Raw genomic sequence first — 144,179 nt, forward strand, 5'->3', positions numbered from 1 at the left:
GAAACAATGGCTGCGGTTTTACCCAAACCGACATAACTATTGATAGAAAATTGTTACTATGCGAGCAAAAAGAAAAGCAAAGATGTTCTAGAAAAATACACGAAGTATGTGTAATTTTCTTTAATGACTTTTATTACATGCTTGCTTTTTCTGTATGACAAGATGTTTGAATGTTGATGAAGCTAGGGAAGTTTGTAGGGACCATACCAAATTGTGTTCTCTGGTTTATGCTTATAAGGAAAAAGACGTGATTTTGTATGTGTGTAGTTTTTATTTTAATAGGCAGTGATAGCCAAGTTATCTAAATAGGCTATGGGGACTCCCCACTCGCACTAGGTCAGCGTGGTGGACTCAAGATCTAACATTCACCAAAATGCGACATAATGTTCAAAGTTAATATTTTTATAACATCAACTAGTGTTGCCACGAATAGAAACTACAACCAAAATTTACTCAAATACTACATGCTCACCCATCCATTTACAATCCTCACCGAGTGTTGCTTAACTTCGGTATGATCAATATATGAATGCATCGAGTTCATTGTAACTGTGACACAATTTCTTAAAACAGCACATGCGTTCATCTTTCATGGGAAAACTGTTTGCCATAAATCATGGTTTTCCTGTTTTTGGTGACGAAATAGAATTGTTTGAACGTAAATAGTTTATTAATAGACTGTTTTAGGTAAATGTTTGTTTGTTTCATATTTAATGCAACAGAATATTAAATTAAGGACAAAATCACGTGTAAAAACAAGCTGCATTCTGTATTATGGTACGCCTGTTATTTGCAAATTTCTTCAAGTCATCTAATACTCCGATATTATAATTAAAAATGCCCTACGTAATACGGAGCCGTTCTGCTGAGAAATGGCGACGACCTTTCTAGGTAATAGACGCCATAGATTACAGACATAAAAAATTAAGCTAACAGCTTATTATCTAGACCTTTGTAAACTGTATGACTGCTCCAGGCTTTAAAAATCTTACAATAAATAAAATCCATTTTTACTTATTTTTAAATACTGCAGTCGGTTTATTTCCGGGTCGCTATTTCAGCAATTCTCATTCGATGTGTTGAAATAAATTGAAACTTAACACATGGCCGCCGTCCGTTTACGATCCAGGTCCATGTGTTAGGTCTAGCTAAAAGCTGTGTGAATAAGCGCGGCCTGAATATTTAAGATTAGAAGGAGAGGCAAGTATTGAATAAGTATCATCATATTTATCAAAATTGCCTATAACTGTAAAAAAGTATAACAAATATAACATATTATATATTAGGTACTGGTTGTGACATTTGACTACGTGTTAGCCTGAAACTTAATGATCGGTTTAGAAATTAACATTTTAGTTTTATTTCTTTGGAACGTCATCCAAGAGTTAAGCAATGTTTGGCGCGGACATTCCATAGATGAATGTCTTCTTGGCGACTTGAACAATTTTAACCCTAAATTGAACCACAAATCACAAAACAAATTAATAAAGTAAGTTGTATCCGCCTCATTAATAACGCTTGATAAGTCTCTAGGCTTCGCGAACATCACTGCCTTTCAGAGTTCAACAAAATCTTTCAAATTAACTTAACAACTGCTATTTCAATAGACAGCAACACTTAGCACTCTTCAAAAACGCATAATTTAGATGTAAATTCAATACCTATCAAGTCTCCGCCAAAGCAAGCGATAAACGCGAATAAAGGTTTAATTGTTTATATCGTATAGTAGATAATTTTCTCTATAACAATAATGAGTGTAATACAGTTACGTGGCCGACAAGTGTATTATACAGGTTAGTTGAAGAAGTTCCATTCAGGGTTAATAACATTTTTGTGTGCGGCATTAGGATTAAAACGACATTTTATCAAACTGAGCAAGATTGCTTGTTTTGTTATAACTAAGGGGTTTGTAAGTAAATTGTTAGAAATGGGTGGGAAAAAATGGAATATATTTACTAGAAATGTTTCAACTGATGAATACATAATAATATAACATTGCTTACACCCAAAACTTTTAAATTGGTCTACTTATACCTTTTATATTTTATCGTTATTTTATCATATCGCCACATCTATATATTGTTTAATTAATCGGCTTTTATTTTCTGAAAGATCTTCAGTGACTTAATTGCATCACAAACTGTCAAAATTAATAAATAAAACATTTATAACTATTTTCCTGCCCATTTATGTTAATTAGAACAATATAACGCAATAAATCAAACAAAACCAGCGCGCAAAATGAACTCTCGCCCTAACTTCATCACGCGCTAATCATCTGACAATATTCTATGGTACTTCTGACTTCCCTGTAACGTATAAACGTCTGCCAGTGCTTACAGCAAAGCTTAGTGTTCATTGGTCTTTGCGCGACTACGGACTAAAATGTGGTGTTCTGTGTTTGTGCTACTGTTTCTTGTGTTCGATACCGGGACGTGTAGGAGTGTGAGTACTTGGTTTTATTTATTTAGCTGGAGAAATTTTGAAAAATAAATGTTAGTTTATAAAAAAGAAAATTTTCGCAAATCCAATTTTTATTTGAGTTTCGAAATAAGAGGAAAGATTTTTTTAGAGTGGTTTAGTGTTTTTTTTATAAATATGCAAAATGTAATATCATTTCCTAAAGAAAATATTCTTAAAATATTGTCAAAAAATATGATTTTTGTAAAACAACATCAGTTATGTAAAACATTTCTAACAGTAAAATATTTATTTTAACTGATCATAATAATAATTAACTGGTTTATATCATTATAGAAGAAAAGCAAAGACAAACATACAATAACTTATTGTTTTCAGTACACAACGCAGGATAATAGGGGTTTAAACCAATTGTTTGGTAAAAAAATAAAAAGCTAAAGAAATTAAATAGTGATAGCACTCGCTTTCCTCTTAAGTGGTTTAGAAACCATAACCTAGTCAAACACATTAATAACATTTCGAAAACAGTATCTAAAAAGGATTTTCAAACAGTCACAACACATAAATCTAGTGTCGTTGACCCCGTCCACTGTAATTAAAAACGTCAACCCTTAAAAGATTTCTAAAAATACCTTCTACAGCATCGTAGGGGCGGAAGCTTCAAATATATTCTAACTTTAACCCATAAATTTTTGTACAACTTTATTATACTACAACCAGAAGCGCCTCTAGCGTATGTCAAAGGAACTATTTTTCAAGATCAATGTCAAATTTTTCAATGAGTGTTATGAAGATTATTTGTAAAGCTTTACAGTTTTATCTTTATTAGAATTTTTGCCGAGTGGACTGAGTTGGCACCTGAGACAACACACCAATGACTTTTCGAAGTTATGTGTGTATTAGAAATAATTATCACTTGCTCTAACAGTGAAAGAAGATATCGTGATGCAACCTCAAATGCCTAAAATTTTGTCTAAAACATTTAAAGAGGGCACGCAAAGTCCCTAACCCGCACTTGGCCAGCGTGGTGAAATCAAGGCTTAACGCCTCCCTCGTTTGGGAGGAGACCCTAGCCCTGCAGTGGGACAGTAACGAAAAAAAAATAGATGGAATTCATTCATCGTATGGGTAGTGGTCAATTTAGTGTCAAAGTAGTTCGAGCCACTTGGCTTTAACATAGCTTTACTTTATTTACAACAGCCGGGACTAACCTAAGAGCCGCTATACACGGAGCCGCTCATCTCTTATTACAAAGCGACTGCCCAATGCCCATCAATATAATATCTGCGTAAAGGCTGCTTAACCAAATGATCGTTAACTGGTAAGCATAACTAGTAATAAGCCTAAGTGGATGAGACATCAAGAATATGCATACACAGATAGTAAGGCAAGTCTCGACATTAAAAGTTCGTAATCTATGTTATCTTAGAACATTGATAACCAGTCGTGTTGCGAAAACTTACGGAACATGTCGTATGAGAAGTACCAGACACGGAAAATGCTATATTTTACGACCTCGCCTGGGTTATAATCTTCTTCTTGTCGTATGGTTAGTGGTCATCGTAGTTTCAAAGTTGTTCAAGTCGCCCGAAGGCCTTTAACGTGGCTTATCGACTGTTATCTTAATTGACAACAACCGGGATCGACTTTTTACGTGTCTCCGAAGCACGGAGACGCCCAGTTCAAGTACTACTAAGCGGTCATCCATCTACGGAATGACCGCGCCAAGGATTGCTTAACCCACGGAACGCTTACCTTGTGTGCAACTGGCTATGGGTGCCACAATTGGGTTATAATAATTTATTTTTACAATTTGATGAGGGCTTACTTTAATTACTTGTTTTTACGTATCACGACGTTTACTAATAATATGGTGTTCACATTTCATTTTAAAATATAGGTATATACTTATGAGTGAAAAAGACAAAACACTGTTTAACAGATCACAGCTCATACGACGTATACAACTAAGACAGTATGTATTGTTCTGATACGCACATAAGCTACAGTAGTGCCAAATTTCATCAAAATCTGTGAAGCAGTTCAGGCGTGTCTGGGAAACAAACATCCATCTCAACATCGATATTCTCGCATTGATAATATTAGTATGGATTAATCAAAGGGTTTAGTAGATGTTAGTATTAATTAACAGTCATTTTCTTACTTAATTGAGTTAATAATTATAATTGCGCACACCGGCTTTACACCTTTGATTTGACTTAACGATTATTACCTTAATTGAAAACTACCGGTGCTAGGGGCTTATTCACAGAGACTTTTAAACTTACTATTAAAAATAATATTCCTAATTTCTCTGTTGAACTTTGCAGTTATAGAAACTTACAACAATAATTAACATCATACGTTGTTTACCTTGGTTAGACTTATGTTTTGACTAAAACTCAATTCTCCTAGAGCTGAATTTTTTGCAAATTATGTATTTCGATTGCCGCTATAACAAATTGGTACGGAAACTTTCGTGTGCGAACCGAATCGCACTTGGCCGGTTTTTTACAACAGGCCTTCTGCTTGACATCTACCCTCGACGAATATAATAGAAATTTTACCTCTATGCACCGTTCTAGAAGGTTTCCAATTAACACTTCACTGACAGATTCACTTACTGAAAGGATAGGAGCAGTCAGACAAATTCAAGCAAAAGCGCAAATTGTTACAACAGCAATTTACACTTTGCTACCAATTTGTGAAAAACATCCAATCGAAGGTGTTATTTCTATACAGAAGGGTGAGTAAGGGCATCAATCCTGTCTCTTCTAACAGTACCTATAAGTCTTTCATGAAGCCTACGCAATAATTAACGGAATTGCAACGGTATCCAGTGGTAATAGTGGTTAAGATGGTCATGCCCGACCTATCCCACTAATGACTAGTGCAACTCTTTCCGGGACAACTCAATGGGACTAGTGACTAGTCTATCCGGCTTTTAAGTCCCAATGATTTGTCCTGGACAGGCAATTGATACTGTCCTAGTTGTCCCCTGGAAGAACTTATGCAACTATTTTGGTGCTTGTAGTCCCATTGCAGAAAAATTATGGGTCTAGTTATAGGACAGAGGGATGGGACCAAAGGGAGCCACTTTGGTCCCATAGAAGTGACAAGTCGAGAGACATGTCAATGAGACTAGACAATTGTATCCTGCCAAATCCTGACAAATGCCACTATTTTGCAGCTATTAATCCCATTGTTATAGATGGCATCAGATTTTTTTTTAACAAAAAAGATGTTGTACCCTGGCCGCATAAATTCTACATTTTGGTGCTAAATTTCGGGTCCGAATCTAATAATTTTATATCTTTTTAATGTAGTGGGATCTTGCAATCCATACAAACTTTAACAAGATGCAGCTGTATTAAAATTGAACAGTCTTGTCAAGTGAAACCGCGGGTGGTAAGCTAGGTTATAAATGTTACGTGAGTCATGACACTACAGACACAATGAAGAGAGTCAACTCCATACTGCAGAAGTCTCACGGATAATGCGTTTTTTCTTTTAGATATCTTATTTAGGAAACTATATTGCTAGTTTTAACTAGTATTTTCTTGAGTTGTTTAGACAGCTAAGTCTAATTAGATATATTTTTTGCGGGATATTATATATTTATTTGTCAATTTTCATTATTAACAATTTAGAAGTTTCGTCGTGGAAGCCTATATAACTAACTGATATACATGGAACGTTAAAAATGTGTATGAATTCTGATCATATAAATAACCTCGCCCGCAACTGGCCAGCGTGATGGACTCAAGGCTTAAACCGTCCCTCATTAAGGAAGGGGACCCTTGCCCATTGATAGGTTAAATTTATTATTTATTTATTTTTTATCCCTCACTTATCATAAACTCAAATAAAATCAATAACACCGTACCAAAAATTGCATTAAATAAACAGCAATCAAACAAACTTTTAGAAACAAAATATTAGATCTCCAAACTTCAGCTCGAAAATGCTCCCATCTGTTCAACAGTATCTATTTCTGTTCAAAACATGCAAGGAAGTGTTTTTACTACTGAGCAAAAAATTCAACTGTAAACTGTTTTTTTAGCAACGCGTGCACAAACATGTGGTTCGTCGATTGATGTGTTTTCAGAGAATTCGGTTCAACGGATTTATTATGACCGGTCAGGCGGTCACCATATTTATAACTTTGTTTCTGCCTGAGTTTTGTAACGAGTTAGAAGATTTAGAGACGGGCCTTGATCTTGTGACTATTTTTGGAAGTGAAAAGGATACTTATAGTTCAATTAGTGGAGAGCCTTGTATGCAGAGTTCGCGGCTGACGAGGGCATGGGGTACAGAGGAAGAGGGAGAGAGAGAGGGAGAGAGAGAGGGAGAGAGGGAGAGATGGAGACTGAGAGGGAGAGAGCGAGAGGGAGAGAGAGAGAGAGAAAGATAAGGGGGTACAGAGAGGGGGGGAGGGGGGAGACAGGGAGAGAGATAGAGGGGAAGAAAGAGGGTAATGGTACCATATAGCTATTTTATTTTGGAAATACGCAGAATTATTATGTACAATCTAAAATAAGTAAACTGTTTATGGTCTCTATTAAGCTGTCGAACCATTAGTCGCTAATATACTATGAAAAGGTAGATAGTAACAATAGGTTTCAGAGATTACAATAAACTTTAATTTTACATATTATCAATGGAGTTTTCTTACTTTTATATTACAAATGCGAAAGTATTTCGTATATTTTTACGTGAAACCACCAGAATTAGTTGGAGAAAAAATGTGAACGACTTTATAATCCCAAGAAAGGACAATAAATAAATAAATATAAATATCATTGGCAAACTCACACATAGTCAAACTAAGCAGAGTTTGTACTATGGTAACCAATTAACTGATGAACATATTTATATATTCCTAAATACATACTTAACTATACAGATCTCATATTATTAGAATATTATTTTCAGAATAAAAAGCCAACACAAATGAATCAAATATTTAACTGTCTCGTTCTAATTAATAATACTGTTTAAAAATATAAATGAAAGTTTATTTTTAGATATCACTGGTCTACTGGTCGGTAACTAAAGCTGCGTTTTGATATCCAGCCGACTTTAAACATCGATTTCATTACGAACATCTATTGATTTTTAAGTAACTAATTAGCTGGTAATACAGTAAAAGACATTTAAATTCTAGATATCTAATGACTAATATCACACCTAACTACCCGCGAAGTTAGGTAGATAGGTACCAAAGGAAAATACATCAGCAAAATTAGTAATTACCTAGTTACTCTTTTTAGAGACTCCTGCACAAAGAATTGCTCTTGTGTCGCTGGGTCTTTTACAAACAACGGACACAAAATACAACCAAACCCAACAAACAAATTTGTGAATCGCACAAATAATTGTTCCGAGTGGGAATCGAATCCTCCCGACGCAACAGTAGTAGCGTGGCAACCAAAACCACTGCGCCACGAACGCAATTTACAAAAAATATATATTACGATTTCGTATATAGAGCTTATATTTAACTACACTCAAGGAGGAAGTTAGTATGAAATTTTATCAGCAAATGATTAAAATTTGACATTGTATGTTACGGAAATTAAACATCAGGATGATTTGATAACTAACTAGTATATTATCAAATGGCCTGAATAAAGAAATCCTAACTGTAAAAATTCATAATGTTTTTATACAACTCTTACAAATCGTCACAAGGAATTAGAAGAAAGATTTACAAACATACAAACAAGCGAAGCCTGTGTTTATAATTAAATACATGAACTATACAATTATTTGGTTTTTCCTATATTTTATTCAATTGTTGTAAGCTCCATGCAGCCAAAAATTACCGAAATTAATGGTTTATTCGCATAAGGACAAATTCTCAATCTTCTTCTTTCTAATCGTACGGTTAGTAGTCAACCTAGTTGTTCAAGCCACCCGAAGGCTTTTGACGTGACCTAACAATTACTAATGTCTTAATTGACAACAACCGGGACCGATTTTCTAGTGCCCTCCGAAGCACTGAGACGCCCAGTTTAAATACCATTTGGCGGTCATCCATCTATCAAATGACCGCGTCAAGGTTTGCTTAACCCACAGATCGTTTACCGACCGGACTGGCTATGGGCGCCTTAAAGGTAATTCTCAATAAAAACACAGATTTACAAAACCACAGATCCTGAGCATAAGTATGGATGTACAGTCCACAAACTCGCAGGACTCCCACATTTATTTGGCTTTGAACCTAGAACCTTTCTATAACCATGAATGAACGTCATTCTTACGCAACTTGTTAAACATAGTATCCAATTCTATTTATAACTATTAAGTAACTTAGTGTTAAACTATTATTCATTTATAACTGTGGCTTTATCGGTGGATGTATGTTGTACAGTGTTATTATTTAGTAGGTATCTAATCTTAGTTTTATCCATACTAATATTATAAATGCGAAAGTAACTCTGTCTGTCTGTCTGTCTGCTACTCAATCACCCCTAAACTATTGAACCAATTTGCATGAAATTTGGTATGGAGATACTTTGATACCCGAGAAAGGACATAGGCTATATATCATCACGCTACGACCAAAAGGAGCAGAGTACCAGTAAAAATGTTACAAAAACGGGTAAAAATTTCACCCATTCTCTCTTATTGGACGCAAGCGAAGTTGCGCGGGTCAGCTAGTAGTCTATAAAATCATGAGGACATATTTGACTGGTTAGATTTATAAATCTCTGCCTTTATACAAACGGCCAGCTATAGCTTACACTCAGAGTATCTTCCTAACTGTTACAGAAGACGGGATAGAATAATACGCTACCTGACCCTTTTTTAATCGTATTTATTTTATTTCATCATATAGTTACTGCTTAACCTATTGTCAAAGGCAACTCGCAACAAAGCGATTGACAGAAATCGGGACCGACTTCTATCGACTTTTTTTTGCGTGCTCTCCGAGGCAGAAACGCCCAGTTCTAATACTACTAAGCGACGACCCACCTATGGAATGACCACATAAAGGGTTGCTTAACCCACTGATCGTATATTAACCGGTGAGCGTAACTGGCTATGGGCGCCATGAAATCAGTTACTGCAATAATATCGTGCATTAATGGTAATAAAACCACCATCATTTTAGTTTCCCCTTACCAAATATTAACAGAAACCGATAAATTATCATTTCGCTGAAGTGATTTCAATTACTACTCGTTGTATGAACAGAGGTCAGTGAACCTAGGCGTTTCATACGTTCACTAAATACTGCAAATTGGTTAGACAGACATGAAACAAAAACAATGACATCAGACGATAGAAGACACTTGTAAGGTCATTTCTATGAAGTACAGTTAGCGACGAAAATGTTTTTGAACACTAGACACTATAAATATATAAAAACAATCTCGCAACTTGCGTGTATGTAATTTGGGTGTAATAAGAAATGTGATATTTCATGAAAATTGTTACAGCAATTAAGCTATGATATGGTTACACATCGATAAATAAAATCTCGGCCTCTTCCCAAAGGGGTAAGCTCCCGTGCACCAAATTTGGCGTTTTTTTTAAATAATGGAACGGAAACCTTTTTCTTTGAAGCGCTAATATTAGTAAAAATGAATAATTTTCCATCTATAAGCTAACCAATTACAATATTATATCCACACCTGATGTAAGACGGGATATAATTCAAATTTCTAGCAATAATGTGTTTCAGAGTTTAAAGTAATCACCCACTTAAAATTTTAGTGCTTACTATATTATTGGCCAGTTAACGACCCGCGTAGGTTTAAGAGTTATTACTAAGACTATGTCTAATCATTGAGTGGCTAAATACTGAACATTCCTTCGTAAAGCTCAGTTTGTTGTACGATAGATGATGTAATTTAGGCAATCTAGCTTTACAATACTACAGACTGACCACTTAGGAAAGTCTTATAGGTAGGCAAGGTGTGCGGGCGGCGGAAGCATACAAGAATTTAATTTAGAATGTGATTTACTTGCAAAGACTTGACAAACGATGGACTTTGCCTTTTTTGCCACGGTATTTTGTTTTTCGACATACACCGAAATCTCAATTAAACTATATAAGTATATCCTACATCTTAGGCTATAAACTAATTTGTCGCACTATAGTTCTGTTTGTGTAGAGTCGCTAACGTAAGCTTGCTTGTAGTTAAAACACAAGATATCGACGGCCGTGAGTCGTAGCACAGTATTTAAGGTGGAAGCACGCCACCGTTTCTTCTGCAAGTAGAGTCATAGGTTTGATTATTAAGCGTAATTAAAATAACTTTTAAGCGCTACCTATAGTAGTTTTGGACTTTTTCCTTCTTCTTTTTCTTTCCTACGAGGAAATTGTATCTGTGAAAATAATACAATATTTAACTATTTTTTTTCTTGTTACAGAACAAACTCACACATTCCCAATTCCACAAGAACACAACAATAAAATACTATACAAAACAAAGCGACATCACTGTACCAATAATGATGCATTTAGACAAAGCATTAACCCAAACTCTCTCCAAAGAAGCAAAGAGAAGAATAAGGGAGAAGTTCAAACTACTAGCGAAGGACATTCTAAAAGACGTAGAAGAAATATACACACATCCCAATTTATACCAGAAGATTAAATTTGAACTGCTAGATGTAAAAATAATAAAGAATAATAGCAAAGATGTGGTTATGAGTGAGAATGTTTCGCAGTATTTAAAGAGTTATTGCACGTGGCAAGGGGAGAAGAAAGCGGCGCAGAAGAGATGGTTCTATTCTGTGCTGTTCACTGGTCTAGATTTGTATTATTTGGATAATCATGGAAATGAAGTTAGGAGAAGTACTGGTAAGTTGTTATGTATCAAAACGCGTATAGACTTCTTCTCAATAGCCGGTTCTACACCAAACGATTCTGGTAGCGCTCAAGTGCGATCGATGGAGAGGTGCCGCGTGCGATCCAAAGCTATCAGCGATCGCTAATCGTAGATCACAAGATCGCTGATCAAGATGGATTGTTTGGTGTTGATCTGGCTATTATGCTTCATACGGTTTATACAAATGGATAGGTTGATCAGCTTTTGAACCACAAACAAGGTCTTCCGTAAACAAGGCTTATGGTATGGTAACAATCACCAATTTCATCGGATTTTTCAAATACTGTAGGTACCTACAACTAAATAGACGAAACACATAAATATAAGGTGGTTTTAAGAAACTTGGCGAAATCAAAACAATTATTGTATAATATATTATAATTAGAGAATATTTAACGCCTTTTTTTATTTATTTCAGGCCGTGGCTACATGAAAGGTATTTGCAGTAACAAGAATAGCTGTACACTGTTGGAGTGGCATCCAGAATTCATCGCGTACATACTTGCACATGAAATAGCACACAGGTAAAATATTTATAATGGCATTCAAGGGAAAGAATTTTTAATTCTAACTTAACACCACATACCACCGTAAGAAGTGTGTGTACTAGAAATGATTCATTAACCCGTCAATAAGTAGGTAGTTAACCTAAAGTAATGCTTAGGGAAATGAAAAATCTTTAACGTGCGAGTTTGGGATTTTTCAATTCCCTAAGCAAACGTAGCAGATTTAAAGCTCAAAACGTCTACCTATTTCTATTTTTGGAAGGAGATCCACGATATAGAAAAACAATATTCTTGTAGAAAATTTTATTGGCTAAAATTCTTCTGTAAATCTATTTCAGTTTGGGCGTACACCACGACGGACCTGAATGTCGGGACCAGCAGAGGTATATAATGGACGCTAAGTACAATCCACGCAATCCAGCCAAGACCTGGTCTCCGTGTAACAAGAAAGCTCTCACCCAGTTCTTGAGGTAAGTTGTTACAATGGAAGAAAGGCGTAAGTTTAATTTAGTATAGCACTAGTTAAGTCTTTTTGCCACTGGTAAAAGTATCTGAACGATAATGCTGTATCCTTCATAGTAAATAATATTTTTACGGGATCACATAGTCCTTAGTAAGCGACTTTATTGTTCATTTGCATGAAACCTTTTAACATGTAGAACAGGCCGTAACGTTGCGTTAATAAGCGCCTGATAAAATTGTAATAGCAAATTTCTTACTGACAACTTTTCTGTTACAGAACGAAGCAGGCGTGGTGTTTACGGCCAGCGACATCGAACATTAAGCTCTACAATAACAGTACATATTATTAGAATAATAGATGAACTTGACATCATGAATATTTTCTAGAGAAAAACAAACTAATTCTCAGCCAGTATACCACGTGTAAATCAGATAGAAAACGTAACTACTTTTATGCCCGGTTTCTGATTACATTTAGCGGTAGTTTATCTATTCATCGTTTTTTGTACGAGTTTAAACGCTATTGAATAGATAAACTATCGCTAAATGTACCTCAGAAATCGGGGGTTAATGGAGCAACAAACATGAAACGCTGTGCAGAAAGTGAAGATTGAGACAAAAATCAATAGACTTGGACAAGAAGTGCGTATGACAGAACGGAAGATCACTATTTTAGTAACGTCTTCTTTCCCTGCACTTCGCTCGTATAATATACATTTCAGATATGCAAAGTGAAATAGTGCTATTGCGACGATTTATTTATGCGTGTATTACCAATTTAATAATTGAAATAGAATGTCGCCCGTTTCTGTGAATTATATCTTAGGAACACTCCGACTCTTTTAACATTTATAAGACTGTTCTTTATAAGAAGGTGCTTTTAGTTAATAATAAACTTAATTTTAAAACACTCATGTCTGGTTTCATTTCTGACATTGTAACAGCACGATGAGGAAATGCAATTTGCTGTAAAACTTTTAACAGGCGTTTGGAAAACTGACCACGACATATTATGAGGTATTATTATCGATAAAAACTACACCTTACTAAATCTATGCAATAGATAAGTACACCGCTCAGATAGGGACTTCAGGTCCGCAACATATAATTTTCCCATTTTCCTAACCTTACTAAACAATTTTTGAGGTCCATAACTTTTAAACTCTCGCGTTGCATGTTGATTATATATAATAGGATACGGGAATTAACGCGAACACGCATTTTACCTTATAATGCCTAAGGTAAAATGCGTGTTAGCGTTGATTGATGTTTTCCTTTGCTGGTACAAGATAGTCTTTTTTAAATAGTGTATTCGCGATTTTATTTTACAGGCTTGTTAAGATATTTTGTAGTATGAAATCTTCATAAAAAGATAAATAATAACAATAATTTCTCCACTGCTGGGCAAAGGACAATTCCCAGAGTACGACAGAACCCAGGCCTCAAGTGTTCCACGCTGCTCAAGTGCGGGTCTTTACATTGTTCTAGAATGAATGTATTTAACATAGTATTATTAAATGTACAGAGAAAGTATTAAAGTATCAGTTTATGCGTGCCGGTGGCCAGTGTTATCTTCACTTAGATTTTGTAATCTCATCGCGTTTAATACTTGTAACGGTGAAAATGATACGTGATTGACGATTTTATGAGAAATTCACAAGTATTGAACGGCTGGAATAAATTTTATTAAGTGTTTGTTTAAGGCGCCAGCGTTATGGTAAGGTTTGGGCAAATTACAGTCAATACAAGTATTTTATTGGGTGCTCAGTGTTGGTAATGTACTAAATGGATCTGGAGAAGAGTCAAGTGGGTAAGGACTAAATGACACGATAACTAAATATATTTGGACCACAGGCTGATCTGATAGCAAATTTGTAACTAAGCAGAACTTGTATTTTTTACAATAACCAGACGGTTGATAAACACAGGTAGGTAGGTACTTATAAATACACAAACATTAAATGGTTTAAATTTGCACCCGATTTCGTGCTCATCACACAAATATTTGCCCTGGGTCGGATTCGAACTTACTACACGCGGCGAGGTTACCATGCAACCACTACACCAACAGACAGTGAATGTAGTACCAAACAAAAAATACACCAGACTATAAAGAATTCACCACAATACGAAACAAATTCTTCAACCTAGTCTCAAACAATTTAGTCTAGATTTACAGACGTAATATAATTCACCCGGGCCGATATCCGGTAAGTTACATAAATGAATAACTCATACCGTCCACTATGTGTAGTGTGAGTTTTTGTAGACTGTTGCGCAGGCGCAGGCTACCGTTCCCACGCACGCCCCTAAAACTAGATCTGTGGATATTGTGTTGTACTTTAGTTTAGCTAAAACGAAGTAATAGTTACTACTATTGCGCTATAAAAGATTTTTAGTGATTCGGTTAATTGTTTGATGACCAGACTTAATACAATAGATTTTAGTACAGCCAAAAAAATTGTTTAAAAATCTCAACTACTATCTATTATTTTGCTCGAAATGACAATACATGCACTAGGCAGGTAAGTATTATTCACATCGACAAACCTACAGACACAAAAAGAATACGACGACAGACGTATTCAACAAACAACGATATCTTCCGGAAATAAATAACTATCATAGGACAAGTCATCCACGGTCATTTGATTCCAAATTAGGTACGATTCAGACCAACCGGCTAGCGTCGCGCCGCCTCGGAACGGAGCCGTACGCGTGCCGCGGCAGCCGAACGTGAGCCGCGGCAGCCGAACGCGTCCGTCGGAGCTGTACCGCTACTGCGGTATGCGTACGGCTGCCGCGGTAGCCGCACGCGTGCCGCGGCAGCCGACAGCGTCCGCTGGAATCCAATCATATGTCTGGACTAAAGAAATTAGTTTTTCTTCCGTACCCATTTTTGATTTTAATATGTTAACTGTCGCTTGAAGAACACAACTTCAATGATTCGCTAGTTGCTGCACCGTAATCTCCGTTCGTATTTCACGACGCACAGCTGACCGGCTCCGAACGGACCCGACGGCAGCCGATTGGATGCCGACGGCGCCGTTCGGAGCCGGTCGGGGCCGGTCGGCCGTCGCGACAGCCGAACGCATTCTGCGACAGGTCGCGGCAGGTCGCGACGCGTCGCGGGATGCCGACGGAGATAGCTATGCGTAAGTTGCTTGCAAATATGAACTGTATTTACTGTTGATACATTTCAATGTTCTTTACCGCATTGTAAAATGCCGCCCGGCCCGGCCCGACGCGAGCCGGTTGGTCTGAATCGTACCTTAAGCAGCACTTGTACCAAATAACTGATAAACATACTAATATACTTCTAAATACTTACATACTTACTTATATAGATACATTAACAACCAGGCTCAGAACAAATACTTCGTGCTCATCACACAAAGATTTGTCCCGGTCGAACCCACCACACCCAGCGCTACGGTTACTACCACGAGGTGACGAAGTTATCCACTGTACCAAACGTGCAGTTGAGAAAAATAAAAATAATTGACTACAAACTTACTAAAATTAAATCAAATTTCACTTTACATGTCAAAACTATATCAAAAACAGAAGCTAACAAAATTAGTGTCAAATTATCTGTCAAAACAATGGCCACGCGTGACCCACATTAACAATATGGCCGCTACACTTTTTACTTTTGGCGCCAATAAAATTATTTTATTATAACTCTCATTTGCAACGAAAGAGTACTTTCTCCGTAACAATGAGTTTATTTGTAAGTGCATCTCTTTTTTTAAGCGTATATGAAATTAACAAGTTAATGCGTGCAGTTCCGCCTCTATCGAATTTTGCTTTACAAAGGTAACTTATATTTTTCTGAAACAATTCCAATGTTAGTTAAAGTAAATTTATTGTAAAAATGAGTACAGTTTTAGCTGATTTTGCATAAGATATTTTACAGGCACTACTTATTTTTACAGCTTAAAACCAATACAAGAGACCTTATATTATTAAGACCTTTCCTGGTAGTATCATCCAAAACAAATAGGTTAGTGAATCAATCTATTGATTAATGATAAATAAAATCTTCTAAAAAAACTCTGCGTAGTATTAACTTTAATAAAAAGGTACAAAAACTCTATACATAATACAAAATGGTGAATCAAGCAAATATTTGTTCATGGTGATCCACTAACGAGCGAGAAATTGAACTAATATCGCCGATAGCGGCGCGTCGACAACTTTAAACTTTGCCAAACTTCTTTTGTCCACCGATGCTGACCTAAAACTTACGTTAACAAAAGAATGTTAAACGTCAATTTCATAAGTAATTTATCAATGAAAAATATAAAATCACTGCTGTACATATATATACTTCTAACTAATATAATAATTTCTGCTTTTGTTTCTTAACCAAAAACAATACACGTATTTTTTAAGCCGACTAAACATACATACAAAATAATCACCACTAAGTATAATTTTATAGCAAATAAAGTACTTCAATCGATCGAAAAAATTCAGGTCACATACGCATTACGATCTCGAAAACGCTATATTAGTATTCTTAAACGCAAAACTGAAAGTTAAGAAAGTGACATCAAGTGAAATTACGATAAAGTGTTTGGTTTATTGATATTAGTTGTGTCCTTATGTGTTGTTCGATAATAAAAAGCTGGAGAAATAATGGTAACAATTATGGCTTTTGATAGCAAATAAATTAAGAGAGAAAAGGCTTAAAGTGTTCCTGTGTTGAGAGATTTTTTACAACAAATAACTGAGACAAAGTATAATCAGGCACCAGGCAATTGATTCGAGATTAAACAAATATTTGATCTGTGCGGAAATCAAACGTATGAACAGCTTTCTTTCGATACAGTTGATGATCATCTTAACCACTGTGATAATAGGCATAGTTAATGCAGTAAATAATATCACGGGTAATATGTTTTTACTATAACTTAAGGACAACTCTACATCAAAACAGAATATTTTAAACATGTCTAAAAGTGTGATACAATACAAACATCGCTATAGCACATGAACGTTTTCGTATAATTATTCCATGGATTTTGGTTTAGAAAAACCTTAGCAGTGACATATAGTTGATACATTTCAAAGCTAGCTGCACTCATATTCGGTTCGGCAATATTATCAAACAACAAAACCGTCTCGACTCACTTGTTCGGCTTGTGCTGATCGGGTTCATCTACACATATTCGGTTTTTCCACCCCGCTAGGCCGATTAATGCCGTACCGAATGCAAGCAAGCCTAACAATGCAAAACCACACTATCTCTTACTAACTACTTTCTTAATTAAAATACTTATTAATTCACTCAGTTCCGCCCCTATAACTCCGTTCTTTCCCCAATTAGACTAAACGTTAAAACAATAAAGATAACGATTATACAATACGCTTTGTTCACGACCTACTGACATACAGACATACTGATAAATGGTTTGTTTAAGGGGCAGTTTCGAAGCCGACTGCAGACTGAAACAGCAGGTGACGTGTTACTGCAATTTTATTGGTATATTAAGGTTATTATAAGAAAAATGTATGTTTTGAAGAAATACCTATTCTTATTCATCATTGATAAAATGAATTTAAGGGTTTTGCATAATACCCTGTCTTAAAAATTACGTTCAAAGCACGGTCAGTCCTTACATGAGAGTTTTTATCGATCTTATTGAGTCATTTACCATCTCACGAGTTTTTTATTAGTGGAGTCGAGTCGAGTGGATAAGGCGCTTGTCTCCAATTTCATCTGATGGTTTTAGTGGTGGGTAACCTATGAGATATCACTTGGTGGTGATTACTTCTAAAGGAACAGGGTCAAACATGGTCGACGAAAAAATAATGTCATTTTATTAACCTTCATATACCATTCTGCGGGCTTATCACGTATGTCGGTTGACAATTAGTGTAAGTCAATTGATGATCACTATTCAGTGCATGGTTACTTTGACGTAACGTTAAGAGGAAAGCAATGTACAGCATAGTGGCTTTCAAATAGATGTCAACTGAGATACGTGATAGCCAAAGGTCTTTACACATACTCATCCGTAGTGAGTCAGCGAGATAGCGACACTACATTAAAACCAGTAGAGTCAATTTCTACTGTTTGGCAAACAGTAGAAACAGTGTTTGTAGATAACACACCTTAACAATCCTTATTCTGAGATGGACTTAACACAAAGGATCAACGGTGAACAGATACGCTTGAAGTATTCACTGAGAATTACTTTAGAAAGGGCTATTATTTACCCAAAAATCAACACCGGATGCGTGAACTGTGTGAGAGTTTAAAGATGTCAGATTGGCGAAGAGTTCCCGCCTTTCTTTCCAACAACATACGTAGTAAATCTGACACTAATTTTATTCAAAGAATTTCAGAAATTCATACGCATATAAAAATAGGAAACTTAAGAAAACGCTTATTATCCAATGGATTAAGGACTAGCCGTTTGACTTATACTGGGTAGCAGTATTAGAAAAATCCAACATCAATTTGCCAATTGTCGTCCAACAGGAAACAAAATCTCGTCATTGGAGTAACACAACTCAACTGTAAACAGGAACTAACTCGGTAATCGAACCCGAGCCCGATCATCAGTAGTCACAAACACTACAGCTCTTCATAAAGGCAGTATTACAGTTAGCCAAATAACTTCGCAACAAAGCATTAACAGTATCCTCAAAGCCCTAACGGCGTGTCCATTCCTATTTCCCAAGAGATAGATGGGAGGTAATAAAGCACCCTTTCTCTTTTAGTTTCCGCGGAACACAATGCGATCGAGACGTATGTACGTATGCAGAGAAAGCACGCAACAATAGCATGCGGGTTGACATATCGAAACGAATCTGTAACGAACAGGAGAGCGGTGGAGTCGAGTCGTGCTGAGAAATTTTCGTTTGATTTCTGATCTGATGAATTGCGGAAATATGATAATCACACTTTAATGTATGACAAACAGGCTATAAACCAAGAACATAATTTTTCAGGCTGATCTGGGTAAGTTCAGCCCAGTTATCAAAACACAAAAAAAAGCCAAAAATCATTTAATCTTGAATTTAACTTTTGTTTTCTTGGCCACAACATGAAAAATTTACTCTTAATACCCTTCTGAATTTTGTAGCCCCTACTGAAATGATGTTGAAGTTCCTGATTGAAGTTGAATTCACCAAAAGCGTTTACTAAAAAAAGTGTATAAGGCAATTTAAATGAATTAAAAAATATATTTCCATACAAAAAGCTATTGAATTTCCCAAAATCTTTCACGTAACAAAGTCTATACTATCGCAATATTCACAAATCTATCCACAATTAAATAGTTGTAACAGCCGCTCCACGCCATTTATAACCAGTTCCGTGTATTCGCATCTGCAGCGGAGCAGCAACCGAAGCGGAACTATTGCCTCACCGCGCAACATTTTCACTATTCCATACTGTTTAATTATATCTAGCTATTCCGATAATTTATCTAGAGAGGAGAGAGAGGAGAGGAGAGGAGCTCGTGGCTTAGTTTACAACAGCCGAACGGATCGATCTCTGAGGTTAAGCTACGCTTGCCGAGGTTGTTCCGTGGATGGGTGACCATCTTATACATATCGAGTTCCTCCGTGTTTCGGAAGGCACGTTAAATTGTGGGTCCCGGCTGTCATTTTCGAAGATCTTTGACAGTCGTTAACAGTAGTCAGAAGCTTGAAAGTCTGACAACCAGTCTTGCCGAAGGGTATCGTGTTAATACCCAAGTAACTGGGTTGTGGAGGTCAGATAGGCAGTCGCTCCATGTAAAACACTGGTATCCAGCTGCATCCGGTAAGACTGGAAGCCGACTCCAACATAGTTTGGAACAAAGGCTAAGCGAATATATATATTCCGATAATTTATCTAACTGGAGGTAATGCCCGGGAGAATATTTGTATACTTAGAAATATAATGAAAACGCATAACTGCACGTGTTTGCGGAAACTACTTAACTGGAGTTCATTTAAGACTAATATTTGCATCCTTAGATCTTTATTTAAGACTAGCTGACCCGCGCAACTTCGCTTGCGTCACATAAGAGAGAATGGGTCAACTTTTTCCCCGTTTTTGTAACATTTTTACTGGTACTCTGCTCCTACTGGTCGTAGCGTGATGATATATAGCCTATAATCTTCCTCGATAAATGGGCTATCTAACACTGAAAGAATTTTTCAAATCGGATCAGTAGTTTCTGAGATTAGCGCGTTCAAACAAACAAACAAACTCTTCAGCATTATAATATTAGTATAGATTGAAAAAAATAATTTTGTTATTTTTTCTAATTTAAATTAGATTACGAACAACATTAGTCCGGAGTTTGTTAACGTGCCCGGTATATGGCTACAGGCTCGGCCGCTATTACATGGGACTAACATCGTTAACGGCGAAACGTTGGTGTATTTTTATACATTTCTGTTTTAGCCTTCGAGTATGACAGGCGTGATATTATGTATATAAATTTATTTATTTAATCTTGTTAATTATTGATAATTTTGTTTCGGTTAGAAGTCTAACTAATTACTTTACGCTACAGTTTTAAATATAGAAGAGGAGTATTTACCGTAAATGTAAGAATATAAAATTCTGGGCAGTTTTATTTTTAATTGAAATTAAAAGGTATTAAATTTGGACGAGCCTGACCATGAATTACGAAAATAACTTTTTAGAAAATCCAAGTGGTTTGCGTTTTCTATCGTACAATTTATAAAGGTCGTTGATCCGTAAACGAATTTCTTAAAATGTTGCAACAATTAGCTAAGGATTAAGAGAAATCATAGACTTACTCTAGGAAGTAGATGTTAGAGGCGATCTTTAGCGCGAGACCTTTAGCAAATAAAGTTACTATCGATAACTTTTACACGGAAAATTTACACTAACAATGTGATTACAGGATGTTTTTAGTGTCCCTCTACCTGTCCCTCTGCCGGCCAAGGGTCTTCTCCGAAACAAGGGAGGATTTAGGTTTTGAGTCCACCACGCTGGCCAAGTGCGGATTGGAGAATTATAAGAATAATGATTCATAATTTTACATACATAAATGCATTCTTAAAATCACGTCTTTTCCCATCATTACTAACTTCCTCGCTTCAATTACATCCATACGTCTTGTCATAATATTTTTAACCTTAGATAATTTTGCTCTAGATTAGAAGCTTTTTGAATGTCTAGAATCTATTCCGTAAACGAATTACTTGTAAAGAAATTTAAAAAAAAATGTGTGAAGTTACAAGCTATTTAGAATGTCTTCTACTTATAAAGGTAAGTTATAAGCTTAGTCTCTTAAGTTCGAAATAGCAATTACAGAAATATAGCAATTACATAAATATATATATTAATTAATCAACCATAATTTAATCTATACTTATAATAAATCTGTAGAGAGGTCAATTCTGTACATTGAATATATTTAAAAAAAAACCAATGGGGGATGTTTAGTAACGGATACTGATACCGAATCCGCAATTTATAATTTTCTTTTCTGTCTGTCTGTCTGTCTGTCTGTCTGTCTGTCCTCCGTCTGTATGTGTCGCTATCACTTAAAAACTACCGAATAAAATGCACTGAAATTTGGTATATGCATAGAATAAGTAGTGGAGCAATTTCTAGGATACTTTTTATAGCATAAAATTTCAAAGATTTTTAGAAAATTGAAAAAAATACGTAGAATTCGTTTGAACCTGCGTTTCCCTATAGAGACCATAGATGGCGTGCAATCCATTTCACAACATTCGCATAAAGTAACGCGGCGCCTGCCGCATCGATACCTGTTTTTCGCACCAACCAATAGATGGCGTTATAGTCCGCAACGAAGCATGTTTTTTCTAATTAATTTATTTGATGGCTTTATTAATAAAAAAATACCTTTGAAACATGCTATACATTTATAAGATTTTCAAACATAAATGTTGTATGATATATTACACAAAAATGTTGGTTTACGTGGGTCCGGTGCGATCGGGATATCCTAGATGGCAAACCGAGTAATTTCGTTTGTTGTCGTTGTTCGCCGCAAGTAACGGATGGCGTTGTTGTTCGAAATACATAACCAAATTAATTGGTTGCATTAAGGAAATAAATTGGATAGCTATGAAACAGAGTATGTGGTAAGTTTAAAAAAATAAACAACGGATGATATATAAAAAATAATTACGGGTTACGCGGTTTCGGACGTATCATCGCAAGTATACCTACATTATTACGCGTGTGAAGAGCTCCGGCGCAGATAGGTTTGTCTGTACCTATAATAATATTCTGAATCAGACGGGTAAGCAATGGTCAGTCTATAATAAGGTATTATATTTTACACTGTAAACTGGTACGGATACAGACGAGAGCGGAAAAGAAGGTAACCACAGGAAATCAGGCCTGCCTGAGCCTGTGTCACATTGTGTGCCCTTCAGGTCTCTTTCGTAAATAACCATTAGATGACAAAAGAGTTGTTAGCATTTTTATGTGTAGGTGTATCGAGTGCTTAGCAATTCGCGTGCTCAAACGAATAAGCAACAGTACGAAATTCGCGCGAGCGGAGCTGCACGGGTCAGCTAGTTATAAATAATAGATAGATAGGCTTTAAGATTAATTAATTTCAATTAAACTATAAATCTGGATTAGTGAGAGTCACTGACTATGATTTATTCAATTCCTATATTATATTACCTAGTTGTTTATCTACTAATTTCTAAGTAATTATAGTTTAAGCTTTTAAATATAAAAACATAACCAATATAATATACCAAAACAGTCACATAATACTCACCGAATTATGGCGCCAAAATGAAAACATCAACCGACCTCATATTGTCTATGGTAATAAATCATAGAGCACAGGACGCATGAGCCCGATCCCACGCGAATGCAGAACAGACAGACAGACAGTTTTTACTGTTTAGTCCTACATTAACGTTTTAATTGAAATGAAAGTAAAATCCGCGCTAAAACAAACAGCTGACACAGTTTGGGAAAATAGTTTTTACTATTCCGAATTGCAATATACTAGTGAGGGGAAATGTATCGATGAATTTAATGAAATAAAAAATATTCTTCGTTTTATAGACAGCCTTGGTCTAGTTAAGTGTAAATAGGATTAGGATTGAACTTTCAAGTCGTTAATAAAACTCATAGCTTATGTCAATTTATTGATGGCAATATAATTATTTGGTCCAATAATTTATCGTTAAGGAAGAAAATAATAAAAATTTTTACTTTCCGTACAATTTTATGAATGTGACTGTCCACAGTAATTCTTAGTCACTCAGTCATATAAAGTACACAAAAAAAGGTATTCAACTCTAATAAAGAAATTATGTACCACTTAGTTGACATAAGCCTAAAGTGCAGTTTGCATTTCAAAAATAATCCAATAAAACAAGTTTTAAACAGTAATGAACGTGCTAAACTGCATACATAAAATAAATACCATCAACATAAACAGTTTAATCACCCAATAATTATACCCAACAAACCATCACACAAAAACATCAATCAACAAGCATAACCGGCAACAAAAAACCGAAACGCAACGATAAAGACATAAATAAACAAAACAACGGTATCGATAACGTCACAACTCTATCTAACACTTTGTTCTGTATCTGTTGCACTGGCCACTAATCCGCGCAGTCGCATGCCGCGAAACCGCGCGAACTGCCGCCCGCAACAACGCGGCAACTACCGAAAAAAAAAACACGAATTAAAAAAAAAACTAGGCTGTAAGCATGTAAATTCCTTTGCCTTGTTTTATAAATGACAACTGTCAAATATGCGCGCTCAATAATGGCGGCATTTACGAATATATTTTTTTGTACTTTTGTTTTGTGAATGTTATTGTTTTTGTAGTAATTAGTGTTTTAGTTAATTAATGTAAATATGGTGATGTACTGGAGGAAAGTGATTTTGGCGGCGGCCTTGTCGTCTGTTTTGGATGTCAGCAGCGAACCTTTTGGGAACGATGTAAGTTTAAATATTTTATTCAGATTTTAACGGTTTTCGCGTATTTATTTATATTTTTATGGTTTCAATTAATTTCACTTAACAGTGTTTAACTAACACCATTATAATTTTTTTTGGAAAGCATTTTATACAAAAGAACCATTTGATTTAAGTATTGCTGGTATTGGCTAGTAACAATCGTCGGCAAGGAAGATTCTAACTATGTATCCTCAGGCTATCTTGTTTGGTGGGTTTACACATTACGATGTTTAAGACGATTGCTTGAATAAAACAGGAGATAGAAACAAGATGTTAGGAAAAGACGTTTACTAAGGGCTCACTGAACTTTTTATAATTTTATAATAGCCCGCCTGTTTTTCCCCAGAAGTAAAAACAATGTGCAGCGTAATTTTTAACAAAGGTCGCATATTTTTGAATCAAAGCGCGAAAGATTTTCCAAATCGCCAAAAACCAAATCTCTCACAAAAAAACTATTATAACGTATTTGAGGGTTGAACTCGGGACTTCAAAACTACATTTTCATTTGATTTCGCTTCTAAGTGTTCTATTAACTACTACAACAGCAATAAATTTAATATGGACGGGTCTTACCAAATATTACTTAGTTTATACATTTACTTAGTAACTTACTGCCTAATTAGTATTGCACTGAAAATTCCATAGTAACCAAATCTAGATCAAAGACATTGTAATCAATTAGGTAATTAATGTACTAGATTCACTTAAATATTGAAATATTCTGTACAAACAATTGTTTCGTTAAATGACCTGATTTCGGCCTAGGCACTAGGTACTTATATGAATACAATTGTAGCCCACAAAATAGTACAAGTGAATAGATCAAGGTGAAGAATCGTGTATTGAGTTTCTTTTGACCTATTTAATTAAACCTTTTACCGATGGGTAAAAATGAACCCTGATTTCGGTAGGGAAACTCCTGCAATAGTAGTAATAACAAATTAAATAAGACGTCTACTTTACGTAAAAAAAAATAAGCAGCACCTATTGACACAATACTTATCCTTAAATTATTGCAAGTAAATTACATTAATTGCTGAAACAGGAATTGGTCTTACGTCTAAACTTTAATGAAATAATCATAATATCACCTTGTCTTTACTAAAAAACAAGCACGAGAAATACTATTGAAACCAAGGACTAAGTTTCACAACAACTATAAAAATTACTTCTACTACCCAAATCCTTTTGAAGATTCCCATACCATAACCGGTAGCCTTTGGCACCAAAAAAACAAATTTTGAATAAAAACTTCACAGTAAAAAGTCGTTCAGTATATAAAATAATAGCTACCGGAATAGACCATAAACTACCTAATTACATTCGGGTTTATCTTATTTGATCTAGTTTTTGCAAACTCGTTTGTTTACCGGTTTACGTAACCCCAGCTGACCTCTAACTTGCAATGAATATAGGATGGAAAATCTTTGAAGGATTTTATTAAACTTTATAACGACTTACCGTAAAACAAGCTCAAAGTATTCTGAAGTTGCTTGGACTTTAATGTTTTAAGTTACTGATTAAGAAACACACATTTTTGCGTTCTTCCCATAGGAGTCGACAGAGCACAGAGAATGCCATTTGGGACCATCCTTACAAATTTCCTTTGCTTCATTCACATTATGATCTAATATGAGTTACTAAGAATACACAAAAAAAGAGAGTTTGTTAGAGTTTCAAAATCGATAAAATTCATAGTTTTTGTGTCCCATACATTCTGCCACCGGAAACCACACAACTAGCCAACGTAAAGCCTCCTGCTTGAAGCCTTTGAGGTGAACAGGAGTTTAAGTACGTATTGTAATATGCTAATATAAACTGATACATAAATTAAAAGGAAAAATATTAACATGTCTCAAAAAACTCTTATTTCAGGCGAGACCAAATGTCAAACATAAAACACGAAGACGATACATTATTATCGTGATATTATCAAAACTCCTTTAACACGCTACTGATTTTCGTGACCACACGTTATGAATATGCTAAATAATATCATTGGCAGTATTTATAACTTTCTGTAGCATCTTATATACACACCTATGTAACGAAACTTAACTACAAACTAAACGGAAACAGCATCCAACATACATACTTCAGATCAAATAGAATTAAAAAAAATTAACAATCACCCATCACACGAATCTAAAAATCGTTCACACGCTTTTGCAAAAACCCTTAACTCTTAAAGATAACAGGTTAAAATGTAAAACAGTATTACAACGCAAAAGAAAAATACTGACAAAATTTCGCAGGCCACTAAGAAATTAGTATTCTATTGCCCTAACAGTACGCAATCGTAAAACTATCAGATAAATCTACTTTGCATTCAGCAACAGTAGCGCGGACCGTAAAATTGTAGAGCATTTTGTTTGAGAATACCTAAGTGTAGTTACTTGGGAAACATCTTGTATGACTATGTAATACTCTCGAAAGTTTAGGATAGAACTTAGTATGCTGAGTGTATCTTTAACTTTCGCGTTACATGTTTATTATCACATATTATGCGGCGATTAACGCGATCGTTCAACCTGGGACTGTTTGAAGTTTCGGCGCAACAACCTTTGATTGCAACTGGATTCAGCTTGCATAATAGTCCTATTTTTATAAGAATCATACAACGAAACAGCTGAGTTTTATTGCATTAAATTTTTTTATTTTAACATATTCGTATGTTAAAGAATAGCTGACTTGCGCAGTTGCAGTCTATAGTTAAAAATTATAATAGTTGCTGTTTGATTCCAAGACTAGGTATTTTCATATGAAACTTTACTTTTTATTAACTTTTACTTTTAACTTTAAAATTGGTACAGTGGTTTCGCTGTAAAAGCATCACGGTAGATTTTTGCATTTATAACATTTATAGATAATAAAACTTGTTACTCAAGAAAATACCTTTATTATAGGTAGATCCCAACATCATTTCTTTAGCAAGACACTCCGAACAAGGCACATATTAAGTTAGAAGGGCATTTTGATTACATGGCCACACTTTCACGGAACAATTGCAAAAACATTCATAGTCAAGTCACGTACACCTGACATAACAGATGGTCCACATTGCCTTTATTCACAAAAGCTAAAGCTTCACGTTAAATGGTACTTCTATTTTTGTTGTGGACAATATTTGTTTAGAACACAAAGACATAAGTATACTAAAACTGCTGCTAGTGTCTTTTGCAAATAAAGTAACTAGCCTACGTTAAGCATAAGTAATAGGTTAATTTTCTATTGATATTGTAGTTTATAAAAATTACGATAAATTCATTTCGGGCGTCAATTATGGACCTAAATTCACTAAGTCTACACTAAGGCTAAGTCTGCTTGAGTCAAAAACATTTTTATTTGAAACCATCCCTCGGTCGCCTCTAATGGCTCTAATCTAAAATCCACTCCATCCACACAAGGATTACTTCACTTACAAATCAATAAAAAATCTTTTTATGATAAAAAATCCACATCTAATGTCCGATAAAGCGCTAGCAAATAAAACACACCCTACTTTAAAGTCTCTCAGAACTACATATCAAAATTGTCTAGTCAGTTTTCTCAAACCGAATAAATCTAACCTAACAATACCCGTAGGTGTCGCTTAGAAACACCTAAATTACTACACATTATAGCACATAAACCTAATCGCATGTAGGCAGGACATTATCATTGATACAACTAAAGTATCTTAAACAGTTTCAACTGGCCTATCCGGGGTCAGGGCCATATGATCTGTAGGATTGTAGACACCTTGACATGTAGGCATCTGAATTCCTAGACCACGGTCTAAATAGCTACCGTAGTTATGATTGCTAATCGGAGTTAGTGTTAAAGGTTAGTAATGTTATATAATGGTTGTGTGTCATGGTTGAACTAATATTGATAAAATGTTTGAAGAAGAGCGATGCAAATCTCTTTACGAAACAAATTAGATTCTAAAAAAGGGACTGATGAAATCTTTAATTCTAAAATTTTTTTTTCTTTTCTTGAAGGTATGTATGTCCTCTTAAGGGGTGTAACCCGCAGCTGGCCAAGCCTGTAGTATGATGAACCCAGAGTCTAGCTCTTCCCGCAATTAGAACGTTGCCCGGTTTTTTAAAATGACGACTCCCACACTGAGAATTCCTCTTGTGTTGCGGGGACTTTTACAAACATACAAAAAACGGACACGAAGTGCAACCAGATCCGAAACTTTTGGGAATCGAACCCACGACCTTTCGACGCAATGGTAGTGGTGTGGTGACCTAAACCACTGCGCCATGGAGGCAGTCAAAACAAAGCTGCTAAATATATTAAAACTTTATCTTGTCCGAAAATATTGCATACCATTATAAATCCTATCACACAACTTTTGCCAATGGAGAGCTCACAAATTGCAATTCAAGCAGGCGATTTCGCAGACATAAACTAGACTTAAACTATTGCTTCTATAATACTATGCGAATATTTGACTGTACTAGGCACGATGATACTACTAACGGCTTGAAAGTATGCACGCAATGATGTTTGTATAAAGATGGGTATTAACTTATAAGGTTACGTTTTCCATGTTTCATCTTGTTTGGACGGCTCTATTTGGATGTAATTAAAGATGGACATTACTCTCATTACTATAAGTTTTGTAAATGGCGCAATAGTATGATAGTAGGCTTAGGTATTTTTGTGAGGGTCCTCATGATTTAGAAGTGCCACATTTTTATAAATACCTACTTGGTCTTAAAATGTGCATCAAAATATTCTCCATTTAAGAAATGCTCCGCTTGTTGCAAACAATTAAAAGTTATGAGGTAACAAACAGAAAAAAAAACAAAATATATTCGAATTGAGAACCTTCTCTTATTTTTAAGTCGGTTAGAAAAGAAAATGCACATATTTTACTAAACATGACAATGACCTCATAACTTCATCTAGCATGCAGTGAAAGAAAGTATAAAACAAAGAATTTATCTTACCCCTCTCATGAATTTCATTTAAATAACAAAACAACAAACATTAAAATATATTAAAATTTACTTCACAATCAGTGCAAAGTAGAACTAAGTAAAAACAATGTCTCTGTATTTTAATTTGAGTATACCGGGATGATGAGTACGGGCCTACCCACTTGCGCGGGAGTCCTTAATGTATGTGCCATGCGGTGAATCGTTTAATAGATACCACTAGCGAGGGGCTTACAGCTACGTACTAACTAAATGACGTTGATTTATAACACCAAGTCCCCAGCTTACGAAGATTTTTGGTGGAAAAGCTCAAGAACAAACTTTGGTCTGGCCCAAGATTTAGCCTCTACGTAGTAAGCAAACTTACTTCCGCTGTTTCTATTTGCGTTTTATTTTATTACGAGGGCGTCTTTCAATCAATTAGTGACAATTATTTAACAGTATTTACCTTGGAAGCAAGCAAGTCTTCCGCAGAATGTCAAAGCGTTGCAAATTTTCGCGAGGCTAATCACTGATTTATTGTTTTGAGACAATAGGCGATTGAGGTGTTAGTTGCTGGTCAAAGGTCACAGCATAAAATTGTTAAGTTTAAGTGTTAAAACCGTTCCTTTTCTAAAAATTCACAGAAAAATAGTATCGTTAAGAATGGTGCAGAGATTCTGTAAAATACTTATTGTAGTATGCCTAACGGATCCAGAGCGAGATTTAAAAGGTTAAAAATATCGCAACTTTCACACAATACCGCGGTCAAAGCTCTAGTCTAGTCCCTATTACTAAAACCCTATTTCAATTTTCGATCTTTCTCTCTTCCACAGTCCCGATCTTTTGTTTCTGATATCTTGCAGATGATCTAATGATATATACTTCTGTAATATGATAGTGTGACATTTTTTTATTGTTATCCAAATTATAATTTTTACACGTAAAAAATACGGTAAAAATCTAATCTATTCCAGAAACTCATCATTCTTTTATACGTCCAGCCCTTTATACGATGATCAGCTTTTTTTTCAAAACATTCGAAACCTGGCGTAGTAACAGTCGGCATAACTCCCAAGCCATTCATAAAACAACCAACTATTTTCTGTTATCTTTGAACAAATTCAATTATGTTACTTATCTTTGCGAACAATTGTCTTAATTGATGGGAAACCATGAATAATGTTATCAGTCGTTCTTTTAGTTTCTAGGCTAGATTGTTATCTATGTGAAGCTTGATTTAAAGACAGATTGGTTCGAGCAGTGGTGTATGCGACTGTTGATCATAGAGTCTTGGGATGAAATCTCGAGCTGTGCAGTTCCTGCTTGTTTCTTTTTTGATCACTGAGAATATTTTTAAAAGAAGCCCTGGGTCACACGTGTGGTACCTACAAGAGGTATTCATATCAACATATTATTGTACATTTTGAAACTGATACCTCTGTCCATCCTTTAGGTTTAATTAAGCTTTCGGTAAAAAATAAACTTATATTTTAATGCGAATGTTTGGATGTTTACTACTAATCGAAGAAACTTTTAAGCATATTTGGATGAAATTTGGTACACAGAAAGTTTATAGTCAAAATTAACACATAGTTTTTTTCTCTTCTTCTAGAAAAAACATTCAACGCGAACAAAGTCGCGAGTAGAAGTAATATAACACTTTATAAAACACTAAACAATTATTTAAAAGCTTCAAACATGCACATTTAACAGACAAGTCATGATAATAACTTATCTAATACTTTTAATGCATTTACATTAGCAACGGTTATTACCAGTTATATAATCCCATGAACAACGATTTATACTCTAAAATTGATTATCACGCATTAAATAACAGATAAATTAAATAATAGTTGTTTTTGCGAAGTTATTTATAGAAGAGGTTCAAAAGCTAAGTGCTGAATCGACTTCTAGGTGCAATCTTTAACTCGTAACTACTTTATGTGTATTTTGGAAATAATAATGACTTACTATTAGTCAGTCTAGATCAGTTCTTAAAATAATGCCAGGTCCACGGCCTGCACTTGATAGCGTGGTTCAATCAAGGCCCCACCCCTTTTTTAATCCGGGAAGAGAGACTTGAGCAGCAAAGGGTCGGTAGAACGAGTTTCATTACCCTTTTCAGTCGAGAAGCTTGTGATGAAAAAAATATGTTTGATCTCAGTGCTACATTATTCCTTATGCAAATTTTATGAAAATCGGTTCTGTGGTTAAGCTGGGAAAGCGTAACAGCCAGACTGAAGGACTATCGCTTCGTAATATTGTTATGGATTTTAAGAAGTTTATAAGTGCTATATAACTAATATCGATAACGAATGTTCTTCAATGCAATAGCAAAATGCACCTTGGCCAACCTAATTGATTGATTAAAATTCCTAACAATTAACCCGCGTCAGAATCGTGATGTTATGTCAATAAATTAAATTATATTATTCAGTGTATTTTCATAGAAATATTCTAAGTAAAGTTGAAGGTCTTGAGCCGCTTACAATTACAAATTGCTGTGTCCATTTCTTAATAGATTGTCATGCATGAGCATGTATGTAAGTACGTATGTTTGTTAGTTTGTATAAAGCTTCTGATTTACATCCTGCCAATATTATAAATGTGAAAGTTTGTACGAATGGACCGTGTTGCAATATTTTACGCAATTTTTTCTCAATATATTTTCGTGCGTCATTTATAATTACAATTTAAAGAAGTAAGCTTACTAACACATAACTTTTGTCTCCGGAAAAGTTCCAAAACAGTCGAAGTCATGACTCCTTAAGACAATTGGATTGCATCACTTGTACTCCAGTAAGGTCTAAAGTACATTAATATTCTGGATCCTAGCGAATTAAATATTACTTTCAATCTTGGTATAAAATACTATTTTAACAGAAGCCACAGACAGAAGCTAGTCGCAAAAAGTCAAGAGCCGCGCATTACGGTCTCGATCCAGCAAGTTTATGGGTATATTATTCCAATTATTTTACTAAAGCTATGTTTAGATACAACTTGTATTTAAATGTAGTTATTTTGTATCTGATAGTTACATCATATGAATATTTTATTTATTTAACCTATAAATATTTCGGTCTAGAATGTAAGCCTTCTCCCGGGTTGAGACAAATTAAGTAGACATCAACACATTTAGTACCCTTAGACAACAACTTAAAAAAATAAGAGTAACGTTATAATATTCATAGCCATTATAGCGTACCTATATCTTCACTATCGAGTCTTATCTATGGAAATTACGGCACGCATCCGTATTATCAAACATTTCCTAAATCCATTCAGTAGTGGTTAATCGTGAAAACTTAATAGAGCCACTTTTGTCTTTATTTTTTTTAAGCAGCATGTCTCAGATTTATTGAGGGCATGCAAAGTCCCCAACCCGCACTTGGCCAGCGTGGTGGACTCAAGGCCTAACCCCTCTCTCATTACGGGAGGAGACCCTTGCCCAGCAGTGGGACATTAATGGGTTAAATTTATTTATTTATTTTATTTATGTCTCAGATAATATAATATTATGTATTAGTATATATATTTTAGTATAGGATTTTAGATTGAAACCTATGCTTTAGAAAAAGCAATTAAAACAATGACAGCTAAATAATGTAGCGTCAAATGTTTTAAAATGCGTTATAATGTTAATTTCGAAGAGATGGTAAGATTCGTACTCAATTTAGCACGGGTTTAATGCCGTAAAGTTAAGTTTTATTTCTAATTAGAAATAGAAAGAGCTGTAATTTAGTCACGGTTTAAACCCTTAAGAAAGTTAACTGTACCTTGCGAACAAACTTAATGATTGCATTTTATGTGTTTTACTGTACTTATAAAAGAAAATTCGCTAAGTATATTATATTTTCAGTCACTATTGACATCGTCCAGCGATTTCGCGTTTAAATATGACAGCCAAATCGCATTCTGTTAATATCAAAAATCCTTTAATAAAAGAATACATATTTTATAACAAATGAGGAAACACAAACAAATACGAATATAAGAATATTATTATGAATATATTTAATTTGAAAGATAACAAAACTCCAGGCAGTATACTAGAAACGTAACAACTTAGGTATACCTTGCACTACATGAACCATCTAATACATTCTTCCTTTGTTCTCACTATTCTGCATTTCAATGTCACTCAAAAACCTCCGTTAAACTGAAAACTGACGAAAATTAAATAAACGTTTCATATCTGTGTCGCTACACACAAAAAATGGCGGTATATTAATTTTCCCGTTCACGGTGCAAGATGGTAAAATTGCGTCGTGCCCTAGACAATCATTATAATTGTTTTGTTGAATAAGTGACGACTGTGGTGGTTAAGGAATTGGAGCATGGAGGTCTTTTAACGGTTTGTTAAGACAATGTCCTTAACCCTTTAAGAACATGAGCATTTGTTTAAGATCAACAAATTACTGATGTTCTGCTCGCCTCCTGAGTCTTCAAAATGTGGGAAGTGAGATCTTTGTGTTTTGTTCTTAGCTTGTGGTCAAGTGAAGGTTGCACTACTACATGACTGGTTGAGAGCTTGAAACTAATATAAGGCAACTTATTAGGACTGCCTCCGTGGCGCAATGGTTTAGGGCACCACGCGTCGCATTGCGTCGGGAGGTCGTGGGTTCGATTCCCACACGGGACAATTATTTGTGCGATCCACAAATAATTGTTCTGGGTCTGGTTGTACTTTGTGTCCGTTGTTTGTATGTTTGTAAAAGTCCCCGCGACACAAGAGCAATTTTTAGTGCGGGAGTTGTCTTTAAAAAAAAAACTAAATAAAGCAAAACATACTACCTCTAAGTAGACTATTCCTTAAAGACTACTGCTAGACGATGTACTAAGTACATCGTCTAGCAGTACTAACACAAGCAGACTAATTTCCCCGCTCATAACACACTTGATACCTTAATAGTAAAAGCTTAGTGAAACCCACATGACAAGCGGAGCATTCAGCCGATGGTCACGACTCATGGTGTCATGGTGAACAATGCCGTGTATTATTTGTGAGGTGACAAATGGTATACTGTGAATATGTGGAACAGTTTCATGTGTTGATGGTTTTTTTAACAGGTGTTGGTAATATTTAATTTTATTATCGTTCAGAGTGAGTTACCTTACTTTTAAAGAAATATAACAGCTTCTTTATTAAGGATCGCTCTTGAGCTGCGGCAACTTTTACAAACATACAAACAACGGAGACAAAGTACAACTAGACCCGAAGCAACTATTAGTGGATCGCACAAATAATTTCTTTAATCTATTGGTGCATTTTGTCCATGTCAATATACGAAAAGAAAGTTTAATACCAGGTTCGTTAAATTACAACATCAGATTTACAAAAGGATTGTTCTTTAAGCATTAAAGGGGTAAACAAACTGCCGGCTAAAGATAAAATGATAATCATTTATTTTTCCAATTTGTCGCTAAAAGGTACTATTAAATCAAATAGAAAAAGTAACCACCAACTTTCCAAATCATATTATCGAACAATCAACCAAACTCAATATAAAACCGTAATTTTAACATTAACACATTTTTAAGTTATATAACATTGCGTGTTGTCACACTACGATAACAATCAGAATTTTCGAGAGCAATTTGCAATATCTATTAACCTGATTCAGATGCAGTTCACTGACTATTGCAATAACTGATTGACACTGCAGGCTATTGAAAACGAAAACGATCGGAGCAATTTTACCTATTTTTGGTAAAGTCGTGCTGTACATTGATTTTATGATCGTTGTTATCTAAAAAGGTATAGTCAGTAGTGCTCACTGGTCGGTAAACGATCTGTGGGTTAAGCAAACCTTGGCCCGGTATCTTCATAGATGGGCGACCGCATAGTGGTATTTGAACTGGGCGTCTCCGTGCTTCGGAAGGTACGTAAAAAGTCGGTCGCGGTTGTTCTCAATTAAGATAACAGTCGTTAAGCCACGTCAAAGGCTTCCGGGCGGCTTGAACACCTTTGACACTAGGTTGACCACTAACCATACGATGAGAAAGAGACTGCAGGCTATTGAAAACGAAATCGATCGGGGCAATTTTACCTATTTTTGGTAATAGTCGTGCGGTCCATTGATTTAAGTCGTTGCTACCTAAAAAGGTATGAAACGATTTGGATAGTTCGTATTCAAATGATTATCATAGGTAAGTAGTTGAGGTTTTCTTATGCAAATTGGTTGTTTCAGTGAATAGTTTTGCAAATATCCAATTACAACAAAACTGGATGAGATACATTTCAAAATCATCAAAAAGTCAAAATAATATTTATTATGTTCTTATTTTATAGGAATAGGCAGGCATTAGTGTCATATTTTGCATATTCATACACTTGATGAAAATCGCTAGCTGCTTGCAAATAAGAATTACAAATTATGGACATAAACTCCTAAAAAAAACTACGAATTCTTATTTATTTATAGCTACATACTATTATATACATGTCCCACCTATATGCGGACTGTCATATATGCCTGCAATAGTAAAAATACCTTCAAAGCAATACTCAAGTTCTTTATTACACATACAAAAGTTACACATACAGCCTTCGCAACAAAACATTGAATATTTACATTAAACATATAAAATCCACCATTTCTACATATTTCCACATATTTCACACAAATTGTTTAGTACATTATTGTTAACTGGTAATGTCAAGGTAACACTTTTGTTATTCCATACGCGTGTTTATTGAAATTTCTATAGAGTGAACGTACTCTTTATTGCTTTTATTTTCTATATGGTAAAGATGTTCGTGTTTTGTAGTTTCTGCTATGAATATGTGTAGGCAATGTTTCAGTTACGGTAAAATGGTGGTCATGTCACAAGTGTTGACGATTCGAAGTGTTAAGTTCGAGTTTCAGGTAAAAGGTTTCTTTTTTCAGAAAAAAAATCGAAGTTATGTGTGTATTAGAAATAATTATCACATGCTCCAACGGTGAAGGAAAACATCATGAGGAAACCTTGCAATATTGAGGGCATACAAAGTCCCCAACCCGCACTTGGCCAGCTTAGTCGACTCAAGGCCTTATCCCTCATTACGGGAGGAGGCCCGTGTGTAGCACTGGGACATTAATGGGTTAAAGGAGAAATAATATAACAAGAAATAAAAATAATTGTGATCTTAATTATGTAGAGTAATAGTACGATTGTTAAGCTGTATGATAATAGAGTCACTAATAGAGTCATCTACTTAATCGAGATTGCAAGTAGGTACATCAAAAGACTGAAAATCATTTAGACCCGATTCCGCCAGCGGATAAGTAACAGAAAGCTTATTCACAGGCCCAGATTTTTGATGGCTTGTTTTTTGAACACACTTGCTACCGCTATATCCAGCAGACAAGCTATCTGGCACTTATAGAATATATTTTCAATTTTTGGCCGCATCAAATGTTTAGAGCTAAACCTAAAACGACTTAAATTGGAAGCCCATATACAATTCGTCTATATAAAGTCTAGCCTAAGCCTTCGCCGGCTTATCCATTAGTCACACATTAGCGACCGTGCATTGACATCGAAACAAACCGTTTACAATTACATGCTTGCACACGCTTTGCACTGACGCTTTTTGAAGACGTGCGTTACAAAGTATACGTTTACGCAGTTATTAAGAACCTTGTATACTTATGTAGTTCATTGTTTTAAGAACCAGTATGACAAATTAGTAAATAAATGATCAGTGAGTTTTTTTTGATGGATTGATTTTAGTAGTCAATATGTTTGCCTGAAATGAATACAATGGAAAAGTTATTTTCCTCAATTTTCAGCCGCAACTGATTTTTAAATCACTGAACCCAAAACGACTAAAGTCGAAAGTCCATATACAACTCTTCTATGTAAAAAGTCAAGCCTAAGCCATCTCCGGCTTATCCATTAGTCACACATTTGCGACCGTGCATTGATATCGAAAAACCGTTTAAGAGGTTTGCTTGCACACGTTTTACACTGACATTTTTGAAAGACCTACGAGGTTGAATACTATTGATGGACAAGACGAAATCCATCAATAGTTTCCGCCTATATAAATATTCATTGAATCAGTTGCGTAAGCACCCCATAATAAGTAGAATTATAGCGTAAAGTAAGATATCATTCATATACATCGAATTCTTCAACATCGAAACCCACAATGGTGCGTCGGCACAGGCCTCTGTTTTACACCGGCTCGTCAATTAGTCACAGGTTTGCGGCCGTGCGTTGACATTGAGCGGCTTGGGCATGAACCGTGAGCAATTAGCGACGGTGCTGCCTCCAACGACACATTTAAGTGCAGAACACATACTGTAGTGATTAAGGTGAAAATTATGTACCGTTAATGTTTGTAGAGGTTAAGAATTTCCTCAAATTATTTTCTGAGAAGTTGTACAATGTTATATGAAATACAGCGGTAAATTTCTGAGTAGCTAATATGGATAGATCAAACGCGGTATCGGTTCAAGAACTGTTTTTAAGTACGCTCGGGGTTGAAATACCATTTTTTTTTACCCATTAATGTCCCACTGCTGGGTGCTGGGGCTAGCTTACCCAGAGACCCTTAGGTCTCCTCCCGTAATAAGCGAGAGGATTAGGCCTTGAGTCCACCACGCTGGCCAACGGCGACTTGGGGACTTTAAATACCTTCAAGAACTGTTCTAAAGAACTTTTAGGCATACAAGGTTTTCTTACACGGTAAAAAAGTGATTGATTGTTTCTAATACACATATCGATAAAAGTATTGCCACGAGTTCCAACCCACGACCACGGGAGTAAGTGGCGAATTACTTTTCTTCAATAGCGCTATCGCTGCTTTTCAATAGTGGTTAGTCTAGTTTATTCCTCACACCTCATAATTCCGACCGCATTCTCTTTCACTTTCAACAAAATCCATTACTTTATAAAGAAAACCACTTTATAACGCGCTATTTTACTCTACACGTCTGAATGTAGCAACAAGCCGCTGTAAAATTATTAATACAGGACTTATAAGCAAGGAGCGACACAAAAGTGTAGGTGGTTTAATGCAACAACGACAGTGTCCTTCTATTCCTTTACCTTACACTTGCACTCCTTGCCTTTTAGTAAATTGAGTAATTTTTTAAGCCTTAGCTCTTTGATAAGTTAAGTTGTCGGATTGTACGAGTATAGTCGGTGACGACCCCGCAAACTTGAATTGAAGCTTCTGTTAACCCCCCCAACACATTGATGAAATAAAAGTGCGTCCTCTGAAAAACGCAACCCCTAAACTTTTCAATTGACTATACGTTATTTTTTGCCTTCGCAGCGACTTGTTATCATACAAACAGAGAGTAATTATCAGACATACATGGTAAAAAAGCACACACAAGTTTTCCTTAAAGGCAAAGTAATTAAGGATCGCTTTCTTAGCCATCACTCAAGTGGCATCTAAGAAATGAGAAATTTCGCTTACACCACTTTCGATACGCAACGCTTGGTAGATCTGATGAGATGTAGATAATGTTCATTTACTTCCCTCTGCATCATGTGTAGAAAGTTCGTGGGTGGAAATGCAAAATACATATAATAATGAGAATACTTTTGATATGCTTGAATAATAAGTGTGTAACTATGATTAATAAAGTACTGCAAATTTGCATGGAATAGCTACTGTGTATAAGATTTTTTAGGTCAATGCAAAATTCGAAAAAATAGTAAGTACACCCATACCTGCACCTTTGGGTAAAATAAGCGTGATATAATGTGTTTATTCCAATTGTAGTCCAACAATTTAGTAGAGTCATAAATGCAATGTTCGCGGCTGGCGGAAGCATAAACTACTCAGAATTTTTGCATTGGTGACCCACAGCTGAATGCAGCTGGCGGTGGCCTGATTATTTTATTTTAGAAATATACAAAATTAATCCTTACAAACCACACAAATATCCTGCATGCCGAGGCTCGGTACTAAGTTATCGGGCTATATTATTAAGTATAGAAATGCTTCCGAGTAGACATAGCGTCTTAATAAATCTTTAAATAACATCGTAGTGGAAACCAGGAAACATTCTTCTTCATTTAATTGACTTTACTGTTACATATGGTTTTAACAAATATACAGGAAATAAATAAATAATTCCTGCTATTCATTATAAAAGAAAGTCTGTAAAACATCAATCATAATATATAACTTGTGGAAACTATTTATTTTAGTAGAAATTACTTCCTTTTATTGATATCACGTAATAGTTTACATCAGGATGTAAGTAAACGACTTATGTCTTCGTAACTTAAATATATCTATAGCTCAAAAACACCACAATATGACATAATATCGCCTGAAGATTTAGGAAGTAATTACTTAAAACATATAACATAATTGTATACACATAACACAAATGTTAGAGGAGCGATTTACTAGGTACTACTATCGACAACCGAGAATTTAGCAACTTTGTATGAAAAACTAATCACTCCTAGCAAGCATTACTGTCATTTTTATTATTACGTACATATTTAAGATAGACTTCTGTATTTTTACATTTAAAAACTTACACCAGCACATACATCAAAAAACGGTTAAAGACTTTAAGTTATAACAACAGTAAGCCACGTCAAAGGTCTTGGGCAGCTTGAACAACTTTGACACTAGGTTGACCACCAACCATTGTATATGATGATGACTAGCAACAAGAACGCCAATGACCCAGTGGAGAAACACTTATTTTATACAATAAAATATCAACAAAACAATCTCGCAATACATCCAGACCAGACCAGTTCATTGGTCATAAATATTACATAAGTCTGGCACGCGGCAGTACTACCAGTTGTGAGAGAAATGCTATTTTTTCGCCACCGACTCGGAAGCTATTATCTAGTTTTTATAGTAAACTCACTGAACCAGTTACAATTACACAAGTTAGCTGCAATGTTTGTCTTTATCTATACCAACATAAGAAAACTTAAGTTTGTTTGTTTTCTATCAAAAGAATATAGCTGAACAAGTTTGTAAGGTGGGTAGCCCAAATAAGGTCTACGACCTTTAAAGGCCCTACACCTTATTTTTGTTAATACGCGGTAATCCCGGAATGTACTTATCGGATAAAAACAAAACTATTTAAGTATGATAGTCATATTACTGAGGAAGGTTTTGATATACCTAACATTACGGTACGGTCTATGTGAGCGAACTAATGACTATAAATGTAAATACATTGAGTCGTTTTTAGAATTGTTATGCTTTTAAAGTTATTTATCTTCATTTCAAACAAATGTGTCAGTTTGATGACGGCCAACTTTAGATTTAATGATTCATTGTCACATGAAATAATAGCACGACGCATAAAATACAACCTTCTTCTCACTGAAATGAACCCAAGGCTGACGTCCTCTTTACTAAGTGAAAAATGTTGAACTTTCCCGTTATATAAATATTATTTTAAACGATAATTTACCGGCACATACATTTTACCCTTGAATAACTTAACAAGCTCACTGCCCAGTGTCTTTAAGCGCAGCTTGCAAAGCCTATCATTGTAAGTTGCGCCGAAACATCAAGCAGTCTAAGGTAAAATGCATTGCGTTATTTACCGTACAACACTTAACAAGTTCTCAAGTGTTTTAACTTACACACGCACTTGCGTTCATACATATTTCAAATTGTAAATGTAAGAGTAGTCAGCATTTAAATCACGTCGTACATTGCAATTTTACCTACATTTCTACCTACACATGAGAAAAATGTCACGATGTCACAAAACGACATTCAGTTTCACACACTTTCAATATACAAGATCAAGTATGGACATTAGGGCCTAGGTAATGGCATTGAGTTACGCACACCTGGTCAACGCACTCGCTAGTATACGCATAAACTATAAAGTGCATTATTATGTTAATTCTGTTCAGGAGAAAAGGATGGGTAGAAAGTTAGTTTCTATATTTTAAAGATGAGTACTAAGGCTCAATAGTTAATCGCCAGATGATAGGGGTTCGATTTCCAGTTTTCTAACCAATAAATATGACTTAAACTGCCTCAGCGAAAGTAGTTCGCGATATTCGATTCCTATATGAAACATGGTTATTACAATTTATTAAATTTAAGTCCAAGTTGGGGCTTCGATGTCCACTCGGGACTTAGGTATATTTCGGTGATTACTAATTATTGTATTATTACGAAGATTTTTGAGTCGGGATAGTCTTTTGCCGCAAGATTAATTTGTAGTGTTAGTCTTATATAAATACATAATATAATGCCTATTATACCTACCCAAACTTGTAGGCTGAAGTGTATGAAATACCACGTTTCACCATTAACAATGTTAGTCCAATGCCATAGTCATTGACTACGACTAGGTCCACTACGATTTTCTTTAGTATACTTTTAATTGCCAATTAAAGCATCTACATAATTAAACCCTGGTCGATATACATCTTTCCTATTTCACCGGACATTGCCAGGAATGTCAATAATGTGACGTTTTCTTTAGATAACGTATAATGGTGGCACGCATCGCGGAACACCGGAATACGGGTGAGATGAGTAACGCGCGCACGCGACCATTACCGTTAACTGATTGTATCGGGGAAATTGATAGTTTGGCGCCACCTGTCAACAAATAGTTAAGACAAGTTAAGTTCTGTTTTAATAAAGAAAACTATACATTGAAAAAAAAAAATTTCCTCTGATGGAAAAATGCAGCAATTTTCTTCTTAACTGGTTCAGAAGTTCAACCGCGAGAGGGTACGGACAGAAAGAAATTAGCGATTTTAAGATTGTCTAATTTGACGTTCTGGATTTAGTAAAGTGGTGAAAGAATGCAGAAAGAAATAGAAAAAGAAGTAATTTACTTTTTTTAAATAGCTTATGTTATTCCCTTGGATATAATTAGGGTTAAATCACGCTATGCCATTAAATTTCGCCGGCTTTATCGATAGTGGTATAGCCGAGACAGACAGACAAACAAACCTTTCATTAAACTTGAATCTGTTAACTGTAATAAGAATACAATGCAGTAGTCGTGATTTCTTAATTAACAACAGGATTTATTTCTTGACCTATAACATTGCCACTGGACAAAGGTCAAATTAGACCCCAACAACACAAATCACCAATTCAAAGCTAGCAACAGTCAATTAGGTGTCAAAATAGGTCAATCAATAGACCTTTTACCGTATATTTTCGACACAGTATCATTGTCTAGGCGTCAAATGCTCCTATTCTACATAACAAAGAGAATAATAGTCACATACCAGTTTAAAATAATGTCGTAATGAGATCGGTCGTGACTTGTCGATTTATGTATCAAGGAGACTTATTGGATTGTCTCCTCCTTTGAATTTTGAATAAGATTATGCATGAATTTGTACAGAAGTTTGAACCTAGATATATTTGAATAGGTTTGTAACTGGCAGAACTTGTATGGAGAAAAGCTTTGTTCGTTGTAACTTGTTTGATGAATATGTACATACGATTATACCCTTCACTCCATGGATGCAATTGTAGATGCAAACAAAATGAGTTATTTACCCCCGGTTTCTGAGGTACATTAAGCGGTAGTTTATCTAATCAATAGCGTTTAAACTCATATAAAAAAACGCTATCGAATAGATAAACTACCGATTAATGTACTATCGAACAAACTGAATCATGACCCACCATGTGCTCATTGTCTAAAACGCGTCTATATACACGTAGGTCGAAATTGGCTTGAACCTTCGTTGCCTTGGTAATGAATTTGTTATCTGTCATTATTGCGACAAATCTTTGTGCGTCAATACAATAATGCTTTGCTACAGTTTTCAACAGGCTCCGTGGTGTTGTGGGTTGATGTTACGACTGCGACGCGTCAGGAGTGGGTTCGATAGCCACTCAGGGCATGGTTTATTCGGCCATTATAGGAAATAATGTAACTATAAAAATTAAAATAATATAGGGTAACCAGCATAGTTATTACCCGGTTAAGGAATTGATAGACAATTTTTGTCAATAGTATCTTTATTTAGTAAAACATTGACATAAACTCTATTATAAACGCAACTTAAATATTCTTTCTAAAAGAATATCAGTCCTTTGTTTCAATAACTTTATACTAATTTAATATAAAACACTTAAAAACCAGAAATACTAGCGAATACTGTTAATTCAAATGTGTTATCCTTAACAAATATTGCAACAAATTTTTACTCTTTCTTTTCGAACTACACACCTGTCGCACAAACGTCGGACATGAGTTCTATAAATTAAAAATGTTACCAATATTCTAAAAGTGACATATATCGCAATTCATTTGAACTGGTTACTTTAGAAATTAAAATAAACGTATTATTCCTTAACATTGGCAATCATTGTATGATGGGCAATGACTATAGTGGTTACCCTAATCGTTTCACAGATTTTTAAATGACGTGCTATTTGATATTTGACGCAAATAGGTTTTTTCGTAGTGAAAAGAGTTTAGACTATTTACATTCTACATTCAAATTAAGAGTGATTTATCGAAAACGTATCTACGTACTGTAATAACAAAGGTCAAAGTTGTCTGTAGTCGTAGATACATCATAACACAGTCGTATGCATGTTTAAAATGTCCTAAGTGCAACTTTGACGATAGAGACGAAATTCTTACTGTTTTGACGGTGTCAAGCGAATTATCGGCAAAATGGGTCATGATTCAGTTGGTTCGATAGTACCTCAGAAACCGGGGGTTAATCATTTAAACATAAAATGTTATTTACCTACTATTTATTGATAACTAATTAAGTAAATAATCTACTTCTGGTTTCAGCGTTAATGTATGCGACTGATGATCACGAAATCTCGGTTTCGATTCCCTTGTCCGGTAACAGTGGCGTTGCATTTTCGGGAATAGCATTGCATCCTGCATATAGCAATAAGCTTCTTTTGCATAGGGCCAATATCACTATAATACCATACGTCATGTAGGCCTGCCTTATTTTCTTCAGACAGTTTCATGACATAATGTTACGGATTTATATTTGTATAATAATATACAACAGACCCAAATGCCTAATGACTCCACCAGCCAGCTACAATCAGTTACCTCAAGTACTGCGTTACATAACTTATCATTTACAATCATCATGCAATATGAGCAACCAAAAATAACCACAATGTAACCAAACTAATCTATTCACCATTACTGAACTTTCAATGAAAATACGAGTACCTTTCATTTGGCAATGCCTGCTGGAAATAATTATATGCGTTTGTATGTAATAACTATTGCGGTGTTAATGTGAATTTTCATAATGTTTAGAAATTTATTTGGTTGTTAAGTTATATTTTTGGTGTTGATGGCAACTAGGCTAAATGGGAAGACTTTGGTGGACATAATACATGAAAATTACATACACTGGCACATTGTAATATTGTTTAAACATTTAGTCATTCGTAAGAAATTAAATTTTCCCTTGATTTCCAATTCCCATCCAAGGTAATCCATCCACAATAAAGCATTTTTTTATTAAAATTTAGATGTGTTGTTAATTATATTTTTCATCTGAAATGACCCTATTTGACCCCAGTGCACATTCCTACAAGACGTCAAAACAAATTTGACACACATCTACTAGGCACAAAACTAAACAGCTTAAAACAGCAGATGCATATCTGCCCAAATGACCATATGTGCAAGTTTAGGTACATCACAATACGAAACACTGTTAAATCAATTAAGTAATTGAGTGAGCAATCTAAAGTTATTTTAATTGCAACCGCGGAACATCGACAATTAACTGCGAAACTGAATTCATGTCTACACTGTTATAATTGTACCATCTTTAGACACTAGTTCTATCTTGATATTGAACTAGATAGTGGTTCTTCCTACGCTTAGTTACATTAACTACAAGATTTTTATCAAAAAAATCAATTTAGTGACCCGAGGACAGCCAAAATGTTTCTTTTTTTGGATATTCCTCATTACTCATAGGTCATTATTAGGTGGTGGTGGTAGTGGGAGGAGACCCTTGCGCAGTCGTGGGATAGAAATGGGATAAAAAAAAATGTCTAAAGGATCGCGTAGAAATTGAACCTATAACAACATGCATTGGAGATGCATCAGATCTATTTAAATCAAGATTATTATTTATTAAATATTCGTACTCACGTCTAGATGAAAGCATCTCTGGTACATATAAGTTAATCTTTTAATAAAAAGTTCATGACCATTTTGTGATTTGATTGAAATGTTTTATTGTTAATAGAGGCCATGAGATCTTTTCACGATTTACTAAAGGAAGGAAATAATCTTGAATGCATTTATTAGCGCAAATCGATGCAGCATCAGTATAAAATTGCATAATAAAATATAATGCCTTTAATTGCAATTCGTGATCATGCCGTTTTATGATATTTTTTGTGATAAAATTCTCGAAAAATGTTGTTGATCCATGAAATAATGTTACTCAAAAAACGTTTCAATGTTTTTCTTCAATTTACAGTGGAACCTTTGATTTATTAAAATGCATAAAAATGCTAAGTTACTCTTTAATAGAACTTACTACTTACTAACTTCTTTGGGAATCGGGATTAATTCCATCCGAAAATTGCAGCAATTGTTATATTTAATTGGAACTAACTTCTAAATAATCTACTGAAAGTCTACCTACAATAAAACATTGCAATACGAACTCATAACCTTTTGACAGCAATACAAAAATTTACGCAACGACACACAATAAGTCATCTCAGTCTCTCTGACCTTGCCCTAATACATTTCGTTTTTAATTATTGTACCGTTAATTACAATTGATATGTACGTAATGCGGCTAATAAGACCTCGGGGTAGAGGTCAAAGTTACAATGTATTGTTACGATGGGTTTCTTTTATTTCATTGAGAATTTTTAGACTCGTATTATTTTGAGATGAAGTATATTTTAGAATTATTCTTTAGTACATTTTAAAGTTATTACAAAAACATTTAGTTATTTTAAACTATGAGAAACAATCTCATGACAAGTGTTTTAGGATACAAATTTCAGGAAATAGATCGATGACGCTTCAAAGTTTATAGAAAATAGCCGACCCGCGCAACTTCGCTTGCGTCACATAAGAGAGAATGGGTCAAAATTTTCCCCGTTTTTGTAACATTTTTCGTTGCTACTTCGCTCCTATTTGTCGTAGCGTGAAATATAGCCTATAGCCTTCCTCGATAAATGGACTATCTAACACTGAAAGAATTTTTCAAATCGGACCAGTAGTTCCTGAGATTAGCGCGTTCAAACAAACAAACAAACTCTTCAGCTTTATAATATTAGTATAGATAATATACTCGTAATATTGTCAATTGACAAAATGTATGTTTCCAATCCGAACTTAACCAGAGTAGTGAATTTAAGACCAATATCTTGAAGTGAAAAAGCAATTTGGTCGCTCACACTCTCACAAATATAACTCTCTTTATAGGTCACACAAAAGTAATTCTTGCATTTATAGTTGCCTAATAAGAATTTATTATTAAACTACTACTACTACTACTGACGACGCAACAACCGAATCTAATCTGCATCGATTACAGTTAAACTCAAAATACTCTACAAAAAAGGACATAACCTATCTTTTTTCTAGGCATCAACTATGTTAGTATCCAGCTAAACCAGTTAGACTGTAACTAATTACTAGAATTCTCACGGGGACACTCACGATATGAACTTGGTAGCTTGGTAACGGTGAAATGGGACGGGATTTTAAAATAGCCTTATAAGTGCATTTTAAAAAGAAGTAGGTATGATTAGTTTTCTTTTAATAAGATTCTTGGTACTTGATACTGTTTTTCGGGCTGTATAATTTTCTATGCCATTTTTGCAGTTTATTATCCAACGAACTAATTGTAATTTTTGTGTGATTCATAGAACCCTCATTCCACTTTCTATCAATGAATTATAACTTAAAATAAGGAATAGGAATGGCTATTCCTTCACATAATAAAAATCTTAAAGAACCTAGTGTAATTTTGTTAACTTCAATTTAATTGACCGTGAATTTCATAAAATTTAATTCTGCAGTTTTGCCCTGACAGACAAATCTTTTCTCAGAGTATCACTAAAAATAGGTCAAAATTTCTTATACACGTCAAAACTGTACGAGCTTTAAAGACAAAACTGCAGCAAATTCAAGGTTGTTACATCTATATTATCCGCATAACTGCACGGTCATAAAATAAATAGTTATATAACAACACTATCACTAACTGAACCTTGACATGTAGACAAATGCCTTTTAAAATATCACAAACGTGAACAATGTCTTGTATACAGGGTGTTAAGGAAACTGTATCAGAAAAAATAGTGATAGTGGTAAGTGGTTGTTATTTTAAAGACTGTGGTGTCTTAAAAAAACATGAAAATAATATAATTATTTTTATTCAAACATTAGGTATCGGTCCATCATATATTTGTTTTATTCGTATTTACTTACCTATTACTGTCTCACTGCTGGGCAAGACTCTCCTCCCTAAATACTTACAATTTATTTACGCTTAAGTAGTTTTTAGTAGTAATATTTTCTTTCTCCCGCTTGCTTCATATTTCGAGTTTTTAAATACAAAAATATATTTAAAACAATCTGCATACAAATCGTTCTTGGTATTTCATTGTACTCCTAACACTTAATATATTTTATTCCGCCGTGTCAATGACAGCAGTCGTAAAATGTAACATCAATCATTTGGACGGCCTTCAACCTTCACGGTCAATTTCAGCCATTTTAACCGGCTTGACGGATAAATTGCGCTGTGCGGTTCCGTCAGCCGTGCGGGGTTATAGGGCTGGCATAGAACGAAATTGTTAAAGAAAGAGATTCTTAAAGCTTTTGTGCATGGGAGTTAAAAAATATTTCTGGTGAATAAAAACAATTATTTTTTATTTAAGTATATTATATTTATAAACTCGCATTTTCTTGTTGATTTTTATGACTAATTTGAGTACAGAAAAAAAATGATCGTTTTTATTATTTTTTTTATTTCTCGCAATATAAATAGTTTGTAGATATCAAGAGCAATCAAACGTTAAATCATAGCACTTGCTTTGAGAAAACTTTATTATGAAAACCATAAGAAAAAATAAAAGCTTTCGAAGTTATATGCGGTTTCTGTTTACAACATACATATTATATCACGTTGCTTTCTATATTACCTAAAGGTAGCATTCGGTTCTTAGCGACCGCGACGCGCGACCGCCACCCGCGACCATGGTCGCCTGTCGCGAGGCGACCCTAGCTTTCGGATTTCAGCGACGGCGACATCGTCACTCTTCCCGCAGTTTTAACGGGCGGCGCGGCGGTTGTGTTCTAGTGCAGTACGATATGTCGGACAATTATTCCGCAGCTAGGAAAAAAGTTATACAGCAGCTAATTGGAGGATGAAGAAGATGATGATATTCTTATTATGCTATTGTCTATGCCTCCAGAAAAAAGAATGAGGATTGATTCAATCTTCACATCACGAGAAGAAGAGGGTTGCTTTCAATTACTCATAAAACAACATTTGAATTATAAAGAAGAAAAGTTCAGAAAATATTGTAGGTTAAATCATAAGCAGTTTTTAATAACTAATTCTATTAACTTCTCGTCCTCGTTCGGTGAAAATGCCGCCATTTTGATGTGCTTCTCGCCTGCGTCGCGTGACGGCACTGCCTCCGATGCGACCGAGTCGCTGTCGCCACGCTGCTCTCTAGCCACGCCCACCGGTCGCGCGTCGCGGTCGCTAGATTCGTTTAGTACTCCATATAAATCCATACTAAGCAGTGGGTCGCGCGACCCGGTCGCGGTCGCGGGTCGCGGTCGCGCGTCGCGGTCGCTAAGAACCGAATGCTACCTTAATAAGTATCATTACACATTTCTTTTCCAGTAGCAATAACCTCAACGAAAACAGCGCTTACGAAATAATGACGAACAATTTCCATTGTCATCAGTCATCAACCTCCAATTAAACATGCGTGACAACCCTAAGTAACGTTTAGACAAACTCTCACACTTAATGACATGTAACTGTCCAGTATAACGATATAATATTTGTTTTGTACGAAATTGTAGCATTCGTTTGTATAATATTTACTGGCGAGAGCCTTTTCTTGCATGCAATTTCATGCAGATAAAAGTATTTCTTGACTTAAAATGTATACTATTACTATATCAGGTTAAAGACAGAAAACAGAACACATAAACTAGTGAACAAATGTTGATGACATTTGGTGTCTGTGTACAAAATTTCATCAAAATCAGTTCAGTAGTTTTTGTGTGAAAGAGTAACAAACATACACATGAATAGGGATATTCAACAATATCCGTCCTAACAAAGTAAAGTTTTAATCTCGATTGGATTAGTAAGATAGCTAATCTATTAGAGTTCCTTGTCGAAACTATTTTACTTACTAACTGTTCTGAATATAGCAACAACAAGCTGCCGCGCAGAAAACAATAAGAAACTAAAAATACAAGAGATTTAGAAGGGGTGCGTCTTCCAACCCCGAACTTCGCGCACTTTGTCTTAGTATTTCCAGACTCCTCTGTCTACCTACAACTTCGGATATAATAGGAGTGTTATATACAAATTTAAGAATTAATTATGTATCCGTGATAGTGAAATTGCTATTACACTAACTAATAGTCGAGTGTGACGTCACTGGCAAAGCTTGCGCGGGTTGCAGTCGTGCTTAGATGGTTATCTTTTGAAAGCTGGCTGCTTAAGACAATGTTTTTGTCAGTGTCATGTCTGGTTATGATTTGTTAAACGTTTTGTTTGCTAACGGGAGTTGTATAACAGGTGGAATAGAACTGACGACTTCTATTTAGAAAATTAAGTTCTGTCAAGATATTTGCAGACTGCGCTTTGCTTTAAAAATAATGACAGATTTTTTATTTTCATTAGAAGATACTTATGGCAACATTTGTAGGTATATAATGTATTTCTAATTAAGTTGGAATGTAAGAAATGAAGTAATTAGAACTGTTTCAGTGACTAGAGATACACACACCCTAGATTTTCACTCTTTTTCATCTTACGATCGGTAGATTAATTAGTAAAAGAGCTTTTATGGATCCCTGGATAGGAATGGTACCTACAATGATGAATGAACGAAGCATTTCTTGGTGTCTACTTTCATTCATTATGATTCATATGACATAAAGTTTGAAATACCTATCTAATAACAGATTAACCTAAAAATTAATTAACAATTTCTCTAAAAAAGTCGCCTAATTATATGAGATCATTTTTTAGATAAAAAAACATTATTCACATATTTGAGGAAAGTGAAACACATGTAACAATTTGTGCGGCACCGCGGCACAATGTGTGTCGAAACGTTGCGGAACGTACATTGTTTATATTCATGAGTTACCACACTGAATGAAGCCTACTATGTTTGTTTCATCTGATTTGACGATGAAAGTGTTACGGTCTGAGTACTGGCTGTTTTGGTCTAGTGTTTCAACTAGGAACTGTAGACTAGCGTAGATTATATTATTATTAAAATCCTCTCATGTCGAAAAGTAACCGGCCTGTTTTACAGCAGAGTCAAAGTATAGATAAACGCGCTTAAAATTATTGTGTGAAATTCAAATTCACATTTTATCTGTACTTAGATTAAATTATGTAAAAGTTCTGGAAGCAAAAAAAAACAAACAAAAAGCTTCAATAAATATAAATTAAAAATATTTGAAAAGTCACATTATTATTGTAGAAATTCAGTAGTAGGCAGTGTATGCAGTATTGTAGAAAACTTCATAGTATATGAAGCTAAGAAGTTTTTGGTCACATAGAAAATCATAAAAAAACTTTCAATCAGCAACAATCGCGAGCTAAAACTGTTAACAGATAATATTATCTGTAATTTAAATCTAAATCTGGTGATCCACTTAATTCGAACAAAAACAGCTTTTAATCTTACATTACTTAATCACGTAATCTGCTATTTTTTACTAAAAATGTTCCAATGTTGCGATAGCATAACGACTCCCTCCTGTGCTAACAGTCGCGGATTATCACCGCTCAGTAGCCGTTAGATAATGAATCACTAGAAATAAATTTATACTAATACTACTATAAAAAAAAGAATAAAATAATCTCCCTATATTTTCTGTCCTTTTAGAGTTGATCTTATTTAGAACAGATAGCCTATGTTTTATCCTAAACTTGTTACTATCTCTATGATTTTTATCAAAATCTGTTAAGTGGGTTAGTTGTAACAGCGCAGCAGAAGGATAGACTACAACATTTATAAATGGTTGTAGAGATGCGAAGCGTGTCTATCATCTTTATGTCATGCTTTCACGATTAACCTTTTGAACCAATTATAATATCATTTGAAATGAAGACACTTGAAAACCCAGTTCTTCAAATTAAATCAAACTACTTATTTTTCGAGAATTAACTCTTCAAGAAATAAGGGATGAAAGTTTTTACGCGGAATCTCGAGAAGCAGTCTAACAAAAACGTTTGTCAAAGGTACAACAACCTATTCCTACGTACCTGTGCCTGGTTGAAACAACTTTCACTGGGACTCCCCAACACTAGCAACTAAGTACAAACCGTTGCTTGTACACTTGTTGCCAGCATTGAAAGTTATCCTGCGTGTATTGTATACTAACAATAATTATATTTGGGTAACTTAAAAACATGTTCTCGGGTTGCGCTTTTTTCGGAAATGTGTAGTCTATGACTTGCTGAGTCTTCAATTATAATTTTTTTGTATCTTAGACGTGTACAGACATATGTAGGTAGATTATATCTAACATTTTTGAGTCGTATAATTTTGAACGGTCTCGAAACCAAAATCGTACTCGACGGAAAGGGGTGGTTAATCTAATTCCTATTAATATCAGGCAGCAATTTCTATTACTTGAAGTTGTAATAAAAGTAGCACCTCCATTAGAAAATAACTAACGATCTTCAACTGGGAGAAACACGCTCATTAGCGTCATTACCTTGGTTTAAGTACTGACTATCAATCTGTCAATGAATTCCATCATGTCTGCAGCTTTCCTAATTGGTGTCTTTGTAAATATCTAATGATTTGTCTAAATGACACCCTGAGGCATGCTTAGACATAATTAACAATATTTATTTATACTTATTAATAAGGCATGTCAATATAGTAAATATCAACACTTACCTATAATTTCTGTAGTTTATGCAAGGGCGTATGCTTATGTCAATTAGGTAAAGACAAGCCCAATATTCCCAAGGCCAAGTTTTATATTTTTTATGGGACAATAAGAACAAATAGTCTATACGTATTAAGTACACAACTGACGATTACAAGGTTCGATTCCATGGTCGGACCACGATTTCATGATTTTGAGAATGTCTCGTCCAATGCTAGTTTGGATATTCTACTTAGCAAATTCGACGCAAAGACAGGATCACTATCAAACTACATAAAAAAGGGATCTACAATAAAATGAATGGATTTCAGCTGTTAGTATATCAACATAAAATTGTTTCAGTATTTTGATCGCAATTCAATTTCAAATTCAACTTACTCATAAGCTGTCACTAACTCGAACCAACATTAATAACAGCAGTTCCTTATAACTTAAAAGAAAGTATTACATACAAACAATTACACATGTGCAACAAACCGTGGTGTGCAATGGTTATTGTAACCTGGTCAACTTGCAACCGTCATGGTTGCAAATTGACCAGGTTACAATAAGTAACCTGGTCAAAATTAATTTATTAGTGTTATGGGTTGTGTAGGTCGCTGGCCAATTATTTATTTTGTAACTGTTTAATTGGTTAGAAGCGACGAATGAATATTCTATATAGATTTTTAAAAATTTCCTTCGAGTATTGTTAAAATCGATCGAAGGTAAAGCATATGATGAAGGACATGACAAAATTAAAATGCAATAAATTTGCCTTTAATTTATTCGTAGGCTAAGTCATCCTTGGTTTGAAACTTTGAATAAAAGTAGTGTATCTATAACTCCCGGTAATCTATTATTTCCATAAAATTGACTTAGCAGTTTAGCAGTAATAGCCAAACTTTCGCAATAATATTATGGATAAAATGCTCGAGTCTATACTTAAAGAAGTGAGAAAACATATCCTATATTTTCCCAAACATCCGTTTTAAATTATTTTCGCATTTATTACAATTAGCATGTATTAATTTCCTTTAGTTTACTGCCGTTACTGCCGTATAATCTGCAGGGTGAGGTTTAATAGCAGCATTGACTTAACCGACGGTATCATGTAATTCAGATTGTACACGCAATCGTAAATATGCACGGTTCAAGTGATAAGAAAAGCGCGATCATAAATATTTGATATTTAGTATCCAAGGTATTCCGCTAATAAAATTCAGTATTTTTCACTCGATACTCGATATAATAGCCAGAAAAGTTAGGTACCAATATCTTTGATTTTATTATATTGAAATCCGGCCAGAAATGTAAGCTTTTGTGTTTAAACACATTCAGGCAAAGACCTACATTTATTTATTCAACTCTTAAACTTTACAACTTTTTTAAAATCAATTTTCAGTAAAGATTTGTAAATTCACAGTAGACAAAGCCTAAGCAATTTTAGTCACCCCCGAACGAAAAAGAAACGAAGAATTAATAACGAAAAAGCATAGCTACTAATCACGCAGTTATTTTTCCACTCTCTTTTATCAATCACTGCGATCAAAATAATCAACGCTTGATAACCCGCTGCAAGTCTATAACTTGCGTCAAATCGTTATGACAGTGAATAGATATACAATTATTCTGCATTATTGATGTAGTACCGGAGAGCTTTTCACTACAACTAGTTTCTTGTCACTTGTGAAATTTAATTAGTGTTGATTTTACTTGACATGTCTCTGATTGAAAATTTTCTAAATTAAAGTTTGCACTCAAGCATAAAATGCGAGAAAATCCTAGTAATATTATAAAAAAAATAAAATACTGAGCGGATTTTGATGCTGGGGTAAAACTTATAAAGGTTAAGCTTTAGAACTATTACCCCGGAATTGTCACACAAACAAAGTTGTAAGCAAAAATTTGCGGTGATATAATGGGGACTGCTCCGTGGCGCAATGGTTTAGGTCGCCACTCCGCTACCATTGCATCGAGGAGAGGTCGTGGGTTCGATTCCCACAGGGAACAATTATTTGTGCGATCCACAAATAATTATTTCGGGTCTAGTTGTGCTTTGTATCCGTTGCATGTACTCGTATGTTCGTAAAAGTCTCCGCGACACAAGAGCCATTCTGTGTTGTCTAAAAAAATTGGAAATGTACTTATCAATAATTTAGAATAGATTATATACTTATACAGTAGGTATGTCCGTAACATGTCAACGATTACCTGCCATATAATTATCACCTAAAAACCCTACATTGCTCCATAAAAACGTTGTCAGTCATCGCTCATCACTGTCAGGTTATCAAGACAGTTGAACCGTAGACCTAATTTCAACAGCTTTTTCTCAGCCTCTACTGCAATCAAATAAGAAGTACTTGCGGTGTAAATTATGTTTAATTATCCGTCAAGTAGTCTTACATAAAACATGTGTGTGTTTGTGTGTCTGAATATAGCCGCAAGCCGCTGGAAAAAAAAACAAGGGATATAGGAGAGGAGCGTAAATTTCTCTCTTTTACATCACTTGATTTTTTTTCAAACTTGCAGTGGCTTGCCGCTATATTCTGCTTCTGTCTGACAATGTCTTGCATCGATATTGGATGCAATAGCCGCGCGTCTTTGCTTCGAGTCTTAAATCAGGCTATTAAGTATAAAAAATGCTTAGAACCAAGAATCATTAGTCCTTTAATGAGGAACATAATATAAATAATAATCTTTATGTATATAATTCTTTTGTACCTACTTACTTACTTAAAACTTCTCTTAAACGGCTGGGCCGATTTTGATGAATTTTTTTGTGTGTGTTCGAGGGGATCTGAGAATAGTTTAGATTCACAATTTTGTCTGCCAGTATTAATATATATTAATAATTTGGTCCGCTAGTAATAATATAAAACTATGATGTTTTTCGCACTGATAAGCGTTTCGGCATAACACTAATAAAAGGCCTTCGGGCTTCTTGAACAACTGTGACACTAGCGTGACATGACGAAAGTAAGGTGTCCCAATGCACTGTAATCAAATAAAAACTATCTCTCGCGTAAATTACGTTTAATTAGTCTGTGACATACAGTCTTACATAAATCGTAATTAACTAACTCAGGTAAGTAGAATTATGTCGTGTGTACAGTCGTGGGTATACATTTTCGTGCATCATTTTCATACTCGTATTCTTTACTTTTTCTTTTTTATACGACATCTATAGCACTTAGATTTGGTCTTGTGTCGCGGGGACTTTTATAAATATACATACAATAGACAGAAAGTACAAACAATTTTCAAATAAATTAATCAAAACCTAAGCATAGATTATGATTACGATAGCGAATATTGGATGAATACATACTAATATCATATTACAAATTAATGTGACAGTAATCATCTGCATCTGGAACGCCAGTCTGTCTAACATTTGTGTGTTGGAAAGAACAAAAACTTTGTTATTTAAATCTATCCCACAAGTGATAAGATGCAGACAGTTTGCGATACACCAGTTATTTAGATATACATACTTACTTACTCCGTTGGCTCACCGATCCAAAATGTGTCTTAGCCTCCGACACGAGAGAACCCCACTTTGCCCGATATATGAAAAGTGATTTGAACATGAGGTGCATCGACATTTTTGCTCACAACTGTACATACACAAGTCAATGATATAACTATGGCTTGTCCTATTTGTTCAATTGGGCTTAACCCTTAATTATTCGCGTAATTTGATTTTATCAGTTTAGTGGAGGTTAGGAATTAATTACCGGCTTGCGTATACGCAGCGCGTAAACAAACTTGTATGTACAAGTAATTTTATTGTTTAATGCTTAGAAAACCTTCGTTTTATTATTTTTGAGGTTAAAAGTTAACCAGTCAAAGTTGTTTAAGCCATTATTTTGTGAAACCCAGTATTAAAAAAGTTGACTATAAAATGTCCCTAATTTAATTATGTTCTCGTCATATGAAAACTATATTAATGCACTGGCTATAGTCGCAAATAGTTTATGTTAGCGATTAAACAAATATAACTATCAAAAGCAGTATGGAGTTATTCATTTTTTTAACTTATATTTATATATAGAGACCAAACTTTAAGCTTTCAGCAAAATTCACAACATTCTACTCTCAAAATATGACAATATCTATCTATTAAAGTAGGTACAATACTATCACTTACTGCTTACAACCTAAAGTTAAAAGATGGATGATGACAAGTTATGCATATCCATTCAAATATGATGTCACATTATTATTGTTCATCTTGTCGATTTAATCTTAAGATCGATTAGCTTAAGTATTGAGTTAATTTTAAAATAGGTGAGTGCGCTACTTAAGAGAAAAAAGATAAATCTTATTAAATATGGATGGATCCGGAACTTAACGAGTTATTTATAAAGATTTAAAGAACTAGGAGTATTTAAAATATTTGTACACATGGTTAATAACTTAATGCAAAATAAATACATACATAAGAGTACGCATTCTTCCTATGTGGGTAAGCAAAGAACAGAGATAATAATCTCATAATAATCAGTCTGTGTACCTACTCATAGAACGTGTGTCCATTTCAATTTAGTTACGTGATTAGCCTTGAACAATTTAACGTAGGTAAAGGGTCTCAAATATTACATAGGTATATTAATACAAGTTTCGCCAAACCCTGTCATGAACTTAATGTCTGATATCCGTTCCTTATAATATCAGTATAATTGATCAGACCGAATATTACAAAATAAAATCTAGGTTGAAACCGCTTCTAAAATTCAAGCCTGGAAATACTACTATCTATACTAACTTTACTATTAATACTACAGTAAATCTGTCTGTCTATTTGTAATGTTTTTCCGGTAGAACTGCTTTATCAATTTTAGTGCAATTTCCTGTTAAGGTAGCACATGACATATAGTTCGCACTTAATACTGTGGTCGTTATTATAAGTAATTAAGATTTTATTTGTAACGTCTTTAGCTTTTCAAAATCTATTATTAGTATTGAAAATAACAATACAACAATAAATTATGTTCTTTTAGGAAAAACAGGTTGTGATTAAATATTTTCGTTAAGGAATTCAACAGTTAAAGCCGCGTACTGCCTCTAAGTAAGTAATAATTTAACTTGTCCTAGGTGGAGTAAATTCAGTGCCTGCTATTTCGCAAGGAAATTCTTCAAGTTAATCTAGGTAGTAACCTGTGTTCATTGTCAAAACTTAGCCTAGATTCTAGGCTTTAATAGGTACTGGTAGACTGGAAGTTATTGCTGCGATAAGTTTAATGTACTAGAATGAGATATGTATAGGAATTTAAAAGTAGAGTATGCCGTTGAGTTATAGCATGAAGCTATTATTAAGTTACCTTTTAAATTCCGTAAAGGTATGTTTATGAAGGCTGTACGTAAAATACACGTGTAACATAAGTACATACATGCATAAAATCACGCCTTATTCCCCATAAGTCTCTTGGTCTCTGCCTTCTCTTATGGAAAGCAGGTGAATAACATTATATTTAAATAAATAAATAAAAATATAGGTATTTCTTTTTTTAAAGTAATTTTTAACCGGTTCCGTCCCACTGGGTCAAAGCAAGCCTAATCTAAATCAGGGAATTGGCATTCTTTAGAGAATTTAAAAAAAGACAAAACTGAAAGTTTTTGAAAGTTTGCCCACGAAGTTTCTTTGATTGATAAAGCATTGACTAACAAATAATTCTAATACACATTAATTTAAAAAAATATTGATTTCTTTATCAAGTCTCGATCCCACAACGACACACATTAAATACAGTAAGTTAGGCATATCTCTGTAGGTCACATGATGTAACATAATTAGTGCTTTGACAGTAATTATGTCTCCGTTCCATAAAATACAAGAAAACCTAAGGTTATCTTAACAATTTAGTAACATTTTGTGTCATTATAATACATCATTATGCAATTCATATAATTGCGATGTAACGTGGAGACTGTTGATTTTGTACGCGCATCTACGCGACTGATGACAATGTCAAGCTTTTAATCATTGTGTTGTTGATGTAGAAGGTTGACCGTATAATTAAGTATGTTCAGACTTTGTTATGTATTAAAATTTTAAAAAATAGAAAGAAATATCATTAGACAACTCACACCACGGTCATTTGAGAGACACTAAGCAGAGCTTGTACTCGTATTATGGTAACCAAATAAATGATAAACATACTACTACATAACAACTAGACTCAGTTCACCACCGCGCCGAATTAATATAACTATACGAGAGGTACGTACATACGTAACATAACGCCTATAGTAGCCGATGGTGTAGGCAGAAGTGTATGGAATAAACCCACGTTTCGCCATTTAAATTGTAAGACCAATGTAAAAGCGAGCGAAACTGATGCCGTATGTCGATACGGCATTAAGCTCCACCTATAACATTGAACCAAAAAAAATATGGCGAAAATCAATCAGGCCTAATTAGGTCGGTTTTCATCCAGCCTTCTTTCGCAAACCGAACTCTAAACCTCAAAATTAATTTACATTTTGAACTTGAACATCTCGACCTCAATCTTCAAACTAAAACGAACAAAAATTAGGAAGCTTCACAAGTTTCCTCTTATTCTAACAATCGCTGACCTCTTAGAGGCCGAGTCTTATGATCAACTACCTATAGGAAATTAGTTGATGTGCAGCCACCCATTCAAGTAATATTATATAAACAATTGTTGAGATTATCATCATTTTAATGAAAAGGGTTTTTACACTGCATAATTTGGTTTAATAAATAATTAAGAAAAATATTTTCGTGTTTACTTGTAAGTCGTAAATTCAAAAGTTACGCCAACCCTCCATTTATTTAGTAAAGTGGTTTAAGCTATTTCTTAGCCTATTAGTACTAAACTGTATTATGGCTTAGGCATTATTGTAGTAGAATCGAGAGAGTAGATCGGTAAGCTTCTGAAGGAAGCTTAGTTAAATGTTAACAGCCAGCCCTGATTGCTTTAACAAACGTATAATAGCCAATTAACTTTATTTATAAACTTATAATTAAATATAAATTTATCAGTTTTTCAGGTTTACAATAAAATACTTTATTCCATCTTGAAACAATGAGCTTGCAATTTTTTATGACCCCAAAATCTTGTTTAATATATTCAGCCTTGTAGTCAAATTACTTCCCCTAACTTTAAAGATTTTCCTACTTAGATTAACTAAATTAAATGATATAATGAATACCATTTATGTAATTTTGTAACAGACGTCAGTTTAAATTTAATAGATGTATAAATATGCCTCATTAACTTCGCCCTTAACAAAACGAATAGAGCGAGTTGCGCAACATCTATTTTACAAAAAACCTTATAATCTTCAATTAATATTTTAAATAGACCGAAAATTTTATCCGTCATTTTCTAGTTTTTCTTCCTACATTAATCAGTCAACTTAAGGTCATTTCTGTCTCTCGAAGAAATTTGACTTGCATATCCTCCGATATAAATACAAAAAACTTTTTGTCTGTTAAATTATAACAAAATTTCCCTGTTGTTTTTTTCTATATGGTGTTCAAATCACCTAACCCTTTAAAAGCTAATATAAACGATAATAAGCAATTGAAACTGACATTAAACGCCGTCATAACTTTTATATGTCGTTTAACTCACAATAATATCTAGTAATGGTAAAATTCGCAAGGAATCGCAAGGCTGTTGCTGATATTATCCGGCTAATATTGCCGACAAATTGCTACAGTCGACACCGTAAGTGTTATGCTTTAATATATGGCGCTTATTGTAAGGAATGCGATGTGTAACGACCTTTTGAAGTCGGTCTAGATTCTTTATCAAGACAAAATCAAGTTTCATGTGTTTTTAGATGGTAGATATTTTAAATGTGTTTGAATTCGTCCAATTCGAAAGAGTTCATTAACTCAGACAAAAGTTATAAAAATTTTACATTACATATTCCTTCGTGGCGACATCTGATCGTAAATAGGTTATAAAAAAAGACGTATTCATCTTTCCTTGAGTAAAATTTAACTACTCACTGCCCATAAGACAGTTAATATTAGCAAACCAGTTTTAAATGTTTCACTGGCTCATACTAAAAGTTACGAAAGAATCAAAATTCTCATTATATTTTCAAACAGCCCTTCACAATGAACCACGCAATCAAAGAATCTCGCACCACTGTTTATAACAACTTAATTATCCGCTTCTCAAAACATAAATAACACAAAAATTATCCTCTATCTACAATCTGAGTGTTTAATTCTGATGTATTTATCCTCCAAACGCATTATTAGCATAAAACCCGGAACTGTGAGCACTTGTGTGTATGTCTGTACGTTTCTTTGTTTGCAACATGATTGTGTGTGAGTTAAACATCTAAGATATTTCGTTTCGCCTCGGCACTTTGCTGTTAATTGCACCTCAGTACTGAATTTAACGCCTGTAACTTTTATAAGTAGCAGTGTAGTTGTGTTGTGTATAAAGATCTTGATGATGCTGCAAGTAAGAAAATCTGAGGATAATTGTATTTTTTCAATATTCTATATGACGACTCACGGAACAACCATGTATACAACTAACAGAACACTTAGGCCTGGCCCCAATTACTGGCGAGGAATAGAATCTTTCAACATTCCTGTATGTATGTAAACGCACACGAATTTTTATTAACAAAAGCATCCTTCGGCTTTATGCACTTATGCTGTTGGAAACTATGCGTTGGCATGGTGCAACACCCTAAGGGAAGTTGAGTAGTCCTTAATCATGCTAAGGCATGGTTGCCGACAGTATCCATTTTATAAAGGGGATTTTACCAGGATGCTGAAGGATCTTTCTCCTTGCCAATGCCGATAATGGACCTTAAGCTCTTTGTCTCTCAAGTATAATAGTCTATTTTCATCACCTTCTGTATTCTGTAATACATATCAACGCGACATTGACAGTTTAAGAATTAATCACCAGTTAAAAACGGTATCTTTTTATTAATTGATTCGATGACTGTTTTCGTAACTGCAACATTTTTCCTTATAATTTTGAACTTTAGCCCTGAACGTCATAATAAAGTTTGATATTCAAATCATATACAGGTAGACTAATAAATACATCCGTGCTCTATTACTAAAGGTGAACTCACAAATTGTTATAGTTTCGTTTATTCGACCGTGATATTCTGTAATGTAAGAATGCATGTCGTGTTCAACCTCAAAGGTTAACTTTGATAAAAATATTATAAAAAGTCAAGATGTCTGCATGGAACTAAATATTTTGAGGTAAAGTGAGAGGGAAATTATTTGAAAAAGTAGGCAACCAACCAACTTATCGTCTCTAGTCGTGTAAACTTGTCCATCCGGTAAACAATTTAATTAACTCCCTATTTTTTTTACATGTTCAACAATTGGCAATAGGCCCTTTAGCGGTAATGGTACATAGACCGGATCCACAATAAACAATTTATCTTGGACTAGCTGACCCGCGCAACTTCGCTTGCGTTTTCCCCGTTTTTGTAACATTTTTCATTGGCACTCTGCTCCTATTGGTCGTAGCGTGATATGATATATAGCCTATAGCCTTCCTCGATAAATGGGCTATCTAACACTGAAAGAATTTTTCAAATCGGACCAGTAGTTCCCGAGATTAGCGCGTTCAAACAAACAAACAAACAAACAAACAAACTCTTCAGCTTTATAATATTAGTATAGATGAGCGATCCCGTGATTTGCGATCCAGAATCGTAGATAGCTCTCGCTTCATCTTCGCGCCATAGATAGCGTGCTTCTCTGCTAACCGCTTTCGTAGGGTTTGTTCTAACTGAGGGCGATCTTTGCATATTGGATTGTTTGCCGTCGATCAGACTATTGCAAATTATATTTAAATACATTATGATTTACAAATTGAACCCAAATATATTATTTACTAATATAACAAGCATAACCACTAGAAAAAATCACTGCTCATTAATTCTACATCCTAAACAATATGTAACAGTATCATAATATATGTATTGTACAAAAGAATGTACCGTCGTGACTACTAGTGACGTTATACTCACGACATCTGTAAATAGGCGTGAACTGACGTGTATTTATTGTCAAGGTGAACTGTTTAGGATTGGCTTTCACTAGGATTTTTGGAAGTACTATACATAGGTTATCGGAAAAAAATGTCAGGATACTAACTACGGCGAGATTTTTGAGTGTATTCGAAATAAGCTGAAAATCGTGTTTTAACTCGTTTCGTTACATGAAATTTCGTACAAGAACCCTTAATATATTCAACAGCAATAATACCCCATCAAGGTTTTAGTAAAAGCCTCAGTAGGATGGGTAAGTCGATCCAAAGATTATCCCAAAGCCTGACACAAAAAGACTACCCCTTGCGTTCTGCTAATATAACGATATAACGATTTTCAGGTTTGCTGGCCGTGTGTAACTTAAAAAAAGAGTAATGACGTCTAAATGTATATCTTTAAATAATTACTCGAGTTGCACTCTTATCAAGGATCTATTTCACTTAAAATCCATTCATTTCACTCATCATTATTCATTACAAAACCGACCCAGACAAACAATAAGTACATTGTGTTACGTAAAACGAAACAGGCCATGTCGGATGCTTTCATTGTATTCACAGAATTTCAAACGCATCAAAACAATTACACACTTTCGCGCTCAAAGACGGAATGAGTAAATTTGATAATTATGAAAAAGAAAGTGGATGCAATTGGAACAGATTATTGTAGAGTTAGCAACGAAAGCAGTGAAATTAATTCAAGTCGTTCAAAACCTTTGACTTTGTTGTACGTAGGTACATACATAATAAGGATACAGACATAATGAGTACAAATAATTTAATAGCTGATTACAATTGATTCCATATATATTTCAGAACTGGTGTTTATATTTTAACTGGTCATGATACATAATACTTTAAAATGTGTCAGATGATGTTTTGGTCAAGCATGAGCTTTTTATAATATTTATGGGATTGTTTCACTTTCAAGATAATGTTTCCATTTACAACCTGTGTAAATCCTTAACAATAGTATATAACATATAAATACAAAAAATACAAGTTACTATTGTTGCTGACTATACGTAAAGTACGGTGTAGCAATTGCATGGGACGATGACACGATGTTTTAATTGAATACTATAGAAAGCTGCTAATTTCTATAAGCCAGTTTCCCTTAATTAATATACTATGTTGGATTGATCTAAATTCAATTGTTTAAGACTAGTTTAAACTATGACAAAAGGTACCAATGGGACAATTTATAATTATTAAGTCCGGTATCACCATTTCGGAATAAGTATCCGTTAGGAATTTAGACACTTGGTGTCACGTTATACATGAGATAGATTATACAACACTTATCCATTACCCGTGAAATTATCCCTAAGAAGACTTACTACTAGTAGCTTTAATTTTTCCATTAAAAAAAGTCGTTTGTATACGTCGTCATATACTTCTTTCATAGGCATTATATTTCAAACTTCCCTCATTATAACACAGTGACAATAATACACAATAACAATGGTTAATAAAACACCTTATAACCACGCTAATATTATAAGCATGTAAAAGACATCAACGCGCTGCGCTGACCCATCAAAAGAAACAGTATCTAATCGCATAATAAACAATACTATTCAAATTGTGGTTTAAATTATAAGCAAAAGCGGTAGAAAATATGTTTTACCTGACACTACAACTAGAAAGGGTAAATGTTTTTTACGTCTCTCCATGCATGGTCGTATTATTCTTGTTATACTGTGTATTTTTCTATACTGACTTTTTTTCTATTGAGGTAATTTTTTTTCATTTGCCTAGTTGTGTGTCCCACAGTAGAAAAGCCTTTCTTTTGGATTTTCAGTAGGATTATAACAGAAAAATTAGCACTCTTTTTAAGTTGTTTTTACACGTCAATAAAATCCTTATTACATAATTGTAAATCCGCAACTCTTAAGACAATTTTATACCTATATTATATTCTTTTTGTGGACTATCATTATAATCACCAACGTATGTGTTACCTACTAATTATGCAACATTTTAATTTTGAGTCGTAAACTATTTTATCACCTTGAGAGTAAAGAACAATTAATTTTGTTTTGGAGAAAATTTAATTCTAACCACAAAACATTCTTCCGCCTTTCCCCATCACTTATACGTTAATTAAGTTCCGTTTAATCACAGCGGTGTGTGCGAAAAGCATCTATTGTCGAAACTAAGGTGTCGAGGCTACAGCCCAATGACGGTAGACAATAGCCTTTAGCTAATATTATACTAAACAACGCCGTGGAGAATCTTGACTTCCTAATTCTGTTTAAAAAGGGTAATCTGGGTGTTTTAGCACCCGGATTTGGTAAAGTTAGGAAGTTTTATAAGGCATTTTGAATGTCAACGTAGTTCTTTGAGTACACAGCTGCAGTATACGGCCGTCGCAAGTCATAAAACTTCGGTTCGAAATACGTCTTGGGTCACGAAGAAATATGAACAATTTTCTAGTAAATAATCGTCACTCAATATAATAAATAAATGTTTAGAAATAGAGCTCATAGATTCCGAGCCCACCAGACGTCGTTGGTCCTGATCCTGACTTTGCCGAACATATGGGAGTGAAGGAATGCGTTTTTACCTACACTGACCCAAATTCTTACATCGATCTCGGTCATTTCCTACTAACTATCCAGATAGGAATAATATGCGCTTCTGAATAGTAGAACACTTTCAACAAGTTCTCGGCTGTAGGGATATTTTTATTTATTTGCAGTTAAAACCGTCTCTACAAATTTTTTGTCCAAGCGAAAATGTAACATTTATTAATGTTGTTTTCCTTTTGTTACAGGAACATTCAAAACAACTATTGGAACATTTAACAGAGTCTGAAAAAATATTCCTATTCGGTGCCAACCATAATGGTGAGTGGTAAAAAATTTAGTGACCTAATTAATTATCTAAGTTATTTCACACAATTAATCTTTATGAAATGAACATAATAAGCGATAATTTTAATGAATTTCGTTGCAAAACTATGCAGTTTAAGGCCGCCTATTGTAAGTCATTTGGAACTAATTTTGGTTTAAGTATAGCGGCTGCACCTTTATGAACTGTTTCAAGAAATTTGCTTAGCTACGATTTGTACATGAAGCCGATTCTATAATTCGTAACTATATTTCTAAGGTAAAAACATTAATATTTACTTGTCATTTTTCTATACAAACCGGGCAATTCTACGTACTTGTAAATGTTTTACTCAACAATCAAGTTAACATGGTGGTTTTCTAACTAAATAGTAATCATTTACAATAAATTGATGCAATTAAACACTGATATACACAATAATTTGGATGTAGACACATACTAAGTAAAATATGATGGGCTAAATAGGCATATTATGTGAAAACTACTGACTAAAGGCTACGTTGAAGGCGTTGATTACTACTACTACCACGTAGGCTGCTACGTTGTCTGAAGCTACTTACCTATACATCAATAGTGTATATTATATCTTTATACATATATATCATTCTTCTGTAAGTGTGTATGTCACTGAACTTCTCTTAAACGACTGGACCGATTTTGATGAATTTTTTTGTGTGTGTTCAAGGGGATCAGAGAATGGTTTAGATTCACAATTTTTGTCCGCTGGACAATGTTTTTTTATTTAATTTTTATGGCAAAACAACGTTTGCCGGGTCAGCTAGTCGAACTATAAAACTCTCTCAATATCAAAATCACCAGTAGTCCACTAAATGGTATAGAAAAAAATGTATGCGATAATGTGCACAAGCCTTTACATGATCTTGAAAAATACACTTTTGCAATAGTTGTGACATCCAGTGTTATACAATTGACATGAGAACTTTGTAACTAATTGTTTGAACTTGGACTCTAATGAATAGGACAATTATGTGTATTATCAAAACTAGAACACGATATACATAATGTTATCGTAAAGATATGATTTTTGGTTGATTTATCTTGATTTTGAGTTATTTTGTAAGCTTGACATTTGTAGTTTTGAATCACGGAAGAAGAAACTTCGATATCGATTATCTATATGTATTAGAAAAGGGGAGGATTATACTTAACAGAGAGATTATACTTAGAAATTAATGAAAAAGGTAGATAGATAGATGAGTTGTCATTATAAAGAAAAAAAGAAGAATTTTGAATACAACAAAAATAGACCTTTTTACTAGACTACTTGTTTAAATAAAACCATTATCGCCTTCGTAATATCATGTCATGTAGTAATAGTAATAGTTTAATAGTAGTTAGTCGATCATCAATTGGCAATTCCCGTTCCTACAGTATTACATACCTTTCCATGACATACGCATAGAAATTTATTTTGTACGGGAATTTAGCGAAAGCTACATTTCATATAAGGTAAAATGTAGGTGCGAATGTAATGTAGACATCTACTAATAACGGGTTTGAGTAACCTTTAGGCTTTTCCAATCAATCTTTGCCTGGAGCTGGTACACTCCTAGTAACATACAATTATCCAACTTGCGATCGTACTCACCTTTGTATGTTCGTGTTATTCTTGAAAGGCGCTTGGTTTTATTGTAAATAAAATTATAAATTGGAAAATTAATATAAAGTAATTAACTCGATAAAAGAAGTTACTTTACCCATATCATGTCTACTGTTAGGAAATTAATAATAGCGTCAACAGTCGAATTTGACAAAAATATAGCGATTCTAGTCAGACTTACCAAATGATATTTTATAAAAAAATTGTGTGTATAAAAAAATTGGTAAAATCATTTCGATCTAATCTAATTCATTGGATCGAAATAATCTTACCAAAACTTTTATAAAAATAATAAGTTCAATCCATTACTGTCACACTGCTGAGCAATAACCTTTTCCCAAAATGGGGGTAAGTTACTTAAGTCCACCACGCTGGTCAAATGAAGCTAATTAGGGATTTTGAATACCTTGAAGGACTTTTTAACTTTTATTAAGCCAGCCAATCCGCACTTGGCCAGCGCTGAGGACTTAAGGCCTGAACCCTCCCCCATATAGGAGGGATCGTTGCCCAGCAGTGTGACATTAGTGGATCCAATTTATAGAAGAATAAATAAAGGAAAAAAAGTGATTTCTAGTATTGTTTTTCAATGTCAGCCTTTTTCTCTGATTACAGAAGCACAATTCGAAATCGCACATCTCAAGCAGCCAAAGCGTCGTAAACGCTCATTACTCTACGACGACCAAGACCTAGTCGGTCTGAAGAAGCACCTAGACATCCGACTGAACCCTAGGAACAGCTTCCTGGACCCTCAGTTCCTATTGATGAGAAGGTGGTCTAATAGCACTGAAGCTGTGCTGGACCAACACGCTGATGAAGAGTTGGATCTTTGTTATTATAGAAGTGATAATGCTGCTCTCTATGTTTGTGATGATGTGGTATGTTTGAATATTTTATTTATTATGACTAAACACTACTATAGATAACATTTTTCTGAATTCTAGGTACAGGTCTTCACTCTATTTCGAAATTTTCAAACCTCTACCCAATACTACATAGATTTTAATGCCAGACTTTAGCGTGAAACTGAGTTCTTTTTGTGGCCGATACCAACGCTATAAACTTTTTCAAAAACGCGTTTTCAGTAGCAGTAATAAAATTGGTACTTAAGGAATGATAATACTATGCTCGACATTGAAAAACATATTTAATAAGGATTTAAAACTAAACTAAAACAAACGAAACTGAAAGTCAACACCGTAATTAAATAGTTTTACACCTAGGCCGGTCATTAACAAAGATATCTAGACCAAAGAAAGTGGTGTTTCTGAACATAATCATGAGAAATCTTAATTGCAGCACTTTCATTTTCAGAGAGGCGTAGTCAAAAATAACGACACCTACTATTTCATACATCCACTGCCAGAAAGATTTCACGATGAGAATATCAAACCTCACGTGATAGTAAAGAAACAAATGCACGAAGACGGAGACAAATGTATAGAAAAGAACGAGATAGAAACAAATTCAAGTCCAGACAACAAATGGAAGAAACATAGGAGAAAAAGGGATGTAGAATATGATGTAAATAATAATATAGAAGGATTCAAACTAAACTTAGCACATAGGAATAAAACATTGACAGATTTTATACAAAAACTGTCGAATGGAGTAAAAAGGGAACGAAGAGCGGTATTACCAGCTGTTTTCGTAGAAACAGCTGTATTTGTTGACAGGGATTTATACAAACATATGACAGTAAACTTTCCCAAAGATACTGAAAGAGAATTAGTAAGATTTGTACTAGCAATGATTAATGCAGTACAATTGTTATATCACGATCCTTCTTTAGGTAGACCAGTGAACTTTATATTGAAAAGACTGGAGATTCTACACGAAGATCCTGCAAATTTGAAGAGACCTCACGATATTGATAGATTTTTGAGTAACTTTTGCACGTGGCAAAGGCTGGAGAATCCACCGGGAGATAATGATCCGTTGCACTGGGATCATGCACTGATACTGACTGGATTGGACCTGTATGTAGTGAACAAGAATGGAAAAGTCAGCAGTCAGGTTGTGGGTAAGTTCATAGCGATATTATAGTACCTACTCTTTTACTTACACAAACTAATGACATGTTATGAACAAGATGAAGTAAAAGTGAACTTATCTTAGTCTTTTAAGTCGAGTTTAGTCCCTTTTGATAGTAACAGTACCAGATCGTATTTGTTTAGAAGCAGCATTCAGAAAAATGCTGAAATATCTTTTAATTTTAAGGAACTCTCATTATATCACTTTAACGTTTATCGTATCAACGTAAATACTTTTAGGCATGACATTAGATTGAGTGACGTTTGTGTGTTTCCTTAAAACTTCTAAAACACGTAACTTAAGATACTCTCTCAAGAAACAAAAGCCCCATCTTTAATAGTTACATGTTACACCGTAATATTAAAAGTAAAAGTGTTAACAAAAAGTAAAACCGATGATAATCGGGCTTATTATTTCAAGAATAATACAGTTTTAAGTGTATTTTAACGAGTACATTAAGTTTATAGTATTAGAATGATTTGATACACTTTCTGTATTGCGAACAGAAGCTAATGTTCTATATCAAATTGATGTAACAATGTGATGCCATCAAAAACATTCTGTAAGAACCTCAAGTCTCGCCGTAAAAAGTTGTGAGATCTATATAATACCAAGTCGTTTAATCTATTTAGTCTCTACTTAAAGGACCTTCTGTCTTAAGTTATTACGTATGTTATTATCATGCCAATTAAAAAAAAATACCTTTAAAACAAATAGACCGACCTGGCCATCGCATGATTTGATTATTATTAGTATGTACCACACTACACAGCACGACAAGAAGTTAATGGTCCTGAAAAGTTTATGGCGAATTTGTGTTTTTTTTGCGATGACCAAGTCGATCTATTTGTTTTAAAGGTATTTTTTTTTAATTGGTATGATAATAACATACGTAATAACTTAAGACAGAAGGTCCTTTAAGTAGAGACTAAATAGATTAAACGACTTGGTATTATATAGATCTCACAACTTTTTACGGCGAGACTTGAGGTTCTTACAGAATGTTTTTGATGGCATCTCACTTCTTTTTGTAGAGCGAACATAAGTCAAATTTGTATGGAAAGACGTTTTTTTTTCATAATTCAACATATTTTCCTATGGGAATGTTGTTCAATATCATGGGCTAAACACCCTTACCCACCCTTTACCCCCTCCCGTTATGCCTCATATAGTAGGTACCTATTTACACCTATTTATTTTATTTTCTACAGTAATAATAATTCATTAACTCCAAATGTAACCTTGTAATCTTATACATTTAAATGGGATTACAAAGTTATTGTTGCAGTTGGTATATTTAGAAAACTGGACCGAAATTAGAAAATATTTAATTTTTCCCATGATTAAGACACTAAACCCTATTTGTATTCAAAATTTTAAGCTTCTAAGTCTGCTAGAAGTACCTTAGACTTTTGATGATCGGTGAGTCAGTGAGTCAGTGAGTCAGTGAATCAGTGAGTGACAAAATTCAAAAATTTAACAAGTTGTAATTTTTAAACCACTGGTTCAAATTGACTGAAATTTTAAATATACCGTGTTTATACAATGACTGATTAGTTGCTGAAAATCCAGGCTTCTTGTTTTATCCACAACGAAATTATAGGGGTGTCAAAAATAGGCCGAATTGCTTCGAGAAAAGGATGTTACGGCCGTGCCGCTTTTTTTTGCTCGACTTGCGGGGGCACTTCCGTGCCCCCAGATATTATAGTCATCTATCATATCATATGTATTACTTTGTTTCTTACTATTTGACGCAATAATAGTCGTTTCGTATCGGTAATGTCAGCTTCTTATATTTGCGTCAATTTTATGCGAAAATTGTCTTTCACGGTGCTTTATGATCCTTTAAAATGTTCAACCGTAACTTTTCAAATAAACTTTTTTTTGCCTATCCATAGATTTACTATTCGCCGGGCATTTTCTATTCAACAATCCAATTTAAATTCTAAAATATTTATACTCAACAAACTGTAGCTAGATTCTCTACTACTATCGACTACCGGACAACCGGCCTGTCATCGAAAATATTTGTAAGAAAATTTGATCAGCGCCTCAGACGGGCATCGTAAGAACTATTACAGGAGAACATTCTAAATGTCTAACTTTCAATACTCGAAAGTACCAACTGTACAGAATCGCGCTACTGTTCATACACTGTAGCGCGATTTTGTTCATATAGTCGGTACTGTCGAGTATCGAAAATTTGTAATTTTTTTTTTCGAATTACACAAAAATCCAAGTTCTATTAACTATCAGACCTAATGAAATAATTAAGTAGATTATTGCATTAACATCTTCCATACTCGACAAAGGAAATTCTATCTCCTTGAAAAACCTACAATATAATAATTCTGAAGGTAAATTTTGCAAGTATGTATGAAGAAGGCCGCATAGTTAGCTGTTGAAACAACAAGGCTATTGATGGCAATCAAATAAGTTTATTACAAAACTGATTTAGAAACAAAGTTATGGAATGCGTCTTTTGATTGTTATCTCACGCAAACAGTAAGTGTGGAATCTTCAATGATAGTAAATATTGTAAGTAATTGACTTGCGCAGCTTCGCGTGCATATTCAGCAATGTCCACTACATTGCTTAATTAATAAACATCTTTTAAAAATGAAATAGTATAGTACGCTCTTGAATAAAAAAATCTAAATTTTATAATTATCAGTTCAGCTTTTGACAGAGTTACGGACGTAAGTATGGATCTATGTCCGTTTACGTCAATGACCCTTACGTTTATAATAACCAGTTAGAAAATAGTAAACCTCTTTTCAATTCTCCAAGCAAAGTATCTCAAAAACTAAGTAAAAGTTAACTACGTTTGTAAACGGAGGTTTAATTACAAGCAAATGAGAAACTATTAATCAAGAGATATATTTTCCAGCATAACCATCAAAACATTTGTTCTGTACCATTGTCCCACGCTAGGTGGGATCGGCACACATATTTTCCTCTTCCACTCATCCCTTTCAGCCGTCAACTCTGTATTTACTCCTTTCTTGTTCATATCCACTTTCACACAATCCATCTATTTCTTTTTTGGTCTGCCACTATAAAACTTATATCCTTCTCCAATATCTCTAGCTCTCATGCTTTTCCATTAAAACATCTGATCCGATATTAATGAAACTTTCATTAGCTAGTAATCCACATAAAGTAATTTAGACCGCTCAATACTTAGTTGCGGAAACATTCTGCTTTCTGCGAAGTCTAATATCGAAATGAAGTTATATTACCTCACATAGGAATCGGGGCCCACTTATGTATATGTAAATATGAGTATAACGTAAACACTATATGCATATTTTTTATCAAACTACTGAAATCAATTTGCACAGTAAAAGTAGGGCACTTTTGTGCAATTTCTCAGTACCACGTGAATCGTAGATACGTGTATTGCACCAGTAAGTGTATTCTGCAATCATTTCGTTGGATATCTATCTATCTTTACGTACTTGTAGGTTAGACAAACCATTTAGGTGCTATTTTTGCCAATCTAACCTCAATGAGAGATAGTTAACTTGGGATTATTGACTGGTTTTCATCTATTTAGGACATAGGTTCCCAATGGTCCATGCCTTGTTAGACGTTGGAGCTTTCTGAGGAGAGTGGCATTAGGTCCGAAAAAAATATATAAATAAATAATATGTTTAAGGGGTGCAGACATTTATTTTTCGTAGTGGGTGGGACTAATAGTCTCTTATAGGTTAAGATCCTACGATCTAGATAGCAAAATATTCAAGGATCATATAAATTATAGCTGACCCGCGCAACTTCGCTTGCGTGACCGTAGAGAGAATGGGTCAAAATTTTCCCCGTTTTTGTAACATTTTTTTACTGGTACTCTGCTCCTATTGGTCATAGCGTGATGATATATAGCTTATAACCTTCCTCGATAAATGGGCTATCTAACACTGAAAGAATTTTTCAAATCGGACCAGTAGTTCCTGTGATTAGCGCGTTCAAACAAACAAACAAACAAACAAACTCTTCAGCTTTATTATATTAGTATAGATTAGTATAGACTTATGTTATGTTGCAGGTTTAGCACCAGTGGCAGGCATGTGTACGGTAACGAGTAGCTGTACAGTCAATGAAGGAAGACACTTCGAGAGCGTGTATGTCGTCGCACACGAGATTGGACATAAGTAAGTATTAGCGATACAAATGTACATGATTATGAGTCTATTTTATTGGCACTCCGTACTCCCTCTATTTTATTGAATAAATACGATTCAAACTATGATTAAATACAACGAGAGTTACTTAATAAATATTTGAATAAAAATGTGATAAATATTTTAGACAACTCACAAACGGTCATCTGATTCCAAACTTAGCAGAGTTTGTACTATGGTGATCAATTGATAAACATACCTTTATACTTCTAAATACAGACTTAGGTATATAGATAAATTTATAACCAGACATTTTTATTGTAATCAAACAATAGTTTTATATTTCTGAATTGGATAAAATATTCAATATTCGTAATAGATTGTTTTACGAGTGCAATTTGAACTTTCATTATTTATAGGCAGTTAAATAGACGGCTACCAATCAATCTAATTTGAGCAATAACTTGCGTTCTAATCAATTACAATGTAATGTAGACTATAGTTAGGCAATCATAATTAACTAGTAATAGATTTGTATCCAGGCTTGAAATTCCATTACACAAAAATACAATTATTTTTCATGACAATGTTTGGTAATACATTGTGAGTGGACGTCATAATGATAAATGTCATTAACATCAATTTTCAGGCTCTAACTAGAAACTAAATTACGACATTTTATTGAAAAACTAGCTGAGACGCGCGGCTCTACTTGAGTACAGAATTTTGATTCCATATTTCAGTCACTTCAGGTTTTTGTTTGATCCCGGTTTTTAACAATCTCCAACTTACAACAAAGAGACTTTCTCATTCATTATATTGACATAATATGGATTAGATACCATCGGTTCTAAGAAATCTCATTTAACATAGAATTTAATACCATGGTCCATTTAAATTTAACGCACTATTATAAACACCTGATTATCTCTTTGATAACTACGATAATCCTAAAGCAGAACATTTGTATTAGACTAGCTTTCTCTATTACAAATATTATCTAAGTATTGTGTTTCATTTAAACACAGTCGGAAATAATCACATTTGTCTTCGAATTATCTTCATAACACACTATTTTCTCAACACAACATACATAAAATGGCGCCTTTTCCCATATTGGTAGGCAGAGACCAGATAACGCCACTTGGTACGATCCTTACAAACTTCCATTGCTTCATTCACATCCATACATCTTGTCATACAGGACCGGTAAGGTTTCAGGTTCTGACAAAACTAAATGCTTTTTCTTTCAGCCTGGGCATGCGCCACGATGGTCCCCTAGCAGACAACGGTTGTGATCCAAGCGCGTACATCATGAGCCCTACTCTTGGCAGTGGAAAGATCACTTGGTCACAATGCAGTAATAACTATCTACAGAAGTTCCTTGAGTAAGTCATCATTTAGACTTAAGGTGCTCCCACACAGCAGTTATATAACGTTAGAAACTGACTTATAACATTTGTTTTAAACAAATTCGTTTTAAAATTGTTTTGTTACCGTGTTACACAATGTTGTATAACGTTATATAGCTGCTGTATGGGAGTACCTTTACAATTGTTCAATCACTGAAACCAATATAAGTGCAAGAGATATCTAGTCCATTGAAATGTTACATTTTTAGGCCATAGCTTGCGTTTTTCAGAGGACTCAATTTTATTTTTTATCGCCACTCTTGTCCCTGGGCTCAATCTCTTTTTCCAAGATGGCGGCCGGGGCACAAGGGCTACTCTACAAACTTGAAGTATAGCTTCTGTTGACTCCCCCTACACATAAAAAAATAAAATTGCGTCCTCTGAAAAACGCTATACCAAATGCAATTCAATGAACTTATCTGGTTTGCATACATTTGAAACAAACTGAGTGTCCTTTGTAATAAAGTTTTATCTTTATTTTACAGTACGGTCCAATCTCGATGTCTACTGGACCATGGAAACTCAGCCGGTCAATTGGACCACAGCGCCGAAGGAATCCTACCCGGAGAGAGATTTGACGCAGATCAGCAATGTAAGTGTCTATCATTACCTAACAACTAGAAAACTTACTTTTTGGACTACACTTGACTTTAACTTACCTATCTCTGCTGTAAACAAAATACTAAGATGAGCAACGGCTCAGCGGTGATTTTTATCTTTGAAAGTTACGATACCTTATCTTTTACGCGTTCTTTTGACCGAGTTACACTGGTTATGATTACAGGTAGACTAAAAAATAAGGTATCGTAACCTTTAAAATGTTCACCGAGCCCTTTGCGTATCTTATAATTATAGAAAACAGCCGTTTCCAAAATGGTAACTAACAAAGCTAGTGTTAAATTTATTAACAAAATTTATCGATTGTCTCAAAAATGATTGAATCATTCTTCTGATTTATTTTTCAATCTTTTGTGTTCATTGTTTTACAAAAGAAAGGGATTTATGTTATGTTGTGTACGAAAAAGCGAGGAGATTACTATAAGACAAAAATATACAGCCTTTACTCAAATGTAAAGGCTAGATATTTTACATGATTTAAAATATTTTCCAGGCATGTTGAAATACGGACGGGGTAGCAGACATTCAGGCGCTCAGAGTTTGGAAGACATCTGCAGAGACTTGCACTGTCAACGAGAAAGGTATACGTGGACCAGTCACCCTGCTCTTGAAGGAACTAGGTGTGGAGAGGATATGGTAAGAAGAACCACCTTATGTCAATAATTATTCAGAAATACCAACTGCAGATATTTGAATTGTATAAAATATTGATATCACTATGGTAGTCACATCCTGCATAATGTATCACAAAATTACTGTTCTACTGCTCGGCACAGGCTTAATGCTGCAAGTCTATGCCGAGCAATAACACAGTAATTTTGTTTAAATTTGAACGTAAAGAAATAACCAATTTATCAAAAATAATTTCCTGATGAAAAATTTTTCTTTCATACATAGCTATTTTAGTTTCTTAAACCATGCTTTGCTTGCATGCAGCTTTAAATTCCAGGCAAGTCGAACACAACTGGCAGCGAGCAGAAATGACATATAACTTGGTGTCTACCCAGTTATATGTCATTTCTCGCTCAGTAACGAAAATCTGTTTTTTTTTCTATCAGTTACAGTTACAATAACGTAAAATCAAATAATTTCCCTAGTATTGCCGCGGAGGGGAGTGCGTCGAACGTGAAGGTTCCACCGTAGTGCGAGGTTCATGGGGGCGCTGGTCGAGCTGGTCCGAGTGCGCGTCTGCTTGTCTCGTGGACGATACTCATGCGCCTGCTGCGGCTGGTGTTGCTGTTGCTACCAGGAGGTGTACTAGAGCTAGGTAAGTGGATGTTTGATGATATTTGAAGAGTACGTTTAATCTGATGTATGAGAAATTCTTGAAGAAGAGAGTCAGAAGTTTGTCAGAAGAAATCAAAACCAGCCTTTGAAATATTATTCGTATTGAAACAGTCTAAGCTAAGAACTTTCCAAAAATGTTTTCCAGATTTTTTCCAGATCAGAAAGTATCTCATTGACGTTAAGTTCAAAGGGGATTCTACAGTTAATAGTGTTACAACACTGTACTCGTATGTGTGTGTAATTTAAAGAAATAAACCTAATCAAGACAAAAGCTTTATTAATCTAATCTTGTTCACAGGCACGAAAATGGCAAGAACTACTGCGTAGGTCACGACAAGAAATACCAATCATGTCACGCACAACAGGTAAGTCAATAATTTAAGAGAACTACTAAACAGGAGTTGTGTCCCTTTTTGTGTACTAAGATATAATTTTAAATTTGCAGTGCAGTAACGTACCGAGAATGACAGTGAGGGAGTTCGCAGATCAAATATGTTTAAGAGCTCGCGATGTTGATCCTGATCTCATTGGAACTGGACTGCAGAGAATAGACTCTGATGGTAAGTGGTTTAAACCTCTTTTCGAACAAAGGAGAACTCTTTACAATATCGCACCCATAACTTGGAAATGCTGCAAATATTTTATCACTAGAAGTTTTTGCCAAGGATAAAAGAGTTTCAAAAACCTTTGTCAAATGAAAGATCACCCGTTAGGTCGAAAGGAGATTATTAGGGCTCCATACATTTTCTGGCCATTTTTTAAAGCCATCTTATTATTTCTGTGCCGTACTAACTATTGCTCCAAATAACTAGCTCTATATGCAATTTTTGTAAGTAATCTCCTTTCTTAAATTTTTTCCGCTTAACTAAAACTAGTGGAGATTTTACAAACATACAGATCACGTACACCAAGTACAAATATATATTTTGTTATAGATGTAAGCAGTGCATGTGCTGTTTGGTGTGACACGAGAGGTGGAGGATACAAGTCTCGCGGCTGGAGTCTACCAGACGGAACTGCCTGTTCTAATGTCTCACCTATGTTCTGTATTTCAGGAATTTGCCAGGTATGATCAACAGATATTAAAAGTCATGATACGTAGATAGTTAGATAAACTATTTACGTTACAGTTATAGTTACTATTTTTAAAATAATGACTAGGTTTTGTCTGTAATTGAGTACGCGTGAAAAGATTTCCTGAGATAAAAGTATTCTATGTGTTAATTCAGAAAATAAACTTTCTGTGAACTGAATTACCTTAACATTTGTAGACTAGTTTTTGTGTGATTTTAGTAACAAACTTTTGAATTTATAATATTAATAGAAATTATATTTGAAAAAAATATCCTCTATAAAGGAATGCCTATTCTCACATAATGGATATCATGTGTTCCAGAAATTCACATGTTCTTCGACCCAAGACAACGAATTTTCGTTAAGACCAAGCGACTGCGAATGGGAAGCACTTAGGACTGCTACACCACATACACCACCGTAAGTTATAAACATGTAACATTTGTAATATCACTGCTTTAATAATGTCGAGACATTTATGTAAAACTAGTTTCTGATCACGAGTCCAACCGCATTAATAGATTCAAAGGATAAAAAGAGGAACAAAAAATATCTTACGTCTTAATCTAAGTGTATCAAACAATCAAAGCTTTAGAATAAAAAGAGACCTCTTATGATCTTAAATCCATACACGTTTATAGAAAATCCTAGCCCTAACTTTATATTTCCTCGTCTTTCAGAGCAAAAACATCAGGCACTTGGCGCAGAGCAGTCGGAGGTCAATGGCGTCCAGCAAGTGGCTGCCACTACCACTGCATCTCACCGGGAGCTGGCATACGACTAGTCACTGCTGTATCACGATCTGCCTCTAGACCAGACACTAGCATACAACTATGCAGGCCTGATGGTAGTCGACCTGATTCCGTGAGTACACCAATAGACTAGTAACTACTAAAATAGGTTAAAAAGCACAATCCCCTTTAACTTTTGTTTTAAAATGACTAATTTTCCAGCGAAAATGGCTAACTGGTGCGTACGACTATAGATAGTAACTTCAACGACATAGAAGGTTTTTTGGAAATAGTACGATTTTTACCACAACTTACGTATTTGTTCCAGGGTTGTACTCAAAGAAAATCTCCATATCAATACGCAACGATGGTTTGTACTAAATACAAGGACAGAGTTAGACGGTTATCCGGCTTGGGAATGCAGATATCACCGGCTTTAGGTAAGATCGACTGTACAACGCATTTATCTCTCCACCGGATCACAAAATTGTATCACGCTAATAATTAATTGTAATTAATAAAACTACGTACACGTGCGTATACGTGTTCTTAGTAGTCAATTTTATTTAAGACCGTTTAAACTTTGGCTCTCTAATTCTTTCGTTTCAATATCATTTGGCAGCGATTTTTACTATTATTTTTGCAAAAGAAGTTTTAATAATATAATTTATTGTACTTTTAAAGCAAATAACTAATATTATGGTACATTTGCAGAGGATCCCGATCGACCATGTCGGATAGCCTGTCAAGATGAACGAGTATCACATCGATTCTACTTAGTAAACGGACACGAAGGATGGTTCCCTCTGGGTACTTCTTGTGGGAAGAGAAATGCTTCTTATTGCGTTAGCGGCAAATGCTTGGTAAGTATATTATAGCAGATTGGAACAACTGCTTAATAGAAATTCGTTACACAGGTAGCTTACAACCTGGATGAATATGGAATACTTTTTACCAGGAAGTCTTACCATGCGGGCAGAAGCTAGTCACATTATAATCTTGTTCTTTTGTTCCAGGAATTCGGTCCAGACAACACCCCACTATCAGAGATGGTGTTCACTCTCCCTCTATTAGGCCGCAACAGCAGTTCGCGTGTGAGTTGGCGCTCGTCGAGACATCGTCGCAGTGTGAACCACCGCATCACTGTGAAGGCCAGCCTGGACCAGACGCACTTGGACGATATTATTGCTAGGCTTAATCTTACACGTATGTATAACGCCAGTTATGATACTATCTTGAGTTTTATGTGAGGAGCTTTAAAAATAATGTGAGCTAGCTAACTGTGTATTAAACTAATAAAATACACTATGTTAGGTCCTAGATTCATGGGGGTCTCAATTTGAAATGCTGAATGGTTTATCTAACATATTGAAGTGATGAAATTAAATAATATTTTCAGTCAAATGGATTCACTGCCTACTGAAAGATGTTCACTACTAACATTTTCAAATATGTAACTTATATAGCTAACATATAAATATCATAAATATGTAGCTGTATTTAATAGCTACCACTGATAAATATATACCACAGGAATATTTCAGACCATTGATAGTTTTTTCACCAATTATCGAAACGAAATATTTTTTAACATTTAATCTGTATTTATCTTTCAGACAACATAAACGACCACATAACATACTTCGACGCGATACCAGAACACATAGACGTGGACTTCAACAATCCTATACACATAGCGCCTGAAGATACGTTACTAAGAAAAAGACCAAGACCTACGTGGGACTAGACGAATAGGGTACCAACTGGATCAACGAAGAATTCTTAGACTGGTACTGGACTCGCAAACGGTCCTTTCAAAATGCTCATACTGTGACAATAATTTTCGTTACTGATGTTGAAATTTAAATTGTTTTAGGCACTCATTTGATTCTAACTAAAATACGCTATTGTGACGTCACAATACCGACAATAGAAATTTCGCTGCTTTCAAACAAAAGTGCCGAAAATCAAAAAATCTAAATTACTTTTTATCATATATTTGATTAGTGGTCCTTTTTGTTTTAAAGCAACGATTTATAGATCTTTGTTTTATACAACAGCATATACTAATATTTTGACTGAAATCTAATATGAAAATCGACACCTAACGACTGATAATGACACTGCCAAAAGGTATATAGCGGACAAAAAACTCACACGGTTACGGGTTAAACATTAAAACATTCACACCAACCTAAAGCCTTATACGGACAGACACACTAAGTATTTTTCACTAAAACACATAGTCCATTTAGGCTTTAGGCTGCTTGTTCATTAACGGGAAGAAGCGGAGAGATGTTAACCAAAAGGAGTGCAAGTAATCTCAGCTCATCTTCGGTGGATCAACCGTAATTTTTTACGGAATAGATTAACGGTTTATTACATCTTCAGTAGGCGCATATGTCTGAGTAAATTTCAGTATGTCTGAGTAAAGCATACAAGAGACATAAGCAAAGAAGGACTCAGTATTTGTTACGTACCTAGCACGTACCCTGATTTGACTACATAAAACTAAAATTTTCGGTCTTACTAATTAGCCATAATAGCTACTATAAGTAAAGCAATGTTTTGTCTTTTTCACTCATATACAGTTTCAAAATCGATTGAAAGAGACAAAATACCGTATAACTAATCAGAGTTTACAAAAGGTTTATTAGTAAGACCGTAAGGGCTCTAACGCACTAGCGGTCAGCCGCGCGGCGAACCGCTTACATAGTTTGATATGCAAACTCGTGGCATAACATACGATTACAGGCAGTTGCATATAAAACCGTAAAAGTAGTTTGCCGCGCGGCTAGCCGCTCTTGCAGTTGACCGCTAGTGTGTTATAATAGTTGCATTAATGCGTTGAATACTGAAAATGCAATGTTAAATGGCAATCTTTATACAAAGAACAAATTTTAATAATATTTAAGTCATTGTACATATTAATTAGTATCATTGTGATCATTTAGTAATTTATTCATAGACATTTTTATACTTTTGTTATTAAGTAGGTTTAAATAAAAATAAATATTTTATAAAAATCGTTGTTTTATTTTAAGGCACTTATTTTGTACTGAGTATTACTGAAATCACACATCAATCTTACAGCTCACTTACGTTCATACATAATTTTGAGGGTAGGAAAAAAAAATTGGAATACAATGTTAAGAGTATATGTACTAGATATTATATACTATAATAATCAACTACTGGTTTCTGAGGCACACTTAGCGGTAGTTTATCTATTCAATAACGTTAAAACTCATATAAAACGCTATTGAATGGTTAAACTACCGCTAAGTGTACTCAAAAATCGGGCATAAATCAAGTAAACATAAATATTCTTCAGCAAACCTACAATTTCTAGCGTGTATTGCGATTAAAGAATCAACTACAGAATAACATATTGCAACTAATTGCTAACCTCGATCACTTTAAGTATCACTTGCAATTAGCATTCTTCAATGCAGCCATTAGTTTCGGAGGATCAGTCAGGAACCACTGCCAAAGTTTTCTCAAGTGTTGCTTATCACCATTCTGAAAAGGGGTTATTTAAAAATTAATTTAAAATTTGAGAAGATTTGCATTATCACGACACATCTGTTCAAAGTTTTTCTCATTACTCCATTACTGTCCTACTGCTGGGCATGGGTCTTCTCTCATCCAAGGAATGGGCTAGACCTTTGGCCAAGTGCAAATTGGGGACTTGGCATACCTTCAGGAACTGTTCTAGAGATCTCTCAGACATGCAAGGGTGTATCACGATGTTCTCCTTCACTGTTAGAGCGAGTGATAATTAATTCTAACACACACATAACTTCGAAAAGCCCTAGTGGCTTTTTGAAGTAATGTGTGTGCGTGCGGTGCCAATTTATACCACTCGGTTATCACTGTTTAATTACAATACAATATAATAGCACTATAACACTACATCAAACTGCACGTTTGGCGCAGTATAAGCAGTCACCCGCAACAACCGAAGCGCCGCGTGTGGTGGGTTCGAAACCCAACACGAAACAAATCTTTGTGTGATGAGCACGAATATTAGTAACTAGCTGACCCGCGCAACTTCGTTTGCGTTACATAAGCGTTAAAATTTTCCCCGTTTTTGTAACATTTTTCACTGGTACTCTGCTCCTATTGGTAGTAGCGTGATGATATATAGCCTATAACCTTCCTCGATAAATGGATTATCTAACACTGAAAGAATTTTTCAAATCGGACCAGTAGTTCCTGAGATTAGCGCGTTCAAACAAACAAACAAACAAACTCTTCAGCTTTATAATATTAGTAAGTATAGATGAGCCTGATTGTTTATCTATATAAGTATATACTAACAAGTATATAAGTATGTTCATCAGTTATTTGGTTAGTACAAGCTCTGCTCAGTTTGGAATCAAATGACCAAATGTGTGAGTTGTCCAATAATATTTATTTGATTATTTACATTACCTTAACGCTAGTGAACACGTTGCTAGCGTCCAGTACTCGTCGCTCCACAGTGTCGATGCGCTGAGTGAGCGCGTGTGTGAGCGCCGCCACGGTCCTGTCGCAGCTGTTCGGTTGTCGCGTGCAACCGTCCCAGATGTAATCGCGGAGGGACTGCGTGGATGTTTTACTGTAAAAATTAAGAAAATGTAAGTAAGTTATATGTTCTGCCAATATTTTTTGTAACCAGCTACGATGAGATTATTTCGCTCAAATAGGCAATAGAGATAAAGTTTCAAAGTAAAAACATTTGCAAGCATTTAATACATTGACATCGAAAGTCGTTATTCGATGATACGAACATAAGAACATTACCATTTCATAAGTGAGTCGTACAGAATCAAAAACAGCAATCTGACTATTAACTTAAATATAAGTTACAATAATCTATACTTACATATACTGAATAGACTTCTCCTTGCTCTTATATCCTTCAGTAACGTTGTCTTTCAGTTCCTTGGCCTCTGACATCAAGTCATTGTACAGTTTGACCAGCGATTGTACGTCATTACCCGACTTGGTACCCAGTATGAGGAATAATGCTTGCATGAGTATATCTGATGAGTTAAGTTTCACTTCACAAGCCGTTTGTTCTGCGTAGATTTCGTTCATTGAATCCTGTAATATCATAATGTATTGAAAAATGATGAATTATTATGTGTGCTTTTTATTATTGTATGTATGCATTAATAGACTGATGTGAATTTGATTTAAATAATCTTTTTGAACATGACAAAGGAGTTTTAAAACTGTGCAGTTCAGTTGATACCAAAATAATTGACAATGTTAATTTAGTGTATATCCAGAGTACAACAATTCCTGAATAAGCCTGAAGACACAGTAACATAAGCTATAAAATTATTCAAACACTTAAAACGGTAAGATTTTATAACACGCACACTACACCAGACACTACAGTAAAACGAATACCTACTATGTAATTTTCACATATGGATCAATACGTAAAAATGCAGCCGATAATGGACAAAATATGTGTTTTTCTATAAAAATCTGATAGTTTATGACTTTTAATAATTCTTCAATAATAATTTGACAGTTGTAACAAATTCTACAGTCCCTGCTATTCTTAAACCCTGTTAAAAATAAAGTAAAAGATATAGTAAGTATTAACTTACAATCCTGCTACAGACAGCATCAGCCTCAGCGGTGGCGTAGTGTCTGAGCTGAGCGGCGAACTGCAGGCACTGCTCCACCGTGCGCAGCTCGTGGCGGAGCGCCGTGTACACCACGCGGTCCAGGCACAGCGCGCGCTGTGACGTGTCTAGTAGGTGGGTTAGGTCTGTGTGGATTTGCCTGGAAACAAAAATCATAAGTAAGAAATATAATACAATTTATACAATATCTTCAAAACAATAGTTAACTGTTCAGTCGAAAAAAAAACAATAATTCTTGACCCATAAGCTTAATAACCAATGTAGCAGAAATCATGTACCCTGTAATCCATACTAATATTATTTTTTCGTTATATTATGAGATATAAATAATTTTCAGAATATTTTTCGAGAAAAAAAAGCATATTTTATATCATCACGCTACGACCAATTGGAGCAGAGTAACAGTAAAAAGTGTTACAAAAACGTGGAAAATTCTGACCCATTCTCTCTTATGTGACGCAAGCGAAGTTGCGCGGGTCAGCTAGTCGTTAATAATAGTGAAAACATTACTTATACATTTTTTGAACAAAAATACCCAGTTATGATTTCTTTACCAGACCCTTGGCAGATCAAAAAGCTACTAGAGCATAAATCAAAAGTTTTATTTTCTTATAAGCAAAACATCAGAATCTTGATAATTATTATGAATTGTTTTTCAATAATACTTACTGTCTAACAGCCAAAGCACAACTGGCAGTGGTCTCCACAGCCAATGAAGTTCTGGCATCAACCAATTGCCTGACAGCTGTGTGCAACTGCTGATATACAATAGATTCCTCTTGTTCTAATAGTTCCACTGCACTTTGCGCTTCTAGTAGACATGTACTGAAAAATATAAAGAAATGTATTAAACAATAAAAATAGGACTGAATCTCTTAGCAATTTATCTTGTTGAACACAACGGTTTTACTGAATAAGCGACCATACCATTGGGCTTATTTGCTACTAGCTGACCCGCGCAACTTCGCTTGCGTCACCTAAGAGAATGGGTCAAAATTTTCCTCGTTTTTGTAACATTTTTCGTTGCTACTCCGCTCCTAATGACCGTAGCGTGATGTTATATAGCCTATAGCCTTCCTCGATAAATAGGCTGTATAACACTGAAAGAATTTTTCAAATCGGACCAGTAGTTCCTGAGATTAGCGCGTTCAAACAAACAAACAAACAAACAAACAAACAAACTCTTAAGCTTTATTATATTAGCATAGATTTTTAGGATAATCACAGTCAAAACTTACTTATAAGGTGTTCTTAAAAGGCCACAATACAAAGCATGGTTCACAAATAATTATTGATACCTAAATTATACTTACGTAATTTGAGAAGGATGTACATCTTTATAATTGTTAACAAGAGCAAGCTTGGCTTGTTCACCAGACAGCTCTGCCTTTGATTCTATGTACGCCCATGCTGCATCAGACAATCTGAAAAAAGCAAAATATAATGATCAACCATCATGGGTCTATAAAAATATTACTTAAATATTATTCCATGAAAATATTTATTTAAATAGGATCTTTATGCTTCAAAATGTCTAGGCAATGATGATGTCAAGTTTTAGTTGAAATTTTTTGAAACTTATCTTAATAAATTTAGAAGTTAACAAGTCTTTGTTTTTGTTTAACAATGAAATAAAATAATAAGTAAGAAAACTCTATACACATAAATTGATGAAGTAGTTAAAGTTGCCAGGTAGGCTGTTTAGGTAATACCATGGTGAGTCATTGACATGACAGAAGAAGAAGAAAAGATATCAATCTGAAACAACAATGTATTTTATATATTTACCTCTCCTCCATATTCTTAGCTTCAACTAAAGCAGATCTCAATTCCTCATCAGATGCAGTGTCACTCATCTTCTTGGCAAACTTCTTAGATGTGTACAGATCAAAGTGAGATCTGAACAGTGATTGTGACTGCCTGTATGCCTCAAACGGCCCAAATGTGAAGAATTTCTTGGCATTGTCCTACAACAGATAAATAAATCTAATAACTTATGTTTGTGTTTAGATACAGTACAGAAACTACACCATACTGCACAGCTCCTTTACCAGAGATTTACAACAACTTAAGTGTACTTTACTGATGTATTAACCAATACAACTATAAGAAAATATGGCATGAGTTATGTGGGATATATAAATAAATGGTTATTACTTTTAAGAACAAATATATCTTGATGCATTTAGATGAAATTCAACACAACTTCTACATTATGTAAGTATTCTACATAGAAACATAAAACATATTATTCACAAAAATGCAAATAAAATATTTTTCAAACAGAACAGAAATCTTATAGTTCATGTATTTTTTCAAACATAGCAATACAATCGAAGACCTCACCTTATCAGCATGACAAGTGCCATACACATCAAGAGTATCAGCAATCACATCCATCACTCCTTCAGTAAGAGTTTCTACCTCCTGTGCAAGAGTCATGCATTCATCGGCTGCATTATTCTCATCCTCTACAAACTGTTGATGTGCTGAGCTTAGTTTTGTTATTTCTAGGTTGAGTTCTTCTTTTATTAGCCTGAAATGTTGACAATTTATGTTGGACTGCATCATTAACCCGTGGTCTGCGGACCGCTGGGAGCTCACGAGTATGTTTCACGTAAAATGGGGTTGGCAATGATCAGTGCTTCAAAAGACCAGCTGTTAATAGCAGAAAAGTGTGGATGTAAATGAAGCAAGGGTAGTTTGTAAGGATCGTAACAATTTGTCTTTGATCTCTACCTACACCTTTAGGAAAAAGGCACGATGTTATGACTGTTATCTTCTCTTTATAAAATAATAACTCTTCATGTTGTTTAAGATCAAGTTTGACCATTCAATTATTTACCTTTTTACTGTCTGAGTTTTGCATAATATGTATTATAACTTAGGCAGACACACAGCTACAATATTATTAATTCAACTTAAGTCTTCTCATATGTCATACACCAAAGCAACAAAGTATTCAAAGTCAAAGTCAAAGTCAAATATTCTTTATTTCATAAACTTTAACAAGTATTTGAAAACCGTTTTATTTAACCGTTTGGGAAAAGCTGTTGCTCGTGAGAAGAAACGGCAAGAAACTCACGGCACTCACAACTATTCATAGAAACAAAACAAATAAAACTCAATTTACAGGTAACTTTAAGTCAGAGTTAATATTATTGGAAAGCCATTAATTAGTAGGAAATTTTACTTACTCATTCTGCCTCATTAAGTCCTTTACCACTTCCTCCTGTCTTTCCAACACACTTAGCCGCTCCTTCATCAGACTTATATCTAACTTGACATCTTCAACCGCCTCCTTGTCTCCCGGTAAACAAATACCTTCATACTGCTCCTGAATACTGTTGACAGAAGCTTCTAGATCTTCCAGCGATAATAGTAGACCTTTCTTCTCTAGTTCTAAGTATCTGTAGGCAAACACCATATTACATAAAAATCATCCACCATTTTACTTACTCAGAAATACAACCGAAAATAACAATGTTACATACGGTTATGTACAAAAGGTAAAGTTGTGAAAAAGAAAAGGCGCCAAAAAAATTTAGAGGCTGAATATTGTACTAGCCTATTTGAATATAGAACAATGGAATCAAACTAAAACGCGGCAAAATCTTTGATCAAAGTAATTTTCTAATGGCTATTGTTTTCCATTGCTTATAAAATATGAAAAACGATAGTTAGAATCATTATATATCTCTTACCGGCATTCTTCACGAGCAGTCAAGGCATTATTATGATCTAAATTGTTGAAAAGCCACCGCAAAACTCCCGCGAAATCACGATCGTTCAACATCCATTCAAACGACTTTTTATATGTTTCCGCACCTAAACTATGGAGAAATGGTACGAATTCCTCATCACTCATCTCGTTTAAGTCATTCATGGTAATTATTTATCGTTTAATAGAAAAATAACACAAATTCACAGCCCGTTAGAAAGCAATCAAAACAGTGAAATTTTGAATATTAATTTTGACATCCTCCAGATAGGGTTGCTATAGTTTACCTATCTAAAATTTTTTTATAATTTATTTTGTTAAATTCAAATACTTTTACGAAGCAAAAACAAATTTTAAATATTAAATCACAATATTAATATCGTATTGTAATTATCACCCGGGATTGATGTTGTTACACTTTGAAGTTAACCAAAAATATTTTGTTATTAGTTTTTACGCTGGCAATACTAGTTGTGTGCATTTACAAAGAGTTTTACGAAAAAATAAGTTTTTCGAGATCATTAAATATTCATAGTATCTAGATATAAGCAGCCGTTTAAATTTCAAATCTACGTTATTTTTTCTATACAATGACTTATCAAATACGCTATTTTATATACGGACAGTATTTATAGTTCTTAAAACAAATTAGAGATGGCGTTACTAGTTCTTTTACGGGTTTAATCATTCAGCAATGTTAAACTGTCTGAGAAAAATATTAGGTATCGGCTAGGAATACCGACTCCTAGCAAGGAAAATAAAATAAAATGTTTCATTTTATCATGCATTTCACGTGAATCGAATAGCCGATAGTATTATGATGCTAAGTAGGTACCAGTTCTATGCAAGTTGTGTAGGTTTCTGAAACTGTTAAATTAATTTTTCAGTATTAGGTACGTTTTTAGTTACAGTTCAATTCTATTTTACTTTACTGTATTATTATTAATAATTGATTTTGAAAAACAATGAGTCGATCACAATTATTTACAAAAGCAATCAACTCAAAGTAAGTAGGCACCTAGCAGGTATTAGATAGGTATACCTATATCTTAATTGTTTTAGTCCAACAATTTTTCATTATTTCATTTCAAATTATTCTTTCACACTCAAAGCCTAGTTCAAAGCCCAAACAATTTACAATGCGTGTGAAACCAATTTTCAATTCATCTCCACGAAGTCAAATGGCCATTTAATCTGGAAAGTTCCTTCAAAAAACAAAACATTTTATGACACGTATAAATCTTTAGTCACAAAGAAACTGCGTGTATATTTGCGTCAATCCATATATCATTTGATCACGGTGACATAAAGAACGAAGGAAATAATCATTCAGGCTATTACCCAATCATGGACCCTCGGTTTTGGCACATCCTCGCACTTGACTGTTCGCAAGTTCAGGGTCAAGTGTAAAAGGACGCGAGACTGTTTTGTTAATAGTGGATGAGTGGGCGTTGTCTAGGTTAAAATGGCGGGTCAAGTCTGAAGGAGATTTTGAAGATGTGTGTGGGTTTTCAGCTGACGTTAATTTACTATTAACAATTGGTTAAATTGTGTGTTTGTTTGTCTGTCTGTTCGTTTAAGCCGCGATTTTGCTGATTTTTTATAACAGTTAAAAGAAATTGCACAGTTGCTATTATTAATGATGCATTACAATAGGAAGTATTTGGAAAGGGTTACTTAAACCACTCACAGTCTCCTTGTTCCATTGATATGTTAAAGCGACACAAATTGAAACGCAGTATAAAACAGTAGTCCAATTTATAAACTGGTTCTTGAAAAAGTCTGAAGAGTACCATATTTACTAGTAGATAGATGTCTACCTAATACCTACCTAAAAGAAAACATGAAACCTAGTAGTAAAGCTTACAAAATATTTTCCTTAACAAACAACGCAAATGCCGTTAGTTCCGTGCCACATGTTCCTTTTGCCATCATGATGAAGGGTCCTCGTATCCACCGACATTATGAAGAGAGGCTTCAGTTGTAGGTTGTAGGCGCTATCGCGTGCTGTGCCTCTCGAAGGCTTCTCATTCGCTTCCGTCCATACGGCACAAAGCTTTCTAGAGTACTGCTCCGTTGTTATGCGACACGAGAATATTACAGTACCTAACGCAAAAGCTTAAACTAGACAGTGCTTATTTTACAGTGTATTGTATCGTATGTATGTTTCGAAGTAAAATAATAATGAAAGTTTTATGAACAATTCGACACTCAAAGGTGTGTAATAATCAGTTATAACAATAAAGGTATTAAGTCGCTTATACTTCAGGCGTTACTCGAGCAACAGAGGGAGCATTCATCATTGCTATCGATCTAGTTATGATAATCTAGCTTGTAAAATAGTTCACAGAAATTCCGATTAGTCGTTTCACACCATATTTTTATCATCATGGATCAAGTGGTGAGATAACTTTCTTTAACAGGAGATAGGAGACCTAAACTAATAGATATTAAAGCATAAACACCAGAAGTACAATGGAAACGCGCACTTATTGCCTACATAGGAAATAGGCGAAGCAGAGTACTCTTAGCATCAACCATTGTCCTCACGAAGAAAAACAATGCAGTCAGCTTGTCCACAACGATACTTACCAATACACACCCATACACCTTATGTCTACCACATAAGGTTGATATTCGTATAGCAGTTGGCAAAGGTACTGTGTGTCATGCATGTCAAAAGTCCTTATCGTTTTGAATAGAACTCTTGAACTCGTTCAAAGCTTTGATGCTTCGTATTGGTTTTTATGAATGGTATAAATGTAAAAATGGAGGATGTTTTTTTTATCATTTGGTTGGAAATTTGCAGCGAATTTTACAAGAACGGTGAGAATTTCGTTTAAAACCCATTAAGTAGTATACAATTTATTGTTAATTTCTAAGACTAGGATTTGAGTGATTAAATATATTGTCTGAACTCATAGATACACAAAGGAAACCATTCACTACCAAAGAAAATCAGTGTTATTATTATTATTACCCGACTGTAATGTAGCTCTGTTTGTCTGAAAAACACGTTCATTCGACATTGAAAGTCATAATATTATAACAGAACATCCAAACAAATTCTTAATTAATTATGTACTGAAACTTTCCTTATAAACAATTATGTTTATTGGGGAAAACCGTATCAATATTTTTCAGCATTTTTTGGATAATTCGAGAATGACATGGAGTTGGTGGAACTACTTACTAGGTACAACACTTTGTTCATTTCACAGTTCAGTCAACCTACTATGTTTCGTGAGTCCGAAGTTTGTTACAATTTCGACGTCTGTTATCTATCAATATTGTTTAAATCGATATTAAGTTACGTACTTTCGCATATTATTAACTATTGTTAGTAATATAGAAGACGCAAATTTCATTCAAACGAAGCTTAGAAATTAATGAAATCGTGGTCAGAATCAACTAATATTGTGCGAATTATGTTTTCTTTGAATTATAGTAATAAGAGTAGCTTGTATTATTCTCTACTACTATTGACTACCGACAACCGGCTAGCTATCGAGAAATTTTACACGAAAATCTGTTTAGCGCCTCTACCGAGCTTCGTAAGAACTAATTTGGCAGTACATTTTAAATGTCAAACTCTCGATACTCGACTGTACCGACTGTACAGAATTGCGGTATAGGCACCCACTTTAAAGTAAACGTCCAGTTAAATAGTACCTAATGTAGCAACAATGTATCAAACGGAACTCCTTATCCAGTGTTTCCGGCAAGCTTACTTTCCCTTCGACCACTAATTACACAATACGTAGGAACTTTTAAAAAGGTCAAGTGACAGTAATCGTGTCTGCTCGTTATAGTACTAAGTAGGGAGTGTTACTTTTACAAATAGATAACAATTACATTACTGGCTTGGCTTGGTAACTAGTAGGTAGGTAAGTTATACACAAACGTTATTCAATGTTTAATTTGATTACTGTAGATTTATTTTCTAAAACTTATCGGTCACTCAGGCTGAAACTATTAATAATTTCGTTTTAATTTCTTTGCAGTCCCTCTTTAAATACATTTGATTGTTGTAAAATCTGACGCTTTGACGTCTATGCAGATACATATTCCTTTTAATAGAGTTATAAAGCATTTTAATTAGTATCTTTTACAAATGTAGGTACTAATTAAGACCTCTTAGACCAAAATCGATATTTAATGGATTAAAATTTTAGGTTACATAGGTCAGAACATATCTCTGGAATTATATTTACGCACAAATGTGTATTCATATGTCTGATTGGATTATATAGGTAGAAATATAAAGGAACTTATTCCTATGGCCAATTTAAATAGAGCTGTAAAACCACTTCGCATAATTACAAGCCTAGTTCCTCATCATCTATCCTAGAACACCCTCTAACCCTTCTAAAGAGCCCTTACAACTGCAACCCCTATGCGTGACGTGGGTGTGTCTAATTACCGTGTCTATAAAAAGAGATGGATTTGTTCACGGACTCACGGTTATCCGTGTGTGACGGTTTGTTTGTTTGTCTAGGACGTGCGTCTGAGCTTGTAAACATTGGAACTAAGGTGGGATGGAGTCGAATTTAGGTGTAAATATTTTTTGTTGTGTCTTATCTACAAGCGTTTGATGGATTATTATTCAAACAAGATTCTAATAAATTCCAAATAGGAAACTGTAATAGTCTTGACAATTGTTTCAAAAAGTATAGACCACATAGGATAATTCGTAGCTTCTACATTTTTAACTTTCCACAAATTAATAAATATTGGATAGGTATTTGAGCCGTTTTAACCCATTAGTCAATATTAGCTGGTCACATTTCAGATCTTCTCTGAAAAATAGAATTATATGGATATCAAAGCTTTGGCCAAAAGGCAAAGAGCAGGGACGCTACTCTCATTTGAGAACGGTTTAAAGAACTGCTAAACAGTGGCAGTCATTGTGATTATTATGAACGTTAGTTAAATATGCTGTTTATAAAAAGAACATACGATTTCAATCTACTCCACTCCGTTCCTATGCAGCTCAACTGCAAGGCAAGTCAGGATCGTTTCACTGGCGCCTTCGTTGCGTCGCTAAAGGACCATAACGTGCTCGTAAATCACATGTGTAAATAAATAACACACGTGCCAGCACTGCCAGCCCCCTTTCGACACCGATGTGTCTATTGTTTCCACAACCCTCGTTTTGACGCCTAGGGTTTGTTTATACTTCAAGTACTTACTTACTTTGTGGTGATATAATTAGATTTGGATTACGATAATTTGGATTGTGTACTAATTAATTTGGTATTTTTTACCTTAAGAACTGTAACCTTATCATAATATGCCATTTTCCCACAGGAAGAGGCAGATATACTTATAAAAAGATTTATATTTGGGCAATTAAGGTTGTTTACTAACTTATTTGTTGTTTTTCCTCTCAAGAACTTTATACATAAATGATCTATGCCTACCTATATGGGGAAAAGGTAGGCACAGATCGACGAACTTTGTGCTTCATATAAATATTACACAATGCTGGTAGCACTTCCACAATTTGTGCTTTTACGTCGGTAATGCAATGTCGCCATTACACGACATAACCATAAATTTGACTACCGCAGCTTATTACACAAATCTTTGTGGCTTTTTTTTTATTAAATAATAATTGAAATAACATAACTGTGCATTACGTCAACGTCACTGGCTATTAGTAGATGGCAATAAAACATTACAAAATTTTAAATCCAACCTTTTTAGTAAGTCACTTAAAAACATATAAACATACTTAGTAGCTCATAAAACTAAGCTTTACTATAAGAAATATTCGCTATAAAAACTTAACTAAAACGATAAATTTAACATTTTCAACATTACCATTAACAGTTCCAAATAATCTATTTACGCGCCATCTATCTTTTGACACCATGAACCATTAAAGTTTATAGTCTGTCAGTTGCGCGGGAAAATGTGACAGGTTGAAAACTATTTACGGAATTTTTGAACTAGTTTTTAAAAATAAAACACTATAATGTCTTCACTCCTACGCGGCTAATTTTATTTTTTACTTTTATCTTAAGTTTTGTGTCGTTAGATTTTATGTGATGTCCAAATTCTTGAATTAATATGCTATTGTGAATAAAAGTATATGATTTGATTTAATTTCGACGGATTTGGAGTCAAAGTCGAATGTTTCTTCCCACGCGATTGCAGCTTTTATTTTAGAGCATCGACATAAGTTATTTCTTTTCGATGTAAATGTTTCAATCGAAATTAACCGTCGTGCAATATACGAAAGATTTAGGTACTAATATCTTTTCTATGAGTATGCGACTGAGGTAGTGGGCTCGATTCCCACAAGGAACAATTATTAGTGCGATTCACAAATGGTTGTTTCGGGCCTAGTTGTGCTTTGTGTCCGTTGTTTGTAAAAGTCCCCGCGACACAAGAGCAATTCTTAGTGCGGGAGTTGTCTAAAAAAAACATTTTTCATCAATTTTAAACTATACAGACTAAAAGATCTTCTAACACCATACATGACATAGATATTTATACCTAGTATTATAAACTAAACTACCATTAACATCGAGTTTATTCTTAGATCAAAATGTATGGTGCATCGGATTACAGCTAATGCACATCTGACGTCACATTTAATCACTCACGAATCCAACATGGCGGCCGTCGGGATAATTGATCAAGATAAAGCTATGGTATTCTTACCTGGAGTTATGTGCTATAGAGAAGTTCTGAGAAGATTCTAAGACAGGATTTGTAATGATATTGGTCTAGGAATTAGATTGATTTAGAACTGGTGACATAAGTACTTACTAGGCACAAGGCCTGGGATGAAAGGAGTATTCTTTGCGCTGAAATTATTCCAGATTTTAAACTAAAGAAGAACTAAAGAATTATATTTATCCTAGTAAATTTTCGCATTCAATATAATTAGTAAAATCTTCCACTAACAAAACAAGCAGGCAGCTTCGCATGTTTGATACTTAATATAACATTATATTTTAAACAGGCGTTTAAAATTATTTCAAAATCTCTTCGACGAGTATTTCACTTTGCCTGTTTTTTAGTAAGCACGGCTCGATTTTACCATCCAAAAGTTATTTCTTACCAAACTAATAAGTCCGGACATCCTAATTCACACATAAAGAAAGTTAAATTTATTTAATTTGTATTGATCAAGAGCGATTGTATGTTACTTTTATCAACATTTCCATTTTGTCATGGTTTTGACAAAACCAGTAAAATGTGTTAGTGGGCTAGTTTGTGTGTGGTACAAGCATGTGTATGTATTTACATGAAAAATGAGGATTTTTTGTTTTCATTTTCGTTTAATTGCTTATTTTACTTTCCTCTTTTTAATATTTCTTCCGAATTTATTATATATTGTCAATATAAAATGGCGAAAAGTTGTAAAGCTTAGGCTGTGCTCAAAATAATAAAAATTAAATACTTAAAATCCTCATATGACCAAATATATTTTTTTGATCGTAAGAATCCAAGTAGAAAATTGCAGTCCGCAGTAATATATATTCACTTATAGCTTAGTCTACCAATACAAAGGAGTATAGGAGTCTAAACTGGAAGATGATTATATCCTTTTATAAATAGAAATGCTGTAATATTCGATGAAAACGCAAGTAAATGATAAACTGTAGATCATATTGCATGCGAATTAACCAGATGTTAGCGTTCAACGACCCCTGACGAAATACTGCTAAAATAATCAACATGGAGTCCTAATAAATTAAACTAAACATACACGAGTATTGAGTATTAATATAATGAACTTTCTTTGTTTTGCATATAGAAGACAATCTTTTTATTGACTGACATATTTCCAGAGTTTAAACTTCAATAGTAATTTCAATGACACAGATTTACTAAAAATAGTTTAATTAATGTAAAATAATAATTATCTATCATTATAAAAAGAACGAACCAATTAGGATTTTTATTTCATCGTTTGTTAGATATTTTCGTGTTAGATTAGTGATTCATTTTTTAAGACGAAACATAGTTCAGAGATCATGCCAAATCTATTCAAGACAGGTATTCAAATTAAAATGAAATATCTGTCATATTTTAACCCATCAACGGCGTAACCAACTGTCTACCTGTAATCAATTTATACTTAATTACTCTGTACCTACATGCAATGTCCGACAATTAAAAACTATCACCATTTCCCATCATAACACTATTTCATGTCAAACATAACAAAGCCGATAGTAATCTGTCGGTTGCAAAAAGTCCGTTATATGCAGTGTAGTGTGTACCCACCCTCTGTGACGATGAGTCAGACGCTATGGGGTTTCCCTCCACCTGTCCAGTACCTGATGGGGAAGGGGTATGGTCAACAGAACGAATTACTGACCACGGCAATATGTTTCCGAAATTAAGTACCTACTTACAGTAGCTTTTTAAATTTTTTTGGTGATATGAAGTATTTTTTTTTATTATCAATTTTAAATACTTTCTCGTTTATATTTAAAGTCATAGTCATGAGCAATAGGTACCGGTCAAATATCAATTAATACAAGAAAGATTTTTTGGCATTATAATATACGAAAGTTGTATAGAAACACAATTTTATTTACTATATCCGATAGTATATAGTAGTAGTAATTAATTAATAATAGTGTCTAAATCTTAGGTAATACCGTTTTCTTTTCCACCTTCTTAAATCTAATAAACATATTTGGCGAATTCGTCTTATCTTTTGTCGAATGTAGCTGCAAATTGACAAAAAATATTTTTTTTGGTAACTTTTTTACTAATATTTGTGCTAACGGTACTTCAGTTCACGTAATTGGTATTTGTTTAATAGACCGTATGATCTACATTACCGACCTGTCTACAGACAAGCACAAACAACACTTTTAGTATACTGTATGTCTTTATTTTAATAGGCCACTTCGCATATTTGATGAAATGTGATAGTTCGATTTGAAACAGTGCCGTATATGGTATTACTTCACCAGGGTAATAAATAGTAATAATGTACTAACCGTGCCCTTAACCTTCCTTTACAACTGAAAACCAAAGTATTGTCAAAATTAAGAAACCATTAAATATTCGGAGCAATAATAAAAGACTTTAATTATTTTTTATACAGTCTGAATACCTACCTATCTATCGGGAAAGTTATCTTATAATGGAAAAAGCGATCTTAAAGTTAATAATTGAGTAGAAATCATTCTTTCAGTCTTATCTACTTCATAAAAACCAATATCTCAAGGAACAAATAACAACCTAACTTCCTTGATCTCAATTCTGTTCTAGGCGTCTTGATACAAAAACTTTGTTACTCGTTATAACTTCAAAGACTAACGAATACAATCCCTTTACATAATACCTTTTCCTTTATACAATCAAAACAGAAAACTAGGTCCCAAAATTCAGGTCAATCTTATGACATAAGACCTACATATAAGTAGTTTGACAACTTTGTAGAGAGCCTTGCTTGCTGGCTATTGGCAGCTGGTGGAGGTATATAAAAATTAAATGCAGAATTTAGAGCCTCAGTGACCCATAGGCATATGCAGTCGGCCTGTGTGATATAGCTATTTTATTTTGGAATCATATAATTATAGTTCTCAACTCTCTAAACTTAGCCTCTGTTGCGTGGTCGGTACTGCCGCGCAAGAGTTCTCGTGTTCGAATCCTGGGTCGGGCCAAAAAGTCTTTTCTGAGAATTTTTATTAAGTCAATTTCCCGGAGTCAGGAAGTTCAGGTCATAGACCACTGTGCCGCGGAGAGCACGTAAAACCGTCGGTCTTGCCCCTCACTGGTCGTGTCGGATCCTCCCACCGGGTTATGAGAATGAAGAAATAGGGAGAGTACCTGTGTAACGTCCACACACTTGGACACTATAACAAAGTCCTGCACCGTTGGCCAGTTTAAAAAAAATTGACCACCCGTTGACGTTATTATTTTATTAAACCTTGTTTACCAAGGCTTTCTACTAAGTTGTCGGACTATAGATTCTGAACAGAGTTTATTACGAAGACACCTGGTGGATTTTATCTTTTTGTTTCCAATATTGAGGTCCCGATCTAATATTAGGTCTGAGGTAGTATTTGAAATGTAGAACAGAATTTTGGAAGCGTCTCTTTAGATATGAAAAAGGAAGTTCTGGAATTTGGATTTATTAAGAGGTGGATTTTTAAATCTTTTCTATGTTGTTGTATAACATGTTAGTATAAAAAAAACGGTGGTAAGGTATGGTGGATTTTTTTTAAATTTTCTGTTGTTGTACAATATAAATGTAAATAGGCATCACTTTTTAAATATGGCCGAAACGTGAGAAATCAAAAACATTACGATACTTTCCTATATTTATGGACTTTTTTTTTAAATACCCTAGTGTTCATTGCTTTGGAATTGTAATGTATATTGTCACGTTTTGTGTTGATGATACTAACCTCTGAAACCGTTAGACTTGTAAGTGAGAAATAATATTTGCCACATTCATGAAGAATGCCGTAACGATAGCCTACAAAATATTAGAGTTTTACTATTTTTAATTTTGCTTCTCACTCCTATTAGAACAAGCTTTGATACTCATGACACTAAGAATCTCTTGTGTAAAAACCCAACGATACCACTAAACAGTAACTTTCGCACTGAAAATTAATCTCCTCTCACGCCCAATAGATGGCGTTGTGCATTGTTTCTGAATCGCGCTATGGTTTCGTTACACAAGACTGTATATAAATTAAAATGAAAACGGTGAATATTTAAGCTGTCAATGTATTCGTGCAGAATTTCATCCTATATGAATATTTGCATACATATTTTTTGAAACCAAGTGAGATCAAATCCACTTGGTTTGATTACGCATAGTTAAATCTCTATAGCTCGTGGAGTAGTCTTGTTAAAGAGTCTTGACTTGCATGATTTATGTAAATTATAATAACCATTTATGTGTATTTAATTTTCCAAGTTTAAAAAGCTGTATCAAACAGAACACCGTCCGATGCATAAGTTGGTGTGTGTGTGACAGTAATGTTCCAAATTCTGTATATTGTATATTCTGCCAGCGAAATTTGCATATTTGCATTCTACTAACTCCTCTTGGTGAATGGCCGAAATCGGAATTAATTGGATTCTACTAATGTATGAAATTCGATAAATCGTACGTACACGAGAACATATTTTTTACGACAAATTTAAAGGTCCTTTAGACAAAATAGTAATGATCATACTGGCCACTTTTACTGACCAAATACGTATTCTCATCACTCATAATTTTAAAAACTCTACCAAGTAGCCCCTACCAAAATTACTCATACATATTTCACTTACAAAACACTCTCAGCGAAATTAATGCACTCCACTATCCGTTAGCGCGGTGTCGCCCGCGTTATATTGTGATTTATTGTATTTTTCCCTTCCCCTACAACGTTAGGACAGCCAAGTACTTGTAAACACGACGGATAGATGTAATTATTTTCGATTTATATCGTGGATATGCACGTGGACTTACAAACGTGTACCGTTTTTCCACCGCAGGTAATATTTTCGTAAATAATTGTTTTTTTGACAATCATGATGGGTATGCTTTACATTATTACCGTTAAGATTAAGAAAGGACGTAGTGATGTTGCTCTCTTTTTAATCTTTCGAAATTGGTTAATGTACTGTCGTTTTTTATTTATTTACATTTAACATTTAACCCGTTGCACCTCTACCATTACTTACCACATTTGCTTTTATTTCTTTTCATTTACATTAAGATTTAAACCCTAATTTTATCAGAAAACGTCGATTCAGTCAATTATTGAGTTGTCAAACGCTTTTCATTTTCGCAAGAAGAGGTATTTACTACTTACTCGTAAGGATGCCACTAGGCTATCACTCCCCTGCTCTAAATCAAAACAAACAATTAATTACCACATCAGACATTTTGGACAGTAACAGACGTAGCTGACGGCACATCAAAGATAGTAAGACCTCATTGAACTGCGCCTATTTGTGATAAAACGTTGTATTTTGGGATATTCGCTAATAGCTCTTTGTTCTAGAATATATTTTAAGGAATTTAGGCGCAATATCACTACTTGTACAGTTACGGACATTTATTTATCTACATGTCTTAATTACTTAAAATTTATTATATGTAAGAAACAGTTATAACTTTTGTAATAAACAGGAAATGGACTGAAAATAAAACTGCTTTCGCTTAATGAATTTCAAATTGATGTAATTACCTAATAGTGTTCTGGGGAAAATCTATCGCACTATTTTTTAGATTCATATTCAAAAACCAAAATTTAGGCAATGTGGCGTTCTTACATGTTCACGTTTGCGACTGTACATTATAGTAGAATTGATATTATTCCACACAAACAATTTACAACAATTCGAATGTGTGAAACAGATTACTTAAGTGATAAATCAGTCGATTCTCTCATTAGTTAGTTCTGAGAAATTGTCGCAATCTACTATGTTAGGACTTTGGTTTGAACACAAGATGTCTTAATATGATTCTGTTGCAGAGTGAAATTTAAACAATTTATGAGCAAGCTTCTATCTATCAGCCCATTTCTAACAACCGGTGAGTAGGTGCGTCACTTTGTTCAATCCCGGGCGTGTCGCGTCTTTTGCAGCTCTACACATAATTATATGAATAGATAGATGATCATCCAACCATTATAGTTTTACAACATGTATCACATTAATTTTTCAGCCAAATTTATGTTTTCAGTTATCAATATTTGTTTGGAACTGTTCCAATGATTACAATTCGTACTCACGACTGTATCCAATACGCATTTTCAAAAAGGTATTAATGCCACTTTTGAATCAAAATGACTGAATATAGCCATAAGCATCGGAAACATATCTTATATTAAATTAATAAATCGTCACACGGGTATCAAAGCAGTAATCAAGAGCTTCCTTAATTCAGTAATAGGGCCTAAAGGGTCCATAGCAGAAGTTGTGCAACACATCGACCTATATTTGGCCCTCCGTGCGAAGGGATCATAGGTTTGAAGGACCTGTTTCGTAATATGAGGGGCACTAGATCATGCGATAGGATTATAAACTGAATTACGCAATGGATGTTTGCGTTGTGAAATTGTTAGATAGGTATCAGCTCGCAAATCCTATCCTGGCAAAGGATCCAATCAATTAAATAATAGTTAATTTTACGTACATCTCCTATAATCGCCTGCAACCACGGCGAGTGCAATCTGCGCCGAAACGTTAGGCATTTTAAGGTAAAATGCGTGTTCGCGTTAATTACCGTATTCTATTATGTATTAAACATTCAACGCGAGAGTTTAAAAGTTATGACTATCTAAGTAGTAATAATGAAACTAAAAAATGTCTGAACCCGTTACTGTCCCACTGCTGGGTGAGGGTTTCCTCCCACTTGAGTCTAGTGCTGATTGGGGACTTTGCATCCCTTCAAGAAATGTTTTAAACGGTAAGAAAGGTTTGGTCACAATGATTTTTCACTCTAAGAACAAGTAATATATTTTTTATATTAAATGTTACTTGAGTGCATTAATTGCTAAAAAAATACACAGGTAAATAAAAAACAGGTATATAAAAATAAATATTTTTATTGTCGTTTACGAAATATCATTCTTCATTGACATTTCATAATTCAATTCCTATCTATATACACCTAGCTAGAATGATTTCAAAATCATTACTTGATTATACAAAATATACAAAAATATAATATCACGCCTCCCTCCTTTGGGGGTTGGCATAATTGAAAATGCTTTATTTATTAAACCTACACATTTTCTTGTCCACACTCATACATTTCGTCATACATTTTTCTCTAAACAACGCACCTTATAAAATACAATTATTATAAAATCCTACCTAAAATAAATAATACTGATAAATAATAATTATTACGCAATACACATTATTTTCTTTGTTGTATTTCCTACATTCATTTCTTCATGAAATATTATGACAAAATAAAAAACAAAATTACTACAATCCCTATTTTTAAAGAAATAATGCGTCGTTATTGTTTTTCTCATTTCGTAATTTGATCACTTGATCAATAATTTATTGATTTCAAATTACTGATCAAATCAAAATATAATTTCGATAGATCAGTCCTACACACTGATACCACCTATTTAAACGTAATTCGTAATTACGAAACATTTCCTTTTTTGTGGAATCTCCAGAATTTTGAAATACGTAAAATGTTCGCGTTTTTGTAGGTCTACTTATGTACTAGGTTTAAAATCGATTTAAAATCGTCTTTTTACAAAACAATTATAGCTGATATTATAAGAATATAAAGAAAAATATATAAAGAATAAGTTACGTTTTTACGTTTTTATTCAAACGGGCAGGCACTTAACGTATCCAGCACGTAAAAAACCCATTCATATGCTTATAAAAAAATACCAATTAAATAAAAAATAGCTGGACATTTACATGTCTGGAAATTTAGGCAGCATATGGAAACAAAATTTTCAATAGTTGATCAACAACACTTTTCCATGATCAAATCGCCACACAGGTTCACTTTAGAAATCGATATTCAATTCTAGTCGAGACTACTCTTATACTCTGAATTTTTAACACCCAGGCTACCACCGCATTACAATGACGGACAAACAGACAAATTGATCTACTACTTAGATCCAGGTCTTGATCACACTCTAGTATTCAATACACTGTAATAATTTCACTCTAAGATACAGTAGCTCTGTGTCGTTCGTCGTATAATAAAGTCCTAACAGTATGCTGACTCTGCTCTGACTTCTGGTCGTTTGAAGATTTTGAATTATCGCTTGAGAAGTTTCTTGACAAGAGAACCTGGAAAGAAAAAGACAATTAATTTTATGATTCAAAATACCTTACATACATACCTCTAACTAGTAGTCATTGCTAGACAGAGATTTCCAATTAGAAAATAGATTTTAAAAAGTTGTGAAGATATTGATTTGATCAGGTCATTGACTGATCATTTTAATATTAATTGACTGATTAACAATTAATTCATCGGAATTATTGACATTTTAATTAAGTGATTGAAGTATGAAATAGGTTTAAAGCGTCATACATAGAACACTATTATATTTTTTTTTTAGTTACGTCATTTAGGAGTTACGAAAACTAGAATCGTGGTTAAACTATTAGGCTCGGTAAGGACTCACATAAACTTAACATTTCAAACGAATTATAACGAAGAATTACGCCTTTAAGACACATCATAAAAATAACCCAAACCGAGTACATTCAACTTTTATTCCACAATTAAATCAAAACAACAGGAAATACTAAAGAGCAAAATATAGTACTTTCCACACAAATAGGTACTATTTTTCAGTCTTTTATTCATACTATGGTCACTATTTGCGGTCAATACCCGGCTACTATTTGGAAAAGCCCCTAGTGACGTATTTTATACGTGAATGAAGTTGTATGCGTACGTGACAATGGGCGTTATTCAGGAGGAAAGATTTTACTAATTTTATGGTTCGATTTTGTGACGTAACTATAATGTCCAGTAAATATTGTATGGGCTTGGTTTGCGGTTTGGTAAACACAATGCATAAATTGGGTAAATGGACCTAATATGTTATTTAATATTGAATAAGTAAATCAAGTTTTGCAAAAAGTTTGCAATGCGTTGGCTATCGGATTGTCCGTAAAATACTTATAAAATATAAATTCAAATAATGGGAAAAAAGATAGATAAAAGAAAGATCTCTCTTTAAATGATAAAAACATTTCGTTTCCATATCTTGAATACCCGTATACTATGTAGTGCAATGAAATTAGTCAATGAATCTATAAGTTCGCTGCACATTTAAATATAGTTAACCAATCAAGAGTTTTTCATCATCTGCTACATACACTTTAAAAGACTCTTTTCCTTCAAAAGATTCAACCGAAAATATATATATTTTTCTTCAGCCGTCTTTTGTGTTCCACTGCTTGACAAACGCCCTCTTTTTTCCTTCCAGAATTCGATATCTTAAGCAATCTCCAAAATACTTACAGCATAATAAACAGTAGCCAGTCCGATCAGTGTGCCAACAAGCACATCCCACCAATGATGACGGTGGTCCGTGATCCTGGTGAGGGAGCAGATGGCCGCGTAGCTCACGCAGAGCATCTGTAGAATAGGGACCACGAAGATGGTGCGGTGCTGCCAGTCGAACGCGCGTCTTTGGAGGTACCACTGTAAGAAGAGGTAGGTAAGTAATGTGGTAAGGTCTGAAAAGTCGCCATTTAGGTTGAATAATAATTAGTTAAATATTGAAGTTTTTTACAGAATTCAGTTCTTGACAAAAAGAAGTACCTATGGATAAAAGAGAGATTTAATTACGTTAACCTATAGGATTGGCAAGTGTTTTGAAGCAATATTAGCTGGACCGTGGCTAAAATTAATCTCATGTTGAGTTAATCACAATCAGTCTCTGAGTACAAGAAATGAAAAAAAATCTTCGTACGTCCTTTTTTAAATAAATATGTTTTTTGTTTTGATTATGTAGTGCTGTTTACTTACTGCAATAAAGAAGCCGCAGTACACAGACATAGAAGAATGACCAGAAGGGAAGCTCCTGTAGGAATCCATCTGGTACCAGCTTCCATACTGGTTAGGAGTGCAGGCGTAGTCAGTTACGTATTCAGACCTGAAGAGACAGTAAATATTAGTACAAGTCAGTACAATGCGATATTAAAGTTAAAGTTTGAACAAAACAGTGATTTGTTTTTAATATTATACGTTTTGATGACATTATGTGTCTTGGCAGATCAACCTGGAGATTTATGAAGCAACTGAGAAAACTACTGTTAAACCTAGGGCAAAACATTGACCTTTAAACTTAAACATTGATAAAGTTTTTTTTTTGCTGGTATGGACTTTTTAACAGATATATTCCTGGTATTTTCATGAGTAATCATACTCCAGTACTAATCTAATCCTCGTTTAACATTAACTTCCTACATAAACATCCTACATCTATTTGAACCTTGTGACGCCTCAAAACTAACCAATGTCAAATATATTATACCATCACGACAATGAAGGAAGTCGTAAACTGGACAGTCAGTGACCGGACAATTTGGTATTGGCCAGATTGGGCCATTACTTTGAGTATGATAGAGGTAATTTTCATAGCTGAACTGTATAGCTGTTGATGAAGTAATGACTGAAGTACTATATCAGAGTAATTGAATAAGAGAATTTCATTAACTTTTACTATCAGTAAAATTGCTTCGTTTAAATCATTCGTCCTTTTATTTAGAAAGAGACAAACTGTCAACTTACGGAAATATTTTTGAACTTCTAAATAATTTATTAATTTTATCAACAGTTTTAAGCAAAGTATCATTTGAAATGTCGCGTCATGTTATAATCAAAATACTGATTTTTGTATAAATTCTTCAGACGCGAACCTTGCACACGTGGCTATCTACTACGTTGTTGAATTATAGCTTGAACAATATTAACAAAAGAAGGTCATTTGATCAAATAAATAAGCATTCACACTAACTTCCGACCACGAATTTAGAAAACTAACAACTTGAAAACTTACCCATTACAAGTCTTTGCAGTATCAGGCTCGCACAGCGCAAAGAACGTGGGTCTTGGACTGCCCATGATGCCTTTCATGACCTCCACAATGGCCAGGTTGAAAGCCAGGCCGTAGATGTACGTCCTGAGTAAGTAGCAGGAGTTCATGAAGGTTTGACGCAGTCTGGTCTGCCCTAGGAAGTCGGAATGGACGAAGAGGTACTCCGTTGATAAGAACTGAAAAAAACAGAAAATTAAAAATAATTATTTAGGTTGTAGATCTGATTGAAGGCTTTTTATGTTAAAGTTAGGGATTGATTATAATTTTGGCTGACATAAGATATTTTTTGAAGTCTTGTCTCCTTTTGTCTTTACATTATTAAAGTTGTTCCAGAAATATGTTTTACAAGTAGGTTTTCTTGTAAGATAACAAAATATGAATATTGAGCCATGAGAATTTAATGTAAGGCGCTGTTGTTTCGAAAATCAATTTATCCTAGATGCCTACTTTTCATAGAGAAACTCCATGTACGACGGGATTTTATGGCATAAGATGAATACTATTATATATTTTTCCTTTTATTTCAGGGGATTTACTTATTTAACAATTAAATAAAATAAATCAATTATAATTGTTTTTAAAAAACAATGTAATGAAATATGTACATAAATGTGGTTTAACTGGTTATAAATAGTTTTTAAAAGATAATGTCTTATTATCCGCTATGTTAATGTATTTTTCTGAGTGCCTATAGCACAAGGTCTGTTTAGCCAGCCAAGAGCCTACTTGTTCTATAAATGTAAAAGTAAGTGTAAAAGCTTCCTATTCAAGAGGGACTTATTTATTCTTTTTCCAAAAAAATCTTAATGAATTTATTTCGACTTCTTAGTTCTGCGTTACATTGGCTTGACATTATAATGCTTTATTTTTGTTATCAATATAAAACATTTAATACTTACAATTAAAATAGGGAAGATAAGAATAGTTGAGATGAGGACTTCAGTAGCGACTGTGTCTCCGGTGAAGGGGTGACTGAGTGCCGGGTCGTTGCAGTAGAACCCTCCCTTATGGTTAGGGATCACTCCCAGCTCGAACAGACCGACCAGCGTTAGGACTGTGGAAGAAAAGAAAAAACATTAGCTTAATGAGTTTACGTCTTTTAACCGACTGCAAGAAAAGTCAGTAAGTAGATAGTGTTACTAGATGATGATAGAAAGAGGTAACTGGAAAGCCAAGGGAGATAACTAACAGTAGGGCAGTGAACTAGGCTAAATATAACACTAGTTACATAAAAGTGCCGTGATTAATTGAAAAAGAAAAAACATTAAATTTTAGGTGTGAGAACGGTCTGAAACTCGACGAGGTCTGTTCCAATCGAAGGTCGAGATTGTATTTCTATGATTTGGCATTGACTCAATATAAACAAAACAAAATGTGTGGTTTTGCTTATTATGTCATAAGCTACAACTACTTCTGGTTCACATCAGACCCTAGAGCGAACGGCATTTGAAACTACTACCTTCCGTTCTACCAATAACATCAAAGGCAAGACGCTTATTCCCCTCTTATTAAATCAATTCTCAAATAGATCTAGAACTACTTGAGAACCAAAACAGTTCCTAGTTCAGACCAGATCTAATAATACTCTATCTATTACACAAGCCGAATTCTCCCCATGACATTGAGCTGGCCGACGACCGCTATTAACCAATTGGGATCCCCGAACGACAGTTCAAAGTCAATGCCGAACCAGGAACTAATGTGATGATATAATGATGATACACGTGTTTTGTGATCCTTGGAGTCAAACACAAGGTGGTGGAATTGATTGATAAGGGAGGAAGAGTAATTTTATGTATTAGAAGATTATTTGGAGGAAAGAAGACATCAAGAATGACTGATTGTGGCAATAGAATAATATATTGCCATTATGACGAAACTCTGGTATACAAAATTATTTTGTCCTATGAATTGTAAATTAGACTTAAGAATTGATGTCTAGATAACTCATATTATGAAAATGCTTGAAACAATGACTCTAACGATTGATTCCAACTTGTAAGAACTGGAATAGTTACAGTTAGAAACTGCGTTTTCTTTTCTTTTTCTGTATTGGCACACATTAAACATAGATTTAGATAATCAAAAATACATACATTCTGACAAAAATCTTTATTTCAAAAAATGTTTTATTAAACTACGGAATATATTTCATATTATATTGTATTTAAAACCTTATCAAACATGCGATAGTCTAATTTTAACATTTTCTTAACTTCTGAATTTCTACTTAACAAAGCGAGCCCGCAAAATTCTAAATCTCATTTTTCAAAACTAAAGCGTACCTTCTAGTATACTCTCCGCTTTAGAATGCTACTGACTGTTCCCAAGTGAGGGATCAGCCCTGCTCCATCTAATGTAGGTAGGATATTACGCCACCAGGACGCTATTACGACATATCTGTGCGGGTACAAGCACGTTACAATAACACGTGGAATTGAAATAGGATGATGGAATCTTTGGTTTTCAGGGCTTGAGTTATTTAAGTTTCAATTCGAAATGCTTGAATTAGTTATTGCGTGACTGATAAACTTTTGAGGGCCAGTTTTGTGTGAATCTTATGAATTTAGGGTGAAGAGTCGGCGAGGATCGGATATGACCTCAAATGAGTGGAAGTATTAAACGCATGTGGAAAAATGTAGATCGGGTGCCGCATCTGGACTTTTAGGGAGAGTTAGTTACAATGGAAGGAGACTTTTGCCAGTTGTTACCTAGGAGTATGTATGTAAGAAATTTCAAACAAGATACTCTTTTTGGATGTATGTGTATTATACTATTCCGATATATTTGCATTGAGCCTAACATACTGGAATCATTGTTAACACGGGTGTAGTCGATTATTTATTTTATGTAATAATTGTGCTGTACGCGAATGTTGCAGGCATGTGCCTTGTCAACCAGTGACGTAACAACTTGTCTAATAGAACAATTGTGGTCATCCGACACATGGACCTCCACGTGCTCGCGAGCGCATGCGCATGCATGCTTCAACACTGATTGAATGATTACATTCTAAACTAACATGTTAAGAAATTATTTTTATTAAATAATCCGTTTATTTAGACTTTAAAAATATATCAAATATTTTGTACTGTATCGTAAGTGTAATTTAAATTAGCTAAAGAGCAAAATCAAATAAAATTTAAAAGAAAAATTTCAAGTTGCCGCTACTCGATAACAGATGGCGCTGTTCTATGTTTTATATTTCGTTTCGCTTTATTTATCGTCTATGCAGCTATTGTAATCGTAAATAACTCGTTACCATAATCATTTCTAAAAGCAGCTATGCTGTTAAAATTAATTTTCAATCAAATTAACATGAATTATAGTTCTTGTTGGCGGCAAAAAGCTATAATTACTGCAACAATTATTCGGTATTCGATTAGCGGTAATGACCGTTAAATCGAACAGCCATTAATAGGCATCGATTAAAATACTTGATGAAAAGTTGGAAATATCGCGGCATACCGCTGTCGTGAGAAAAGGATGAATGATGTTAATAGCTTTGCCTTTTAATAGCATAAATAAAAACAATTGAATTTCAGGTAGGTACATAATGATAATAATACTCTTTTTTATCTAGACTAATTCTGTGTCTCACTGCTGAGCAAAGGCCTCTAATATTAAAAAAATAAAATTAAAACGAAATTAATATATTAAAGAAAAAAATATGCATTTGATCCAGTCTATAATTAAATATTTTTCATAAGTAATTACTTGCATAAAATTATATTATTGATATTCTATTATTTTATTGTTTACGATATATCACAAACAATGAGTCACTAACAAAATGATTGATTGACTCTTATATTCACGGAAGATAATATTTCTCTTTATTATATCAATAATATTTATGATTATCCTCAATAATAATATATTTAGATAAAGCGATATAAAATATAAATTTAGTAAATCAATATTTGACATAATAATCATTGTTTTATCAATTTCCTAAATAGATAAACAAATCCGCTTGATACGAAATAAATCGTTCAGAAATGAATATAATAATATAATGAAAGGAAGTAATATATTATATCTCTAAGCACAAATATTGAGTTGGTCGCAACACTCGTAACAAGCCTAGGTTTGATTCTCACACGTAACAAATTACTGTAATGAATTTCGACTCCCTTTTCCCTTTAATTAATTATTCGCACAAACTGTGGTAAAAAAATGAAAATTCGCGTACCTTTCGCTCATAAATTACTATGTGTTTAAACATATATATTCGCTTAGCCTTTGTTCCAAACTATGTTGGAGTCGGCTTCCAGTCTCACCGGATGCAGCTGGATACCAGTGTTTTACATGGAGCGACTGCCTATCTGACCTCCACAACCCAGTTACTTGGGTATTAACACGATACCTTTCGGTAAGACTGGTTGTCAGACTTTCAAGCTTCTGACTACTGTTAACGACTGTCAAAGATCTTCGAAAATGGCAGCCGGGACCCACAATTTAATGTGCCTTCCGAAACACGGAATGTGTTTAAACATACAAAATTAAATTATTTAACATGTTTAATACACCTCTGCCTACACCTTCTTGTACAACAGGCTTGATTTTATGTATGTTTCTGGTCGATTATTGTATGAGAATACTTAATTTTTAATAATTTGGTATGTAATGATTAAGTTGAAAATTGTTTACCGAATATGGCAAGACCATGAATAATTAAGAAAGTATCAATCAGTCAGTTTTTTGTAAGTTTTATAAATTTGCCAGTACCGTTTACGATTTCGGGAAACTTTCAGATAATTTGAATATAGTTTTAACTGTGTAGTTTTAATAAAATTTATAAATAAATATATACCATAAAATTGCACATTGTAATTTATTAAAAACAAGTATTTTTATATGTATAGATATGTAAAAAATAATAGTGTAATTCATTACAAATTTTATACTTTATTATTTGAAAAACATGGACTTATTTTTCATCAAAAACCACACCATTTTTTCCTAACGGTCTATTTTTAAATGTTTAAAAAAGCTGTCCTAATGAACGTTCATTTTATGTCAAAAGGTCGTTGGCACAGTTCTTTTTTTCGTAAACAGTGACTGCGATTGCATGCATTCTGCCACATGCGCTCAGTGTCAGTCAGTGTTGCCAGATGTCAGAATTTTAAATATTTTGATCATTTTTAATTACGGGCGTGGCCAATGCAGTGCGATAATTGCAACTAATTATAATTATTACTCATATACATAATATAAATATGATATAGTGTTTGTTAGTCCTTCTTTCGGCTTCTATAACGGCTGTAAAGAGTGTGATATAATTTAGACAAATTATAGCTGTTCAAATAAAGCAAACAAGTGTTAACTGACTGTTGCAATGTAACAAAATACTGTTTTACGTATAAAGAGTATTTCTAATAAATTCACATTATTTGTATTCAATTCGTAACTTATAATATAAGGTGAGGTTTTGAAATGAGATTGAATATGCAGTCAAGACAGCTATCCCTTCAACTTAGGGCTTAACTTAACGAGTGTGTCTAGATTATAATACATTTTGTAATGAAATAACCAAGCTGCTAGATTTTCTCATACATAGTTAATCAATGACTATACAGTTGCATTGAGATTTGATTCCCACTCGAAACGACCCATACTAATATTACAAATGCGGACTTAGATTTGATTATTGGTTTCATTTTCACACATAAACCAGTTTCGATATTATTCATTATGGAAGTACAGGCATTTCTTTAAAACGTAAAATATTATAATCTGCTGATTACTGGGCTTATCAGGGGTGGAATTACGGGATAAAAGATGTCTTGCAAGCAAAACCGCGCGTTCCTAATATAGAACTAACTTAATTAAAATTTGGTCTTATCTCGGAAACTACGGAAAAGATTTTAGAAAATCTTTTTTAAAAGAAAGTTACATTCTTTTTTATTAATATAGAATACTTGTTTATACAATTAAAAATCTTTTCACAAAGAACACACCTTTTTTTAAAATGGCTCAAGTCTCGTTGTACTCATTGTATTCATGATTCATTTTGTTTGTTTAGTCTCTTTAAATGTGGGTACTTATGACGTTTGTTTCCCAGTACGTTTGTACGTAACTTCTATGATACGGTACAAGGCCGAAAATACGTTCATTGAAGACTATTGAACACTCAGTGTACTGGGAAATTGAGTACGTATTGTAAGAATTCATAGTTCAAGTGTAATTAATTGTCAATGAAAGAGTTACTCATTGTGATAATTATTAAGTACCTCGTACCTACCTACCTAGTGTGTATTAAAATAATGGAGAATGTTACTAGGTATGCCAAATCGCTTGAAATTTTGATTAAGTAAAGCCTGGACATGTACATGCAAACTAGTTTTTGTTTCAGTCAAAAATACCAAGAAGTTTTGATTTTACAAGCATTCAAAGTTTCAAAAAATATCGAGTCCCGCTAACAGCGTGACGTCATAGTACACCATGTCGCGCGGGCCGTGTCCCGCTTAATATCAAGTCTCCAGCCGTAGATGTAATAGCTTATGCAGTATTTTGTTGTGTTTTCGTCTGCTTATCTATACTAATATTATAAAGCTGAAGAGTTTGTTTGTTTGTTTGATTGTTTGTTTGTTTGTTTGAACGCGCCAATCTCAGGAACCACCAGTCCGATTTGAAAAATTCTTTCAGTGTTAGATAGCCCATTTATCGAGAAAGGTTATAGGGTATGTATCATCACGCTACGACCAATAGGAGCAGAGTACCAGTAAAAAATGTTACAAAAACGGGGAAAATTTTGACTCATTCTCTCTTACTAGCTGACCCGCGCAACTTCGCTTGCGTCACATAAGATAGAATGGGTCAAAACTTTTCCCGTTTTTGTCATATTTTTTATTGCTACTCTGCTCCTATTGGTCGTAGCGTGATGATATATAGCCTATAGCCTTCCTCCATCAATGGACTATCTAACACTGAAAGAATTTTTCAAATCGGACCAGTAGTTCCTGAGATTAGCGCGTTCAAACAAACAAACAAACAAACAAACTCTTCAGCTTTATAATATTAGTATAGATGTGACGCAAGCGAAGTTGCGCGGGCCAGCTAGTTACATTTAAAGTGTAATAATAGTAAATATTATTAAAAAAGACTATGTGAGCCAGACTTAGTGTAATGTACAATGACGTCACACCAACTCGCGCGGTTACAACTTGTTTTGCTTATAAATCGGAAACTAATTGACGTATCAAAGTAATTCTTTCACTAGTATTTTTTATTTTTAGCAGAGAATATGGAGAGCTAATAATCCAAATTTGTTAACATTCTCCATTATCACTTGTTCTAGTAGTGAAGGAAGACACCGTGATGAAAGCGTACTCAAAAGGAGATTTTGGAGTATTTTTTATTATTATTATGTTTGATACTGGATTTTAAACTAGCTATATTGAGCAAGTATAGTCAACTCAGTAGTTAAGTTTCAAATACGAGAAGATAAACCATCTTTTGTAATTTTAGTCTTCTATAACTTACTTGTACATGTTTTTGACATATTAAGATCTGGCAACCCTTAACACGACAGTGTGGGGTCCACCACGTGTGTCTCATAAAAAATATTTTTTTACATTTTGCCGCGACAATCTATTTTTAATGACATTTCGATACTTTTAATGATCTGACTGATGTTTTTGTCAGAGTTGGGATGAAAAGGGTTTCAACAATTTAAACTTAAATACAGCTTTACTTATTTTTTGGAAAATTCTAAATATATTATTCAAAACTTGCGGGGGAAAGTATATTAGAATTTAACCAACTATTGTTTCATACTTGGGCAATGGTCTCCTGAAGTATGAGAAGGATTGGATTCTGTATTTACTAGGCTAGCGAAAATTATTTTTTTTTGTAAAGAAAGTAAAATATAAATTTTTCATTAAAATAAAGGGTAAACCTGATATTCCTGTTGTACCTTTTCCTTATATACAACAGGGCGTTTTGTACAAGGAAAGTACCTGTATATAATGAGAATAGTAATGAGTCATTGCCCTCTATATTAAATTACAGACCAAAAATAACAGTACAATTTAAAGGAAAATTCGATTTAGTTATAGCTACTGAAAATATATGAACTGAACGGCTGAGTGTTTAATTGCAATATAAAAAAATAATTGATAACAAATTATCCAGTCTGACTGAAATAGTCATAAATTATAAAAACTTAACGAAATGCAATAATCTATTGTCTGTTTTATGTAATTAAACTGCTTTTTCAATAACAAGTCTTATGCGAAATGGAGAAATTGATTTAGATGTAATTTCATACTCTAGTAGTTACAGAGTTGCCAATTTTTGGAGTAAAAACCAGGCCGTGGGAGGAGAACGTTATTGTATAATCATAAATCGTTTTTAGTCTTTTTGCGGAGATATGCGTATCAATGATGCTTCCAAGAGATTTCTTAGTGCAACTTGAACCTAATGCATATACGCCTCTTGAATCGGGACACGACAACTTGTTTTAATAAAGCAAAACTATCCTGTTCTCTATTTAGAGAAAAATCTAAATTAACACTTCTATAAAAATAAATCTTTGCACGCAAAAGTTACCTGTTTCAAATAATAGCTCAAAGGTCTTTTTTGCAGTATTTATTTCAAAATAAGGATAAAATGAAAAAAATATTGAACCTAATTTGTCATTAACCCTAAGTTTTATAAGAAAAGTTTATTATTACGTATTATATTATTCATTTGTTTACTGTTATTGCATTATGACTCGTTATAAAGTAAGTAATTGGGTATAGCTAGATTTTCCTTCTAAGCTAAATAAAAATTACTTGCAATATTTTGTTTAAACCTTCAAGTCGCATGGCTAATTCTAAGTAAATATTTATAAATAACAACATTTAATTTTAAACCGTATATATTCCTTATCGTTGTATGAGACACCGTATTATGCCTTAAACATAAACTGCAATTAATATTATATAATTTACTTAAATTACTAATAATTTAACTTATTCATACGTCTAAATATAGTTTTTAAATGCTTCTGTCGCGTGGAACTTTGCAAATAGGTAGATAAGTCATACACAATATAGTAAAACTGTTTCTTAGTGAATTTTCAGTAAGAATCATAAAACGCTACATAAGGCCTACAACATGATTTATTTTACTAAGAACTTGTCAACATCAAAAAATATTTTTCTCTGTAGTTCAAAAAGTTGAATTTACACGTTTTCAGGTAAACTAAGTACTTTACATAAGAAATAAAGTCAGGTTATTGTTCATGTGCTATATATTTCAGGAATTTCAAATACTGGAAGTTCTATTTTAGCACTTTAAGTTGACCAAAAATATCTTTTAGGAAAATCTTCCGCCTTGTTTTTCTAAGCATGTATCTAAAATTCTAAACATACTAATCTACACTCAGTAACATAAAAATAACCAGTAGTTTATAAATATTTTACATAATAATATAAATAAAGCCTAAAAGAGTATAAAATTTGTATGCTACAACGAACAAATGTCTCACAAAAAACACACCAAAACTGGATATTAATATAGAAAAAATAAATTCGGAACGCTACTAAAATCCATTAACAAGATTTTATTCTTTAACTTATTATATATTTTTATTTACTCAATTAAAATTCAACCTTAATAGTTTTAAAATAAGATAGAAATTCGGTTGATTACTTTTAGCCATCTAAAAATAAATTACACCGATTTATTATTACTAGCAACATTATATCTTTCTTCAATGCAATAAAATGGCGTCCATTTTTGGTTGGCAACATTAAGGGAGTGCATTTTATTCGTGTTGTTTAATTAGAAACTTCCGTTATTGGATCAATATCAATTAATTGAATTATTTATTTGATAACACTGCCATGTTAATTTTGTTACGCTTCCGTGTGTATAGGAAATAGGACGCCATTAATTTTGTATTGCTTTTAGATCAAATATAATAAATAAGATATTAGTAGAACTTTTATTCGTAAGGTGTTAAGTTGTTATACTTTTCTACTTATTGAGATCGTTGCTATATATCTTTGTATGCTCCCACGGTAAGGAAATTGGTTTAATCTGGGGCGATAAATTACTGTTTCTTTAGAGTAGTTGATATTAACATTTGGACTAGCGAACCACGAAATAACCATATAAACATACTATTTACGATAAGCAAACTATGTATTTATACATCCAAACTTTAATAAAATTACAAATTAAGAGATCATCTGCGGAACAGCTCTCAAAGCTAATCCGTTTAATTGCACTATCAATCATCATTAATACATTTTCTTTGTTAAGAACTGAAAATGGAAATAAAAGCATATATTATGTCGTTTCACGGCTCAACTTCTGAACTAATGTCGACTAACGATAAAGACATAAGCTAGTAATTTTTGAGGTAATAGAAACATTAGTATTTACTTAATTTGGATAATAGTATTAATTACTTACAGATTAGTAGTAGTGGTAAGTCGATGGCAACAGACCACCAAATGCTGTGTCGTCTCTCGCATGTTTTTGTAGACTGTGCTTCGAGATCTCTCCTCTGTAACAAATGAAATAACACTGATTAATACATTTAAACATATTTATAACCTGGTTAGAGTTAAGTATTCAATTCTTATTCGGCTACTGTTACAAAAAAATGATAGAGCTGGTTAAGCTATTAATATTTTCCTTGGTAAAAAATTCATTTAGGTCACTGTAAATTGTTGAAAAGGGCACTGAAAGTCAAATAACTTTAAGATAACAATGTAAATATGCCTTTATTTACATGACCTAGGTTAGTTTCATAGTTGAGCACTATTTAGAACAAAAGTAACTTTGAAACTAGGCCTTTGTACCTAAAAGACAGCCTAAGGCAACTAAAACTACAAACAAACCCGAACTATGTATTACATATAACGTGTATTTAACATTCACAATAACACCAGACTCCCACAAAATTTGTATTCGCAATTCTAAAACGACTTAAGTGATTTCTTCGTAAAGTCAGATATGCTCTTTTCGAAATAGCATTGTCAATTACATAAAACATTTTGACCTAACCAAAATTAACCCTTGTAAATTAGCCTAAGCTAACAGAGCGGTTAAATAACTAGAACCCTTTGGTCCTAAGTAAATAGCAGACAGGGGTTAATGACCGGTGTCGTAAGGTCAACCCTCAAAGGTCAGACAGCCAAGGTCGCGACATTGAAAGTCTGCGTCATCCTAGATTTAATTTTAGGGTTATATTTATTTTGGTAGATGGAGTTGAAAGGATATTGGGAATGTAGTTGATATTTTTGGTCTGAAATTGAAAACTGTCGTTCTGAAATCTTATTTTCAGGAATATTGTATTTTTAATTTTTTGCGTATGTATAACTATTGACTTATTTTAAGACTGAATATTTTTATATTGTATTGTATATTACGAAAACCTTTGTGACAAAATTGATTTTAAAAAATACTAAAAGCATCAAGAGCACATTTTTGCAATGTGGTGGAGAGCGAAATTTATTAAAGAATATAAAAAAATGTCAATAAAAAAAATCTGGTTGTAAGATATATCGGAAATCGAACTCCATTCGAAAGTGATCATTATTTTCTTAACAGCAATAACAGTTACTGTGGTGAACCTAAACTCCACCTAAACTCCTTCTACTCTATGGTAGATGCCATATATTAATCATATAACGATTTGGCATTCTCTGTCAATATATATATCAAACACGTAATGCTTGAAACTTGTCATGGTAAAAACTCGCCTCAGACGGACACCAAACTTGAATGGTCAGACACCTTATCAGTTAATGTTTGGAAGAGAAGTTCGAACAGCATTACACTGCATGTTTAGAAACACCCATAAAAAAACTACATCGAAACATCAAGAGATCAAGGTCAGACAGTTGGAAGTCGGCGAACGAGTACAGGCCCGTGACTACACGAGTGCTAAGCACCATTGGCAGTTTGGTACTATCACAAGACGTCTAGGCCGACTTCATTATGAGATCCGCACCGACAACGGCGATGTCTGGCGCCGACACCTCAACCAGGTGTTGGCTGCATCTTATATTCAGCAGAACAGCTAAGAGGTTAGGAGGGGAGAAATGTGGTGAACCTAAACTCCACCTAAACTCCTTCTACTCTATGGTAGATGCCATATATTAATCATATAACGATTTGGCATTCTCTGTCAATATATATATCAAACACGTAATGCTTGTATTTTATTAATACATAATAGTTACAAATGACTGTCCAAACACAAAATTATCGGTGCCATTAATTTAAAAAAACAAAATGTCAAATTTGACAGCTTTGACATAATTTGAATACGGAACTGTCAGCTTAAGTTGCAGTACAACGTTGACTAATCACGGATTAGTTGATGTTAAGTGGTACAAACTAGTTTGGGCAATGTTTACTAGTTTGTGACGTCACTTGCCTTATAACGGTATCGATTGTATGAGATTTTTATGTACGGCTTCGTACATTCTCAGAACCTTACTAGTATACATAATACACTCAGCGGCACGGAATCTTGGCCAAACACTTATCTCGCGATAGCAAAAATTTTAAGTGTTTCAGTTGACGGTTTGTAGTGCAGGTAGGTCAAAAAAATGTTTACTTCAGCTCAAGAGGGTAATTCATAACGATTGAGTGCACTATGACGTTAGTTCTGAGCTTTAGTTGGTTCGGGTCATTTGAGCGACTAAGTTGCAAGTTTGATTTTGTGTGATGTTAAAGGTTTTCTGTTACATTTTTTTACTTTTGTGATTTCCTGTTTGTTATTTCGTAAGTAGGCGTGCTTTTTACCAATAAAGGATGCCCCTGACACCTGCAAAAGTTGCACAAGCTATAGCACTGATTGACCAAGGGATGTCACAGCGTGAAGTTGCTGCTGCACTTAATGTACCTCGATCATCAATGCAGTATGCCCTGAAACGATACCGAGAGACGGGCAGGTACACCCGCAGACCAGGTAGTGGAGGCCAAAGGTGCACATCGGCTCGAGACGATCGCTTTATTATCTTAGAAATTCAAAGAATCCGCTACCTCACCGCAGTTGAGATACGCCAGCGACTTCAAATTTCAAGAGGTGTGAATGTGAGTGAGCGTACGGTGAGAAGACGAATTGAGGAAGTTAATTTAAAAGCTCGTAGGCCAGCGCGAGGTCCACAACTCCTCAGACAACACCGAGTAGCTCGACTTCGCTTTGCGCGAGAACACGCTAACTGGACGCATGAGCAATGGGCAAACGTATTGTTCAGAGATGAGTGTAGGATAGCTTTACGTGCTCCTGACGGTCGGGAACGAGTGTGGAGAAGAAGAGGAGAGCGATTTCTACCAATCACCACCACACAAACAATGAGTTTTATGGAGGCTCAATAATGGTTTGGGAAGGCATTAGTTCCGATGCACGCACGGAGCTGGTTATTGTCGATAATCGCCTTACAGCTATGCGATACATCGAGGAGGTTCTTGAGGAACATGTTGTGCCTTATTCTGGATCCATTGGACACGAGCAATTCAGATTAATGCACGATAATGCACGCCTCCACGTCGCAAAATGCGTTGAAGAATACCTGGAAGAGGTCGGTATTCAAAAACTGATATGGCCAGCGCGAAGCCCAGACCTAAATCCAATAGAGCATATCTGGGATATGCTTAAAAGGAAGATTAAGTCGGTATCCAACCCTCCCCTAACTTTAAACGAACTTCAAAGTGCAGCAGTATCTGCTTGGAACAGTATACCGCAAGTTGACGTCAGAAACGTCATTCAAAGCATGCCTGATCGAATGCAAGCGGTTATAAGGGCGCGAGGAGGAAACACACTACATTAAAATGTAAAAACTTTAAAGACATTCCGCTTAGTTTCCAGTTAAAGTGGTTTTGTTTTTGTGGAAAAAGATGAAACTTTTTTTCGTGAAAGTGAAAACTTAAAAACTTTATTATTGGTGAGTTAATCTTTTAATTACCACTTTAAATATCATAACAAACACTTAATTAATCAATCTACCATTGATTTAGTAATAAAAATATAATAATATAAAAAATATCGCCAAATTCGTATGTGGCCAAGTTTCCGTGCCGGTGAGTGTATATAAGTATTGAGCGAAATGCAAAAGTTTTTATAAACGGATGTGTGTATGTTTGTTTTGATTTATACGAAAACGGCTGAATAGATTTTGATAAAATTTGGTTTTGTGATAGATTAAATCTCGGAGTAGGTACGACACTACAAACATACAAATTACTAGGATAATAACTCGAAAACGAATTGAAATTTTTTAATTCGAATAATTCATATAAACTTGGTCCAATCATATGTACATTTCTACGCGCTCTATCACTTCTCCTAATAAAACATAACAATTATAACTCAACATATTATAATAATGATTCATTTTAACTAACAATAGAAACTTAACCGTAAACTTAAAGTGTATTAATCTGGCTTTAAAGCCATTGTCTCATTGCAAACGTTTATAAATACAACCAAAATATCATGACCCCTGACTTTACACAGAACATTTCATTTCTCATACAAAATAACTCTAAAATAGGAACTTGACAGGTCAAATTATACTGGACACTGGAAAAAATGTTTAAACATTAAATCAGGGATTGTGGACTTTATGATTATAATTTTAAGGTACATTTTTATTTGTGTTTTAACTTCGACCATGAACCCACTGCCCGCGGCGTGACAACCAGAAAGAAAAAAGTTTATTCTGATTAAATTATGCACTTTGTAAAGCTTTGCTGCATATATTGTACACGCAAATTTGTATGAAAATTCATACTGCTTTTGTAGCTAAAGAACAATATTTTAAGCAGCGGACTGCGCGACTCTCCTTTGTAATAAGGGGTTAATTTTAGAAAAATGTTACCTATAATATTGATACCTACTGGGGTTTGGTTTCGTGTTATAAGCTATTTTTTTGATAAAAAGTTTTTGTGCCTTATCAAGAAAATAATGTCATTTCATCCTACCATGAACTTTTGTAAATTCAATGTATGAATCACTAAAGTTTAAGGTACCAATCTTACTTATGTAATTGCGTAAGTGTTTATTGATGTCTATGACACTAAACTAGTCTATACTAACGGAGTATGGTTTACTTTTTCACATAGTTAGTCCATAACTTAGATTAATAGATAAGATACTTTTCAACCTCGGTAATTCTTTAAGTCGACAAAATCACGGGCAGAAGACAGTAGCATCAGTAGTTTGATAAAATAACTTATTAGGTCAGATTTTAATCAAAATGCCGACATGTGTTCATGATTCACAAGGATCTAATAGATTACGAAACATTATGAGAATGTTTACAAAAACCATTTGTTTTTATTAAAATTGGTAACTTTATAACTAACCTGATTTAGTTTTGAAACTGCGTCATACACAGTTCAGTATAATTGTGTTAACAATACAAAATAGGAGCCATAGATGACCCCAAATGCAGGCACTGCAATGAAGAAGCAGAAACCATGAAACACATACTGTGCGAGTGTGATGCTTTAGGAAGGAAAAGAATGGATCTTCTAGGATGCGGTTACCCTAAACCAGAAGACTACAGGCTGCTTCCGGTGGGGTGCATAGCAAAACTGATAAGTTTTGCCCTGCCCCCCAACGTCTAGAGTAGCAAAGGAGGGGGTGACACAAAGGATCAGGAATGGTCGAAGCGTCAGCCAGGCATTAACTGGCACCCCCACCCCTAAGATAAGATAAGATAAGATAATTGTGTTAAAAGTTAAACATATTGTTACGTGTTTTCATTTTTTGGTTAAAATTTGTGACGTGACAAATTATTTATTTATTTAGGGAAAAGAAAAAGTTAAAAAAAAAAAAAAAAATATTATTGGACAACTCACACACGGTCATTTGATTCCAAACTAAGCAGAGCTTGTACTATGGTAACCAAATAATTGATAAACATACTTATATACTTCTAAATACATACTTATATAGATAAATTGACAACCAGGCTCAGAACAAGTACTCGTGCTCATCACACAAAGATTTGTCCCGGGTAGGATTCGAACCCACCACACGCGGCGCTACGGTTGTTACGGCGAGGTGACCGCTTAAACCACTGCGCCAAACGTGCAGTTACACGCTTTTTTTAACAAAAATATAGACAATCATTTTTATAACTAATTGATAGCGATGTATAGAGTTGAAACAATAATTATATAGTTTTCGCTTGTTCATACATATGCATTGTAAATAATCAACTATTGTAACGAAATAAGCCCCCAAGCGAATTTATAGCACTACCAAATATGGTTGAAATCGGTTTAACAATTTTGCTATGGAAATTTAAATTGATATTTAAGAAAATCATCACAGCGATTTACATGTCCAGATAGTACGGTCATCGAAAATAAAAGTTCCCTGGTCTCTACCTATCCCTATGTGGTCAAGTATGATTATATACATATATTATACATCATACATATCGTACATATGTATGTATGATCATCAATTCATTTACTTTCTTTCGGTATCCGAGAGTTTAAGTGATTAGGTCTTACTCCACAACTATGGTCAAAATTATATTTATTTAACAGTCTGTACCCATTAAATCAACGCAAAATATAATATATATTTTATTTGTTATATTATTAATACGGTAGTCGAGACACTATGACGCAAATTACTTCAAGTGTTTGGTCCTTGTAAGATAATATGATTCATTGTGAAGGTATTTGTGACATGCGTACACGTTTAATTAATATTAGGAAATTGATGTTTTTTACAAGAATTTGACCTATTTAATAATTAGTAGAAAAGTGAAGAATAATATGGGTAAAAGTTGAATAAGTAGTAGTTACATGAACTGTAGTATTGAAAAGAAAATAAAATTGTTGTAAATGTTAAAATAAATAAAGGTTATCCTAAATGACATATAGTAGAGAAGTCCATAATTTTATAACTATACGATTTGTATGATATACACAATTCCAAAAAAACTAAATTTCAAGTTATTTTTAAACCATTATTCACGAATTCCGATTGTATACAGAGGCGAATAGACAATGGTAAATAATTGAAAAGGAAGTAAAGATCCGTTTAGATCAAAGAACATTAATCGTTACGACTAAGATTTATTGAAACAAAAAACTAGTCTATGGCCTACCCCTAAGGGAATAAGACATGATTTTATGTATGTACAAATTAGAAACCATTCAAGTATGAATAAAAAATTATCAAAAAACAATACCTGAACCGCTTCATAGCACCGAAAAGTCCGTGAATTGCCCAACATGTTAAATTCTTTGCAACAACACACACGCATCACAGCACAACAGACAACTGATATAGAACACTGATAATCAGTTTGACTAATTCATAGGCTTATCTTTGTGTACGTTTTGCAAAAGTCCCCGGCCAAGTTGAGCCAAGTATATTTTTCTTTGCACAATTATTGAAATTATGATTTCAGTGTTTCTGTTCCTGAAATTGTCCGCGTGAAAAGATTTTTCTGGATAAAATGTATTTTATGTGTTTGTCCAAGTTAATAAATACTACCTATTTGAATACCATATTTTATCAGAATCCGTTCAGTACTTTTTGGGTGAAAGAGTCACAATAATGGTATCAGTAAAAGTCTATTTATGATATTAGAAAACGGTATTGTTTCTATGGTGTGTTCTACAAAGATGAAAATTGTTATTAGTGTGAGGAAAAAGTAAAAAGAAAAATACTACTACTATGTTAATTATTTGCTCAGCGTGATTTGGCTATAATATATTTTTATATAGTGAAATATCAAACAATGCTTAAAAAATATTATTCTATTTCACAATATACTAATCGATGAACAAAATGTGCTCTTTTTAACTTAATTCAGAATGTAGAATAGCAAGAAAAATCACATAACTTGGCGCAAATCTCACAAAACACGAATCGATAAGATATCCATATCTACTTCCTATATCGAACACTCATCGCAAATAATCGTGACGCGATAATTCCGCTAACATATGTGTAATTTTTACAAACTTTGCATGTCCCTTATCGGTTATCTACAAATTTTGTTACTTTTATGTGGTTATTTTTCACCATAATGTTACATCAGAACGTTATATTTTATTTTTTAAATGATTCATTTTGATGTTTAATCAGTTAAACTTTGACTATAGATAAATATAAAACACGTTCTGCACAGATGCAGAAAATATTACATTTTTGAAGAAAAAAATTTGTATAAAAAAATATGTAGAAAAGTTGCATAAAGCGTTTTTAATATACTCCATAATCAGAGTATAATAATATCCTCCAAGCCAATATAGGGCTACGGCGGCCAATTTTATAAAAAAAACAACTTTGCCCATAGTGTCGTGCAATACACAGGAACACTCTCTATTGCTTCACTCTGATAGCTGGGTGGGACGGATAACCGACACTATCTGTCTCACTTGGCTACCCATCTCTCTTTATGAACTTTACTTAAGTTTTCTTTAAATAATGTTTAAAAGTTAAAATGAACTCGTTTAAAATATATTTGCCTACGTGACAATATAAGAAAGCGTTACAATGAATGTATGGGGAATCCTGAAATCATGACTGCGTGAGTAAAATTTACAAAGAATATAATTACGTTGGTTTGTATTGTTTGCGTTTGTATGTGTGGTTTCTATTACGTATATGATATACGTTTGAAATAACTGTGGTTATTTATACTAAATCTTTATATCGTGTGACTAGTGGACAATTAGTGACAAGATGTATGGATATGAATGAGGCAAGGGAAGTTTCAAGTGGCTTTCTTTGGTCGCTGTCTACCGCTACGCGAAAAAGGCATGATATTATCTATGTTTGTAAGTAGAGGACAAGTATGTACCATGTTCGATGTCAGAGTGGTTCAAGTCAATAGTAGGACTTTGTCATGGCCTAAATAGGAAGGATATAACATCTCGTTATGAGATGACATGGTATATTCGTTGTGTGAAACAGGACATAGCCATGACAAAGATGACAACTGATTAAGATGATTTGAGTAAGAAAATATATTTCGGATAAGATTATAATCTTCAAAAAGAGTGATCAAGACTTTGTTAGTTTTCTTACCGGCTTTACCATCGGAACTGGTGAAACCTCCGACTGCAATCTTCACTACGTTGACAATGACACTTGTCAATAATTTTGACACTTCATTGCATCACAAAATACAATCTGGGAACGATTTTTAAAGTGACTTTTAAAGCACGGGGACATTCAGGTGATGACAATGAGTGCAGAAATCTTCCTACACGTGATAAATGCAAGTACCGTTGCAATTACAAAGTAATATTTGAGTCATATTGTTTACTATTTACGTAGTAATAAAGAGGAAATAGTAATAATCACGTTGGCACTGGTTTATGACGTATAACATAATATAAAGACGTTTATTATAGGGATACAGGAAATTACCGTTTAATGTTCTGAAGGAATAATACAATGGCGCCGACGTAATATTTTTTACAGACTTCAAAAAGGAAGGAAGTTTTCATATTGTGTGTGTTAATTTTCAATAATTTGAGGATGATAATAAAAGCATTTTTCATAAGGCTCTACTCCCTTTTTCTTGGCTAATGATAGATTGTCATTATAACGGCTATCATAAGTGTTAACATTTTGCCTAAAGCACCTAATTATAATATTGTTCATTAAGGGTGTTAGGTTTATTTTATATTAAGTAGTTTCAGAGATAAGCACATAAAAGCAAACAAACTAAAATCTTTACTAACTTACGAGTATGGTATAGATTATCAAGTGGATATTTTATTTTGGATTTAATAAGGCAAACGGATTATATTGTTATCTACTAGGCACAGTGTGTACCTACTGAATATACCAACTCCCACATTCCCGGATACTACTGATAATTTTCTATGATGAAATCTTAATATAGTGTGTAATCTTACAATAAAGAATTAGTACCTTTTGATTATTTTTATTAGAGTAAGGTAGTTTTTATTTGTCACGATTTTTGTTTACATTTTTCTGATAATTACACGCACACAATTTTAATACTATTTATTTAGTACTAGCTAACCCGCGCAACTTCGCTTGCGTCACATATAGAGAATGAAAACTTTCCCCGTTTTTGTAACATTTTTTACTGGTGCTCTGCTCCTATTAGTTGTAGCGTGATGATATATAGCCTATAGCCTTCCTCGATAAATGGGCTATCTAACACTGAAAGAATTTTTCAAATCGGACCAGTAGTTCCTGAGATTAGCGCGTTCAAACAAACAAACAAACAAACAAACAATCAAACAAACGAACTCTTCAGATTTATAATATTAGTATAGATTTTTTACTGGTGCTCTGCTCCTATTAGTTGTAGCGTGATGATATATAGCCTATAGCCTTCCTCGATAAATGGGCTATCTAACACTGAAAGAATTTTTCAAATCGGACCAGTAGTTCCTGAGATTAGCGCGTTCAAACAAACAAACAAACAAACAATCAAACAAACAAACTCTTCAGCTTTATAATATTAGTATAGATTAGTTTTAATTTATAAAAGGAACACTAAAATCTTTATGAAAAAGTAATTAGTTAAAATTTTGTATTGGAAGTAATTAATTTAGAAAATTGTAATATTGGAAATTTTACAAAGGGAAATTAATAAGGAATATACAATGGTTATAATATATTACGTGCGATGTTTTCCCCAATCCTATTCACAATTACGGTAATAGCAATCAATTTATCCTATAACTGTCCCACACTCCCACTGCTGGGCAAGAGTCGCTTCCCGTAAGAGAGGACTCAGGCTTTAAATCTACTTAAAACTATGAACTCTTCAAGAACTGTCTTAAAGAAATTTCAAGTATGCGAGGTTTTTCTTTGCCTTTATTTTTATTACACATGAAAATTTCAAAAAGTGATTATATTTTGCTTTAAGTTTAAAACCTAGTCCACTTATACGGAAGGCAAATGTTTATACCATTCAGTTTTTAGATTTTTTTAACTCCCATTTCTATGTAAGGATCTCCTCCCGTAAAACGGATAGATCAGGTCAATCAATGATCCACGGTCACCAAGAGCGGGTTAAGGACCCAAAAAAAAATTGCTGTAAAATAATATTAAAATTATTAAAATAAAGTAAAACAACATACCGCTGCCATAGTATTATATCTAATTGAAGCCATTTTTTTAATCCCTTCAATGCTCGTACGGAAAGGCGAAGTTGGTTTAACCATTTTTACAATTCAACACTGTTATCAACACTAAAGTTATTTGTTTAGTACAAAACAATAATATAAATCCACAGTACACTTATTTCACATTAAAATTAACCACTTTATTGTACAGTTAGTTTATTACTGAGCTTGTTACGCGACATAATACAGTTTTATGACAGTAAGGATGAGTAATTGAAGGATAATCGTACTTATTTAATACGTCACAGTAGGGAATTAAAAGCTAAAGTACATCGGTTCTTGGGGCCGCTACTCCACTAGTAGATACTGAAAAAATAGGTCAGCCGAAATATTGCCTGATGTAGTTAAGTGTACCGTTTGGGTATTGAAGTCCTAGAAGAAATCGAAAAAAAATTGCAAAGAATCGTTTTGACCTCCAGAATTTGATTTGTTTACCAATAGATATTATAATAGTCACGCCCGAATTCTGGGCGATGATATGAACCCCATCAGTCGGATATATCATTTCTTACAGCCAGTATATGATAAGGGGAATTCTTACCCCTCTCCTAATCATAAGTGCCCTTCTCCCAATACCCGTAAGTACCGCAAATCATGTATGATTCCCTCATATAAATTTTGTAAATGCATGCAATGCATTTAAAAGGTATCAAAATACCAATGCAATAGCTAAACTTAAAGTAACACATTAATCTTAAGATTATGACCATATTTGTAATTGAAACCTTAGTTTTTTCCTGTTATTAAAACCTGCGTCACAACGGCCCACAACACTACAATTTATTCATAAAAAGCGGCACTTTTGAGAAAATTTATTCAACTGTCATAGTGACCTATAAAAGGTTTGCACAGAATTTGCACTTGACAATGATACGTCACGAAATAAACTTTGGAATCGGAAAAACCTTTGTTTACTTATTAGTAGTATTATAAATTTTGAAAGTCATGTTTGGTTAAAGGTCCTACATTTTTTTGCACGTAGACATATTTCGTGGGAATAAATCATTACTGTTCCATTGCTGATCATGTCTCTCGGAATGAGTTCTTGAGTTCACAACGCTGGCTATGTGCGAAACAAAGACTGTATTTTATATATTACTAGCTGACCCGCGCAACATCGCTTGCGCCACATAAAAGAGAATGGGTCAAAATTTTCCCCGTTTTTGTAACATTTTTTACTGGTACTCTGCTCCTATTGGTCGTAGTGTGATGATATATGGGCTATCTAACAGTGAAGGATTTTTTTAAATCGGACCAGTAGTTTCTGAGATTAGCGCGTTCAAACAAACAAACAAACCAACTCTTCAGCTTTATAATATTAGTATAGATGTTTGATTAAATCTCAGTCGTGATAAGTTTCCTTACAATGATTTTACGCCACCGTTTAAGTTATTGATGTTGTATAGAGATTTCCTTATCGCGAACGAAGATATTTCTGTGATGCAAATTTTCTTATCGGGCACATTAATGATGATGTGCTATGTTGATGTATGATTGAACAAAATAATCTTTCATTACTGCAATCATGTTCCAGTTAATACCTATCCTTAATTTATACTTCCTTAGGTAATGAGTAGGTATAACAAGATCATGCGTACAGTAACCGATGAAATTATCTTTTAACGTAGACCAGCTATTTGCCCTCGACTTCTTCTGCCCGATTCCTCCAATAATCAAATATCCTACGTCTTAATCTAACCTATATATCCGTGTGCCATAATTCATCAAAATCTATTCAGTCGTTTTTACTTAAAATGGTAGCATGCAAACATCCTCACAATTTTTTATGTTTATTGGCTGTACATAAAACTATGATCTTATCATAACTGCGGTTTATAAACAATGCCTTAGCCCTTTACAACCGCTAAGCTCACTAAGTATTATAATATATGGGTATTTTTTACCACTACAATAGAATATTGACTCATGTTGATGCCTAATACATTGTTGGCTGTGTAGGCTTAAATGGTCGGTCACGTTGTTGGAGAAATGTAAGTAATTAAATAAATTATGCAATTTGGTGTGTTACAAAATTAAATGTAATGTGGTCCTAGCCAACATTCGATAAATTTGAACCAGCAACTACGCAGGACTATTTTCATAGTGACCAAGTGTGTGCCTTAAACTAAAATACTCTCTTTGGTATAGCTTACCGGTACCGGGGAAAGGACAAGCTCAGGATCGACCTTTTTGGGTGTACTCTGAGGTCCGAAATTAACAAAATTTCTAGAGGCAGCCAAATTCAGAAATGTCTTTTTGGCTCTATTTACTATCCGAACTCAGGACATTATCGTATGGATAATGGTCAACCTAGTTATTCAGGCCACCTAAACGCCTTGAACATATTTTAGTGGACAACGGTCATCTCTAGAATGTCCGCGCTGAAGGTTGCTTAACTATGAGTGTCTCAATTTAGTAGGTAGGATTGCTGGTTGACGACAGTGGTTGACGATTTACCGAACTTAAATTAAACCTAATCTACTGGTCCGATTTGAAAAACGCTACGGTCATTAGGAGCGGAGTAGCAACGAAAAATGTTACAAAAACGGGGAAAATGTTGACCCATTCTCTTAGGTGACACAAGCGAAGTTGCGCGGGTCAGCTAGTTAAGTATAATCTGTTTCCTATTCCTATCTACTTCCTTATATATTTTCCTATGATTCAAGAATGGAGAATAACTAGGATTTAATTAATTAATAATGTTTTATTACTTACTAGTTTACTCTGATCTACTTAAAAAGGCGTGATTTTATGTATGTACACTACATAGTATGTTTTGGTCGTCCTCCGCTCGCATTGTTTTTTTTAATATCCTATGTCTTGTTTTAAGAACGTTATCAATAATTTTATTAAAATCGGTCCTGCCGTTTTTTAAGGGTTTATCACATATATGTCTAGGGTCCCAGTTGTGTATATCATACACTATACTAACAGCTAATCATGAGATCTTGGATTCTTTTCTTGGGACAGGTTAAGTACTATTGGTATTTTCTATTTTATTCTAGAGTATTTCTCAATAGTAGTTTGGTAACGTGCCCGGTATATGGCAATACGCTTACCACCTATTACATGGGACTAACATTGTTAATGGCAAAACGCGGCTGTATTACATACACCTCTACCTATATATAATACCTTTGGGCATATAAGGTGTTATGTCATGTATGTAGTTATATATCCCTTTTTAAAATATTAGTACGAAGTATGAATATGTTCATCGTTATAACATAGCATTTTATGGATAAAATAAAAATATGGTTTTGCCCATTTATGGTGGTAAAGTGGTTACTATGGACAATTTGTATTTAGGTAAATCGAATGACGCATGGGATTTGGTATTGTTAGCGGTTTTGATGATTAAATAATAATATTATGTGACAAGTACTATCGAGTATCGAGCAATTTTATATATTAAAATTTCACCTGTAGCGCGATTCTAAACCACTATCGACCATCAACTACCGGCTAGCTATTGAGATATTGTGTACGAAACCTTTATGAGCGCCTCTAGTGGACACCTTAGGAACTATTTTTGCAGTACATTTAAAACATATTCTTGACACTCGAGAGCACCGACTGCAGAGATCTTCTACATTCAATACTTTCTGGACTACCTAGTAAGCGTTTGTCATTTAAAATTGCTTAAAAAATTGTTCTAACAAATTGCGCTAGGGGCGCTGATCTACATATTTCCATATAATATTTTTAATAGCTACTTGGTTATGATAAGTCGAAAGCACTTTGAAATCACTAAAAACTTTGATACAACATCTCTCGACAGCTTCTTGAAAATTGATAGTGGTCAAACATCCCTCCTTTGGTTTATTAGATTAGAAAATTCTTCTTCTGATATATTTTTTACGCTACGTGACAATCGTTTGATTTGCCTATGATCTATTTACGTACAAACCACAGTCAAGCAATCCAACATTTGACCTAATTCCCGCCTCGTAATGATTCATCTTCATTAATCTATTAAATAATAAAATTACTATTAAATGAATCATCATTATATGTGTCATAAAGTCGATAGGCGCCACTGAGTAATGACTTAAAGTCATTGAAGCCTTAGACTTTAGTCCTATGGAAATATATCCCATGAAATTGATGATGTTGCGGGAAATACCGGTTTTATGCATTTACGATTCGGATAAAAACGTAAACCTGTAATTCCAGAATGACATTGCATTATACAAAGGTTTTCAAGAACAGAATGAACGAACCTTTTCATAAAACAATTCAATTTTCATTGCAAAAACACGAAACCGATTTTAATTAATTTAGGAGATACAAGTGGGTTTTTAGGTATCTACTCAAAAAAATATTATAATTTTTTCAAATAACAATTTTTATTTGGCAACATTACGAGAGGTTGAAATATTTTGTGGTCAACCTGAATCGACGTATTACGAATTTAAGTTTACAGTCGCCCGGTCCTAACACTATGGTCGTACGTAATATAAAAAAAATTATTAATTGGGCATGTTCAATGCTAGTTTCAAGAGAAAAATGCTACATTAATATGAATTATATAGAGTGACCAGCCTATCCCTCTAAAGTCTAACAAGACTTGAAAGTATGTATGTGTAGAATGTGTCCACTTTCTAAGTATTACTAGTTTTTCTATACTGTACACTTTTCTAAACTTATTTTTATAAATTTTCTAGCCAATTAATGGATTTAAAGAAAAACATACATATCTGATGAGAAGAAATGTCGTTTGAGTGGAACTATGTTGACAATTTACTTTAATTTAAACTTGTAACTGTGAATTAAAGTGTAGAATATTTTGCTTTTTGTTAGGCTTAGCACTAATGTAATCATTTGACAAGGACAATTAAAAAAAAACTAGCAAGGTATCGTTGTGTGACTGAATATAGCAACAAGTCGAAAGAGAAAAATGGATACTAGAGACGTAAGCAGGGATAGCTGGTTAAGGAAAGAAAAGTCGCGCATAAAGTTAACCGGCGCCTACTAGATAAAATTATTTATCAATTTATTTGATATGTGAGTAAGTAATTATTATTTCTGTCGAAGCAATATACCCATTACTCGTTCGGTACATTTCAATAGAAGCAATAACAAACACTTAGTAAATCAATAATTATCAAAACAAATTGTTAGATAAGCCAGCGCCAGTACCGACAAAGAACCACCACATTTGAACACAAATCAGAATAAATCACGTATGTTTATCTCTTAGACATGTTAGAACGATACTTATAATAGCTAGTTTCTGACTGCGGCTTTGTTCGCGTAGAAAGCTTCCAGAAGCATAAAAAATCTTATCTATTTAATGAATTGTTAGTTTATGCTCGGAGATTCGTTCGTGTGGTTGTATTAGTTAAAAAATAGTCCTATGTCCTCCTCTGTAAATCACCCTCCTAAATTTCACTATACCTATTGACTTAACAATTTTCACGTGACGGAAGGAGCAACAAATACAATTTCAAATTAATTATTTTATTAAGTATTAGCGGCACACTTCGAGTTTTCCCGGATTAGCTAAGCAAGTTCACACACGTCCAAAATAATATGGTAGGTTTTTTTTTAAATACCTCAATTATAGTTACTAAAATACTTATTCTCTCTACAATAGTAGCAACGACTTGTGTGTTTCGTCAAAATTCGTCCAGCAGTTTTTGAAGAAGTAACAAACAGCCATACTAACTTTTATATTTATAATAGTAGTATCTTATTACCTCACACATAGACTGACCACAGAAACATCGTTCAGTGTACACTTTCGCATAAATTTGTTTGTTGTTTATACGACACCTCGGCTTCGACAAATAGATACAATATTTAACCTCTGTGAAAAAGCGTTTACACTTGACATGAGCTTGACCACATTAGTCCTATGTATTCCTGTTAGCATATTATATACCACACCATAACTCCGACCTATTATTACATACATAAAATCATGCCTACATCCCGTAGGGGTAGGCAGAGACCAGGCACCACTTGGTACGACTCCTTACAAACTTCCTTTACTTCATTCACATCGATACATCTTGTCATACAGGACCGCCGGTTACGAGTACTACGCTTGTATTAGTCTTATAGCAATTAGAAAACACCAATAACATTTTACCCGACCTGGGAATCGTACCCGAGACCTCTGCGCTGCCTTCGCATACACTTTCGGTATCACAAAGGCAATGAAATTGTCTCAGAAAAGTCAATATATTTTTATCACCATATTTTTTTAACAATAGTTTATTCGTAGCACAGTGTGTAAGGTCTCTTATCACAATAAATAAAGGCTGTAGTGATAAATAAGGAGTCGGCTGCAGCAGCCGGTCACAGGCCATACGGTTATCTGTCATATCTTTAACTTGATGGTGTTATGAGAGAGGTAACCAAGACGTGAATATTTGAGCTTCTTTACTAGAAATACGACTTTGGAGTTAAATATTTAAAACCAAATTGCACATTATTATGTTTTTTTGCTTGTGACATAATTTTCAGGATATATCGATTTGGATCTAAATTAAATGGGACTGCATGAGACACAGCACTTTTCAAATAAAATGGAATCATCAAAGGTGGCTCACTCAATGAAAAGATAAAAATATGAATTTAATTCTTAAAAAATACAAACGAAATTATTTTTTTAAATGCCGGCTAATATATGCAAAAACTGACTGATTGTTTCTTATTCACTTATAACCAAACTGATTTTGGCGAACTTTGGCATTAGTTAAAACATAGGCTACCTATTTGTTCATCAAACGCATACACAAGCGCCCGAGCGGAGTCACGCGGTCAGCTAGCTAGAACAATACTAATGTGGTGTAATACAAATATGATATAATAATATATACTTGAGTTAATTCCCGTTTAATGTTTCATAATATTATTCATGCAATACGAAAGAATAAAAGTTGAACAACAATTTATAACACTTTCAAGTAGGCATGCATAGGTTTTTATGTGCAAAATAGTGAAATTGTTGTTCAACAATGATGAATACTTCAAAATAAAAGTATACTAGTAAGTTTATTTTGTTTTTTTTTCAGTTCATCTTTAATTATTCAAAACGACTGATTATGCCAAATTTTCTAAAGCCCCTATTTCGTTTTATCTATCTAATATGTTGTATAAATACGTACGTTTGACAGCTTTTGTGCTCTCTCTCTCTCGCTATCTATTTGACCTGTACGGTGGCGCGGTCCTTTTGTAATGCTTTTCCTCTACTTTACATTTACCAGTTACCAATACACATTAAATTTAAATTTATTTAAAAATACAAACCTCTTGAAAATAAATATTTATCTACTTACACTTTTACTTTCTTGCCCCACTGTCTCATAAACTCGACAAGTGTCTGGTCATAATTCAAGATGCGTTGGATAATCGAAGCGCCAGATAACCCTCGATAAATAACATTATTGTTTAAATATAAACAACTAAAACGTTTAGTATTAGTAATTGTTATTACAAAGTGCGAAGTTTAAAATAGATATATTAGTCAGTCGTTGGAAATAGAACGGGTGAAGAATAATCTCGGTTTGTTTTACCGTTTATTCGTCATTATTAAAGGATTGCTGCAACTTTACTTGCTAAGGACTATGGGCGGAATCGTCCCCACCCATCAACAAAAATGAAATGTAGCTCAATTGATATATCTTGGCAAGACGATATTTTTATACTACGGCGACATTGCCCAAATGCATGGGGTTCTCATAGTATCTTACGTTTAAACAAATATCTCGTTAACGTATTATTGACGACTAATTCCAAAATACATGCTCATTTATTTATTAATTAGTGCACAGCGGCGGACGCCGCATGCACATAAAGATAGCTGGGTACAAAATAACCCCCTCCCCCCGCTCTCCAACCCACGATTTTAGATCTGATCAGATTTTAATCTGCCAGCGCATCTGTTAGACAGCATTATAATTGACGAGTAAAAATAATTATTGAAATATGAAATCAATAACATGTATTAACCATATAATGGAAATGATATAAGTATATACATATGAGTGCCTCTGTGGCGCGGTTGGTAGTATATGAGACTGCGGTGCGAGAGGTCTCGGGTTCGAATCCTGGGTCGGGCCAAACAGTCTTTTCTGAGATTTTCTGTTAAGAATTTCCTAGAGATTGCCCGGAGTTAGGAAGTTGATGTCGAAGACCTCCGTGCCTCGGAGAGCACGTAAAGCCGTCGGTCCTGCGCCTGACCTCTCACTGGTCGTGTCGGTTATCCGTCCCACCAAACTATGAGAGTCATGGAATAGAGAGTGTACCTGTGTAATGTGCACACACTTGGACACTATAAACGAAGTCCGGCACAGATGGCCAGTTTCAATGAAACTGACCGCCGCCGTAGCCGTATATCGGCTAGGAGGACATTATTATACATATGAGTTAGTACTGTAATATAACAATAATGTTAAAATAACTTACAAATGTAAAATAAAAATATACGTTAAATAATAATTACAAATTGTTTTTTTTTTAATATATATTCCCACTGATTTATCAAAAACAAAGGATTTTAATTAAATAGGGGGCACTTTATGAACACGTTGGTATCAGTTCCATGTTTGTTGGTAGGTGGGGACGGAGCCCATACATTTTTGCCCATAGTCCTTTGTCCTTTAAGTTGTTACCTATTTCAGTAGTATAATTGAGTTGTTCAATGATGTTATGAAATGAGACTCTAAAATAGACTAATCCCTGGTTTGGGAAGATGGATGTATGTATGTTCACCCTTTGGAGGAAAAACTGCTGGAAGGATTTTAAGGAGTTACAGTGATAGCTTATTGTCTGGATTAACGGATAGGAGATTGATAAATTCTTTACCCCGGGAATTCTTATGACGCGGTAGACTTCGGGCAGAAGCTAGTTAAAATTGGCCACCAATCTGCAGAATGTCCTCGCTGAACATTACCTTACCTACTTACCAGTAAGTCCAACAGGCTACCTATAAGGTAGCTAGGCACAAAGTCGTTGATATAAAAGGTAATTCTTTGATAATATAACAACAAAACATATAATATTATAGTCATCTGCGTCATATGACCGAATATGCGATTTTGAAAAGGTATATATCATTTAACAAAGATATAGGATTTGATTGCCTCCGTGGCACACAGGTGTAGGTCGCCACGCCGCCACCATTGCCGCGGGAGATCGTGGGTTCGATTCCCATCGGAACAATTCGCTCCTTGAATACAAAAGGGCCACAAATCGAAATCTATAAATTTTACAGGAGAGCCAAAACAAATTTTTGAAACTGTTTTTTTATAACATTTCATATATTTATTTATTAAATATAAGATGTTAATATATCATTAGATGCGTATTTTTTAGCTCTATCTTTCTACAAAATAAACTTTGTAATAGCTGTTACCTATTAAGAGAAAAAAGCATATAAGTCCCTTTTGCATTCAAAATTTGAACCAATATTATGAGAAATATGTCAAAAATTAAACACAGTTTTACAAATAAAAATGGTTAATTGTACTTTTTTGGTAAAAAAACCGTATCAAAAAGTTCAATAATAATTACTTAGTAAAACCATAACTGAATAGACCAGGAAAACATTGTATTAAACAATCTAAATGAAAAAATCTTAACTTTTTATTAAGTAAGTAAAATTATTGAGATCAACTTTGTGCGTAACTTTCATTATTTAGTAAAATTAAACATCAATCATCATCATCAATCAATGGGTAACGTGACGAGTAGACTGAGTGCAGCAGGAGTATTAAAGAAATAAGATAATAGAAAAGGTTTTTGAGTTTTATAAGCCTTTATATTGAGCATTCGTGGATTATTCCAAAGCTTTTGACAGCATTACTCATTCCGCCATAGAATCATCACTCCATCCAAGTCCTACTTAAAGATACTATGTAGTATCGAACCTTCATACATCAAACTCATCAAAGCAATAGACAACAATATCATTCCAAATCCCAAGAAGCATGAAACAGGGAGACCCGCTATCTCCCAAATTATTTACCAGCACCCTCAGAGAAATTTTCAGGAGCCTGGCGGTGTTATGGCAATCAAAAGCATAGTTGTAAGTGGTAAACAGTTAACAAACCATTGTTTTGTAGATGACATAGTCCTCTTCTCTTTTTCGGCATCGGAACTCGAATCAATGCTCAAAGATCTGAGCACGGCAAACCTTCAGTTTGGACTGAGTAAGAACCGTACAAAAACCCAGGTTATGACCAACAACACAAAACGTAGGGTCGAGGTAGACGGGCACGTCATAGACTATGTCGACGAGTACACTTGCTAGGGCCAGATAACCTCTTTTAACAACCGACGGGACAAAGAGTTGGACAAACGTGTCACAAGTGCCTGAAAGAGATCCTGGTCCAGGAAAGAGCTAATGAAGGGTAACCTTCCACTGTCACTGAAGTGAAAGCTCGTCGACATGTTTATACCTACTACCCGTCCTTACCTACGCTGCCCAAACATGGTCCCTTACGGAAAACCAGAAAGAGCCAGAGAGCGATGGAGCATAGTATATTATGCATCAAAAGAACAGATCACGTCCGAAATTCTATACTGCGCTCCCAAACTCGCATAGCCGATGTAAGGGAGAAGACCGCCTGGCTGAAATGGAACTGAGCCGGCCACATTATCCATATGCATTCGGAAAGGTGGACCCGCATATCTACCAACTGGATGCCAGAAGATGGTCATAGCAGACGCGGGAGACTTAAATGGAGATGGCGGGATGATCTAGACGCATTTGAAAAGGACTGGTCGGATCTAGCCCCTGAAAGAGGAATTTGAAAGGAAAGGGTGCCTCTTTACTTTGCCTGCATCAAAATCTATTATTTTATTTTTAAAGTTGTAACGAAAACTAAAATTATTATCATACCAAACGGTCATATTTCTGGCCTTCCCATTCTAGCACGCTAAAAATGATTATTAATTTCCACAATAATTTAATGCAAAAGTGACGTATTTCAAAATATGCTACTGTTATATTACAAAATATAATAACAAATACTAGTGTTTGAATGCAAAACGGTCGTTTTCAGAAATATGGCACTTTTGTATTACGAAATATGGTAACAAATACTATAGTTAGAATGCAAAAAGGACGTTTTCCAAAATATGGCAGTTTTGTATTGTAAAATATAATCACATTAACTTGAAATTTTGCACCCAACACAGACATATTTTGGATTGTGGCACTTTTTCATGCAACTGACGAGCATTTGCGTTGAATCTCCGGGCGCAACTCACAAAGTGGCTGTTTTGCACTGACATTACCTGTCAAAGTGAGCTAATGCAAAAAGGGCAGTAAGTCAGTGCAGCCATAATATAAGCAAAAGTTTTTTTTTTACTATAAAATATAGTCGGTTCAGGTGTCATTTTTGCAATAAAACGATTTTCATTTTTTTTTTAGTTGTGGCCCTTTTGCATTGAAGGAGCGAATTATTTGTGCAATCCACAAATAATTGTTTCGGGTCTGGTTGTACTTTGTGTCCGTTGTTTGCATGTTTGTAAAAGTCCCCGCGTCGCAAGAACAATTTTACTATTAGGGCGGGAGTTGTCTTTAAAAAAAAAGAACAAACTATAAGATTTGTGCTCTTTGGAAATGTGTTAAAGGTAGGTAATACATGTAATGGCTACTCAATCTATTCATTTCTAATTAGTAACATAAGACGCGTGAAACTTGTAACAGATACTCTGAGAACTGCACTTAATTAACGTCTCAACTAACAACGGTGCTATTCATATAATTCTCAATCATTTATATGTATAATATAATATTATCATGTAAAATATTATAGGTAAACTATCATCATAATTTCTGTTGTATAGTGCAGCCATGCGTGAGTGAAATTTGTAACAGCGCCATCTGTTGCCGAGTAGACGAACTTTATCGATAAACGTTTTTTAATGTTATTTTAAACGATAATAAACCAATATAAATATTGTAGCACGGTATAAAATTTAACACGTGTACTTAATAAAAAATATGATTAGGTATGTGATGAGTCATGATAAAGCAGCGAACTGATATTGTTGTTTGTTTACACATGAGTAAGTTTCGTTGTCATGGCAACGCAAGACAATAAACCCAATTGGCTTTAAAAAATATATTATCCTTCATTTTTCAGTTTTATGGCTTGTTATGTTGAAAAAACAAATAAGATTTTGTGGTAAGCGAGTTTTTTGTTACACCTGCATCATGCTTTTGCATTATTTTCAATAAAAAATTGGTGGTAACCTCGGAAAAACCACTGCATTCTACAAGGCCGTAATAATTAGTCGAACAAATTATTTTTCTTAAGAAAATCGTGATTTGCGAACTTAACGGATATACAGAAGGTTAGTTGTTGTTTTTAGGAATTTTGCAAAAATGGTGACTCAGGAAATTCTTGGTAAAATCTCGACAATCGGTAGGTATATCGATAATTGAGTTTAAATATAAGAAACACTTGAAGTGCGAACGTAAAAAAATATATGTAGTTGTATTTATTTTGGCCTTGAACCTCGAAACCTGTTTTCTAAATATTTTAGTAGTACCTAATCAATCAGTGAGTAGATTGGTATTGATGAATTTGTCCATCAAAGAAGTAAAGGCAATTTACTTATTTTAACTAAACGTTTATCCATATTATGCTATGATAGTTAAAACAATAGGTTTCTTATTTATTTATATTATTATGTACTAGAACAGCGAGATGGACTTAACCTTAAGCGATGTTAAAAAATAAAACGTGCCTGATTTAGAGATGGGTTTATGCTCACACCATTCTAGGAGAACTTTACCCAGTAGTGGGAAAGTCGGATTGCAATGAACCGAATTTGCTTGCCCGTTCGCGAATTGACCTTCACCCCCCCATTTTAGCCCCTTATGTTTCCTTTATGTTGCTGAAACGAAGATCTCAGTAAGACACAATAATTGGAGTTTACATTTGTAAAAGGAACCTCAGTGTTATTGAAATCACACAAAGAGAGTTCGCACTTATAATATTAGCGCAAACTATAATACTTTAAACACAAAGATCAGGAATGGAATGTCAGCCAGGCATTAACTGGCACCCCCACCCCTAAGATAAGATATAAGCGCAAACTACATATATCGGTACCTATCTTTGCGCTAGAAAACCTAACATCTTCACGTATTATTTTCATCCAGCATCACGTAACACACAAGATTAACCTTTAACTCCAGCACGTGTTTAATTCAGACCTAGAAACCTGACACTTGCGCTACAACGAGTAATCCACTGATTATTGTAGATATTTCTAGAATTTATACCTTTAAGTAAGAGTTTATGCTTTCTACACCCACGGAGACGCGTGGAAGTCTTAGAGAGTGAATTTCTAATTAGGTTCTGAATTAGATTAGTTTTTATTGATTGAAAAGGAAAGGTTGTTTCAGTGTTTAATACAAGGAAGATTTTTGCTTTAGCAGTTGATGAATGGCAGCGTCCTCGGTGTAGTGGGTAAGACGATTACCGCGCTGCTATTATTATTAAAAGGATGCCTGATCTATTCTCGAAGTAAAATCAAGGAACAAATTTTTGTGCGATTAGATAGTAATAGTCTCATCAGAAATTTAAAGATAGGTCACGAATTTACTAGATTCGTCTTCTTTTAATTGAAGCATCTATTTCTACGTGGGATTCAGCAGCGTTTGACAGTCTAAACAAGTCGAAACATCTAAATAGATTTATTTGCATGGCGGTAGTCGCTTGCAGATTAAAATTATTGAGTAACGGAGATTTGCGTAGCCTTGTATACAGACGCTGTACAAGAATTTTGTTATAGTTATGTTAAGTTGATCGATCGGAATATAAGGCTATATAAAGTTTATTAATTGTACCCACGAACGACCTAGTCGGACCTAGTACTTCCCAAAGACTTACTTACGTTAAGTAATAAATAAATTGAATAAGAACAGTCCATTGAGTTGCATTGTACTACAAACACCCATTGATTGAAGCTTCAATTCTTAGTATATAATAGGTACCTATATACTATCAAAAAGGAATGTGTCACTTGCCATTAAAATAACACGTACTAACAAAACAATAGGTATAGCAGTTATTTCTGGAAACCAATTTATAAAATTAGGTTCAATTCAGACCTGAAACATATCTCGTGCGGTCGTGCGTCAAATGTATGACTAATTTACATTAGTCTGTTGTTTTCTGCCAAATACAGAAATTCTTCTGTGAAAATAACTATATTAACTACAAATGTATGTAAGGTTATAATCATATTTGTAACTCTTTTATGGCAAAACCACACAACGGAATATGATGAAATTTTGAAGGCGCAGGTCATTCCATCAAATAAATGAAATTTAACCCCATAATATCTCATTACCGGGCAATGGTCTCCTCCCGGAATGGAGGAAAGGTTAGGCCTTGAGTGCATTACGCTGGCCAAGTGCCGGTTGGGGAGTTTGCACATCTTTCAGAAGTGGTCTAGGGAAATCTCAGGCATACAAGTGTGCATCACCATGTTTTCCTTCATTGTTGGAACAAGTACACACATAAATTTGAAAAGTCATTCACATTAGTTCTTTAAAGAAAGTTAGAAACACATATTTACAAAATATATATTTAATTTTCACTTAGGCTTGTTTCAAGTCAAATCGTACTAATTAACAATAAATTACTTACTTTTGTTTTCACCTAAAATAGTACGAAACATGACACATTAGTCACGAAATTATTGTTCAACAGAAGTGATTATTTACGGTATTTAAACACGGTAACTATATACTCGTACGTGTGTAGTCATATGAGTAGTATTGTATTGTATTGTATTGTATACGAAATTCGTGAGTTATCTAACGATCTGACCATCGTTTTTTTGGATATTATTTGTGTTTTTTTGGAATGGTGACTCATGCCCGATTTCTAAGGCACATTTAGCGGTAGTTTATTTCTCTATTCAAACTGCAATATTTATATGAGCTTAGGTGCTATTGAAAAGATAATATATAATTACCTATTCAATATAATAATATATTCTACCGCTAAATGTACTATCGAACCAACTGATTCATGACCCATTTTGCCGATAATTCGCTTGACACCGTCAAAACAGTAAGAATTTCGTCTCTATCGTCAAAGTTGCACTTAGGACATTTTAAACATGCATACGACTGTGTTATGATGTATCCACGACTACAGACAACTTTGACCTTTGTTATTACAGTGCGTAGATACGTTTTCGATAAATCACTCTTAATTTGAATGTAGAATATAAATAGTCTAAACTCTTTTCACTACGAAAAAACCTATTTGTGTCAAATATCAAATAGCACGTCATTTAGTAATCTGTGAAACGATTAGGGTAACCACTATAGTCATTGCCCATCATACAGTGACTGCCAATGTTAAGGAATAATACGTTTATTTTAATTTCTAAAGTAACCAGTTCAAATTAATCGCGATATATGTCACTTTTAGAATATTGGTAACATTTTTAATTTATAGAACTCATGTCCGACGTTTGTGCGACAGGTGTGTAGTTCGAAAAGAAAAAGTAAAAGTTTGTTGCAATATTTGTTAAGGATAACACATTTGAATTAACAGTATTCGCTAGTATTTCTGGTTTTTAAGTGTTTTATATTGAATTAGTATTTAGTTATTGAAACAAAGGACTGATGTTCTTTTAGAAAGAATATTTATGTTGCGTTTATAAAAGAATTTATGTCAATGTTTTACTAAATAAAGATACTATTGACCAAAATTGTGTATCAATTCCTTAACCGGGTAATAATTATGCTGGTTACCCTATATTATTTAATTTTTATAGTTACATTATTTCCTATAATGGCTGAATAAACCATGCCCTGAGTGGGTATCGAACCCACTTCTGACGCGTCGCGATCGTAAAATCAACCCACTACGCCACGGAGCCTGTTGAAATCGGTAGCAAAGCATTATTGTATTGACGCACAAAGATTTGTCGCAATAATGACAGATAACAAATTCATTACCAAGGAAACGAAGGTTCAAGCCAATTTCGACCTACGCGTATATAGACGCGTTTTAGAAAATGAGCACATGGTGGGTCATGATTCAGTTTGTTCGATAGTACGTCAGAATCGGGGGGTCACAGTTTATACGTGCTGAAATGTAAGAAGTATCACTACACAGTATAAAGCAAAGTCTCTTCCAGTGTTTGTCCTTATATCTGTATACGAATCAGTTCGTAGATCTTTAAAAATACGCAACGAATTTTGATGCGGTTTTTTTATTATTACCATACGTCAAAAGTACGCTACTTTCTTGCATCAATTATAGTAAATCGTGCTACTAGACCTCCTCTTTAATGGTACCTAAAACCTACTTAAACATTAATCTTTTCCTCTAAAAACTGACTTCTGAGAAAAATGAAGAGGTATCTGTTAAGAAATATGAAAGTTACGCGGTACATCCGACCACCGCGCCGGTAGACGGTGACTCATGTGCTAAGGCGCCGGACTGATACATTCAGGTGAATACGTGGACTGGTTATAGAATATTCAATGGTGTAGGTTCAATGAAAGAAAAGGAGTGCATGTATTGAGTTCGAGTCTCTTACAGGATAAAATATTCTTATAAATTAAAATATTTAAATCGAGTGCTAACTGTATTAAGGTCGACTTATGCTTGAAGATACCTTACCTCAGTTTAGGTTTAACACAAAATAACGTAGGTAATACATTTTGATCTATCTGGGGACTATCAGGTTCCCGTGACAACTATTTGAAAGCCACTATACTGTACATTGCTTTCTCGCTTACAATGTAACGATTAACTCGTTACGTCAAAGCAGTAATGTTCTGCATAATGACTATCTCATTAGTATTACGTATCTTGTGGATTATCGTCAAATTGATGGTCAATATTCTGTACATTGCTGCTTTGACGTAACGTGTTAATTACTAAAATTTAAGAGATAAAACAATGTATAGCATACTTGCTATCAGATACTTCTCAATTAAGATACATTATAATGCGACTGAATGGATCTGTAAATGTCTGGTTAACGTAATACAGACTCTTTTTAGTATGGAATGAGAAGACAATGTGTGGTTTTCAGCTTTAAAAATTAATTGTTATAGTAAAAATCTCATGACCGTAGCATTTGACACAAGAAAGTGGAATGTTAAACAAATACACTTTCACAGTTACGAAAGGATACGTTTCAAGCAGTTATAACAACTTTCACTTGTAGTCCTGAGAGAATAATTATAGTCACACGATTGTCATTCATACAAAAAAAAACACACCTTGTTCTATGAGAATTGAAGAGTATACAACCATTTTGATACAGGATAAGCAGAAACCAATAAACTCCATTTCTTAAATCTCTACAGAGTTCAGTAGCGCAATTCTATATGGTCTGTACTGTCGAGTACCGGGAGTTTGACATTTAAAATGTACCGCCAAAATAGTTCTTACGGAGCCCGGTAGAGGCGCTAAACCGATAAATTTTCGTGTGAATTTCTCGGTAGCTAGCCGGTTGACGGTAGTCGATAGTAGTAGGTAATCGTAATAGAGCTCATCTCATCTTTATATTGTTTACTGTTTTTGATCGTCATTTTTTATCAGTATCAATGACTGAAATTAATGAATACGCAAATTATTATAGTAAATATTTGATAAAATGCTGACAATTCATACATAATTATTACACTAGTAAAAACGAAAGTTGCTCTGTCTATCTGTCTGTCGGTTACGCTTTCACGACTAAACGGCTTAACTGATTTAGATAGACAAGTAAGGACAGAGAAGGACATAGGCTTAACAAAGTCACCGCGGTTAAACTCCATAGAGAAATATGGAGTACTTAGACCGGAGTAATTCACTGTGTACCTTTAAGAAAAGGAGTTGAAATGTCAGAACTGCAGTGCAGACATTAGAAGTATTTAACAATTATTCCTGTACACATTCGAAAAGTCATTGTTGTGTTGCATAATATGTTGCGAATTAAAAAAAAAGTGTAAAAAATTTCTTTGCTACTCAAATTGGACGAGGTAGAAAGCATTACCTTTAAAATAAAAAAGGTATGATCAAAATTACAACATCGTTCTCTTTACTTAAATCGGTTATAACCAGTCAAATGATATCTTAATTCACAATACGCTTTAACATACCTAATTGAAAACATCAGAGCTCAATTAATTCTCGTTCACTACAAGAACAACCGTATGATATTATCATAACAATGCTCTACTTCGATGGAATAGTTTTCACCATGGCAATACATAAT

General features: G+C 34.2%; 4 protein-coding genes across 6 annotated transcripts in view; 2 read left to right on the top strand and 2 right to left on the bottom strand.

Moving 5' to 3' along the window:
- Nucleotides 1-2,338: 2,338 nt before the first annotated feature.
- Nucleotides 2,339-13,139, top strand: LOC142979877 (snake venom metalloproteinase fibrolase-like). The gene is made up of 5 exons (XM_076125095.1): nt 2,339-2,445; nt 10,807-11,239; nt 11,686-11,791; nt 12,112-12,243; nt 12,513-13,139. The coding sequence occupies exons 1-5, from the start codon at nt 2,386-2,388 to the stop codon at nt 12,583-12,585; spliced, it is 804 nt and encodes a 267-aa protein (XP_075981210.1). The 5' UTR covers nt 2,339-2,385; the 3' UTR covers nt 12,586-13,139.
- A 10,683-nt stretch (nt 13,140-23,822) lies between these two features.
- LOC142979841 (A disintegrin and metalloproteinase with thrombospondin motifs 16-like) lies at nt 23,823-80,966 on the top strand. The gene is made up of 18 exons (XM_076125031.1): nt 23,823-24,176; nt 64,966-65,038; nt 67,276-67,538; nt 67,975-68,683; nt 72,743-72,848; nt 74,072-74,206; nt 74,716-74,822; nt 75,342-75,484; nt 75,946-76,115; nt 76,434-76,500; nt 76,581-76,695; nt 77,071-77,201; nt 77,532-77,629; nt 77,890-78,073; nt 78,269-78,380; nt 78,655-78,803; nt 78,957-79,146; nt 79,557-80,966. Exons 1-18 carry the CDS (start codon nt 24,093-24,095, stop codon nt 79,685-79,687), a joined length of 2,967 nt encoding a protein of 988 aa, XP_075981146.1. The 5' UTR covers nt 23,823-24,092; the 3' UTR covers nt 79,688-80,966.
- Nucleotides 80,967-81,043: 77 nt separating this feature from the next.
- Nucleotides 81,044-87,560, bottom strand: dgt3 (dim gamma-tubulin 3). Its single transcript, XM_076125032.1, has 10 exons — nt 87,293-87,560; nt 86,786-86,998; nt 85,935-86,124; nt 85,377-85,555; nt 84,902-85,012; nt 84,258-84,413; nt 83,550-83,727; nt 82,811-83,031; nt 82,378-82,543; nt 81,044-81,462 (listed from the first exon to the last, which is right to left on the bottom strand). The coding sequence occupies exons 1-10, from the start codon at nt 87,472-87,474 to the stop codon at nt 81,367-81,369; spliced, it is 1,692 nt and encodes a 563-aa protein (XP_075981147.1). The 5' UTR covers nt 87,475-87,560; the 3' UTR covers nt 81,044-81,366.
- Nucleotides 87,561-100,832: 13,272 nt separating this feature from the next.
- Nucleotides 100,833-144,179, bottom strand: part of LOC142980011 (phospholipid phosphatase 2-like) — a 49,620-nt gene continuing 6,273 nt past the window's right edge. Inside the window, exons 1-7 of one of the 3 annotated variants that reach the window (XM_076125275.1) lie at nt 125,919-126,100; nt 115,266-115,359; nt 105,752-105,906; nt 104,814-105,028; nt 103,781-103,907; nt 103,271-103,453; nt 100,833-102,081 (exon numbers count right to left, since the gene is read on the bottom strand). In XM_076125275.1, the coding sequence (XP_075981390.1) occupies nt 101,956-102,081; nt 103,271-103,453; nt 103,781-103,907; nt 104,814-105,028; nt 105,752-105,906; nt 115,266-115,359; nt 125,919-126,002 (984 nt within the window). In that variant the 5' untranslated portion in view covers nt 126,003-126,100 and the 3' untranslated portion in view covers nt 100,833-101,955. Of the gene's footprint in view, nt 102,082-103,270; nt 103,454-103,780; nt 103,908-104,813; nt 105,029-105,751; nt 105,907-115,265; nt 115,360-122,026; nt 122,117-125,918; nt 126,101-144,179 lie in introns of those variants that run through there. The other 2 variants (XM_076125276.1, XM_076125274.1) reach the window with 2 other exon arrangements.

The sequence above is a fragment of the Anticarsia gemmatalis genome, chromosome 17, assembly GCF_050436995.1.
Source record: "Anticarsia gemmatalis isolate Benzon Research Colony breed Stoneville strain chromosome 17, ilAntGemm2 primary, whole genome shotgun sequence".
Lineage (NCBI taxonomy): Eukaryota > Metazoa > Arthropoda > Insecta > Lepidoptera > Erebidae > Anticarsia > Anticarsia gemmatalis.

What these genes read in the sequence shown, in the direction of transcription:
- LOC142979841 (XM_076125031.1), top strand. Translation starts at nt 24,093, where the DNA reads ATGGTGATGTACTGGAGGAAAGTGATTTTGGCGGCGGCCTTGTCGTCT. An exon ending in GCTACACCACATACACCACC is followed by an intron (nt 77,630 to 77,889) that starts GTAAGTTATAAA and finishes CTCGTCTTTCAG; the next exon opens with AGCAAAAACATCAGGCACTT. An exon ending in TGCTAGGCTTAATCTTACAC is followed by an intron (nt 79,147 to 79,556) that starts GTATGTATAACG and finishes TTTATCTTTCAG; the next exon opens with ACAACATAAACGACCACATA.
- LOC142979877 (XM_076125095.1), top strand. Translation starts at nt 2,386, where the DNA reads ATGTGGTGTTCTGTGTTTGTGCTACTGTTTCTTGTGTTCGATACCGGG. An exon ending in ATACCGGGACGTGTAGGAGT is followed by an intron (nt 2,446 to 10,806) that starts GTGAGTACTTGG and finishes TTCTTGTTACAG; the next exon opens with AACAAACTCACACATTCCCA. An exon ending in GCTCTCACCCAGTTCTTGAG is followed by an intron (nt 12,244 to 12,512) that starts GTAAGTTGTTAC and finishes TTTCTGTTACAG; the next exon opens with AACGAAGCAGGCGTGGTGTT.
- dgt3 (XM_076125032.1), bottom strand. Translation starts at nt 87,474, where the DNA reads ATGAATGACTTAAACGAGATGAGTGATGAGGAATTCGTACCATTTCTC. An exon ending in ACTGCTCGTGAAGAATGCCG is followed by an intron (nt 86,999 to 87,292) that starts GTAAGAGATATA and finishes GTTTGCCTACAG; the next exon opens with ATACTTAGAACTAGAGAAGA. An exon ending in GCACTTGTCATGCTGATAAG is followed by an intron (nt 85,556 to 85,934) that starts GTGAGGTCTTCG and finishes TATCTGTTGTAG; the next exon opens with GACAATGCCAAGAAATTCTT.